General features: G+C 32.0%; 2 protein-coding genes across 7 annotated transcripts; one reads left to right on the top strand and one right to left on the bottom strand.

Moving 5' to 3' along the window:
• Window positions 1-21,955: 21,955 nt before the first annotated feature.
• On the bottom strand, window positions 21,956-106,957 carry LOC118195441 (far upstream element-binding protein 1-like). 4 transcript variants are annotated; one of them, XR_015041553.1, is made up of 20 exons: window positions 106,803-106,957; window positions 95,160-95,232; window positions 88,805-88,852; window positions 86,692-86,728; window positions 85,025-85,095; window positions 84,310-84,439; window positions 81,089-81,257; window positions 74,511-74,609; window positions 72,484-72,531; window positions 72,272-72,358; window positions 71,434-71,640; window positions 61,326-61,482; window positions 53,323-53,492; window positions 50,926-50,990; window positions 45,000-45,097; window positions 43,963-44,130; window positions 43,658-43,842; window positions 38,025-38,396; window positions 24,452-24,575; window positions 21,956-24,330 (listed from the first exon to the last, which is right to left on the bottom strand). XR_015041553.1 is itself a non-coding variant. In XM_085817997.1 (19 exons), exons 1-18 carry the CDS (start codon window positions 106,881-106,883, stop codon window positions 38,028-38,030), a joined length of 2,262 nt encoding a protein of 753 aa, XP_085674123.1. In that variant the 5' UTR covers window positions 106,884-106,957; the 3' UTR covers window positions 21,956-24,330; window positions 38,025-38,027. The 4 variants fall into 4 exon arrangements, 3 of the variants coding, with proteins under 3 accessions (XP_085674123.1, XP_085674132.1, XP_085674138.1); XM_085817997.1 differs by lacking the exon at window positions 24,452-24,575; XM_085818006.1 differs by lacking the exon at window positions 24,452-24,575 and having other exon boundaries at window positions 38,025-38,393.
• Window positions 106,958-111,159: 4,202 nt separating this feature from the next.
• LOC118186007 (uncharacterized) lies at window positions 111,160-138,927 on the top strand. 3 transcript variants are annotated; one of them, XM_085817988.1, is made up of 4 exons: window positions 111,279-111,316; window positions 114,452-114,529; window positions 127,142-127,321; window positions 138,612-138,927. In XM_085817988.1, exons 3-4 carry the CDS (start codon window positions 127,157-127,159, stop codon window positions 138,867-138,869), a joined length of 423 nt encoding a protein of 140 aa, XP_085674114.1. In that variant the 5' UTR covers window positions 111,279-111,316; window positions 114,452-114,529; window positions 127,142-127,156; the 3' UTR covers window positions 138,870-138,927. The 3 variants fall into 3 exon arrangements, with proteins under 3 accessions (XP_035211874.1, XP_085674114.1, XP_035211875.1); XM_035355983.2 differs by lacking the exon at window positions 114,452-114,529 and having other exon boundaries at window positions 111,160-111,316; XM_035355984.2 differs by lacking the exons at window positions 111,279-111,316; window positions 114,452-114,529 and adding an exon at window positions 111,323-111,475.
• The last annotated feature ends 554 nt before the right edge of the window (window positions 138,928-139,481 follow it).

Raw genomic sequence — 139,481 nt, 5'->3', positions numbered from 1 at the left:
TTTGATTCTAATTTTCAACAGACTGCGTTAAATTTCCGGAACAGAATCAATCTCCGCTTGGGTTGGGTAGGCCACAAAACTTTTAGTCCTATTTAATACAGATTGGACAGTGACAAAAAAAAAAGTCCGCTGCTTCAATACTAGAGATTTTGCGGAGAAAGGGGAGGGACTCCCAACCTCCGAACTATATAATGTATTGGAAAAAAAAAAAAATATTTTGTCTATTCGATTACTTTTCTTTCATTTAAGCCATTCCAAATTTTATTCCTTAAAAAGCTAATGTGTGTAAAAACATACCTATTTTTGGAAGTTTATCTATACTTCAGCAGTTACTGCAACTATATTATTATAAATATTCATACATATGCTCATAATATAAGCATAACGATCATAATAAACACGAATATGAACTGACCTCGCGGAACGAGAATGCAAATTATTAAAATCTTGACAGAAATTCAAATGTGTGTACCGGAATTTTCTACCGTTTTCTCTGACCAATAGAACGACGTGCACCTGCCTGTACTCTTGCGCGCACCATAGGTTACGTTAATGAAGAAGAATAGGGGGAAAGCAATTTCCGGGAGTATGATTCACCATCTGACGTTGCATTATAAGGAAGAAAAGTTGTTTATTTAGTTTTAGCTTTGGGGGAAAAATGCGCGTTCATTAAAAAAAGCACTATAAGCAAAGAATAAGTACTAAAAACAAAAAAATAAGGGCTTTAAAGAAAAAGTAAGCACCTATAAGGGCTTTTATATTTAATTTTCAAATATAAAGACTTATAAGCACTTGTAAGGACCGCTACGAACCCTGTGAAACCCCATACTAACATATTATGTAACTGACTTGTCTTTTTAAACGGAAACAAAACAATATCATACCTGCCAACCTCTAAAGATAAAAATTCAGAAGAACACGAAGAATTAATATCATGCTTTGATATTAAAAAAATAACAATTTATACAAATAGAAAAAAGAAAATTGTACTTACATTAGTAAATCTCAATTAAGTAGTAACTAAAAAATTTATTAGGAAACATAAAACAAGAACTTAATGTTACACAAAAAAAAAAAAATTTTTTGCAATGAATTTAGAGTGCATTTTTTGGCTTTAGCCAAAAATTCTTTGGAAAATTTCTTATCATAACAATTAGTTTCCTCATTACATTTAGCAATTAAAATGTTTTCTAGAGTTTTTGGTGAAATTGAAGAACGAAAGATAGTTTTGTTTTTCTTCACAACTCTCAGCATTACTGTGACTCTCTCGCACTCAGCATTACTGTGTGGAATTACGAGAATAGCACATAAAACTCTTGCCAGTCTATCATATTTTGGTTTTCCATCAGCTCTTTTTTATTCTTTTTAAGGTACTAACGAGGACATCAAGTCTATCTTCTCCAGAACTGGCAAAGTCTTCAAACTGTGTAAACAATAACTCTGCCAAAATGACATCGGCATCCGAATTCGTAGCCGAATTTGAGGAAGCACTTCCGCAGAGAACCCCGTAAATGTAAACATCGCCAACTTTGGCGATAATAGTTCAACCTGGGAACCCAGCGGATTTATCCTATTCGCTTGTTCGAAGTTTGCAACCATTCCTCTTGCGTTCACTTTGTTGAATTATCACTGTCGTTGTTCGCATTTGCAGATTTATATTATTCTTCTCTTATTTATTAGAAATATTTTCGTAGAATAGATGCCGGTTTACGGTTCCGGATGAAAGGAAGAAAATACGGCGGGATGGGTAAATGCTAATTTGTAACACGGCTGTTTACGTTGTGTTCTTAATTATTAACAGCTGTAAGCATGCAGAACTATGAGGTTTTTAACTCCTAAAATAAGTTGTTTTCGTAGGCCGCAAAAATATGCATATGCATTTTAAGTAATGCTTTTATTTTTATTATTGGTTATTGTCATCTAAAATTACGAGAATAAATCAATTTTTATGGCGTAAAATTTTAACAAGATAATATCTTGTTAATGCTTTTCTAACAATAACCTTTCAGAGGATGGCAGGTGTGACATAAATAGATGATTAAATTGAAATAAAAAAATATGATTGATTATCTAAGATGACAGAATAGTTTGATGCATCACCATGGTCATCAGAATTAGCAAACCACTGCAGGTGTAAGGAATATATTGTTTTCCGTGTTAACTGGAATTTAAGACAAATTTTTTTTCGTTTATCACGTTTAACCGGGTAATTTCAGTACATTAATACTAATTTATATTTTTTTTCCGTTATAAATGCTTATATATTGTCTTATGCTTAATATATTCTTTTTCTGTGCTAACTTGAATTTAATACAAATTTATTTCCGTATATCACGTTTAACCGGTTGTTTTACATATACATGCATATTATCTGTGAATTTTTACTACCATATGCTTAATATATTGTTTTGTCTGCTAACTTGAATTTACATGCACTAAAAATCACGTTTACAAAATAATAAATATCACGCTTACGCGGCTCATGGTCGATGAACCGCGAGCTTGGCGAGTAAAAATGCAACGGGTTCTTTCCCGAAGCGCCAACAGGTTCTCTGCGGATGAAAACCCGAATTTGAAAAAAAAATCATCCACTTTCTTTGACGTTGTCGAAGCCGAAGCATTAACTTGCTAACATTAATGCTTTTTAGACTTAACAATGCTTCACAATGTCGCTTCTTCCACCGTGACTTATTATGAAGTCACACACGCACACGTTGCAAAATGCATAGTTATTTCTTTTGAACGATTCTTTAATTGTTGAAAATTCGGCTTTGTAGGCAGGCCGAAAATATTGAGAATATGGTTTTTTTTTAACTCATTTCGCAACAACGACGTATTAAGAAAATTCGTAGCACGTGCAAACAACAACAACAACAACAAAAAAAAAAAAAAAAAAAAAAAAAAAAAAAACAACAGAATGCGACAATCTACGCTAAAAAAGTAATCTTGCGCCCACAAAGAAAAGAGTGGGAGAAACAAGTTCAGCGCATTGGATTGGCTGGTTAAGCGGCGAGTTGGGAGAAACCGCAGGTTACTGGATTCGAAGTAATCGGTAGTTGGCGGTAAAACACGATGCGATTGGCGAAAAATTCTAAAATTCCGACAAAAAATCACTAAAAACACTTGAAAAAGGAAAAAAATCGTAAAGACAAACGCATTTTCGTAAAAATTACGAAAAATACGTAAAAGTTGGCAGGTATGCAATATATAATTTTCACTAAAACAATATCAGATTAACCAATGTGAAAGAAAATAATTTGATATTTTTAAATTTTTATAGAGGTAACCTCATGCAATTATTTATTTTCTTTTTTCTAAGCACTCTACTTTTTATAAAAAAAAGATCAGTAAAATATTATTAAAAAAAAGGTTAATTTATTAATGACCTTTGTTGTAAATTTAAAATTCTATCAAGTTCTGTAAGTTGCATTAATTTTCCACTCATTTTCAATTTTGAAATGCTTATGTTTCCTCTTATTTTTTCAGAAAAAATTTATTATTTAATTCAATCACATGAAATACAGAAGTAAAAGAATCCCTCTTTCCATCTTGCACTCCCAAACTATTACAAGAACATGCATTTACAGCTTTTAAAACCTGAAAACGAAAGTGTGCGATATTATCGCCATGCTGTGATTTGTTGGTACTTTATTTTTTACCACGGTATTTTAAAATTGCACAGTTTTTTTAACCTCTTTGCTCTTTTTTCTCCCACATTTAGGCCTTGCGTTGTTTTCTCCGCGACGTTTTCGGTGGACACCATTTTATGTACACGTTCACAATCCAAAATCAACAGAAATAAGTAAATATGAAACAAAAAACATAAACAAAATACTAGTTCAAACAAAACAATTTTACAGAATTTGTATCAAGAAGAGTAGATGATGCAAGTCAGAAATGAAGAGGAAGATGTTATTGTTTGGATTAGAAATTCCCTTAAATAAAAATATTATGCAACTGTCTTTAGGAGGCATCATCTTTATGTTTTAACCGCACTGGGTATATCTTTTACTCAAAATTTGTTTTATGCAATTAGTTATTGCCTAAGTTTTAAAATGCTTTTCAAGTGAGACAAGGTATTGTCACTGAAAATACTTATGCTATTACTTAATCACAGTGATAGCAGTGCATCTTAATCCATTTTGCACAATTCTGAAGATCCAAGAACTAGGATTATTTCCTTTTTCATAGGAAAGTCATTCTTTTGAAGTCATTTCTACCACAATCACCTGTTGTAGTACTTCTTTCGTGTTGGGTTAGTTTTTATTTTCCCTTTAGTAGCTTTTCCATGTCTTTCACTCTAAATTTCAGTCCATGTTTTTGCATATAATTACCCCTCAAAGCTTATGTGTCAAAGTGTTCAAAGTTCCCTCACACAACCCAATCTCTCCATAATTTCCTCCAGGCCAAATTCTTGTAAGTCACTTGGTTCTAGGCTATGTTAATGAGAGTTAAGCAACAAAATATATTAAAATAATTTTTATGAAGTTCCTGATTACTAATTATGTGGCATAGGTTCAGAGCGCCTTTGAAAATTTAATGCTGCTGACTTGAGTGCTCGTAGCTTGAGCTACCATTTGCTATACAAGACATTTTTTATTCAGATAATTTGCTCATAATAGACGTCCCACTGTATGTGAAGTTTATTCTGGAAATATGCTACAATGTGAAAATTGCTTAGTTACTACAAATGTCAAAATATTGCTTTGATATGTGTGAAAGAAAGCATTTTATTTAAAGATTAGTTTATCACAAACTCATATTACGATACTATATTCATGCAGAATTATGATACATAACAAATATATCCATTCAGTAACTCAAAATTGAGATTACCTTCAGCACTTTATGATATAACAGTGTCAATCTATACATATCAGCAATTAAAAAAATTACATTTGGATGTAATTAATAATCCTATCCTAGTAGTAAAACAAAAAGGCTAAATTACAATGAAACAGACTTTTAGGCTTTAATGTAAAGAAATCTACTTCTAAAAGAAATTCGACCTCCTATTTGCCATGAAAGCCTTTATGGTATTTTCTTTAAATGAATCATGAATAATGTCACTGCATTAAAGGAGCTATTTGACCACTTTAAAAACAACCATATAAATATATATTATACAACTTGAAATATAGAGCACATATTTCTGTACAATTTTTAAAAATTTGAGAATAAAAATAGTACTCTATGTGTTAATACACAATTGTCTTCAATTAGACTGGTTCTGTGCAAAACATCAACAGAAATTCCTGTAAATATCAATTAAAGGAAAGGGAATTTCTAACTTTAATGACAAGAGAATCTAATCTTCTTTATGAGCTTAGTTATATATTTTTAAATATAGTCTATCAACTATTTAACAAAATAGTCTGTCAATTTAAAGTTACAAATTTTATTACTAATAATGTTTTCTAAACAAGTATATAGAAGTACATATAAAATTAGGTAACAGTATATATTAATTATGAATCACGACTAATTCATTTATGCCTTACAAATTATTCTGAGTATTAACAGTAGATACTTTTTATATATTTTAATGTAATAGGTTTTTAAAAAGTTCTGTAGTAGCTAATTGCAGTTTCTGGGCTCATGCTATTAACATTTTTGTAACATTAACTTCCTTAATTTGATTTTTCAGAGTTTATTCTTTTCTGTGTGATTAAAAATGCATACATATTTTGTAGATTAATGCCAAGTCACTTTTTATACAATCAATATACTTTTAAGAATACTAACTCACTGCTCTTTTACATTAGTGACTTTTCAGACATATCTAGTGAAAATGATGTAGAATAAAAATTAATCATAAGCTAATGGTATGTGTGAATCTAAAATTGTTGGCCCTCCATTAATATTAGAAAATCGACATATCATTTTATGACTTATCGTGCATGCTCAGGAAATACATAAATAGAAAATTCTTGAATAATAAAAAAAGTAAAAATAAAAATTTATTTATACAAAATAAGTGTATAAATTATACATATAAGTGTGTTTCTAATGCATACTTAAGCATTAGTTTTTATTCCCCCCCCCCATGCAGCCTGAGTTTTTCCGAACCTGTGCGACTTACTCGTACAAACCGCAAAATTCTCTATTCTGCACAATGCTTTATCCTGAGATTGCAGATTACCAGATTTCTATTGTATTTAATTCATAACACTTGCTCCATCACAGACTGATTTTTTTTTATTTACTTTCTAAAAAAACTTTACATGGGTTACTTTTTACCTGCTCATTTTAAAAAATATTTTATACCATGTTCAAGAATAATCTATTATTACTTATGTTCTTTGTTAATACAATTGTTTTCATATTTTCCTCCTATATTGCCTTAAATACCAACCTTTGGAATACTTTCATCAAGCTTATGTGTATGAAACAATTGAGTGGAATTTCTTGTATATTCTTAGATACAACATAATCGCAGGTTCTTCATAACTAATACAATAACTCTACCTTTTATAAAATTTAGCAATGATTTATTTATATATTCAGTTACTAAAATGAGTGACAAACAATTCTTACATAGCTGCAAAATAAAAAATGTTGTTTTAGCTTTATTTCTTTAGCTTCTACATACGTGGAAAATTACGTCAAAAACTCTTCCTACAGATTTTACTTCTTAAAACTATTAGTCAACTGCATTTCTGCTCAAAAGGCCGATTTTTAGTTTATCCAAATCACTTTTAAATGCTAATTTGAAACTTTTATAAAAATATGAGTTTTTTAAGCCTTCAACACTAAAAAGTATTCAGATTTATAACCACCAATTTTATTGAATTGATACTATTTTTCTAACTATTTTTATAAGTAAACTGCTAACTGATATTATCAAATAAATTATATTTATAGTATCATTTGGCTTGGGGTGGAGAATTAAATAGCCATGTCTAAAATTTAAAGGTTTATTTAAATGAAATAGCATTTGCAAAGATTCATTTTCAATTAAGATCTACTGGCTAGCACACAGCTATTTAAAAGAAAGAAGTGGCATATCTTCAAATCAGCAAAGCTTTCTAAAAAGTGAAAATCAAAGGAATGCAGGTTTCAGATCAAATTATGATAGTAACAGACAACTCTCACATTATATAAAAATATATTTATGATCTCTATTTGATAAAACACAAATAGAATTTAAAATGCATAAAATTAAATCTTTGCATTCATTACAAAGGAAAAGCTTAATGCATTTTGAAGGGAATCTGATATACTTCTGAAAGTAATTTTTTCTTTTAAACAAACAAAAAACTTAGTAACATGTGCATAAAAATGTAAGCTTATAAATTTCTGAAACCAACAAACCATAACTGCTGACTTCGATATACGAAAAACATGGAGTTTCCAGGACCATATGTGCCTCACAAAGATCCTACTTCAAAATAATTCCAAACTGACTTGACATTTAACGCACGATTCAGGTTACTGAAATACTAACATGATTCTGATGACAAATATTTCATTATTAACAAAACAATTTATTGTTAGATTGCTTAACAGATGGATATGGATGGTTAAATAACTCACGTCATAACCTTATTCTGGCTATAGGACAGTTGATATATACTTTTCATTGTATGGGAAAAACATCTGGCTAGTGAGTCAATCGGATTTTTTTCTGTTTTTTTAGCTGCTGTATAATATAAAAGTGGCCCTTTTTTACTGTTCATCATTTACTTGTAATATTTAAAGGGAAAAACATGTCGGTAGATAAAGTGCATTTACGACACTGCATTTTATATGAATTCCAAAAAGGAAGCAACGCATCTGTTGCATGTAAAAATTTATGTGCGGTATTTGGAAAAGATATTGTAAATGTTCGTACTTGTCAAAGATGGTTTAGCAAATTTCGTTCCGGGGACCTGAGCCTCAAAGAAAGTGTTCGATCTGGACAACCATACAAAATCGATAATGATGTTTTGCGATCCATCCATGTTGGAAAATAATCCACATTTAACAAGTCGAGAAATTGCAGAAGAGTTTGGCATTCATCATACAACTGTTGTAGATCACATTAAATCTCTTGGGTTTGTATTAAAGCAAAGTGTTTGGGTTCCACATGAATTAACGGAAAAGAATTTGTCTGATCGTGTAAGAATATGTTCATCACATCTGATTAGACACAATGTGGAGCCGTTTTTGGACAGGCTGGTTACTGGAGATGAAAAGTGGATTCTTTACGAGAATATTAAAAGAAAAAAAATCTTACTGCAAACCAGAAACATCATCAGCAGCAGTTCCAAAACCAAGTATCCATCAACGAAAAGTACTGCTTTGTTTGTGGTGGGACAGGAAAGGTCCAGTGTATTACGAGTTGCTGAAACAGGGAAAAAACATCAACGCGGATCTGTACTGCAATCAGCTGGATAAATTGAATGCAGCTATCAAAGAAAAAAGGCCAGCATTAGCGTCCAGAAAAGGAATAGTGTTCCATCACGATAATGCTCGCCCGCATACTGCAGTGGTGACACTACAAAAACTGAATGCGTTAGGATGGGAAATCCTTAGTCACCCCCCGTATTCACCTGACATTGCACCCTCTGATTATTACCTGTTCAGATCTCCGCAAAATTATCTAACGGGAAAAAAATTCAAGTCTTTTGAAAGTGTTTCTAAGGCAGTTGCTGACTATTTTAACTCCATGGATGAGAACTTCTACAAAACAGGAATTTACAGGTTACCTGGAAGATGGCAACAGGTTGTAACAAATAACGAAGCATATATAATTGATTAATATTAAACACATATTTTTATAAATGAATTCAAATATTTTCTTTAAAATACGACAGAACTTTCCCTCCAACCCAATACATGTATAAATTAGACCTCAGGAAAGCAGCATTTTTGCAGATACCTAACAACAATGGTTTTAAACTTGCCACCCTCAAAGCAATGTGGACCACAAATGTATTTCAACTGTGTATTTGTTGCAAATACAGTGCTTATAATTTCAGAGACATAAAGATATGGACTGAGCTTATGCACATGACTGCTACTGAAGGAGAAAAGAACAGAATGAATAGGTTGAAGCTTTATCTTTGTCATTCTATGCCTTCATACAAGGAAATGTGACTAGGATACAGTGGAAGAATTTCCCACATATGGCAGTCAGTAAATTTAATTTGCCACCATACAGTTGGAGGCATTTCAACATTCTGAAATTTCCAGCAAGATTATCGTTAACCTATTTAGTGTTTAATTCAAGATATTAGAATTACCTGGAATAAATGTCAGTTTAAAGTTTAAATTTAGCTGTCAATACATTATAAAATACAATAAACAGAAAATTTTTACAGGTACCAATCTCTGGATTTCAGGTCAAAAATTAATTTAATTTTTTTCCCTTTCTCATATTAATATTATTGTTAATGTACATTTTGATACATAATCAGTAACTGAAATTTATAATTTGGTTTACCTTCTTTTATACCCTGTTAAAAATATTTTTAAATTTTGTGAAAAAAGAATGATCTGGCACATCAGTTCCTTTCAGATTGTGCATTTGGCCTGCTTGCAATTTGCATATGAGACCACTGCCTAACAATAATATATATGCTTCTCAAATGTTAAAATTGTAAAATTTGTATGAAATATAGTTGCACACATATTTCTATTCTGACAGATATGCTCTTAATGCAAACTTTCACATTAAAATGCATTTAACAAACAAAAAGCAGTCATTCTAATTTTTAAACTTGTGTAAATTAACACAACCATAAGAATTTTAGTATTTTTTTTTATTTAATACGTCTAAAGTTTACAAGCATTATATACATCAGATCAGAAATAAGATTTTAAAAACTGCATTATTAAATGAATTTTCCTATCACATACACATTTGACCACTTTAAAAACAACCATATAAATATATATTATACAACTTGAAATATAGAGCACATATTTCTGTACAATTTTTAAAAATTTGAGAATAAAAATAGTACTCTATGTGTTAATACACAATTGTCTTCAATTAGACTGGTTCTGTGCAAAACATCAACAGAAATTCCTGTAAATATCAATTAAAGGAAAGGGAATTTCTAACTTTAATGACAAGAGAATCTAATCTTCTTTATGAGCTTAGTTATATATTTTTAAATATAGTCTATCAACTATTTAACAAAATAGTCTGTCAATTTAAAGTTACAAATTTTATTACTAATAATGTTTTCTAAACAAGTATATAGAAGTACATATAAAATTAGGTAACAGTATATATTAATTATGAATCACGACTAATTCATTTATGCCTTACAAATTATTCTGAGTATTAACAGTAGATACTTTTTATATATTTTAATGTAATAGGTTTTTAAAAAGTTCTGTAGTAGCTAATTGCAGTTTCTGGGCTCATGCTATTAACATTTTTGTAACATTAACTTCCTTAATTTGATTTTTCAGAGTTTATTCTTTTCTGTGTGATTAAAAATGCATACATATTTTGTAGATTAATGCCAAGTCACTTTTTATACAATCAATATACTTTTAAGAATACTAACTCACTGCTCTTTTACATTAGTGACTTTTCAGACATATCTAGTGAAAATGATGTAGAATAAAAATTAATCATAAGCTAATGGTATGTGTGAATCTAAAATTGTTGGCCCTCCATTAATATTAGAAAATCGACATATCATTTTATGACTTATCGTGCATGCTCAGGAAATACATAAATAGAAAATTCTTGAATAATAAAAAAAGTAAAAATAAAAATTTATTTATACAAAATAAGTGTATAAATTATACATATAAGTGTGTTTCTAATGCATACTTAAGCATTAGTTTTTATTCCCCCCCCCCATGCAGCCTGAGTTTTTCCGAACCTGTGCGACTTACTCGTACAAACCGCAAAATTCTCTATTCTGCACAATGCTTTATCCTGAGATTGCAGATTACCAGATTTCTATTGTATTTAATTCATAACACTTGCTCCATCACAGACTGATTTTTTTTTATTTACTTTCTAAAAAAACTTTACATGGGTTACTTTTTACCTGCTCATTTTAAAAAATATTTTATACCATGTTCAAGAATAATCTATTATTACTTATGTTCTTTGTTAATACAATTGTTTTCATATTTTCCTCCTATATTGCCTTAAATACCAACCTTTGGAATACTTTCATCAAGCTTATGTGTATGAAACAATTGAGTGGAATTTCTTGTATATTCTTAGATACAACATAATCGCAGGTTCTTCATAACTAATACAATAACTCTACCTTTTATAAAATTTAGCAATGATTTATTTATATATTCAGTTACTAAAATGAGTGACAAACAATTCTTACATAGCTGCAAAATAAAAAATGTTGTTTTAGCTTTATTTCTTTAGCTTCTACATACGTGGAAAATTACGTCAAAAACTCTTCCTACAGATTTTACTTCTTAAAACTATTAGTCAACTGCATTTCTGCTCAAAAGGCCGATTTTTAGTTTATCCAAATCACTTTTAAATGCTAATTTGAAACTTTTATAAAAATATGAGTTTTTTAAGCCTTCAACACTAAAAAGTATTCAGATTTATAACCACCAATTTTATTGAATTGATACTATTTTTCTAACTATTTTTATAAGTAAACTGCTAACTGATATTATCAAATAAATTATATTTATAGTATCATTTGGCTTGGGGTGGAGAATTAAATAGCCATGTCTAAAATTTAAAGGTTTATTTAAATGAAATAGCATTTGCAAAGATTCATTTTCAATTAAGATCTACTGGCTAGCACACAGCTATTTAAAAGAAAGAAGTGGCATATCTTCAAATCAGCAAAGCTTTCTAAAAAGTGAAAATCAAAGGAATGCAGGTTTCAGATCAAATTATGATAGTAACAGACAACTCTCACATTATATAAAAATATATTTATGATCTCTATTTGATAAAACACAAATAGAATTTAAAATGCATAAAATTAAATCTTTGCATTCATTACAAAGGAAAAGCTTAATGCATTTTGAAGGGAATCTGATATACTTCTGAAAGTAATTTTTTCTTTTAAACAAACAAAAAACTTAGTAACATGTGCATAAAAATGTAAGCTTATAAATTTCTGAAACCAACAAACCATAACTGCTGACTTCGATATACGAAAAACATGGAGTTTCCAGGACCATATGTGCCTCACAAAGATCCTACTTCAAAATAATTCCAAACTGACTTGACATTTAACGCACGATTCAGGTTACTGAAATACTAACATGATTCTGATGACAAATATTTCATTATTAACAAAACAATTTATTGTTAGATTGCTTAACAGATGGATATGGATGGTTAAATAACTCACGTCATAACCTTATTCTGGCTATAGGACAGTTGATATATACTTTTCATTGTATGGGAAAAACATCTGGCTAGTGAGTCAATCGGATTTTTTTCTGTTTTTTTAGCTGCTGTATAATATAAAAGTGGCCCTTTTTTACTGTTCATCATTTACTTGTAATATTTAAAGGGAAAAACATGTCGGTAGATAAAGTGCATTTACGACACTGCATTTTATATGAATTCCAAAAAGGAAGCAACGCATCTGTTGCATGTAAAAATTTATGTGCGGTATTTGGAAAAGATATTGTAAATGTTCGTACTTGTCAAAGATGGTTTAGCAAATTTCGTTCCGGGGACCTGAGCCTCAAAGAAAGTGTTCGATCTGGACAACCATACAAAATCGATAATGATGTTTTGCGATCCATCCATGTTGGAAAATAATCCACATTTAACAAGTCGAGAAATTGCAGAAGAGTTTGGCATTCATCATACAACTGTTGTAGATCACATTAAATCTCTTGGGTTTGTATTAAAGCAAAGTGTTTGGGTTCCACATGAATTAACGGAAAAGAATTTGTCTGATCGTGTAAGAATATGTTCATCACATCTGATTAGACACAATGTGGAGCCGTTTTTGGACAGGCTGGTTACTGGAGATGAAAAGTGGATTCTTTACGAGAATATTAAAAGAAAAAAAATCTTACTGCAAACCAGAAACATCATCAGCAGCAGTTCCAAAACCAAGTATCCATCAACGAAAAGTACTGCTTTGTTTGTGGTGGGACAGGAAAGGTCCAGTGTATTACGAGTTGCTGAAACAGGGAAAAAACATCAACGCGGATCTGTACTGCAATCAGCTGGATAAATTGAATGCAGCTATCAAAGAAAAAAGGCCAGCATTAGCGTCCAGAAAAGGAATAGTGTTCCATCACGATAATGCTCGCCCGCATACTGCAGTGGTGACACTACAAAAACTGAATGCGTTAGGATGGGAAATCCTTAGTCACCCCCCGTATTCACCTGACATTGCACCCTCTGATTATTACCTGTTCAGATCTCCGCAAAATTATCTAACGGGAAAAAAATTCAAGTCTTTTGAAAGTGTTTCTAAGGCAGTTGCTGACTATTTTAACTCCATGGATGAGAACTTCTACAAAACAGGAATTTACAGGTTACCTGGAAGATGGCAACAGGTTGTAACAAATAACGAAGCATATATAATTGATTAATATTAAACACATATTTTTATAAATGAATTCAAATATTTTCTTTAAAATACGACAGAACTTTCCCTCCAACCCAATACATGTATAAATTAGACCTCAGGAAAGCAGCATTTTTGCAGATACCTAACAACAATGGTTTTAAACTTGCCACCCTCAAAGCAATGTGGACCACAAATGTATTTCAACTGTGTATTTGTTGCAAATACAGTGCTTATAATTTCAGAGACATAAAGATATGGACTGAGCTTATGCACATGACTGCTACTGAAGGAGAAAAGAACAGAATGAATAGGTTGAAGCTTTATCTTTGTCATTCTATGCCTTCATACAAGGAAATGTGACTAGGATACAGTGGAAGAATTTCCCACATATGGCAGTCAGTAAATTTAATTTGCCACCATACAGTTGGAGGCATTTCAACATTCTGAAATTTCCAGCAAGATTATCGTTAACCTATTTAGTGTTTAATTCAAGATATTAGAATTACCTGGAATAAATGTCAGTTTAAAGTTTAAATTTAGCTGTCAATACATTATAAAATACAATAAACAGAAAATTTTTACAGGTACCAATCTCTGGATTTCAGGTCAAAAATTAATTTAATTTTTTTCCCTTTCTCATATTAATATTATTGTTAATGTACATTTTGATACATAATCAGTAACTGAAATTTATAATTTGGTTTACCTTCTTTTATACCCTGTTAAAAATATTTTTAAATTTTGTGAAAAAAGAATGATCTGGCACATCAGTTCCTTTCAGATTGTGCATTTGGCCTGCTTGCAATTTGCATATGAGACCACTGCCTAACAATAATATATATGCTTCTCAAATGTTAAAATTGTAAAATTTGTATGAAATATAGTTGCACACATATTTCTATTCTGACAGATATGCTCTTAATGCAAACTTTCACATTAAAATGCATTTAACAAACAAAAAGCAGTCATTCTAATTTTTAAACTTGTGTAAATTAACACAACCATAAGAATTTTAGTATTTTTTTTTATTTAATACGTCTAAAGTTTACAAGCATTATATACATCAGATCAGAAATAAGATTTTAAAAACTGCATTATTAAATGAATTTTCCTATCACATACACATTTGACCACTTTAAAAACAACCATATAAATATATATTATACAACTTGAAATATAGAGCACATATTTCTGTACAATTTTTAAAAATTTGAGAATAAAAATAGTACTCTATGTGTTAATACACAATTGTCTTCAATTAGACTGGTTCTGTGCAAAACATCAACAGAAATTCCTGTAAATATCAATTAAAGGAAAGGGAATTTCTAACTTTAATGACAAGAGAATCTAATCTTCTTTATGAGCTTAGTTATATATTTTTAAATATAGTCTATCAACTATTTAACAAAATAGTCTGTCAATTTAAAGTTACAAATTTTATTACTAATAATGTTTTCTAAACAAGTATATAGAAGTACATATAAAATTAGGTAACAGTATATATTAATTATGAATCACGACTAATTCATTTATGCCTTACAAATTATTCTGAGTATTAACAGTAGATACTTTTTATATATTTTAATGTAATAGGTTTTTAAAAAGTTCTGTAGTAGCTAATTGCAGTTTCTGGGCTCATGCTATTAACATTTTTGTAACATTAACTTCCTTAATTTGATTTTTCAGAGTTTATTCTTTTCTGTGTGATTAAAAATGCATACATATTTTGTAGATTAATGCCAAGTCACTTTTTATACAATCAATATACTTTTAAGAATACTAACTCACTGCTCTTTTACATTAGTGACTTTTCAGACATATCTAGTGAAAATGATGTAGAATAAAAATTAATCATAAGCTAATGGTATGTGTGAATCTAAAATTGTTGGCCCTCCATTAATATTAGAAAATCGACATATCATTTTATGACTTATCGTGCATGCTCAGGAAATACATAAATAGAAAATTCTTGAATAATAAAAAAAGTAAAAATAAAAATTTATTTATACAAAATAAGTGTATAAATTATACATATAAGTGTGTTTCTAATGCATACTTAAGCATTAGTTTTTATTCCCCCCCCCATGCAGCCTGAGTTTTTCCGAACCTGTGCGACTTACTCGTACAAACCGCAAAATTCTCTATTCTGCACAATGCTTTATCCTGAGATTGCAGATTACCAGATTTCTATTGTATTTAATTCATAACACTTGCTCCATCACAGACTGATTTTTTTTTATTTACTTTCTAAAAAAACTTTACATGGGTTACTTTTTACCTGCTCATTTTAAAAAATATTTTATACCATGTTCAAGAATAATCTATTATTACTTATGTTCTTTGTTAATACAATTGTTTTCATATTTTCCTCCTATATTGCCTTAAATACCAACATTTGAAATACTTTCATCAAGCTTATGTGTATGAAACAATTGAGTGGAATTTCTTGTATATTCTTAGATACAACATAATCGCAGGTTCTTCATAACTAATACAATAACTCTACCTTTTATAAAATTTAGCAATGATTTATTTATATATTCAGTTACTAAAATGAGTGACAAACAATTCTTACATAGCTGCAAAATAAAAAATGTTGTTTTAGCTTTATTTCTTTAGCTTCTACATACGTGGAAAATTACGTCAAAAACTCTTCCTACAGATTTTACTTCTTAAAACTATTAGTCAACTGCATTTCTGCTCAAAAGGCCGATTTTTAGTTTATCCAAATCACTTTTAAATGCTAATTTGAAACTTTTATAAAAATATGAGTTTTTTAAGCCTTCAACACTAAAAAGTATTCAGATTTATAACCACCAATTTTATTGAATTGATACTATTTTTCTAACTATTTTTATAAGTAAACTGCTAACTGATATTATCAAATAAATTATATTTATAGTATCATTTGGCTTGGGGTGGAGAATTAAATAGCCATGTCTAAAATTTAAAGGTTTATTTAAATGAAATAGCATTTGCAAAGATTCATTTTCAATTAAGATCTACTGGCTAGCACACAGCTATTTAAAAGAAAGAAGTGGCATATCTTCAAATCAGCAAAGCTTTCTAAAAAGTGAAAATCAAAGGAATGCAGGTTTCAGATCAAATTATGATAGTAACAGACAACTCTCACATTATATAAAAATATATTTATGATCTCTATTTGATAAAACACAAATAGAATTTAAAATGCATAAAATTAAATCTTTGCATTCATTACAAAGGAAAAGCTTAATGCATTTTGAAGGGAATCTGATATACTTCTGAAAGTAATTTTTTCTTTTAAACAAACAAAAAACTTAGTAACATGTGCATAAAAATGTAAGCTTATAAATTTCTGAAACCAACAAACCATAACTGCTGACTTCGATATACGAAAAACATGGAGTTTCCAGGACCATATGTGCCTCACAAAGATCCTACTTCAAAATAATTCCAAACTGACTTGACATTTAACGCACGATTCAGGTTACTGAAATACTAACATGATTCTGATGACAAATATTTCATTATTCAATGAGATATTCTAAGTTTCTGTGTTCTTTGCCTAATTTAATTCTTCCATTTCCTTACATATTCACATTGAGAAAATGCTTAGTAGGAAATAAAAGCTTATATTTATTATAGTGCTTTCAAATACAATGAAAAAAAAATAATAATTAATATACTAACTTTTATGTAAATAAAATTAGCAAAATATAATTTTTTCCCTATAAAACAAAAAAATGGTTTTTCTCAAACTACTTATTTAATTAAAATAGTTGAATTATGCAAACAATAAATAGTTCCCAATAAGTTCTACAAACATCTATAGTGGGTTCGAAGAATTTTGATTAAATAATATTTAATAAGAAAAATTATAGTATAAGTGAGGGGAAAATGGGATTTGCAGAATTATTCTAAAAAAAAAATCATCCTTGGTAATTTTTCCAGTCTAAAAATTATAAATTAGCAGTATCCTTATAAAATCAGTAGAGTTAAGAGCTTGCATATTGATCCCTGGGAAATAATCTTGCAAGTTAAGGCTACATCATAAATGTTTCACACAACAGATTTTTAAAATATAAGATATGTTCTTCTCATGTATTCATGTACTATTTAAACAACTTAATATATATATGGCTAATTTAAAAGTCTTCCTTCTTGCCCCGGTCATGCTGCCTTGTGTAAAAGTATACGCTACATATACAAGCAGTATTCTCCAAAAGGCCATTCTTAGAACAAGTATATTATTTTTCACTGCAAAACACAACAATTTCATTCTGTACCTGCAATTTTGTACTACATGGCTGGCCATCACTCAGAACATATCAACAGATATGGAACTTAATATGCATATTTTTATGAGCAATTAATATGATTGAGGACATTCAGACAAATGTGTAGACCCCTAAAACTACTGCTGGCCATGCAAAATGCAACACCATAAAGGAAGCATCCAAACAGCATTTAACTTGCATAATGAGTATACCATGATGGAATACACAAATGATCACGATTTCAATGCACTTGCACATTATGAGTATCCTTACAATCTGTATCTAAAGAGAGGAAAGACTGCCATTTTTAATAATGTGAATTGTTTTCCCATTAGATTTTTTCATGTATGCAGATTCAGTATGCTTCGTAGAAAAACATAGCATCATTCAAGGCTGCGTATAGAGATTGGGGTTATCCTTCCGAGATTTTGGTCACTGTGTCGGATAAAGCCAAGCAACAGTCATGTAAATATTAAATCTGTGGATGCAGGAGGGACCAACTGGACAGGAGCAATGGGAACAAATGGGCAATTGTGACCACTTCACAGCACACTGCCACACAATAATCAATGTCTGCATGAAAAATCTGACATTGTTTACAGTACGATGGACTGTCAGCTAGGCATTCACTGCTATGCTTATCTTTAAACCATAAGCATTTGCTTTTGCAATGATGCACTAATCGGTGAAGATGCACATCAGAAAGTCATGACATTGCTTTTCAGGATGAATCATGCTTCTTCCTACAATACCACGACGCTCAGATTATAATTTGGAGAGAAAAATGGAATGGTGCTATTTGACTATTGTGTTATGCATCTTCATACTGGTCCTACACCCAGTGTTTATGGTATGAATTCCACTCCTGCACCTACAAGTACACATTATTGGTACACTTACCAGCCAACACTATATATCTGGTTTTGCAGTCTGTCCTCTTTTCCTACTTTTAGGGTTTGCCAGCAACCACATTTCTAAAGGACAATTCACAACCACATGCTGCAAGGAATGTTCAAACTTTCTTTTTATCTCACTATACTGCAAGTACATCATATGAACTTTGGCCATGTATGAAGGCTGCTATTCCCCAACAACACATCCAAAACCTCTTTTGTTCAGTGCCGTGGCATGTAACAGTGGTTACTGACAAAAGTAGAAGCAACAATCGTTACTAATTTTCTCCTCTTCTTCACCTCAAAGAAGACTGTATTTTAAAATTAATTAACATTGATACTATGTGTAGTCTTGAAAATAAATTAGCTTTTGATATATGTTAACAGGCAAAAAGAAGAGATGACAAGATAATGGTTGAGTTAAAGAAAATGTTTGAGTTAAAGAAAACTCAAACATTATTAGATGAGGACGCTGGAAATTCTAGTTAAAAAAAAAGTAGCAAGCTAGCAGCCATTTCTTTCAATTTCTCGAAGTGCTATTCTGATGAAATCATACTTGGAATTTTTTAAGTTGCATCGAGTAAACTATGTATAGGTTCTTATTTGTGTGTGTAATTTCTATTAACAGAAATAACATTATACATAACACAGTCCACTACATTTGTTAATCTCATGAATTTTGTTTATGTGTGTGATTAGATTCGATGTTCATACAATATCTCATCTTTCTTAATGTTGCATTTTGGATGGCCAACAGTGTATATGTTACTTGTGCAAGAATATGAACTAGATGTTTACAAACACTTTTATATTTCCCACTCAGCATGCAAAACAGCATTTCTTAATACATGTGCTCTGATTTTAAAAAGGTTTGTACTTATCTCATAACTGAAATTTTTTTTGATGTTATAAATTTTGAAGTATGGTTATTATATTTATTTAATGCACAAAGATAAGTAATCAACTATTGACAGCGTAAATTAACAAGATTACTAAATATGGGCTATTGTATGGTACACACACTATAGAAACAATTCCTAAATTTTTAATCAAATTTGAATTACAACTAAATAACAAAACAATTTATTGTTAGATTGCTTAACAGATGGATATGGATGGTTAAATAACTCACGTCATAACCTTATTCTGGCTATAGGACAGTTGATATATACTTTTCATTGTATGGGAAAAACATCTGGCTAGTGAGTCAATCGGATTTTTTTCTGTTTTTTTAGCTGCTGTATAATATAAAAGTGGCCCTTTTTTACCGTTCATCATTTACTTGTAATATTTAAAGGGAAAAACATGTCGGTAGATAAAGTGCATTTACGACACTGCATTTTATATGAATTCCAAAAAGGAAGCAACGCATCTGTTGCATGTAAAAATTTATGTGCGGTATTTGGAAAAGATATTGTAAATGTTCGTACTTGTCAAAGATGGTTTAGCAAATTTCGTTCCGGGGACCTGAGCCTCAAAGAAAGTGTTCGATCTGGACGACCATACAAAATCGATAATGATGTTTTGCGATCCATCCATGTTGGAAAATAATCCACATTTAACAAGTCGAGAAATTGCAGAAGAGTTTGGCATTCATCATACAACTGTTGTAGATCACATTAAATCTCTTGGGTTTGTATTAAAGCAAAGTGTTTGGGTTCCACATGAATTAACGGAAAAGAATTTGTCTGATCGTGTAAGAATATGTTCATCACATCTGATTAGACACAATGTGGAGCCGTTTTTGGACAGGCTGGTTACTGGAGATGAAAAGTGGATTCTTTACGAGAATATTAAAAGAAAAAAAATCTTACTGCAAACCAGAAACATCATCAGCAGCAGTTCCAAAACCAAGTATCCATCAACGAAAAGTACTGCTTTGTTTGTGGTGGGACAGGAAAGGTCCAGTGTATTACGAGTTGCTGAAACAGGGAAAAAACATCAACGCAGATCTGTACTGCAATCAGCTGGATAAATTGAATGCAGCTATCAAAGAAAAAAGGCCAGCATTAGCGTCCAGAAAAGGAATAGTGTTCCATCACGATAATGCTCGCCCGCATACTGCAGTGGTGACACTACAAAAACTGAATGCGTTAGGATGGGAAATCCTTAGTCACCCCCCGTATTCACCTGACATTGCACCCTCTGATTATTACCTGTTCAGATCTCTGCAAAATTATCTAACGGGAAAAAAATTCAAGTCTTTTGAAAGTGTTTCTAAGGCAGTTGCTGACTATTTTAACTCCATGGATGAGAACTTCTACAAAACAGGAATTTACAGGTTACCTGGAAGATGGCAACAGGTTGTAACAAATAACGAAGCATATATAATTGATTAATATTAAACACATATTTTTATAAATGAATTCAAATATTTTCTTTAAAATACGACAGAACTTTCCCTCCAACCCAATACATGTATAAATTAGACCTCAGGAAAGCAGCATTTTTGCAGATACCTAACAACAATGGTTTTAAACTTGCCACCCTCAAAGCAATGTGGACCACAAATGTATTTCAACTGTGTATTTGTTGCAAATACAGTGCTTATAATTTCAGAGACAAAGATATGGACTGAGCTTATGCACATGACTGCTACTGAAGGAGAAAAGAACAGAATGAATAGGTTGAAGCTTTATCTTTGTCATTCTATGCCTTCATACAAGGAAATGTGACTAGGATACAGTGGAAGAATTTCCCACATATGGCAGTCAGTAAATTTAATTTGCCACCATACAGTTGGAGGCATTTCAACATTCTGAAATTTCCAGCAAGATTATCGTTAACCTATTTAGTGTTTAATTCAAGATATTAGAATTACCTGGAATAAATGTCAGTTTAAAGTTTAAATTTAGCTGTCAATACATTATAAAATACAATAAACAGAAAATTTTTACAGGTACCAATCTCTGGATTTCAGGTCAAAAATTAATTTAATTTTTTTCCCTTTCTCATATTAATATTATTGTTAATGTACATTTTGATACATAATCAGTAACTGAAATTTATAATTTGGTTTACCTTCTTTTATACCCTGTTAAAAATATTTTTAAATTTTGTGAAAAAAGAATGATCTGGCACATCAGTTCCTTTCAGATTGTGCATTTGGCCTGCTTGCAATTTGCATATGAGACCACTGCCTAACAATAATATATATGCTTCTCAAATGTTAAAATTGTAAAATTTGTATGAAATATAGTTGCACACATATTTCTATTCTGACAGATATGCTCTTAATGCAAACTTTCACATTAAAATGCATTTAACAAACAAAAAGCAGTCATTCTAATTTTTAAACTTGTGTAAATTAACACAACCATAAGAATTTTAGTATTTTTTTTATTTAATACGTCTAAAGTTTACAAGCATTATATACATCAGATCAGAAATAAGATTTTAAAAACTGCATTATTAAATGAATTTTCCTATCACATACACATTTGGCAATCTTAAGAAGTATAAAATTATGGTAGAATAATTATAATGAACCTGATCCGTTTTGCATTCTAAGGTTTGGACTTCAGAACTGTCACACCTGTAGCCTGTTCTACAAAAATGATTAATCCTCTGCAAACCACTCGAAGAATGCCAACTTAGTAAAAAATGCATAAAATTTAATTAATAAACCAAATAAAATTTCTCTCATTTTTACATAAGTAAAAAAAGTAAAAATTTCTATCCTTTTTATTAGCATATTTAAATTTCTTTCTACAGCATACTTAAAGTCACTAACGTGTATGTGTTTGTCTCAATACAATATTACGGAATTCAATCAAAATTATCCAATCAGTAATTGCTTAATTATTTCTCACTAATGCTTACAAAAATAACCCCCCCCCAAAAAAAATATATTTTCGGCAATTTAATTACATTAGATGACAACAAACACTCAAAATTCAAAATTGTATACTAAAATATAAAAAAAAATTATATAGCTCTCTTGTACAAATTAATAATTGTAATATGAAAGTGGGGATACTAATGTTCAAACACAAATAAATTATAGTAAATAATTTAAACAAAAGACTGGTGTCTACATATAAATATGCAACTATACTTCAGCAATTTTGTGAGCTGAATTTGAAATGAATCCTGAAAGAAATGTTAGAAGCTGAAAGAAATTCAATTACGATGTACATACACAATCTCTTAAATATCCCCCAAGATACCATTTTTCAAAAGGGAAAACTTTAACATTGGCAAATTTTAATAAAAGAGGAGGATATTGAAGGGAAAAAGTAACATCTGAAACCAATTTAAGTAAAACAAAACATTTTTCATATACTAGCTCATTAAGTATATAGAAAAGAAACATACAACTTTTAATTATTAATATAAATGCATTCACCCATCATAATTAAATACCATATGAAATACTTAAGTATTAAGTAAAACAGACAACAGAAAATAAATGCAGTTATGGAATTTTGTAAGAAATAATATAAAATGAAGGAAATATTTGAGAAGGAAGACTAAATGAATTAAAAACTTCTTGAATGCAGGGATTCTAAAACTAAGATAAAAACTTAATTATATTTTTATATCAAATAACATGCACACTTCGAAAAGCAAAAAGCAAATTCATAATATATTACAAAAATGCTATACTGATTTCCAAAACTAGATACATCACAAAACAGCATATTTTGCTAAAAAATAACCTGCACAACTAAAAAGAAGACATGTAATTGCAGATTTCATTAGTACTTGGCAAAAATGCTTACTTCTTAAAATAAAATCCCAATACTTACCTTTGTTTACAGACAGTTAAAAAATTTCAAAAAATATATTTTCAAAATTTACTTTCCAGTTTATAATAAATAATTTATGTAAAAGTGCATAAAAACATTTAAGCAAAAGGCTGAGAAGTTTATTTGTTAATTAACCTTTAAAAACTTCTATGGCTATATAAGCAAAAATATTATGAAGAACTAAAAGTTCACTTGCTTATACATCCACTGACCGAATTTAATGTTTCATTGAATGCATATAGCAAGTTTAAATTAGTATATGAACATATATAAACCACGCTTTTTTACTGTAAAACAAAACACATACTTTGTTAGTGAAATTGAGTATATTTCGCTACAAAAATTATTTTGTAAGTGCATTAAAATTATAGCTTACTGTCATGGAAAATGTCTTTTAGCGAAAGTCATGTGTTTTCACATATTTCAACTACACAGCATCAAAAAATATCACACAAATATGGAATGAATTTTATTTTACAATTATGAACTACACATCATACACTATCTTTAAAAATTATGAAGTTAAACAAAAACTGAAACTTATGTACATTATGCATTTCAAATACATAATTAAAAATTAAACTAGAATCATTTCAAATTATACCATTATTGAACCAGGGATCTGCAGAAGCCTATTTAGAGCTTGAGACTTGCAGCTAATAATCTAAAATCAAACAAAGTAAAACAAAAATGCAAAGTATTCTGGGGAATGTCTGGTTAATTACGATGTCATTTTCTTAATATCCTGGTAGATGAAAAGAACATTAAAACGAATAAAATTACAGAACATGAATTTCACACTACAGTCAGATGTCATAACTATTATAGCATCCCAGTTTACTTTCCAAAAGCATAATCACTCTGAGCACAACATGACAAATGGATAAAACTTCATATTCATAGGACAGCACCAGATGACATAATGAAACTATATCAGCAAGGTATTCTGCAAAAAAATACAACAAAAAAATTGCATATTTGATACATATTTAACTCAAGTGCCTAAAAAGGAAAAAAAAATTATTTAACACTTCAGGAATCCACTTCATAACTGCTAGCCTACTTACCACAGCTTACCTCAATGTTTACATTGGCTCCCAGAATGCTCTGGAACGCCAAGCATTAGGGGCTAGCAGAACGGAGCTTTAATTTTGAGATGCCTAATCAATGCCACCAAATGTTATAGATCATCTGTAGTATAATACAAGGCCAATAAGAAATTTATACAGCCATAAAATTATGTATTGCCATATTAAAACAAAAAATACAAAATTTAATTTGGACGCATCAGAAACCAGAGGATACAAGAAAATATCAAAACATATTGACAACGAATTATAGAAAAAATGTTTTCTGATCAATTGTGACATTTTATCATCCAAGAAAATGACCAATTTCATACATTTGAAAGAAATATAAACAAGCAAGATATAACAAATTACTACTTAAAACAAACCCCAAAAAAAAAAAAAAAACACCCAATTTTGAAAATACAGAATAAAATAGCAGTAAAGACTGCAAAAACATAACCTTGAATCCTTCATTACCACATTAAATAAAACATTAGCTAATGGAAATTTCAAAATAATTAACAGTCAATAAATCCAACTACAAACAAAAAGAATGAGCAAAATGGAAGAAATATGCTTAAATTAAATTACATAAAACAACCAGGTATTACACTACAGCATCTACATTAAAACTATCATATGTACTTCAAAACAATAAAAAATCATATTATATGAAAACTTTTTTTTAAATATTTCTACCCTCTTTTGTAATCAAATTTATCAAGAGTAGGGTTTTTTTTTATTGCAACACTTTTTAGTAGCCCATGCAAACCAATTATATTATAAAACCAATTTCGAAGAAATAGCACACAAATTTTCACATATTTATGAAAAGTTGTGTCTATATTTCATATAATTAATTTTACATGAAAAAAAACCATAAAAAAATTCAATTCCCTAGTAATTAAAGAATACACAAAAACGGTTAACAAAAACCAAATGAATTAAATCTTAGATACATAATACATGAAAGTTAGGAACTTTTTTTTTTAATATTGCAATGTTACAACATAAAACTGAATGAATTATTTATTAAAAGATTTAAACTATTATGAAGTACATTGATTGAGTTTTAATCATTCAATAATGCAACAGAAGATTAATTAAATTTAAAAGACACATTAAAGATCTGATGTTCTATTTTTATGGTTTCTAATTTTTGTTCTGTCAAATGCAACACTTAAAATTGTATACCTATGACATTGCATGGAAGTTAAAAGATTTAATGTTTTGCTCAATTACAGCAACTGCCAAGTCACATGGAAGAAAAATATATGGTAGTTAACAGTTCAAAAATTAGGAAGACTTCGCTAATTAATTAATTAGGAAGACTAATGTCAGTATTACAAAATAACTTAAAATTATGAATCTATTTTATTTTTGTAATTGCAGACTACAGCCCTCAGCTTAACCCCTTAAAGCACACATTAATTTCTAATTTTCGGTCAAAAAATCACCTATTTTTTTTCTTGCATAAATCTGATAAATTGGCATATTCAAAATTGTCATCGTCAGAGTCGCTCATTATCAGATAACTTTTTTTAAATTACAAAAACACTTAGTAATATAATTTGCAGTTAACTGATTACTTTTATTATATTTACGTAATAAAAATGGATATATTACCTTTTCCACACCAAACGACTACTTTATAGCAAAGAATTCCTAGCAAACTTATAGCTAATCATCAAAATGCGCCACGTGGTTTACACAAGAAAAATGCTTAATAGTGGTGTCATCTATGTCAAATAAGTTTAATTATAATCTAGCCTATTTATTTTTACTGGAACGGATCTCAGACAAGCATTAGAAATAAAATAACGCGAGATACAAGGGCGCCCGTGTGAAACACGGGCATGTACAAATTTGCCGGAAACTTTCGCCCGTGTGAGACACGGGAAAATGCATTAAGGGGTTAAAAAATAATTCATCTTTATACCTAGTTGCCATTAAATAGATAGCAAAATGTAGAACATGTTATACAGCTAAAAAAGCCAGCCAGATCTAAAAAAGTAAACCTAATAAAATTGGATTACCAAAAAAAAAAAAATTCAGTGTTCCAATTCTTTATAAAGAGCAAAGACTTTGCATTAAGTCTACTTCAACATTACTGAAATAAAAATTCTTTAAACAACAAACTGACAGGTCAAAATGTTTCCCTAATGAGATATATCACACAGAATTCCAAATTAAAATATTATTTTAATAAAACAGAATGTACTCGAACATAAATTTCTGACTTATTTGCATCACTAAAGCTTACATAGAAAAAAAACTAAAACATACTTTCTGCACAAGCCACCCTCTTATTTGTTTTAAAATGGCAATCTTAAGTCTCTGGCTTCATTTTCCTTAAATGTTCGAAATTCAGATTTATTAACATTAATACATATGCCAAATGAATTAAATATACTTAATAAACACTGCTTTTACTCTCAAAATAAAAGCAGAAATTTCTAATTTCTGTTTAAAATGATATATACATTTGTTTTTTTTTTTTGGTAGTTATTCCACTTTTTACTAAAGCAATCAAGACAACAAAGGTCAAGGATTATTAAAGCCAAAGGGATTACTCTCTACACCACATAGTACTAGTACAACTAACTGGTACAATAAAATCTATTCTGTATTCCACCTCTCAAAATGACAGTTTTATCACACCACAACATTCTCCCCAATTGATCCATTGATTCCAACCTCCATTGATCCATACATACCTATATGCTTATTGATTCAGCTTGCAAACAGACTGAACAATATTTGGTTCAGAAATTTGCCATTCAGTAGAATGAAATCTACACCATAGATATAACTTCTAATTCTGAGCTACTTAGTGGAAGGTTACAAAGGGTTTTGCTCCCAGAAGAGATATACTCAGACCTGGATATAATTTTGGTCCAGTCTTTAAGACAGAACTGAATTACAGCAAAACAATAAAAATAAAGAAAGACTATCAGACTGAGAAAAATGATGCATTACGTAAGGAATTTTTAAGGGAAATTAGCCCACATCCACATTGAACATGGAAAAACCATGAAAACTGCAATGCAGTTCTACTGTCATCGAGGTTTGAACCTGGGTCGAACTACCAGTGTTCAGCGATCTTACCACTAAGCTACTGGTAAACGCAAGTCATTATGATACACACCCAAAAGTCAAAAGATTTGTGGTTCAGTACTGGAAGGACTGCTTTTACCCCTCTGCTAATTCTGCAATTTCCACGTGCAACACAAATGTAGCAAAATTTGCTCAGCTAGCGATATCTGTTTGCTATCTCTATTAAGAGGATGTCCTGCTATTTCAAACTTTAAATTGGGTTTTGGTGAGCAGACTGACAGACTGAGAGTTGGTCTGTCCCCATATCTCATATATTTACTTAAAGTTCGCGAGTCAGTTTACTTACTGTTAATTCTTTGTGTATCTTGATGTGGCAACCCTAAAGAATTTGTCTGTCACGAGGATCACGTGCGCAGATGCGTATTCTGTTTGATAAATAGTTGCATTTTTTAAGATTTTGTAGAATAAGAAATGGCATGAAAAATAAATGTTGGTTTTTTAAAAAGTGCCGGCTCAGATTTTCGAACCTATAAATTACTTATTAAACAACACTTGAGTTGTCAGAGGGTTAACTAACATCAACAGATAGTGCTATCACCACAATCAACATTAACTGCATAATTATATACCACTTTAAATGAAATTCATGGAGATTACATGCATTTAAAAAACTAGACACATGACTAGAGGGAAAACAAGTATTCCTTATTTAACTATCATACAGAAGTTAAATATCACGACAACCTATTGATGAGAATTTAAGATGCTTCTATTTCTATTGGCATCCAAAATACAGCACTATAAAACAAGAGAGAAGAACAAAATAAGCCTTTAATTTTTCTAGCCATATATTAATTTAAATAGTAAGAAAATGTTAACACAAAGAGTTCTCAATCAGGGGGAAATTCATAGTTTTAAAGAAGGAAAATGTGATCAGCCTTTTATTTAGAATTTAAATATTCAGTTTCAATTTATGAATATTAAAAGCTCTTTTATTCAAGTTTTGGTATTTACCAACATTCACTATACTTTTTGTTGCTTAAAAATACATATTAAAAAATCATCTAAATTTAGAAACATATATATTTACTTTTCTAATTTGCGAAAGGAGTGGGAGAAATGATCCTCTAGTAATGGTAAGAGAAGTGCATGGGGATCATCCCTCCCAAAAAAAGTTGAGAACCCCTGGTCAAGACCTATGCATAATGCTAATACTTGTATATTTAAGCTTCTATATAATCTTTTTAACCAAACAAGAAACTATTATTATTATGCATAGAAATAAATGCAAATCTTTAATGCGACACTAGCTTTCATTCCTAAAATCCCTGAAAATATTCAATCTTGTCATCTTGTTATTTGAATGTTACACTATGTATAAATTAATTTCTATCCTGTTAACACTGTTCAAAACTCACTGTATAAATTTCAAGTTACATTCAACATATTAAAATCTATAGAAAAATGTATACACTTGCTGCTAATACAGTCTAGCTGGAAAAAAGAGTTAGAGGTGAAAGAGAAACACTGTACACAGACTTAACATTAATACACATAAAATGAAATTTAAATATTACCAACCAGAACTATGACAATAAAAATGAATTATTAAAGAAATAAAATTTCATTACATAACTAGTTGACGAATATGTATATACATATAATAAAATTAATCTTTTGATTTCTCTAATTTTTCTAACTCAGGATTTTCATTTAATATGAATAAATAATTTTTACCTCCCTGATAACGTATTATCAACATGCATATAAATTAAGAATCTGCCCCCAAAAAAAAGCTGAATTATCAAAACAAAAAGAAAAAATACTGTTAACCAATACAGAATTTTGCACAGAGAAAAAAAAAAAAAAAAACCATCATCAAACTAGAAAGTACAACCTATTGAGCTCAAGAATTACCTACAAGCCTGAAATTAAAAATTTACTTCACCTTCCAGCACGCACGTATGCGCAAAATTTACGACACATTGTTTTTAATAAACATTTTTTGCATATCAAAGCTGAGACGTCCGAATGTCATTTCTATTCCTCCTTTCTACCCTTCCCCACAACATGGAATGTGCCAACAGGAAGTCATTTGACTTTTTTTTTAACTGGGCATTTGTGGTTGCAACTTTTCCGTAAAAGTTATGACACGCACATGTTCATGGGGTAAAATTCGAAAGATATTTTTCGCTCAATTATTTTGTGTTATTAATTGCAGTGTATTATTTTAATTTGAATACATTTGGCTCTGTAAATTTTACATCAGTTTTCATGGCAAAAAAATATGGGCAACCAGTTGAATTTGCTCGCATTCTTTAAGAATTATCTGATGAAGAAAAGGCAGACAAGGAAACCTTTGGATGGGAGAACAATAGTGATTTCCATTCCTTATTTTCGTTTATTTTTTTTTATAAATAAATAAAAATATTAGTTAGTTTAAAGTGCGTTTTTGTAACCAGTAAGAAGTAAATTTCCTTGCATAAGTAAGTAATGCTAAACTTACTTTTTTCCCTACCAAGGTGTTTTTTTTATTTGTCTATACTTGCCTTTGATGAATATTAAAATTAGCTTCGATTTTAAAATATAATTATTAAATTATAAATTTAAAATGTTCTATAATAAAATATATCATTGCATTTCCATCTCCCTAACATAATAACTTACAAATAATTTACTTATATTTGAATGTGATATCATTTGAAATAAGATTAATATTTTATTTCTTAACAAATTTATTATCAATATTCACTCATTTCTGTCGTTTTTCATGCCAAAAACAGTAAAATAACGGACGTCATAAAAATACGACTCGTGTAAAATTGCATAGCGTGCGTGCTGGAAGGTTAACATAATCACAATACAAGATACACAAAACTTAAGTTGAAATCAGAATTTGAAAAGAAGAACTCATAAGCTTCAAATCACTCCTTATGCATACTTGCCAACCTATGACGCTCAAACATCAGGAGATTTTTTCACAAAGTTAAGAAGACTTTTTAAATGATGAAAATATAGTTTTTAATAATGAATTAACTTTAAATAGTAACTATTTCTTAAATGCAAGCAACACAAAAATACTTTACACATAAAAAACATTTTTATTACTTGCATTGTTTAAGAAAACAACAACAACAAAAAAAAAAAAAAAAAAAAAAGACACTTTAATCAGTTTTCGTACAAATGTTATAAACAGTGGCAGATTTTGCTTTCTTTAAGAAAGAAACTTCATAATTTTGTTCATAGCAATTGCCACATAGGCCTGCTTTCTCTAATAAAAGTTTTTCTAATGTGTCATCACTAATTTTAGATCTAAATTTAGTCCTCAGTTTCGCAACAACACTGAAAATCCTCTCACACTCTGCATTACTATGGTGAACTGTCAAGATGACCAACATAATTCTATACAGTTCACTATATTTTAAAATTCCATCAGCATCTTTCAGTTTTCCAATTAAACTCCACAGGGTGTCAATCCCAGCTGATTTTATAACTTCATCCAAGTTTTCTAATTGTAAACTGCTGTTATGCAGCTGTTGGAAATGTTTCAATTTTTCCTTCCTTTTAGAACTCCTTTCAAGATAATGGTAAATATCAACACTGTGTTCATCCACATTTATTGGTAAAAAACCTGCCCCCTTTTCAGCTGTTAAATTTAACAGGTGCACTTCATAATCTGCAAATCTGAATTTTCCTTTCTCCAGATGCCTGCAACACCAGTCTTAATACTGGTGCATTATCAGCACCAAGTGCTAAGCAATTATCCAGAGGGACTGCATTTTCTTTTAAAGTTTTAATAATTAGCTGTGCTATAGTAAAGCCTGTCAAATGTCCTTCTAAAGTGGGAACAGAAAGTAAACTGCACTCATTTTCTGAAGACTCTGGATTAAAAAAGAAACAACAATTGGATACAGTTTTGAATCAGTACAGTCAAAAGTCGTTAATTCGGACACCCATAATCCAGAATGATCTATAATCCGGACCTCAAAAGCTACAAACTTCTTATGGCTGCAAATATGCCTGTGCGCGTGCGCAAAATATTCGCTTCCGATAGCGAAGAAAGTGACAGAGGTTATTGAAAATGAAAACATTTTGATTGACAAATTAGTCGGTATTCTCGACACAGCAATTATAGGACTTGAACAGCGGAACAAAAAATTATGTCTGTTTATAGAATTAAAGAGAATGTATTATCACATAAAAAACGAAGCAACTTAAACAACTTACATTGAAAGAAATGTTTAATAAAGTAAACAAATAAATATTAAGCTTTTCTTTTATAAATTTTGATACCCTTTAGATCATAATTGTTCTTTACTTCATAAATTTTGATACCCTTTAGATCATAATTGTTCTTTATTTCATAAATTACGGTTTCATATTTTTAATTTTATAATTTCTGAATGCCATCTTACCAGATTTAAACTGATGATCTATAATCCGGAAAAACCGATAATCCGGAACCGCCGAAGAATGGATTAACGACTTTTGACTGTATTATTGCTTCCATCCCTGGAGAAGCAGAACGGAGCTGTTTTAACGCAATCAATAACTGAAGATTTATTTTTCAAATCCATTTCTTGAACAATTGCACCTGTTTTGGTTCTTGCACTTGAGTATTTCTTAGCGATTTCACTATCGGGAAACATTTTTCTAAATAACGCTGTAACGTGATCCAATGCATTCAGTGGCAGGTTGTGCTCCAGTAAAAAGGAAGAGAACAGACATTCTGCGTTAATAACTTTTTGGTCCTTTGTTTCCGAAGAAAAATTTAATTTTTCGTTTTTTTCAAACCAACTCATGTTGTCCTTGTGTTTTTGTGTACACACATGTTTGAGAACATCTGCCCTTCCACCATGCGAAATCGAAAAATCGCAATGACAGGCGGTACACATTGCAAATTCATTACATTTCCTTGAGGAAATAATGGAAGGAAAGTCAACTGTGTATGATTTTTGAAACGTACACGAGTATTTCACCTTTCTCGCAGACATAACAAAAGATGATAATTTCTAAAATTATTTTTGGAAGACACATGTACTCACACAACTCAGAACAAAATGACTGAAATAACTAAAGAACATCCAAACAACAGCTTGCTTTGTCCTCATTGGTTAATATATGCCAGGTGACACGCAGTGGAGCACGATGCCCATTGGAGAATGACGTTTCTGGAGATGTATATGCTCTCACTCACAAAGCAGAATTTATCTAATTCGCAAGGTTTTGTTTTAGATATAATCCAGAGAAAATTCAATTGCTTTCAGTTTAGTTTGTTAGAAAATTCAATTGCTTTGTTTAAGTTGCTTCATTTTATGTGATAATACTTTCTCTTTATTTCTATAAACACATAATTTCTTGTTCGGTTACAAAGTTCCGCTGTTCAAGTCACGTAATTGCTGTTCAAGTCACGAGAATACCGACTAACTTGTCAATCGAAATTTTTTCGTTTTCACTAACCTCTCTGTCACCTTCTTCATGTCTTTATCCATTTTTTGCAGCAATTCCACTTTTTGTTTGATGGACATCGAAACATACTTTCGTTTTGAAGATCCTTTGGGAGCTCCAGCATCGGAAATTCTATTTGACATAATCGAAAGTTCAAGTTTACTTTTATAAAATTGCTCTTACAGTCTGCAAAAAATAAGCCGGATCCAATTCAAAGATTAAGGAACAACGCAATCATCAACATTAACTGAAATAGATAATTAGATAATTTTAGCTTATACCGTCCGTTATACATTAAACATGCACGCGAAAACGCAATCTGTGCTTGCACACACACACATGCGCAGTCGTAAAGGTCTTACGCCCACGTGTAAACGCCTATGCGCATGTGTCAACGCGGCGCATGCGCAGAAAGTTTTTAGCTTTGAGGTCCGGATTATAGATCATTTCGGATTATGGGTGTCCGAATTAACGACTTTTGACTGTATTCAGTTATGGCAGTGCACATGAGGGCTATCTGCCTAAAGAAAGGGATGCCTTCGTGGAGGACTTTCCAAGGAAAACTGGCTCGCATACATGTTAAACATGCAGAAAACCAACCTCGGACCTACCAGTGTTCCGCGTCTTTACCGCTTGGCCGCTGGTGGGCCCCCATGTTGCCCACAACACAGCCATCCTCATGTTAATAAATAAATACAAAATAAAGATACCCATCTATAAATTCGACAAATAACATGAAGATGTATGTGTATCATATATATATATATGACTGGCATGTATCTTAAGAACCTAATAAAACAATGAAAAAAAATGAGCCAAGGGAAAGGGTCACAGACTATACTGTATATAAGAAAACTATAACAATTCGAATAAACAGTTTAAAAGGTTTTTAAAAATTAAATCAAAATATTTCTTGAATATCTTCACAAAGTTTAGATTCATAAAAATAATCAGCAGTTATGTTATGCCTTCAAACATTCAGACAAAAAAGGGGTTACCGATCAGTGTTAGAGCTAGTAATGAATAATAGTATCAAAACAGGCCACTTCTTGAAAGTTTTGCTTTGGTTTTATGCAAGCCTGATTAAATCTCAATAAGCCAGCACTGAAGTAGTTCATGAGCTCTGTTTTTAACACGTTGAGCTCGGCGCCGGTCTCTGGGGAATGGCAGTGAACTTTCCGTGTGGCCAGCGTCGGTCCCTAGGTACCGGCACTGGAGTATTCATATAGCTGGCTTTGGTCCGCAGGCCTGACAGTATTAAAGTTAAAAAATAAATATAGTCTCAATGAAATGTGATCAAATTTAGTTTTAATGAAATGTATTGAAACATTCTAAACAAAAATACGGCTTAGCTCGCTGCCAGCTGAAGGGAAAGGACAGCAAATTCGGCGCCGCGCTCAACGTGTTAACTTACATGTGTTTTGGATTCTTAGAAGATCCAAACAACTATTAACTATGTTCTGCAAAATGATGCTATAAAAACAGAGTGGAACAAATCAATACTTCTTAAATTTGTATTTAGATGAATTTATGGAGTTCACAAACAAGCTTTATTTTGTTGCTATTTTAAATGACTTGACAATTTTTGATTCTCAGAACATATGGCACAAGTTTTAATGCTTGAGCTCACATTTACTATTTTTTCTTTCTTATATGCTGTATCCTTAATTTGCAACTGTTGATTATGTAAATAAAGATATTCTGTGGTTTAATATTTAAATAAAGAACATGTTACTTCAAAATACTGCCCGAATAACTGCTGCATGTGTGATGGAATACATGCCTGCTTTTAGCTTTTATATTTAATGAGAACTATGTTCAGTCAATAGGAAAATATGTAAATTATAACAAATCTATCACTATAACTTGCTGGCACATAATCAAAAGACTGTGAAGTGAATTTAGATAATCTTTCATGCCACCGTGGTTTCTTTTATTTTAATGAATTTTGAACGTAGCAAGAAACTGATATTACAATTGAATTACCACGTAGCTACTATGCCGTTTGGTTATTTGATTAAGGCAGAGCACATGAGGGATGGGGTGCCTCTGTGGAGGTCTTTCTAACTCCCTCCCCCACACAAAAACGGGGATAAAACCTAGGTTGATCTAATTAAGACACAGTAACACGCCGAATAAATACTAATTCAGAAGTCAAACAACAAAAATCAGCATTATATTTACAAAATTTTCACAGTACACATTTTTCTGTGAAAATTTTGTAAATATAACATTGGATTTTTGTTGTTTGACTTCTGAATTAGGTTGATCTACCAGTCTTCAATGACTTTTACCACTTCGTCAATTTGCAAACTGTCTAATGTACTTTAATTTGTTCAAAAGTATTTACTTTTCATACATAACTATGCTTCTAGTAAGTTAACACTAAATTTTTAATTAAAAGGCTTTTGTACTAGTGTTAAAAAGTGGACTTTTAACAAATTTCTTGCACATTCATGACACTCCCAAAATACTTCATAGTAGCCGATTAATCAGGCACTTTCTCAAGTATATAAATGATATGATTTAAAAGTGAATTAAAAGAAAAAACTTTGAAAAGCAAAAAGAATGTATCAAATAATTTCTGGAATGGATTAAGCATACAAATGAGAAGAATGGGCATTCATAAAAGGAAAAGTATTACCCAAAAGAATTAACTTTTATTGTATTAATAAGTTTATATGTGTGGATTAAAGTTAAGATAAAAGTAAAAAAAAAACTTACTTTTACCTTAACTTTAAATCCACTCATAAAAACAAAATTTAGTTAAAAAATCAAATAATTTCATAATCACATTAATATGTAGTATAAAATTATAATTTTAAGTATTATTAAATACTTAAAATTATCAAAATAAATATATGTATTTACAATTTAATTGTTTTAATGCTTCATCACTTAGGTTCACACATATAAATAAAAATTGAACTTCATCATACTTGTCAGTTTATTTATTTAAATGTGTGGATTAAAGTTAAGATAAAAATAAGAAACACTTGACTTTTTATCTTAACTGTAAACACACATATAAAAATAAAACTTGGTAATATAATTATACAATTTCATTAATATCTTTGGGCCATTAATTTACAAAACTACTTTTATTTGTACGTCAGGAATCATCATAGCCTTCCCACTATGCAACAAATTTCGGTACTTTTCCGTTTCGCCGGCACAATCTCGCCAAGCAGACTTTACTGGCGACAACAGACAGTATACACATAATAAATTTTAACAAATGTTAGTTTTAAGAATTTTTTATTTTGAAGGCATAAACATTTTAATATCGTTTAAAATTTTGTAAAAAGCCAATAAATTTGTATAAAGGCATTCATTTAAGAATTTACTATGCTTTCATGTTTCAGTATCCTGATTCGCTGGTTCATATCACATGACCCCATCACGTAAACTACGCTACAAAAATCTAATTCTCTCCATAATTATCTACATTAATTTCAAGTTAAATCTTAATTTGGAATACAAGTTTAAATGCAAGAATTATTTCAATTCGTACGAATAGCTTACTCAGAAATTATGTAAAACCTCAATGCTTTACTTCGCTAGTGCATTCTTATTAGAATTGATGAATTTAACCCTTGACTTTGCCTTTTCTATCCTTTCACCTTCGGGTGAGCGGTGTAATTGCATCCTAATTGACTTAATTACCATGAATGCCCTTAGGACATAAAAGTGAAATCTGGTAAAAATTCTATGTAATTGTAGGCTCGTATTGAAAGAATCAATTTGAGAAGAAATGGCTGTGACTTGTTTTGAAAATGAGGCATTAAAGTCTACCAGCGAGGATATTCAGTTTGGCATCAGTTGTACCATTATTTGTGACTTAATTGATTATTGCCTGCGCTAGTAAAACGGAAAAGCACCCAAATTTCTAAGCAACATCATTCCCTTTATTTAACTTATACCTGCAATCAACACATGAAAACTTTTCTTGGGTGTGGAGACAACAAATTTTCCATAGAATTCTAATTCAAAATGTAATCAATTCACAAAATAACAAGAACAAATGCACACATATATTGCTGTAACTCATAAACTGAAAAATAAATCAATATTGTGTGGAAGAAGTAAATGGAAAAGGATAACAGCCTACATATCCCCAGCTTTACGAAAGTTAATGCGAGATCTACATCAGCAATTTTTTAGTTTAAGAAAACATAGAGCGGTGTCGCTGAAAAGACCGTAAAAAGCATAAATGTCATCAAACATTTGTTTCAAAAGAATTAAGATTTTATGATTAAAATCAAAATGCTATTTAGGACAGTTCTGCAGGACTTATGACATCGTATGAAGAACAACACAACAGAAAAAAGTATCAATCTATACAGGAGTTTGGCAAATTCTTAGCAGGCACGCAGCAAATCACTTTGGACATTAGGGCAGACATTAGACATACAGACATGGTGATTTGACAGACTGAAATAAAAATTCTTTTAATCAGTTACCTTAGTCTCTTAATACCTTCCATTTAAAAATATTTCAATACTCAGTTTAATGTACTGTCACTCCCCGTAACCCTTGGGAAACCTGCATCTAAGAAAGCTCACTACTGTAAACTGTTTGCCAGTGCAGACTGAGGTACCAACAAAAAAAAAAAAAAAAAAGTATGATATTACATACAAGAAATTTAAACCCCAATTTGACCAGCAAGATTAATTTAACATGGAATTAGACCAATCAGAAGACAATTACTTCTGCAAAAATTCAAAACAATTAGACAGTAAATTAAGAAAAACCCACTTGAATATTTTGTAAAAATATCTCTGCAGTTTATATAATTTTCTGACTAAGTGCTGTAAAAGCACAACACACAGTTAAAGAATATGATACTCAAGTTTATAATCTTAATGCTAAAAAAATATATAAAATGCAAATTATATAAGCATAACACAAAAATTATTTAAAAAAATTATTTTAAAAAGTATTCAGGGGAAAACATTAATAAATTATAATTTTCCTTATTGTAATGAACATTAAAAACAATTATGAAAACTTTTAAAAATAAGAAGCTAGTATATAGCTCAGTAATGTAAAAATAATAACTCACTTATTATTGAGGCGCAGCAGCTGTGAAAGGTTGTTGTCCATAGCTTGGGTAATTGTAACCAACAAATGCGTTTGGTTGTTGTTGGCCAAAAGGTTGACCAAATGGTCCAGGTGCAGGCCACTGGCCTTGAGGTGCACCTGGAGGGAAAGGTTGAGGATGACCAGGAGCAGGCACACCAGTTGGTGCAGGAGGTGCCTGGGCACCAGCAGGAGCCTGTTGGACAGGTGGTACTGCTGGAGGTACAGATGCTGGTGGTGGTTGAGTAGGTGGAGCAGCTGGCTGAGGGGTAGGCTGAGGTGCAGCAGCTGGAGCTCCAGCTTGGACTGGAGCAGTTGTAGTTGGTTGGGCTTGAGGAAATGTCTGTCCTGGCTGCTATGACCCAAAAAGAAATATATATATAAAACCAGCAATAACAAAAATTTTAAGTTATACAGTAAACTGATACAGAGGAATTTGGGTTAATATTTGTTCCTCCCAACTATAAACAACCCATGCTCAAACTTATTTTAAAAAATAAAACAGAAGTGAATCATTCTTGCAATATTACTTTCGACGATAATACCTGAATTCATTTACATGCTTGCCAACCTACGACACTTAAAAATCAGAAGATTTTTCTCAAGGACGAAAATATTTTTTAAATAACAAAAACATGTAGAAAGAAAATACACTTTCTAATAATGAATTACCTTTAAATAGTTACTAATTAATATTGAAAGTTCAGTTATTATTTCTTAAATGCAAATAATGTAAAAATACACTAAAAAAAGTTTTATTACTTTTACCTTCTAATAATAGAAAAATACCTTAATCAGTTCATTAAATAGTACTTTAACCAGATCACTTATCATTAATTTCAAAACATGAATTAATGTAATTCTGTATTGTGTTAAGAATATCAAATGATGCCAAAACGGAGCGTACAAAAAGCAAAAAGCTTTGTTAAGGTCAAAAGACAAAGATAAATATTCGTTCTTCACAAGATAAACTTACTCTAATCAGATAATTAGTCGCTTGTCAAGTGATATTTTTATTTTGGGAGAGCTTTATACTTATATTTTGTGAATTGCTCACGGGTGCAGAAATTAATTTTTCTCACACGTTTTTAACAATGGAAGTAATAACTGCATCTCCATTTATCTAAGGTATTTTATAACTTTCAACAGAGCCTTTTATCTTAACTCTAGAAGCATTTACTTCATCCTTAAAAAATGTAAGAAGTGGGTTCCACTGGTCGAAGATTCTAGCTAAACATTTCTCTAAAGATAGATAACTAATGAGTAGATACATATTTCAGATTTTTCTTATTTCACTATTATGCAGATGCAGGAATTATTTCAATTTTCCCTTCCTTTTAGTAATCCTTCCAAGATAATAAATATTAACAATGTGTTCAACCACACGTATTGTGGCAAGCAAGCTGGCCCCTTTTTCACTGCTAAATTTAAGAGATGACAGGTGCATTTCATTATTAGTAAATATGAATTTCTTTTTTTAAGATCCTGCAACAAAAAGCCTTCAATTCCTGGTGCATTCTTGGTGTGGCACTAAGTGCCAAGCAATTATCTTGAAGAACTGCACTTTCTTTTAAAGTTTTAATAATTAGCCGTGCTATATATTAAAGCCTGTGAAATCTCTTCTAAAGTGGGGGCAAAGTAAACCACACTCAGTTTCCAAAGACTCTGGATTTAAAAAAAAAAAAAAAAGAGAGAAAGAGAGAAAGAAAAGAAACAACATTTAGATACAGTTTTGCATCCATATTATTGCTTCCATCCATAAATGGAACTGTTTTAATGCAATCAATAACTGAAGATTTATTTTTCATACTAATTTCTTGAGCCCATTTCTTCTACAACTAGAGCTGATTTTGTCCTTGCACTTGAATTTTTCTTAGAAATTTTACAGCCGGGAAACATATTTCTAAAAAAGTTGCAGCATGATTTGATGCATTTAGAGGCAAAGAACAAGCATTATTCTTAAGGCAGAGAACAGGCATTCTACATTAATTACTTTTTAGTTCTTTCCTTCCCTTAAGTACAACTCACACTGTCCTTGTATGTGCACATACTTAAGAACATTGGCCCTTCCACTGCGTGAAACTGAAAAGACAAATGATACTCATTGCAATATTACGTTTTCGTGCTGAAATAATAGAAGGAAAGTCATCTGTACACAATTTTTTAAAAGTACATGAATATTTTACATTTTTGGCAGACGTAACTAAGGCAAAAGATACCAGCTTCTTAACCTGTTTCTGGGAAGCATGTGAAACTTAAGCAGCTATATGGTGAGACGAACTAAATAAACAACCTCTATTTTGCTTTGGGCTCACTGGCTAATATATGCCCCACAGCAGTGCTAGATTCTCCTTGGACAACTACAATATGTAGGACACGTGTTTCAGACTCTCATAAACAAAGCAGAAAGAAATGCACCATACCTCAGATGAAACGATTTCGTTTTTTATTTATATGCATCTAGAAAAAACAAGCGCTTTCAGACTTCGAAAACCACATTTTGGAGGGCAAATAATGAAGTATTCAGCCAAGTTTAATAAAAATTGTGAGAAATGATACGAATAAGAGAAACTTTGAAGAAATACGTTAAAAATAAGGTTCGTGGGAGTATGGTCAGAAATCAGAAGATGCAACTCTGTATTTAGAATAACATCAAAATATCCATTTAAACTTTAATCATATAAAAGAAATGAAAAGCATCTGTAATAGTATAAATAATTTTTGGAAGGTTTCCATATATATAAAGACTTACAGTTTAAAAGCATTAAAGATAGCTTGCTTTTCTATCATTCAATACAGCAGTCACTTTTGAGTGTGCCTTTCTTTCCTCCCATCTCATACAAAAGAAAAGTGGTATTCCTTAAAAATTCGCTTGATTGATATAATTGATGATATATCACTTAAGATATAATTTATTGCTCTTATATGCTTCTATTTCTGGTGTACTGATTTTCAGAAAAGTGCTTCAGTATAGTAGAAATGTTAAATGACAATCCAAAGGCCATGTCTAAAACAAATATTTTATGCCCACTATTTTTGTAAGAAAGTAAAATGTACTGCAATCACTAATTTTATAGCACAAAATATGTACACTTTTGAATAAAGAAAACATGAAATACTTAAAAAAAGTAGACATTACTGATTACTTCACTCTTTGTCACTTCAGAATTTATAGCACTTAAAATGAAAAATTTTGTACCACTAATCTAAAAAACTTAAAATTTTAATCACAATATCACTTGAAAGCAAAGTTAAAGCAAAATACTTAAGAGCAAAATAAAAAACTTAAAAGCAAAAGTTTTTAAGTGTAATATTCTTGCTAAACATAGAGAGGGGTAAGATGCCATTAAAAGGTTTGTTTTTCTAAGATGAAAATTGTAAAATCTGACACTTGTCATATTTTCTTACAGTGCTAGTGATGAAAGGGGAAAGGAGAAATCAAATGAAAGGAGCAAGCATATTTATATATGATTATTCTACATATTACATTTGTTTCCCTCTTCTGCTTTCACATCCCACAAAAGCTAATCTTCCAGACATTTAAGCTCCATCTATACACAGGCTGTTCAAAGTGCAGGCCACAGCTTAATGTATTATTTGATAACAATAAGGACTGCCCTCTTAGACAATGCATCTAATCTGCCCAGGGGAAGAGATGCTTTCATCAACAACTGTATAAGTAAAATTGGCTAGTAATCATATCATGCATGAGGACCACAAACATGCCCATAGAATTAATTCAAACAACTGAATCCAAATAGAAATACGTTCAACCTACTTAGCTGCAGTTTAAATGAGTACAGATGTATACTGCAGGGGGAAAAGAAAAACATGTTTATATCTTATGTTCTATTTGGCTGATTGACGAAATTCAAATTGTGATTTTCATGTCTCAAAAGCACGACCTAGGATATATATTAGATTTATATACAGCATTGTTCTAAGATAAGTATTTTTACACAAAATCGGACTTTTGACTCAAATTATGTCTAAATATTAAATTTTGTAAACTTTGGTGTGAAATTTATGGAGAAATTCAAAAATTTATTTTGGCATATTTTTTTCAGTTTTCACAAAGAATAATTTACTTGGTGAACTTCTTAATTTATAGCAACATCTTTTCCTTTTCTTTTTTTCATTGCAGATGAGTGGGGGAAAATGTCATTATTCACACTTTCAAATAATTTTAATAATAAAGTGGTTTGGCTTTATTATCATTCAAAACAAACAAACAAAAAAAAAAAGATGTCAAATTTCAAAACACACCAATATGTATATATACATATATATCTTAAAAAATTTTGAATAAACTATTTTTTTTTTCAAGGTTTGCCTAGAAATACATATACTTTAAGATGATGTGACAAATTTTATAGCTTATAATACATTTTTTCCCACAAATTTATAAAAAATATTTAAAAATACAAATTTAAAAAAGGGGGGGCAAATTATATTTGGATTAAGACTAAAATTTGAATTCTGGAAGAAGGAATCAAGTAAGTTTAATAAAAAAAGAGATATTAATAAATACATGTCAAATTCAAAACACTGAGGAGCTAAAATTTTTAGAGCAATTTTTTTAAAACCTACTCATGCAACTTCTACAAAACTTGGCAGTTTGGCATAATTTGATTCGTGGAATTGAAACATGGAAGAAAATGGCATGTCATTTCAGATAAAATCCGGTTTTGTGTCAAAATACCTATATTAGAACAATTCTAAATATAAATTAATATGTATCCTATGTTACGCTTTCGAGACATGAAAAACGCAATTTGAGTTTCGCCAATTTGCCCAGAACAGGAGATATAGAACTGCCCCCATTTTTTTTTCACAGTGTACATGTCTATGCTACAATTTACTGACATATAAATAGGAATATAATTATGCTATATGAATAAACATGTCATCTACAACACATTCAAAACATCTGCACTTTTGTTTGATGTAATCCAGACTTTGTGACCAAGGACATAAATTAACAGTATTGCAGCTTCCCCCCTTGCATTAAAAAAACTGAATTTGAGGACTGTGGAAATTTAGTAGTAGACAAACTCCAGTTATTTTATACCTGTAGAGAAGAATTAACATCTGTTGAAAGGGGAGGAAATGCAGACTGGAATAATCACATCCAGGAAATCTGTACTAATAGCATTCTACTGTACTGATCTATACTAATGGCAACTTGGTAAAACTGAAGGGTTTAAAATAATAAAAACTGATGAAAGCCTTTTTATGAAGTGCAAAAACAAAGTAGGTTTAATAATTTTGCAGCGGTGGCTATTTGGTGGATTACGCGGAGACTGATAAAGTTTTATTGTAAGAGATGAAGGTAAAAGTGCAGTTCAGAATTCTGCATGAACTGGTGTAACTCTGGCAGGTTCTCCTCCAACTTTTATGCTTGACACAGTAATGTATAAGCACCTTGATTTTATTTGTACGTCACTTTTTTTCCTAGTTATTTACCATTTGATTGAAATATTTCATCTTTGAAGGAAATAAAATTTTTGTAAGCTCTTAAATTAAATTATTTCTTTACGCTTCTTAATTTCACAAAAATATGCAGACTTGGTACAAAGGAATTAAGATTTTCAAACCTATAAATTTAAGACATACCTGAGGTGCCATGACAGTGGCAGCCAGCTGTGCTGTCGTCCTTGCTTGATTCTCTATCATTTCTGCTTCTCGAAACATACCTAAAGACCTATAATATTCAGCCCAGGCAGCACTGTAATCTGGCTGAGGTGCTACAGCTGAACCTACAGGAGCTGCTGCAGCAGGAATAGCAGCAGCAGGTGTAGCTACAAAATTTAAATAGATCAGCAAATAACGATTGAGTAATAATTTATTAGACACAATCATGTAAGTTCTATAAAACACCAATGCTATAATTTAAAAATGCCATTAATAAAGACTCTCACCTGCAGGAGGCTGCTGAGAAGCCGCTTGATTCTGATCAGGCTGGGAGGGCATACCAGGTTGTGGGGCAACACCAGGCTGCATTGTAGGCTGAGCAGCAGAAGGTTGCATTTGGTGAGCTTGCTGTTGACCATAATATTGACTGTAATAAGCAGCCCAAGCAGCAGCATCTGTTTTTTTTTTTTTTTTTTTTTTTCCAGAAATGAAGTTGGGAATTAACAGACAAAATAAAAACTGCTCTGATTAGCAATAAAATTTCGTTTTACAAACCACATTAACAAATTGCTACTGCTAAAATCAAATTAAGAATTCCTTATTTCTATTAGCAGGTAAAATCTACCTCAACAAGAATTCCAACTACAAAGTTTCCTCTATGGATTGTAAAATACCTCTTAATAAATTGTAAAAATAAGTATTTTTTAATGCTTCCTAACCGAACATTTCAATATTTTTTATCTCCCCATAAAATTTATCACAGAACTGGATGATCTGCTTTTTAGGACTTTTTATTCAAGTTATTAGTATATGGAACACCATTTTATACTAAATTAGATACACTCTACATATTCACAAATAACTCTATTTCACTCTCTCTTTTCAGTTTTCATAACACAACAAAAATTTCAATGATTTGTTTCTTGAGATTCAGCAACTGGTCTCATATGACAAAATACAGAAACTGTACCATAGGTAGACACAACTTCAACAAGTTTTATTTTCTCCAATTAAAAGATATTTTGGTGTTTCAAGACTTTATTACACATCCTGTGCACATGTAAATACATATGTATACATGCACACACACATTTATGTATATGGGTGTTTTAAAGGATTTTTTTTATATTATTCAAACTGTCAAATGCAAATTTTAACATGAACACATATTCAAATGCATACACATATTATATATTACACACAGCATATATAACATTTAAAAAGAAACATTTTCAGATTATGAAATCGCATGCATATTGCACTTAATAGGAAAATAAGAGGGGCACGAAAAACATTACATTTTTAATAATGGAGTCACACTTACTTGGATCTGCTGCAGGAGCGGTTTGACCTTGCCATGGTTGATATGCATTTGCCCATCCTTGTGGTGCATATGGTTGAGCTTGTGATGGTGCTTGCTGACTGTAAATATTTTTAAACACATTTAATTTCAGAAAAAAAAAGAAAAAAAAAAAAAAAAAAAAGCAAATAACAAAAACTAAATGACACGTGTTTTTATCCTAGCAGTATGATCAAATTATTTATTCTTCACAAGGAACTTGAAAATACTTTCATAGCAAAATTTAAAACAAATAACCTACCTTATCAACTGGAAATTTTTGCTGAATTTATAAAAACACTTTTTTTATTAATTCATACTTCCATTGAAGATTTCATGCTTATTTTCCAACTTAATATCTGCCTATACATTTCAATGCCTGATATTCGCATGTTTAACCTGAAGATAACTTTAGATACGATTAACCTAGTCTGTCCCATATTTAAATAAAGGGGCACATGTTTTCATTTCAAATTCAATACCCTGAAGCTAATAAAGGATATTGTTTATAAAATATAATAAAATTAATTAAAATAGCTTCAAAATTTTTTAATTAGATAAAAGCAAGCTATTTTGTATGGGAGATATGTAATTATCAATTACAATATTTGTGCAAATAATTTATAATGGTTATTAGTCAGGCATATTATTAATCCTCTGAACAGCAATGCCATATATGTGTATGTGTGTATATACATATATATAAAGAGAGAGCCTAGAATATATTTTGTGACCTCTTTAAGAAAGTATATACATGCACCTTGAAATATGATGAGAAATTAAGGCAATACATTATGAGTTCACAAAACCAGGAGCATTTTTTTCATTAAAATTAAGAAAATATGAAAGGTATTCAAATGATAAGGTACAGAATTACACTGTGGGTATAACTGAAGTCTCTATTCACAAGCAATCACATGCCTCAACACAACTATCCTACTGCTTCATGAGCTAAAAGTTTCCCTGTTCCCAGAATTCCTGTGGCTATGATAGGAGACAGTCCTGCATTTCATCATCCAAGTTGAAGCACTTCTCTCTGAGATTTTCTTAGCTGGCCAAACACATGGAAGTCGCAGAGTGACATGTCCGGGCTGTAGAGCAGACGCTCAAGCTACTCTCACTTGAACTTGGCTGTTACACTTGTGTGATCTTGAGAGCAGTGTGGACGTGAATTATGGTGGAGCAGAATAACTCCCGTGAGCAGCTCAAGCTGTTTGCTTTTGAAGGACTTGCATAGGCTATGGAATGTCTCGCAGCAAACGTCACTGTTAATGGTTTTTCAGCGCTCGAAGAACTTGATGAGTATTGGACCTCAGAAAAGATAGTGAGCATAGCCTCGCATGCTGAGGGCACAGTTTTGAATTTTATAGAAAGAAAATGCATGCTGTACCAATTTATCTCTGGCTCGAAATGATAACACCAGCACTCACAACTGGCGACAATCCACTTCAGCAAAGCAGGATCTTCATGATACCGAAACACATGTTGCAGTCCCAGATTCAGAACTCCATGCGTAGTTTCTCCTTCAGAACCCACTGCATGCATACAGTAACCCAACCTGTCAATCACAACTGTCTACACTGTTCCAACGCTGGCCCCCAACATTTGCTTGTGACATGCCGATCACTTTATTGACGAGTTCGGCCGTCATTACCGTGCTTGCCTGCCCTCGTCTCAGGTTACCACTCTCTCCCCAGACCTTACGAAAATGGGCTCTATACTTTCTCACTGACTTGTCGGATATAGTATCCCCTGTATAGGGCCACCATCTCATAATGAACACCTGCTGGTTAAACCACTTCCACAGTCAGAAATCTGATAATATCTTGGTGCTCCTCAACCGTGTCACTTGGATGTAACACACAACTGCCTACTTCTTTCCTATGTCACATGCAGGTGCCCATGCATGCACACAACCATGCCGGACACTACATTCGCATTCCCAGATATACTACCACATCATCCCAAAGCAACATATTCAAATCTCAGCTGGTTTGGTTGTTACAACATTTTGTACCTTCATTTGAACACTCCTCATACCTCTTTCTCATGGCAGTATTGGGAAATATGAGCTTTCTTTGTGAAACATGTTGCCAATAAGAGCATTAATTAAATATATTACTAAAAAAAGATAGTCAAAAGTGGTTAATTCGGACACCCATAATCCTGACCTCACAGCTACACACTTTCAGCGCATGCGTCGCGTTCACGCATGTGCACAGGCGTTTAAGAGTGCGCGTAAGACCTTTACGGCTGCGAATATGTTTGTGCGCATGCGCGTTTAATGTGCAACGGAGGTATAAGCTAAGCTAAAATTATCTAATTCAGTTAATGTTGCAGATTATGTTGTTCCTTAATCTTTGAATTGGATCCAGGTCATTATTTTTTTGCAGATTATTAGAGGAATTTCATAAAAGTAAGCTTGAACTTTCGATTATGTCAAATAGAATTTCTGATATATCTTTACTAATATGTAATTTGCATCTACAAAGCGAAAGTATGTTTTGAAATCCGAAATCTGTTTATCAATTTCATGCGGATTGGAAGTTGATCTGTCAGCACTATCCTTATCTTCAGAGCAGATGTTTTTATTTTATTTGGCTTATAATTCCTTACTAAGTGTAGTATTTCATCTCGATGTACTCAGTCTTTGATATGATTTAAATCAAGTTCCTGGTCATTATAATTCGCTTCCGATAGTTGAAGAAAGTGACCCAGAGGTTACTGAAAACGAAAACATTTCGATTGACAAATTAGTCGGTATTCTCAACACAGCAATTATAGGACTTAAACAGCGGAAATTCGTAACTAAACAAGAAATTATGTCTCTTTAATAGAATTAAAGAGAAAGTATTATCACATGAAACGAAGCAACTTACATTGAAAGAAATGTTTAATAAAGTAAACAAATAAATATTAAGCTTTTTCTTTTTGTAAATTTTGATACCCTTTAGATCATAATTGTTCTTTATTTCATAAATTACGGTTTCATATTTTTAATTTTGTACTTTCTGCATGCCATCTTACCAGATTTAAACTGATGATCTATAATCCGGAATCGCCGAAGTCCCGACGAGTCCGGATTAACGACTTTTGACTGTATAAATTATTCAAAAAGTATCATGCTTATTCAATAAAGCAAACAACAACAAAAGAGACACACAGAAGAAAATAGTAAGGGATATATGTAATACACTGACTACCAATAAGTATTTAGACACCTGTGATAGAAAAGAAAAACTAACTTTATTCAAAATCAATAGTTGGTAGAGCCTCCACGAGAGAGGTAATTACAAGAAGGACCCTCCGGGGCATACTTTCCACAAGTCTTTGTATGACAGCTAGTGGTATTTTCTTCCACTCGGCTTGGAGAAGACAGAAGTTCCTTCACCAATTTTGCATGGGTAGTGCACCCCTGAATTCGGTGATGCAACTCGTCCCAGAGGTTCTCGATAGGGTTCAGGTCTGGACTCTGGGCAGGCCAGTCCATTCGATGAACTCCACTGGCACCATACCAAGCCTTGGTTAACGTCAAAACATGACAATTGTCATCCAAAACAGTGCAGAAGGCATCGGAGTTGAGCTTACCATGAATGGTTAACGTCGAAACATGACAACTGGCATTGTCGTCCTGAAAGTATCAGGGGTCCAACCCGTAAAACTGCCACAACGTAGGAAGCACATTGTCATCCAAAATAGTGCAGTAGGCATCGGAGTTGAGCTTACCATGAATGGGGACCAAGGGTCCCAGCCCATACCAGGAGAAACACCCCCAGACCATAATTCCATCTCTGCCGAACTTGACTGTTGGCACAATGCATTCTTGCAGAAGACGTTCTCCAGGTACACGCCAGACCCAGACCCTGCCATGCGAATGGTAAAGGGTGAACCTTGATTCCTCACTCCAAAGAACCCGTTTCCACTGATCTACAGTCCAATTTCGATGTGTTTTGCACCACATTTTGGTCCAATTTCGATGTGCTTTGCGATGTTCTTTGCACCACCACAGCACGGTTGGACTTTGTGATCAAAGGCTTATGGACAGCAGCACAACCATGAAAACCAAGCAGATGTGCTTCCTTACGGATTGTATTCATTGAAACAATACTCCCGAATGCCTGTTGAAACTTCTCGCGGATGAGGGCCATCGGTTGAGTGCGGTTCTTCCGAATTTCTCTCGACAGCACTCATCAGTCCCTATCTCTCAGTTTCGTTGGTCTGCCGACTCGGGGCACATTCCGACAATCACCGATCACCTTCCACTTCTTAACCACATAGGCCACTGTCGATTTTGGGTACTTCAGATCGCTAGATATGTCCCTTAAAGATCGGCCACATTTGTGATACCCGATAATTATACCTTCCTCGAAATCAGAGAGCTCCGAACTGCGAGGCATCTTGCATGCGACTAAAGACGATGCTGTTTCCTACACGATATATATACTGGCGGAGTCCGTGATGTACCTTAGGACCGCAGATATCGTCACTTGCATTAGGTGTCCAAATACTTATTGGTAGTCAGTATAGCTTCTTTATTTATGACATAAATATTTTTTTAAATGTTACAATCTAGAATTAAACACATCTATGAAACAATGGTTAGACTTGCTTAAGACACAAAAACCAACCACAAGCAGAATTTTTTGACAGCATACAATATGCCTATTTAGTGCTACTTTTTTCAAATGTAGCATTTTTGTTACAGATAAAAATCCGAGTATGAACTTGTAGCACAGGCTTGATACAGGCAGTCTCGGATTTTTATTACAGCTAGAGCTAAAATGAAGAGCTAAGGGTGAATGAAAAATGTGTCACTTTTAAATAAGTAGTTATTTTAAGTCAAAGGATGAAAAATATTAAAAAAGTTTTTATTGAAATGTAAGTATTTTGAAATAAATCAGGCAATTTTTTACATTTTAGAGGGTAATTTGATTAACACATCACTGTACCACCTACATTCTCACAACAAACCAACTGGAGTATATATTTGTCCTTTTTTAATACTTATTTCATTGATTTGTTCCTTGCTTTACAATTTCCTTTCATTTCTTCAAACTATTTTCCTGCATACCAATCATATAGGATTCATATAAATCACATTCTTAATGCAGAGCAACTTCAGAACTGTGGTTCCCAGAAAGACCATCAAAAATTAATTTTCCCGTATGTTTATATGTCATTTTCAAATAAATTGCTAAAAAAATTGCATTAAATAAAATAATCAATAGGAATATCCAACATATGTGTATTTATTGTTATTTTAAATAATACATATGTTGTTATTTTAAATAAATTGCTGATTTATTGTTTACCACAATCAATTCTGTTTTTGTGGATGCATATAAAATTGGCAACAAATTGCACTTCCTTAACTTCGAACTGTGCCAATGCTATTTTTTCTCACCAAGGCCATTACAGAAGACAAGTACTGAAATTAATACGCTGTTATAGATTATAAACAAGTTCCTAATGTAATTCATGCTATGTTGGTAGCAGCAAAATAGAAGGCTAAAAATTAAAATCCTAGAGATTCAGAGATTTGCTGCGCTGGCGGCGATGAAATTAAGAGGCTAAAATTTTTTTTAAAAAAGGAAAGATGGAAAAACGGGAGGGTTGGCGGCTGTAGTGCCTTATCTGTGCACATTAGATTTATCCAGTGTACAACACATAACAAAGCCACAGATAATGAAATCAATGGATTCGATGCATAATGTTAATAAAACCAATAATTGACAAACAATGGATAAGAAAATAATGGACAATGAAAACAATTTGATGAACAGTGGTTTTCCAGTCTCATGCACATCATTTGCTTAAATTGGAAAATAAGAGAAGGAACAATAATAATTTTACATGCATACAAAATCAATATTTTTTTATTATTTATAGGAAATATTAATGAGAAACTTACTACTGTTGCTGTTGTGGAAACTGAGGAGGAAAATTTTGCTGATTCTGAGGATTTTGAGATTGAATCTAAAAGAAATAAAATTCAAAAGTAAACTTGAAATGTAAAACTCTTACTGTTATAGCTCTTACTTATCTTCTTGATCTGAATATAATTTAAATGAGGTTTATAAATTCATTATGACAAAAAGAAAGAAAGCATGGCTGCATACATTGCAAGGCATTGGGTTACAGATTTGTCTAGTTCCATCCCAATTTTGAAGAAAACATTCTAAAGAATAGATTGAAGTATCTTTATCTCTTTTTCCCTTACCAACAACCATTAGATAAAGCTTTTGAGGTTGTTGGTACAGTCAAAAGTCGTTAATCCGGACTCGTTGGGACTTCAGCGATCCCGGATTATCGATTTTTCCGGATTATAGATCATCAGTTTAAATCTGGTAAGATGCCATGCAGAAATTATAAAATTAAAAATATGAAATTGTAATTTATGAAATAAAGAACAATTATGATCTAAAGGGTATCAAATTTATTTGTTTACTTTATTAAACATTTCTTTCAATGCAAATTGTTTAAATTGCTTCGTTTTATGTGATAATACTTTCTCTTTAATTCTATAAACAGACATAATTTCCTGTTTAGTTACAAAGTTGCGCTGTTCAAGTCCTATAATTGCTGTGTCGAGAATACCGACTAATTTGTCAATCGAAATTTTTTCGTTTTCAATAACCTCTGTGTCACTTTCTTCACTATCGGAAGCGAATTATAATGACGAGGAATTTGATTTAAATCATATCAAAGACGGAGTACATCGTGATAAAATACTACATTTAGTAAGGAATTATAAGCCAAATAAAATAAAAACATTTGCTCTGAAGATAAGGATAGTGCTGACAGATCAACTTCCAATTCATTGCGCACCGCGGCGTCCCCCCCCATAGAGCAGCATAAAAAAAATAAACAGATTTCGGAATGGTTAGAGAAACAAAGGATATGCCTTTATCCATTTACAGCAATTTCACTTTTTGTTTAATGGACTTCGAAACATACTTTCGCTTTGTAGATCCTTTACATATTAGTAAATATATATCGAAAATTCTATTTGACATAATCGAAAGTTCAAGCCTACTTTTATAAAATTGCTCTAACAGTCTGCAAAAAATAATAAGCCGGATCCAATTCAAAGATTAAGGAACAACGCAATCTGCAACATTAACTGAATTAGATAATTTTAGCTTAGCTTATACCGTCTCTTATACATTAAACGCGCATGCCTAAACGTATTATGTGAATAACCACAGCCGTAAAGGTCTTACGTGCATGCATCAACGAGGCGCATGCGCAGAAAGTTTGTAGCTTTGGGGTCCGGATTACGGGTGTCCGAATTAAAGGCTTTTGACTGTATTTTAAGTGTGCTGCAAAAACATTACAGCTATAATATAAACCTACACCCAAATGACATGGCAACTGGCACTACTTACAATCATACCAAGCAAAAATCTCTTAAAACATATTAAATATCATTTGATATAACAATCCCATTTCCTTTTATAATAATCATTACATATATATGCATGTGTATTCATTTTTTCATTATTTTATGCTTATAAGCATGGACAGTCTAATTTAAGTAATTCGAGTAACAACCTGGAGAGAGAATACATAAATCGTTTCAGAAATCATTCTCAAAATTTTTCAGCAGATAGAAATTTTTCAAAACTACCAGATCTGATTTAAAAAAAAAATATTATTATATAACTAGAATTAATTTTTGTTTAGTGATTTAATGAAGAAAAATCTATATTAAAATCCATATCTATATTACATGCATAGAGGGGAGGAGGAATTAGTTCCCTTTAATACAAATCTTGATTTTTATTATTTATATCTTACGTAAAATGTACACTGGTATCTAAACAACATAATCATGGAAACTGAAAAGTAGTCTAGATTTACCTTAGATTGATGTTGCTTTTATGGGAGGAAATAAGACTATAAGGACCACAAAGAACACTGACTAAAAAAATTTCTTTAAATAAAATTCAGTATCAACTTATGCCAAATTCTGTTTTTGAAATCTACATGCTTCTTCTTGCGATATAATAATTTCGGAAATGCTTTCCCTTGTATTTGTTACAAATCTTCAGTTAGGAATATTTCCTTCATTGAGACATTTTAAAACATTGAAATACACCCAACATATATTTTAGGACAATCTGAATTCAAATAAAATCTGCACACATCTAAACTGGGGGGGGGAATAGATAAAATAGACTATGGGAGGTAAGGATTGGAAGGTAATCATTTATAAAACCTTCAACTTAAAGTAACTTGTTTGCCTTCATTAAACATATTTATGTTTTTATTAATCAGACATAGTTGGAAGTAATTTAATACTTACTACTGTTCCAACTCCTCCAATTCTTTCATTAATGAGTTCTTTTGCATGTTCAATCTGAGGAGGTTGTCCCCGAATAACAAATACTTTTTCTTGTGCATTGGGAGGAGGTAAGGCAGAAAGTGTAACATATGCTCCTGATACCTGATTAATATTTTTTACTGTTTCTCCACCTATTTTTTTTAAAGAAAAGTCATTAGTGATTATATATGACAGGCAAAATTTCTGCAGATAAATTCTACACAAAATTTTAATGAAAAAAAAGTTTCAAATTTATTGCAGACCAAATTAATCTTCCATTAATATTATTATTTATTGCTGAATTTCACAAATGAATTTTCCAAAATGAAAGCAACCAATCATTTCTCTTTTTTAAAAATCACAAAGTAGACCTTACCCGTTCATTTTGAAATTTAAGGTTTGCTATGGAGATTCTGAACATATCTACATGATTTGTAACCATTACTCTCCAAGCATTGAATGTTACTGTAGAAGGCAAATCTACTACCAACAAATGACATCAAAATACTTTTGTTTACATAGCACAGTGCTCCGCAACCTTTTCTCACCTGCGACCCACAAAAAATCTTTCTGGAATTTCGTGGCACACCAAAAGCTAATGCATACTTGCCTACCTATGACACTCAAAATCAGGAGACTTTTTTAAGAAATCGGGAGATTTTTCACAATGTTAAAAAGACTTTTTAAATGATGAAAATATAGTTTTTGATAATGAATTAACTTTAAATAGTAACTAATTCTTAAATGCAAGCAACATATACACATAAAAAAACATTTTTATTACTTGCATCGTTAAAAAAAAAAAAAAAAAGTTTAATCAGTTTTTGTACAAATGTTATAAACAGTGGCAGATTTTGCTTTCTTTAAGGAAGAAATTTCATACTTTTGTTCCTAGCAATTGCCATGTAGGCCTGCTTTTGCTAATAAAAGTTTTTCTGATTTGTCATCACTAATATTAGATCTAAATTTAATCCTCGTTTTCCAACAACACTGAAAATCCTCTCACACTTTGCATTACTATGGGAAACTGTCAAGATGGCCAACATAATTCTAGACAGTTCACTACATTTTAAAATTCCATCAGCATCTTTCAGTTTTCCAATTAAACTCCACTGGGTGTCAGTCCTAGCTGATTTTATAACTTCATCCAAGTTTTCTAATTGTAAACTGCTGTTATGCAGCTGTTGGAAATGTTTCAATTTTTCCTTCCTTTTAGAACTCCTTTCAAGATAATGGTAAATATCAACACTGTGTTCATCCACATTTATTGGTAAAAAACCTGCCCCCTTTTCAGCTGTTAAATTTAACAGGTGCACTTCATAATCTGCAAATCTGAATTTTCCTTTCTCCAGATGCCTGCAACACCAGTCTTAATACTGGTGCATTATCAGCACCAAGTGCTAAGCAATTATCCAGAGGGACTGCATTTTCTTTTAAAGTTTTAATAATTAGCTGTGCTATAGTAAAGCCTGTCAAATGTCCTTCTAAAGTGGGAACAGAAAGTAAACTGCACTCATTTTCTGAAGACTCTGGATTAAAAAAGAAACAACAATTGGATACAGTTTTGAATCAGTACAGTCAAAAGTCGTTAATTCGGACACCCATAATCCAGAATGATCTATAATCCGGACCTCAAAAGCTACAAACTTCTTACGGCTGCAAATATGCCTGTGCGCGTGCGCAAAATATTCGCTTCCGATAGCGAAGAAAGTGACAGAGGTTATTGAAAATGAAAACATTTTGATTGACAAATTAGTCGGTATTCTCGACACAGCAATTATAGGACTTGAACAGCGGAACAAAAAATTATGTCTGTTTATAGAATTAAAGAGAATGTATTATCACATAAAAAACGAAGCAACTTAAACAACTTACATTGAAAGAAATGTTTAATAAAGTAAACAAATAAATATTAAGCTTTTCTTTTATAAATTTTGATACCCTTTAGATCATAATTGTTCTTTATTTCATAAATTACGGTTTCATATTTTTAATTTTATAATTTCTGAATGCCATCTTACCAGATTTAAACTGATGATCTATAATCCGGAAAAACCGATAATCCGGAACCGCCGAAGAATGGATTAACGACTTTTGACTGTATTATTGCTTCCATCCCTGGAGAAGCAGAACGGAGCTGTTTTAACGCAATCAATAACTGAAGATTTATTTTTCAAATCCATTTCTTGAACAATTGCACCTGTTTTGGTTCTTGCACTTGAGTATTTCTTAGCGATTTCACTATCGGGAAACATTTTTCTAAATAACGCTGTAACGTGATCCAATGCATTCAGTGGCAGGTTGTGCTCCAGTAAAAAGGAAGAGAACAGACATTCTGCGTTAATAACTTTTTGGTCCTTTGTTTCCGAAGAAAAATTTAATTTTTCGTTTTTTTCAAACCAACTCATGTTGTCCTTGTGTTTTTGTGTACACACATGTTTGAGAACATCTGCCCTTCCACCATGCGAAATCGAAAAATCGCAATGACAGGCGGTACACATTGCAAATTCATTACATTTCCTTGAGGAAATAATGGAAGGAAAGTCAACTGTGTATGATTTTTGAAACGTACACGAGTATTTCACCTTTCTCGCAGACATAACAAAAGATGATAATTTCTAAAATTATTTTTGGAAGACACATGTACTCACACAACTCAGAACAAAATGACTGAAATAACTAAAGAACATCCAAACAACAGCTTGCTTTGTCCTCATTGGTTAATATATGCCAGGTGACACGCAGTGGAGCACGATGCCCATTGGAGAATGACGTTTCTGGAGATGTATATGCTCTCACTCACAAAGCAGAATTTATCTAATTCGCAAGGTTTTGTTTTAGATATAATCCAGAGAAAATTCAATTGCTTTCAGTTTAGTTTGTTAGAAAATTCAATTGCTTTGTTTAAGTTGCTTCATTTTATGTGATAATACTTTCTCTTTATTTCTATAAACACATAATTTCTTGTTCGGTTACAAAGTTCCGCTGTTCAAGTCACGTAATTGCTGTTCAAGTCACGAGAATACCGACTAACTTGTCAATCGAAATTTTTTCGTTTTCACTAACCTCTCTGTCACCTTCTTCATGTCTTTATCCATTTTTTGCAGCAATTCCACTTTTTGTTTGATGGACATCGAAACATACTTTCGTTTTGAAGATCCTTTGGGAGCTCCAGCATCGGAAATTCTATTTGACATAATCGAAAGTTCAAGTTTACTTTTATAAAATTGCTCTTACAGTCTGCAAAAAATAAGCCGGATCCAATTCAAAGATTAAGGAACAACGCAATCATCAACATTAACTGAAATAGATAATTAGATAATTTTAGCTTATACCGTCCGTTATACATTAAACATGCACGCGAAAACGCAATCTGCGCTTGCACACACACACATGCGCAGTCGTAAAGGTCTTACGCCCACGTGTAAACGCCTATGCGCATGTGTCAACGCGGCGCATGCGCAGAAAGTTTTTAGCTTTGAGGTCCGGATTATAGATCATTTCGGATTATGGGTGTCCGAATTAACGACTTTTGACTGTATTCAGTTATGGCAGTGCACATGAGGGCTATCTGCCTAAAGAAAGGGATGCCTTCGTGGAGGACTTTCCAAGGAAAACTGGCTCGCATACATGTTAAACATGCAGAAAACCAACCTCGGACCTACCAGTGTTCCGCGTCTTTACCGCTTGGCCGCTGGTGGGCCCCCATGTTGCCCACAACACAGCCATCCTCATGTTAATAAATAAATACAAAATAAAGATACCCATCTATAAATTCGACAAATAACATGAAGATGTATGTGTATCATATATATATATATGACTGGCATGTATCTTAAGAACCTAATAAAACAATGAAAAAAAATGAGCCAAGGGAAAGGGTCACAGACTATACTGTATATAAGAAAACTATAACAATTCGAATAAACAGTTTAAAAGGTTTTTAAAAATTAAATCAAAATATTTCTTGAATATCTTCACAAAGTTTAGATTCATAAAAATAATCAGCAGTTATGTTATGCCTTCAAACATTCAGACAAAAAAGGGGTTACCGATTAGTGTTAGAGCTAGTAATGAATAATAGTATCAAAACAGGCCACTTCTTGAAAGTTTTGCTTTGGTTTTATGCAAGCCTGATTAAATCTCAATAAGCCAGCACTGAAGTAGTTCATGAGCTCTTTTTAACACGTTGAGCTCGGCGCCGGTCTCTGGGGAATGGCAGTGAACTTTCCGTGTGGATATAACAAAATATACAATTATAAAACCATAACATATTTATTTATATGCAATCATAATAATTATCAATGTGATACCAGCGCTTGCTTCAATGAACACAAAAGTTTTATATTCGGCTCAATACCTGACAACGCAACACGAAGTTCTTGGTCAAGATCTTTTAAGCATGACCGCTTATCATTTTTAATTAATAATAGAGTTGAAAAACTTTGCTCACATAAATATGTCGTAGAAAATGGAAGTAATGTTAAAATTGCCTTTTCGGAAATATTAGGATATTCTATTTTAACGTAAATCCAGAAAACATCTAATGGAACTTCGGAGAAGTATAATTTTAAAGTCGTGTCACTTTTCAAATTTGTAAATTCCTCTCGAATTTTTAGAGGCAGCGCTTCCGTAGAATTTATTACACTGTTTGCAAAAGGATTTCGAATCTAATCGTATTGTTTCGTATTAATGGAAGAAAAATATTGATCAAATTTCAGCTGAAGCATAATTAAATGTTGTTGGGCCAGATCCAGAATTGATTGGTTGTTTTCGGTTGTACTATAATTAGTCCTTCTGTACATTTCTAAACATCCTTTTTGCAACTCTTTCTCCCAAAGTTCGAGTTTTTTAATAAATCCTTGTAATTTATCGGAGCACGTTAAAATATTCTCATTTCGACCTTGCATTTTTTAATTAAGTTCATTCAAATGCTCGAATATATCAGCCATGTATGCAAGCTTGGCTATCCAGTAATCATCATCGAGGTGCTGGCATATTTTGAGCATATTATGTGTTAAAAGAAATTCACGCACCTCGTGACGAAGCTCAAATAATCTAGCCAAAACTTTGCCTCGGGATAGCCAGCAAATTTCTGTATAAAATAATAATGATTCATATTCGGCTCCCATTTCTGCGCAAAGTAATCCAAAAATTCGTGAATTTGTGGCTCTTGATTTAATTAAGTTTATGATTTTGACGCATTCATTCATCGTGTTCAAAAGTTCTGGTAAATTCTTGGCCATCAATGCTTCTCGATGTATGCAGCAGTGTGTAAAATGTACCGTCGGATTTTTTTGTTTCACACAAGAGACAAACCCTTTTTTACTACCTGTCATTGCCACAGCGAGATCCGTGCAAACAGCAATGCAGTTGCTCCATTAAATATTACAAATTTTGAAGAAATCATCAGTTACTCGAAAAATTTCTTCGCCGGTTGTTCGCTCTGGAACCTCCTTACAAAATAAATAATGTTCTTTAATAAAGCCCTCATCAACGAAACGTACAATAGCTATCAGCTGTGCTTTATTTCAGTTAATAATCAGTTGTTTCATTGATCTGAAGCGCAAATTTTTCAGCCGATAACAGTTTTTTAATCAATGTTTCTAAAATATCGCTTGACATATCACAAATACATCTTTTAACTGTATCAGCAGACAATGGAATTTTATTCACTTCCTCAGCTTCATTGGGCCCAAGCATAAGTCGGACAATTTCCATGCATGCTGGTTTAATAAGCGATTCGCCGAGAGTATGTGGCTTCTTCTGGAGTGCAATTAATTTAGAAACATGATAGCTAGCCTCTAGTGCCTTTTCAGAAACTGTTACGGCCGACTTCATAAATTTCTTCTGTTTTTTATTTTGTTCTAAACACCTCTTAAAATATTGTTTGTCTTTGTTGGCACAGCTGGGGTGGCTTGAATATAGATGCCGCTTTAATTTACTGGGTACCATTGACTCGTTTGATAGCTGATCGCCACAAATGATGCACCGTGGTCTTGGTGATGTTTTATTGCCACACCACGAGAATCCATATTTAATGTAATCCTCGTCGTACTTTCTTTTCACTACTTTCTTCAGGTTTTTTGTAACGCTTGTAGGTGGATCTTCATCATCTGTACGTGAAGAAGAATCTTTCTGGCGTAAAAATTTATCCATATTTAAAGGGGTAAAAACTAAAAAAAATTTATACGAAGAACATTAACAAAACATTATTCAGTAAGATAATATGTCGTGCGACGACAAGAATGTGGTCTTATGGCCGCCACATTCTTCGTTACGCATGACCTGGTGATCAGAATGATGACGTATTAAAGAGGAGTTTTAAAGTAACAACAAACTGACCCAACATTGAATCAACAGCATTTGCTATTAATTTCATATTCCTCCTTTTATTTGTTTTATGACAGACCCAACCATCATTTATAAATAATTGCAAAACTTATTATTTTTACTATAAAAGGAAAAACAACCCGGAAGGGAATTGAAGATTATGATTTCAATGACAGAAAATAAACTAAATAAAAATATTAAATCCAAAACAAACCATTTTTACGAAGCCGAGGCTATGAATAATGTCTCCGCTTACATAATAAAATATCTTTAATGGTAAAAACGTGTTTATTTAACTTTGTGTTGTGAAATATTGACAACAGTAGCGTATGGTTGCACGTGGTGTACCGGATGGCAGTGTAAATAACACATGCACATAATGGGTATTCTGCTTTATCTGTGATCAATTAGGTGAATCTTGGTTGTACACGTACACACTATGCAGTTTTTAACCATCTCACGATGCACCGTTGAATAATTATTTACTTATAATAATAATTCTATAGTATATCTAAAAATAATTGTTGATAAAAACTTGTTTTTATATAAATTTATTAGAATTCAAGTAATTTTTGTATACCATTTTTTGTTATTACTGACAGCAAAATTTTTTTTAAAAAATTAAAAAACAAAAATTCTTCAATTTGATTGGTTTATTTCAAATTTAAAAAAAAAAAAAAAAAAACAGTTTTAGAGCTATTATTTTTAATTAAAATGGTCTAAAACCAATATATTTCGTTTAAATTTATGTTTAAAAAAAGTTCTATATTTTTGAGCAAATGCTGAGACACACAATCACACACACAACCACACAACAGTGAAATATATAAAAACATTTAAAATAGACATTATTAAGGAAAAAAAATTGTCATTGTGTATTAAATACACGATAAAAAATTGCAAAATGTCAAATACACGTATTTGATTGCAGCACACCTATATCCTACTCATGGCACACCGGTGTGCCGGACATAGCACACGCATGCAACATGGAAAGGTACACATACATATGTACATTCTTCCGTGACTATATTTAAATGATTTAACAATTCTGGTAAAAAAAAAAAAAAAAAAAAAAAAAAAAACTGTTTTCTACATATATAATATTTATGCACACTATATGTAAAATCAAACTTAAATAAATTGAAAAATAAAAGGTTCTGCTGCTTTTGATGTTTTTAAAGGCTGACAAAACTAAATTATAACATGTTCTTAAATCTGTGATGAAACTAAATAGTATTTCAAAATTGGGGGGAGAGAGGAGGCGGAGATCCTAAAAATGAATATATCTTTAAAATTTTTAATGTCCGTAAGAGGAATCCTTCCAAGAAATCTTCGAATTAAAAAAATATCATGCTCTCACACAACTTATAACACTTATTTAATAACATACTTTAATTTAAAATCTGAGACAAAACTATGCATCTCTAACAAATTTTTATCAATGCAATCATAAATGAAAGTCATTAGGAAGGGGGGTTATACATATATGTAAGCACTTAATTTTTTATATTACTTACATTTTTTGCTTGCCGTAATTCATCAAGAATAATGACAATAATTTTGAATATCTAATTTGTTCTAACTACAGAATGTATACTGGTACCATATGGAAAGATAAAGCAAAAAAAAAAAAAAAAAGACAAGTTTACCTTTCCCAATAACAAGACCACATTTATTAGCAGGAACCGCATAATGAATTTCTGGAACATCAGGCCTTGATCTTGGATTATTACCAAAGTTTGGGCCACTACCATCAGCTGGTCTGCCTCTCGCACGACCTCGCCCAACATTCTGTTGATCACGCACCTAAAAAAAGATAATAAAAATATCTTAAACTGTCATAATAATACTTTTTTAAAATAGTTTTCTTTTTACAACATTAATGACATCTTATCATGTACAAAGAATGGATTTATCTGCTATTTGAAGCATATATGGTATTTATTATAAATATAGCTAGGTACTTAAAATTTTATTGCAACCACCTGGTAGCAGTCATCAAATTTTTAGATTGTGTAAAACTCTTGCAACCATGCACATAACCATCCTTCAGGCAACGATGCTGATAATAATTCTTCACACATGCAACGTTGACATTTCTGTATGTGTTCTTTTTGTTATATATTGTAAGTTTTAATGGCTTTTATAAACAAATTGTGATATTTTTTTGCCTTAAACTTAGTTTCAAAATATACACTTGTGGAATTTGCCAGCAATAGAAGAAACTGCAGTAAAACTTTTGCATGAATACGAATTTTCATCCAAAATCTCCAACAGAAACAACAAGGTGATGAGTTTGGCAGACGGCCAGTGTTGCCAGGATTTGTACAATGACAGGTCTTTGACACTCTTATGTTCTTTTGTGCAAAGACAGATTGCTGTGCAAAAACAGCACAGGGGGAAAAAAAAAAAAAAAAAAAATTGCAGAAATGTTCGAAAAAGAAAGTGCTTCATTTTTTTAAATATGGACCATAATTCTTTTTTAATAATTAAATACCTAAAGTATGTTTTCTTTTTATATGTTGATAATGTTTGCAGACTTACATAATTACAGATAGCATCAGAATCTTTTTTTTACAAAAAAAGTCATGTAAACCACCAACTTGCACCCAATAAGTAACTTTGACCTTTTCATCTGTAAAAAATACCAAACTCTGCCAAGTGGTTGTATGAATATCTAAGTACCTATCTATACCTTAACAATTAAAATATATTAAAAATGATAAATAAGATATGCAATTAAATATTTTTAATGAATATTATTTTCTCAGAAATTCCACATTATCTGAGAAACAAGTCAAATATTTTTTTCTTTGTGCATTTGGCATAAGTTGTTACCAGAAAGTCTACCTTCTGGAAATTTTTTTGAAAACCTGAAACAGTCAAACAGCAATTTTAATCTTTATAAATTATTTTATCTGATGCAGTCATTCAATTCTTCTAGAGGCTATATGGCTCAGATTCTTTCTATTGTATATCTTTAGGTAAATTTATCTATTTGATTACTGTAAGCATGTAAATTTGTTACTGTAATACTATATAAAGGAGTTAAATACCACAGTTCAAAAAAATCTTACATTATGAACTAACACAAACTACAAATCTTATACTCCTTTTGAGATGATATTTCATAAAAGGGGTAACTGGCTAGTAAAGCAGACTATTGAAAATATCACGTACATATACAAATTTTGCAAATGGCTGCTACGTCAGTTTGCCTTTCAAGTAATTTCAGCATAGTAATCAATGTTAGTTGGTTAATTGATCAATACAAGGAATGCAAGAGGTGTCTCATTTGGGAATATCTTTTTTTGTGAAACTTTCACAGAAAAATGGCTCGTTATTATCAGTTCTCATTGCTGAAAGAGGATGGAGGGAGAAGGGCCTCTGTGAAAGCAATGATTGTTCAATTCATGTTATAGATGGGGTTAAAGCATGATGCATTTGGTGACATAACATAGCTTGGGTTAGCAAGTCATGTAATACAAGTACCAAAACAAAATAGGCCAATCCTTTCAGTAGCTAATGGCCAAGTGGTTAAGATGACAGAATACTGGTAGTTCGACCTAGGTTCATACCCAAGTGAATGGGCTGGCTGCATTGACGGTTTTCAGTTTTGTCTAAGCGTAACATTAATATGAGCCTTATACAAGACCAGCGCCAGAGCCACTGTGGCAGAATTTTTAGAATTTAGTTATCACCGAGCAACAAAATGTAGTGCAGGCACTCAGGTATGACACAGTCTACTGAGACATGCATCATGAATCGTAATTCACAGTTGGCTTTCAATCTCTTTGTTTTCTTTGATGCTTGCGTCTAGTGGGAAAATAAGAAAATAAAGGTAAGAAACATTTCTGGAATCAAAGGAAATAATTCAAATAATTTCCTTTCTTCTGTTCTTCAAAAAATTCTTCACAAGATAAGTAATTCATCACAAATTTCCTACAAAACACATTTGTCATGTGTTAATAACCATAAGGACACTTTTCATATGGCCACATTTTTCTGGAATTTGTAGGTTTTTCAAAATAATAATCAATAAATCCTACCTTTACACTTTCTGAGAAGCAAGATCTAAAATCGAAAAGAAAAACTATCCCTACCAATTCTGCAAGAGCAAAAAGCCAAAAGATTTTGGGGGGAGAGGGGGGATAAAGAAAAGAGAAGGGCAAAGTGAATCTTCAAGAGAAAACTGATACACATTTTAAATATTCTGAATTCTTATGCTCTTTTTGATATAATATTTCATAAAAGGGGTAACTGGCTAGTAAAGCAGACTATTGAAAATATCAAGTACATATACAAATTTTGCAGTATGCCTTTCAAGTAATTCCAGCATAGTAATCAAGGTTAGTTGGTTAATTGATCAATACAAGGAATGCAAGAGGTGTCTGTCTCATTTGGGAAAATCTTTTTTTGTGAAACACGGGGGAAAAATCTCATCACATGAAAAATTATTTTTAAAAAAAAGACAAAAGAAATTCATTTTTGATTATTTACAGTACTTTTGTCTTTTCTAGGAAGTGCTTTGGAAACTGTGCTTAGTAGCATTTTTATTATCTTACTTCTTTTTTCCCCCAAAAAAATCAAAATAGTTCAGTCACCAAATGGAAAGTAATGTCACTTTAAAATATGGCAAGAGACAATAAAATTGCTTTATTTTCATGTTATTTCTTAAATATAATTTAAGATATTAAACAATGTTGTTATACGTGTGAAAAAAACATCACCATGTAAAAAATTTTGTACACAAACCGGTTTTGAAATCACCAAAATGTTGATAAAGTCAGCAAATTTAGCACCGCTTAATAAGACCTCGTATCTAAAAACGGAACAATTTGTTTTTGATGTAATGTTTTATGAATTCTTTATTCGCAAAAAAACAATTACTTTCAAAATGTTTATGTTTCAATCGAAGCAGGGCTGTGTATCTAGGACTAGAGTATCCACAGTTTGTATTAAGAAGTAGGACAGAATTTAAATATTAAGCCATAAAACACATATTTTTCAATGCATTGTCAGAAATATTCCTCCAAAATGTTAATTCACACTCAAAACAGCTGTCATAAAAAACAGACAGAAATGTCATATCAGTAAAATTAAGGACCTTTCGCAGGTTTTTTTAAGGACTTTTAAGAACCAAAAATTGCTTACAAAATAAATAAGGACTTTTAAGAGGACTCTACAAGCCTTGTATTACATCTTCTTCTTCAATGCCCTAACAACGCCCTTGCCTTCCTCAGATTCAAATTCCAAGACATCCAATTGGTTATTTTTAAAATTCTTAAGTCTATTTCCAAACAGTCGAGCCACCTAAGTTTAGGTCTCCCTCTTTTTCGGGTGCCAAATGGTTTGGCTGAAGTTTTTTTAGTTACTCGATTTTCATCCATTCTGCACAGGTGTCTTGCCCATTTAATTCCCTGAATCCTTATATATTTTATTATATCTATTTCTTTAAGCGATTTATAGAGTTCAGAGTTAGTTCTTCTCCGGATACTGTTACATTTTATGCCACCAAAAAACCTCTCAAAATTTTTCTTTCAAAGACAGAAAAGATACTTTTAGCATTTTCTGTCATTGCCCAGATCTCAGCAGAGTATGTAAGAATGGGTCTGATTAAGCTTTTGTAAATTAAAATTTTCATTTTTCTGGTAATGAAGTTAGACTTCAAGCATTTTTTGAGACCAAAAAAGCATCAGTTAGCATCTGTAACTCTACTACGGATCTCGGGCATTAAATCATTGAGAGTATTAACTTCTGGTACTAAATATTTAAATTCTGTATTACATACAATTAACTAAATTTCTTTTTTGTTGTTTTCAGTTTCGTCACATGTTGATAATTTTACACAAAAAATTAGTTAGCAAAAGGTCATGGCTTAAATCCATCCCCTCAGCCACATGTTTCCACCTAAAATACATGCTAACAACTATTAATAAACAATTGAATGAATTCAAATGAAACCAAAGAACCGTCTCAATGAATCGGTGGACCTAGGAGGATCTCCTAAGACATTTTCTTATTCATTGTGGTTTTCAAGGAATGAGTGTTACAACTGCCTTGCTCAGCCTTTTGTTCAGAACACAAAGAGGGTGGGTGAAGACAAGAACAGTAACCTGAAGATGTTTTTTAATTATACCAATACCCTAAACAGGATGAATTTAATGGTTTTACCAGTAATTTTTCAGCTGACAGCTGCAGAAATTACGGGAAAAAATTTCAATCCCGTAATAATTGCAGAGATTTTGATTTTTATACACTTTGAAATTAACTATACTCATATACGTAGGTAAGTTGAAAAAAAAGTTTCCCCTGTCGACTGTGGTCAGAGTTGTGTATGAAAGTCAAGAAAATAGAATGAAACATTAAAGATATGACATACCTTTATTTTATTATTCTCGTACGAGTACGTTATCGCTTGATAAGCTTCAAAAAGTTCTTTCACGCTTTGCATATGGAAGAAGCGTTGAACGGCTATGGGCGAAAGGCGACACAGCAGGAAAACGCGCAAGTCACCGATACACCATTGGGTAAAGGTTGCTGCAAATCAAGCAGATGGCGCTGTTGCAGTGCCTGCGCAAAGCGGAGACCAGCCTCTCATTTGAGCCCCGGTAGGTATGGAGAGAAGGTGCATTTTGAATTCGTGGTCAAAGGAGGAAGTGAGAGCAGTTATCCGCTATGAATGGGCACGTGGAGTATCAGGAACAGAAATTCATAACCGCCTCGTGGAAGTCTATGGGCCAGGTGTGATGTCGAAGCAAATGGTGCGGAGATGGTGTCGCACATTCAGTGATGGATGTCAGCAAGTGGAGGACATACCGAGAGCTGGACAGACGCGCACGGCCACTACAGATGCAAATCTCAGGAAGGTGGATCACATGATTAGAGCGAACCGGCGTATCACCATCGATGAGGTAGCGGAAGAACTTGGAATCTCACATGAGCGAGCTCTAAACATCATCCACGACATTCTTCGATACAGAAAAGTGTCAGCACAATGGGTGCCCCGACAATTGACCTTGACACACAAGGAACAACGCATGGGGGTCAGCCTGGAACATCTCGTGCGTTACCATGAAGATGGCAATGACTTTCTGTTTCGGATTGTGACGGGGGATGAAACGTGGGTCCACCATTTCACGCCAGAATCGAAGGCCGCATCTATGGAGTGGAAACATCCGTCATCACCTGTCCGAAAGAAGTTCAAGACAACTCCCTCTGCAGGTAAAGTGCTCCTCACAGTTTTCTGGGATGCCAAAGGAGTTTTGTTGCTTGACTTTTTGGAGGTTGGAACCATCAATGCTATGCGCTACTGTGACACCCTGTCGAAATTGAAAGAGGCGATTCGGAAAAAGCGGCCTGGCCTTCTCCCATCTGGCGTTCTGCTGTTGCATGACAATGTCAGACCACATTCGGCGACGGCAATGCAAAACCATATTGCAATTCTTGGTTGGGAGCGCCTACACCATCCGCCATACAGTCCTGATCTCGCACCAAGCGACTTCCATCTGTTTCCGGCTTTGAAGAAAAATCTTGGGGGAAGGCGCTTTGGAAGCAATACTGAAGTGAAACAAGCCGTTCAACGCTTCTTCCATATGCAAAGCCCTGATTTTTTCCTGGAGGGCTTTTTGAAGCTTATCAAGCGATATGACAAATGTCTCAATGTACTTGGTACCTATGTGGAAAAATAAAGGTATGTCATATCTTTAATGTCTCATTCTAAATTTTTACTTTCATACACAACTCTGACCACAGTCGACAGGGGAAACTTATTTTTCAACTTACCCTCGTAAGATAATATCAAAGGAAATTAGGCAGAACCCAAAAATTAGTTTCTTATAAGCTTGGTTCGACTGCATCCAGAATTAAAAAGCCGACAAAAAATATATTAAATGAACTTAACAGTTAAGATTCCTGTAAAAAACTTTCAGTTATTCAATAACAATTCTTGATTAAAAGCTGCACATATATTCATATGCAAATATTATTCAAACAAAAAAAAATACATAATACAAATAGTAGTCCAAAATACATAATACTGTACATAATACAAATATAAAATAAGAAATACTTAATTTATGTAAAAATATTATATTTATAAACAATTTTAATAAATAAAGGAAATGTAAATTGTAAAGTTTTTTCTTGTCTACTGCAAAAGACAGAATTTTAACGGCTAGATATATAAGTTATTTATATTATTAAAAAAATATTTGTATTAAAGTATATTAGTATTTTTCAATGTCATTTTGTACTGGAACTCTTAATATGTTAATGTTTATACTGAACTTCTAGAAACTTTAAAAAACTGCTACCTTATTTATTTAATCCCAGTTCAAAATCAGAAAGGATATTTTCCCTTATTTTGAAATTTTATTGGGCTGCCTTATACCTTTATCTCTCAAAATATGTACATCCCAATGGCAGCATTCTAGATCAGTGGTGTTCAACCATTGGCTCATGGGTGCTTGGCAGGCTGCAAGCCTATCTTTATGTGCCCGCGAGCAACTCACAATATTGACATAAGAAGAAAACTAATCTTAATGTTAAGAAAAAAATTTACACATCATAAACAAAGACTCTGCATTTGTATTCTACTGAAGTATTATCACATTCACTCTGTTCTGTTTCTTCAGTTCCATCTCCACAGAAGATTAGCATTAGAGTGTCTGCATTAACATAAGCCTGCTTGTGCCACTGCACGTTTGCACATACGATGCATCCTCCAATACAGCTGATAAAATTTTTCAGTAGCAGATACCAAACTGCACTGTTTCTGATGAGCTTTAAAACAACATTTTTAATGATTTCGTAGAATCTGAGGTGTGCTTCTTGACATAAGTGACGAGCCAAGGCTAGCAAAAAGAAAACTTACCACTTCAACCACAAACAGGAAGAAAAGTTACTTACAAATGCAAGCGAAAAAAAAAAAGCATTCATTTTGCACTGCTTTAGTAACAGTATCAATGCACTCAAATGTTGAATGTCATCACAAAACCAGATGTCATACATTTGAATGTCACACAGATTTCAATTATAAATATCCACCCAAATTCAATCATTGAAATCATTTCTAAAAGCTCAATAAAGCAATCTTTCTGCCTTGAAAAATGATGTAAAGAATCACGCAAAAGCCTCCTTCAAAGCTACATTCTTGCATCACATAAGAAGGCATATTAAAATGAGGTTATTGTGGAGAAAGCTATGCTGGCAATGCCAAAGTCTTCATTTCACAAATTTAAAAACAAAAATGAGATAATCACAGCTATAAAAGATTTGCCTCTCTCGTGAAATGAGATAACATAACATGTGGATGATATGGCAAACAGTATCTACACAAAAATGAGATCTGATTAGGAAAAAATGTGCATATTTTCCTAAGCAGTTTGTTGAATTGACTGATGTGATTAACTTGCTGCAACTTCTGATGTTCATGAGAATGATGCTTCCTGACTTTCTGTTAAAAGAAGCATTGTTGACCATGTTAACTCTGACAAAACAACAGTCAAGAGCAAAACATACAGAACAAAAGAATGTACCAATAAAAATTCTCTTCACAATCATAACTAATAATGCACTAGCTATGATCAGGAATACTGGGCTTATTGGGCTCTGTAAGCGGGATATATTTTCCAAATTTTATTCATACCATTGTGTTATTCATCATGAAAATCTGGATGATAAAAGCTCAAGCTCGATCAGGTAACGAATATTATTGTATGCACTATACATGTTATCTGAAGACAAAGGTCTTTGAATCATGAACTTTTTAAAGCTTTGCTTAAAGAGACAGAAATGTAGCAATATATAAGTATGGTGATATAAACTACTATGCAGACATAAGGTGGCTGAGTTGACGTAAAGTTTTAACAAGATTTGTTGGAATGCTGGAGATAAAAACTTTTCTCATATCTCAAGATAACTGACCAAAAATTGGATGACATGGAGTGACTTGTTGACTTAGTATTTTTAACCAATATGGTAAAACTCAACAACCTAAGTACCACATTACAAGGAAAAGGAAAACTGGTACCAGAAATGATGAGTTCAATATCTGTTTTTCTAGCGGAGAAAGACTATCAACATATTTCTCCATTTACCCTCATTCCGGAGTACGAGTCATCTAAGTACGTTCAAAACCTTCCGTTACTCAAAATTTAAAAGAAGATTCTAGCACAAACTTTTTATGCAGCACATTTTATTGTTCACAAAAAATACTTTCTTGGAATTGGACATAACAGAAGTGACTTCAAAAAAAATGTTTTTAAGAATCGAATTAGATTATTACTCTTTTACTGATCTAACACTCAAAAGCACAGAAAATTAAATACACCCTATTTTTATGGGGCACCTTACCACTGCGAGCAGGTTTCGTCACAACTTACAATAATAAAAAGTCCAAAACTCTATTCCCTTCAGAGCATGTGTTTCAATAAATTGTTAGAGAACATTAATAACTGAATATCTTATAAATAGCAATTTAATGGTTTATGCGATTATGGCAAAGCCTTGAGGGCTACCTGCCTAAAGGGAGGGATGCCTTCGTGAAGGACTTTCGAAGGGACACTCGCTCGTATACACATTACACATAGGGAAAACAAGAAAGCACCCATGCAGCCAACCTGTTTGAAGGATTCGAACCTCTGATCGAACAATTAGTGTTAAGCAACACGGTGGTTTCAGCCACTGGTGGGACTAGCAAGTTAATGACTTAATGCAGTACTGACTTTATAAAATATTTAACAATTTAATAATTACATTTTCTTGTGTTAGTAATTAATTTATTTATATGCACTTCCTTTTATTATCTAATTTGAAATAAAATTAAGTTTGAACCTACACTAGATTTACGTTTTATTAGAAATTTTCATCATTTTTTGTAGGTTCGTATGAATTTTCTTAATTATTTGGAAACACAAAATATTATATTTTTGTGATACTGTTATTGTCCAAACATAACACAGTAGGTGCCTGCAAAGCACATAGAAATTTAAAAGTACTCCTTAAGGCAAAACTGGTTGGACACTGCTTATATTCCATTACAAAATGATAAGCAAGCAGTTACACAAAAATTATAAAACAGATTATCAACTTTATTTATTCAGGCAGTTGCATGAATTCAATGTAAGATACTATTATTGTTCATTAAATTTTAATGTATATATGAAAATGTGTTCTGTAGGTTTAAAAGACTCGTATTAAAAAGTAGGTATTTAAAAACTTCTATACTACATAATTTATTCACAAAACATTATTGCTCTAATAAGCAAACAGACTGAATGAGATATATTCAATTTTAATGGTGAAAATGAATTTCCTCCCAACACAAAATCTGTATATTAGAAATATTATGCCAATTTTACACTTACTTTTTATTAAATAATATTTATAAAAACCCATTCACAATTAAAAAGTTTAAAAAATGCTAGCCCACTACAAAGTTGCATACCTTAATTTTATGATTTTATTATTATGTTTTAAATTATTCAATCTACTTGAAATTTCTGAAGCAAATTTGATACTATTATTTCCTAACATTTATCTTGAATTGGGTTACATTTTATGCAAATAAATTAAAAATTTTTTTAATACATTTTGCTTTGTTTCATTTTAAAGAAAAATATTTGAAAAGTGTCGATGTCTGCTATCGTATTATTATGATAAAAATATTAGACTTTTATACCGGTTAACTTATTTTGGGGAAAGTCATTGACATGCGAAAGAAAACCAAACAATTCAAAAAATATACATATTCACCAGTACACTTTGGATGAGATCATTTATGAAAGTGCTGGCCGCTTGTATTTGCTCCGGAGTTCCGGTGACAACACACACTTTATCATCTGGACCTTCGTCTTTCACATTTAAAAACTGAACTCTAGCTCCAGAATCTTGCTGTATTTTCTTTATCATATCACCACCTTTACCAATTACTACACCAACTGCTTGCTTAGGAACCATTATCTGTTAAAAGGGAAAAATAATAATAATAATGAGCACAGATATTGCTACACAAAATATTTAAATCTAGAATATCAATTTGAATCACAAAATCTTTTGAAACAATCAGAAATTTTTAAATGAAAAATTTTCAGTCATGCATCATAAGAAACTGCAAAAATATCTAAATTAGAACCATTTTATGAATTTTATTAACAAAAACATCTGAACATTTTTCTAAAAGTTTACCTCTTTTTTTATTATTATAATTTACATTTTTAAATAAAACTTCTATTAAAAACTCTGTTTTTGCACATTTTAAACAATAATCATTATTCTCAGCTAAGGGGGAAATTGTTTCCCCTAATAAGTGAAACATTCTAAAAAAGTTTCAGGAAGTCTGTATATTTAGGAATCCAATTTCATATTTTAGTATCCACATCAATACACTTCATGCCATATATCCGATATTTGTAAAACAGTTTTATAAATTAGATTTTATATATTTTTCAATGCCACAATAAAAAATAGCCCATGTTTAAAAATTTAACACAATGGCATTACTATGCAAAACAAAAAATATAAAGGAATGCATATATTACCCATCAGCAGAATGTTTTAATGCAATAATAAAAATTCACACAACAAATTTTACCTCATGTGTTGAGCCAGATCCACCTCTCTGACCACCTGCAGCACTTCCGTATTCATTAGTTCCATCAAATCCCCCTCTTTGTATACTCTAAAAATTAATATTATTCAATTTTTTCAATACATTCATAATTTTGTACAGTCAGATCGTTCTTCTTTTTGTGAATAGACATTTTAATAATAATAATAATAAATCACTATGCATAATGAACTTACTTCAAGTTCCTTTTCTGTGATCAGATCCATGACCAACTGTTTTGCATACTTAAAAAAAAAAAGAGAAAAAAAAAAAAGAAATCAATAACATTTTTGACACATTATTTTGATAAATTAATTTTTAGTTATAAAATTTTTTACTCAACTTATCATAACACTAGATCTCACAAAATAATAATTATCTAATCAATCTCTAATATTATCATAATTGTTAAAACAGATTTAATTTAAAAACCACAAATCCAGGAAGTTTCTATAATTATCGGTCAAATTTTCAGGTGAATTCAGCAAAACATAATCAATACTGGAGCAAGGAGATGCAGAAGATGAAAAATTTTATTTGACTCAATTAACAATAAAAACTTCATAGTATCAACACATTTGTTATACCCAGCATTTCCTATGCAGTAGTATCAGAAAATATAATGTTACAATGAGTTACTCAGGACAGCCACTGAGAAATTCATGTATTCTGCTATATAGATATCTCCACAAAAAGAAATCTAGACATGACAAATCTTGCAGCTGTGGTGTCTAAGCAATAAATCCACCTCATCCAAACTAGAGGCTCTCCAAAGTAACATTCAAGTAACTGCACGCCTCATGCAAAAAAATCCACTAGCAAATTTTAATCATAGATTGATTTAATCAATTGTGCCAAAGGGCCATTTGCCCAACAAGAGGAAAATACCTGTGGGTTCAGGAGTTCCAAAAAGAAACTGACTCATTTGTGCAACAAGAGGAAGTGTTTTTTTAGAAACTCCTTCATTTCCTTTTTCACATTGCACAAAAGAACACCCAAAATTGCCATTGCAGTTAACAGGTATGTACTAATCCTATATAATAATAATAATAATAATAATGGTATGTAATAATTAATGATACTGGTATATACCACTCCCTGCCTTTCTCAATATAAATGCACTGAAAGCTTTGATCATACACTAAACAGTGTACCAAAAGTAACACGAATAATAACAAATGCTAAAGAAAGAGAAGTACAAAAGTATTTCAGACTAGCAAAAAAATTTGTTATCCAATGATTATTTATATAGATCTTCAATATGTTCAATAAAATGAATCAGAGGCATCTTTAATTTAATCAATAAAAAATTAAGTTTCCCTAACTATTGGTACTTTACAAATGTTTTCTGATCTCTCTTGTAATTCTTTAATAGTATTACATAGTCCTCAAATGCACTTAAATGCATTGAAATCCTACCAATAAGCTGAAATATTATTCCTTCTTGGATTACCTGAATTATTTTCATTTTATGTCTTAATTGGATTTATAATGTGAGCATAAGTTTTCCTTTATTCAATATTTCATTTACAATTTTTAACCTGGGATCTTTTGGACACCTCACAGAACTTAACAGTTAGGGTCCCGAACAGAAACAAAAGTATTTCCATAATTTCCTGGCATTTACATTCAGTATGATGATGTTGCATGCACTTTACATAATGCAAAATGGTACAAATTAACAATTTTACTTTGAGATGAAGGCAATAATAACACTAAATAGTACATTCTCCTCATCCAATGATCAAAACATAAACAATAAAATTTAAATATTATTAATTCTCAATGGCATAAATTCTAATTCAAATATATTTTAATGTCAAGTTGCAATAAACATTTAATAGTTGCTTTTAACTATGAAATTCAAATGAAGACAAAAATATTTTTATAATGTTTTATATCTAAATAAACAAAAGAAAACAAATCGCTTGTGAACAGCAAACTGGTTTCTCCCCCCTATTGTTAGCAAGTTCATTATTTAATTATTTTTTAAAAAACAGAACACAGGCATAAGCTTTCCTCAAGATATACCCGCTCTTATGCAATAAAAATTAAAACCCTCCAGGGAAAAAAAGAAAAAGGAGGGGGGATCTGAAATTTTGGCTAAAATATTCTGCCCCAATTTCTCAAATATTTAAATTTTATTTTAAAAAAATATAGTCAAAACAGAATGAATGTAAATGGAGAATTCTAAATACTGAATTTTTAAGAACATATATCTTACTTCACATTTATCAGGTTCTCCAGTTATCCTCAGTGGTTTTTCTTGTGATGTTTGCTGAGGACCATCTTGTATAAGAACCATTTTTACAGCAGCTCTTTCCTAATAACCATGCAAATAACTTTTATATTAACACATTACACAAATATATCACAAATTATAATCACAAATATATCTACTATTGAGGGATAAATCATTCACATATCTAATTCAAAATGCATATAAAAATACAATATACATAATTAATGAAAAATGTAAGATAATTTGATTTTCAAATGTTCAACCTATTTGAATAGTGCAAATGTATTTTATCAAAATTTCACAGAACCTACAGTTAAAATAATGAAAAAAATTCTTGCTCTAACTTGATTATAATTTATATATATGTATGAGGATAGGATGGCCTTGTATCCATCAATAATACATTCCATGAGATACAGAAGTATATATATATAAATGAATGTTATTAGGCTGGTTATTGCATTATTAATTGATAATTATGCATAGCAAGGTATTATAAATGCTACCAATTTTGTACATGACATTACACACCATAAATTAATGTAAAGTATAAGAACTGTTCTATACATTTCTCTCATAAAAAATGCGATATTAAAAAAAAAAAAAAAAAAAAGAGGAGACTAAGTTGAAAATAATGTAAGGGAATTTTAAACTTTACCCAATGTTGAAAATGCAAAACTTAAATTTACACTGTGCAAAAAAAAGGGGGGTGTTCTATATCATCATTCTACTGGGCATTGACGAAATTCAAATTGCATTTTTCATGTCTCGAAAGCGATAGGATATATATTAGATTTATATATAGCATTGTTCTAATATAGGTATGCTGACATAAAATCAAACTTTTTCTGAATTGACATGCCAATTTTTTTCCATATTTTGATTCTATGACTCAAATTAAATTTTATTTTCATGCATTTTTTCAGTTTGTGCCGAATAATTCATTGGCAAACTTCTTAGCTTATAGCAACCTATTTTTCATTGTAAATGAGCAAAAAAAGGTCATTGTTCATTATTTTAAAACAATTTTAACAAAGTGTGTAAAGCCCGTTTGCTGTTATTATTGCTCATAATAAATATGCCAAATTTTCAAAAGGCGCCATTATGTAAATTCATGTACATCCTAGGAAATTTTGAATACAAAACTCTAATTTTTTGCAGGTATGCTTAAAAATGCATCTACTTTGAAATGGAGGCAAAACTGTTATAGGATATAATTTAAAACGTTTTTCGAAAAATTTATAAAAATTACTTAAAAATACAAAGTTTAAAAATAGATAATTACAAATTGGTGAATTTTATTTGGAATGAACCTAAATTTCAAATTCTGGAAGAAGGAATGGAACTATTCTGATATGCACCTTCAAGTTGCCAGATTTCTCGCCAAACATTTTTGGCGAGAAACTCCACGTTTTCATATTACTATCTAAATTTTTTGTCTACATTTTGAACTTTAAGCCTGAAATGTCTCCAAAAACGCGGATTTCGCACAAGCAAAAACCACGTTTTGAACACACAATAAGCTAAAAATCCAAAAAAAAAAAAAAAAAAATTTAGATAGCAAAAACGTAAAGTTTCTAACCAAAAATATTTGACAAGAATCTAAGTACACAGAGATATGTTTTAACTTAAAAACACATTTACGAATGGCACAATCTAGGCAACGAACGGATCTACGAACTACGCACACCTCGCTTTAATAAAATTAACATAATGAATTTCAAAGAATACCATGCACACAGCATCTTGTTTAAACTTTAAAAAAAAAAAAAAATCAACGAATCGCACAATTTAGGCAACGAAAGAATCTACGAACCACTCACACCTCGCTTTAATAAATTAACATAACAATAAATTTCAAAGAATACCATGTACACAGCTTTCTGTTTAAACTTTAAAAAACATCTACGAATTGCAGAATCTAGACACTACGCACTAATCAACAAAATAAACTAGAATAAATTTCAAACAATTAAAAAAAAAACAATAACGACAGAAATTCTTACTAAAAAAGCAATGAACATAACATTCTACAAAATTAGAACAAGAATAAAATAAAATGCAGTTAGCATGAATTAATGCTTTTTCGAGCAGCAGAAATACCAATTTTATACCGCCTTTAACATGCCGCCACGTAATCACTATCGTATTTATATGACAGCCAGACACGCTATCCAAAAAATTCATACTATGGTTCACAAATAAATAAAATCACAGATAATCACAAATCCCTACTTCTATCATGCACAGCCACTAAAAATAATCTTCCAGATCCTCTTTCCACTCCTCCAAACACCTACTGCGCCTCACAGGACGGTTATTCTACGCTACGAGAGTCGACAGCAAGTTGTGGGCCACCAGATGTCGCTGCTAGTAAAAAACAGGTCTGCCCGACATCCTATATTCTCTGAGTACGGAAGTTCTCGAAAGCGCGTGAAAAAGTGTTGATGCGTCGTCAATCAGGATTGTGCAGTTGACGTACTAAGTAGACAATGGCTTTGTATGTGTTTTCGCCGCTGATTTTTTCATATTTAAACGAAGAATATGGTCGTAGATCTCTGAATCGGTGGCGAATTTATAGAAATATGTTGATGCTTTTGCTATGCCAAAAGATGTTTTCATTGCGTATTCAGGTCAAAATTTATAGTTATTTTAATTTGCGATGAACTGAGAAAGTATTTGCAGCCACATTCAGAAAACAAGAACGCAATTTCTACTGAAAGAAAGGTGAATTCCTGAAATTCTATTCCTTAAATTACAGATATAAATTGTAATTGTATGCTTTAAAAATGTAGAAGATAATAAGTTTATCAAGCACATAAACCTACTTCATTTAATACAAATATAGACATCCGATAAGCTTCTACTCGATTTATGTACAGCAAGAATTACGTTTACTTTAAAATCTAACAGTTGAATACCTTACGAATAATACTGTGAACACAAAAAGGAATGTCGTTCATTATTATGCGAAATTCACACTACTGTAAAATAAAAATAAATTTATAAAACTATGAAATAGATTTACAATATTTTTTCCAGTAGCTGTACTACTACTAGTGTGATACTTTTAATAATACGTTTTAGCCCAGAGGGCCTATTAATTTCGTTTTGCCATTTTGTGGCATTTCACTTTTCAAATCGTTGCCACCAAGTATTATCGCACTCTATTATATTTAAAGAAATTAAATAATGAGGAATCTGCAGAATGTATGAATGTTTCTCGCATTGTGATAAAGTAACGGTACCTAGAGCCATGAAATTCTGAATAACATAATCCTCCATCCTAATATAGGCATCTGGAGGCCCAAATTTGGAGCTGCGAATTTGTTTTATTATCTATTTCATATTTTGTAAAGCATTTATGAGTTTTTGATTAAGAAACCCAACAATTTCAAAGCGAGCGAAGCCAACATTGTACGGGGGGGGATGCATTTTCATCTCTAGCGCGCGAAACTATGTATCGGAAATTCTAAAGATATGCTTTTTCTAAATTTTATGACATTGCTGTTGAACTGAATTTTATGGTTTAAGTGCGAAAAACATGATATTTAATAAAGGTAACACGCAAAAAGTTAAAAAACGGCCCTTTGGGAGTAATATAAAATCTGAAGTTTTTTTTTTTTTTTTTTTTTTGTGTGTGTGTGTGTGTGTAATTTTATTATGTTTTAAAACTGGTTACTAAGTGAGGACTTTCTAAGGGAAACTGGCTCGTATACATGTTACACATGGGGAAAGCCACGAAAACGCCGGCCAGCTCGTTCGCAGGATTCGAACTTCGGACCAAACTACCTGCGTTCTGCGACTCTACCGCTCGGCGGCTGGTGGGCTTGTTAGCAGAATTATACTGCATTATTATTGTATTATGCTATAAAGTAATAATGCTATAAGAGTGAGGGGTTTTGTTCATGGAATAGTACTTTTGTAACCTATTATAGTATTCAAAAATAATTGTTTCTTTGAAAACTTAAAAAAAAAAAAAAAAAAAAAAAAAAAAAAAATTACTGTTCATAGCATTCTCATTTTTATATTGTAAAAGAGATATTGATTATTATTAGTTTTCTATTTAAAATGCATCGATACGCTGGTTTGACAAGGACTTCAACTGCAGGAGACCTACACTGATTATTTTTACTTTAGTACTTGCATTGTGAAAATATTACTATCTTTTAATTATTTTCACAGAATAAAATCTTTTGAGAAGGAAGAATATTGAAACTGAGCAAGCAGTTCTTATATATGTAAAAAATTAAAATTTAAAATAACAGCAATTTAATATTAAAAAAAGGTATTTTTAATTGTGTGACAAAAATTGCAAAACGAATTAATCACACATACAGGATAGATTAGTTTAATTTTGGTTATATATTTTATATTGAAAAAATATTTTCTTTCATGTTAATTATAGAATAAATTATTAAAAATAAAGCATTTTGATGCGTGTGTGACAGTTGAATGCAGCAGCAATCGGCCATAGTGAATGAATTTTATTTCTTTTCCTGAAAAAAATAATTCTCATAGAAAAAGAAAATAAAAAATTTCTTTCTAATTTCTTATTTAAAGAAATATTTTTCCAATAGTAACTGTAAAATAAATTGCGGGAAACAGTTTTAATGTAAGCATAGAAAAAAAAAAACTTTGTTTGCTATTAGATTGTAATGCAAATTGATCATATTATAAATTTAAATGATTAAAATTGTTTATTTCTAAGAGGATTTGAAGTAAGCTTAATTCATCTACTCTTATCTATTTACCATTGCTTTCGTGGTATCCCATATCACTCTTTATTTCTTAGCTCTAAATTCCTGCGTTAACTTTCCCCTTAAAAAACGGGATTTTCCTTTACATAACACAGCAGCAGAATATGCTGTTGTTAGAATATGCTACGTGTTGGTCATAATACTGTTTTGAGCAATTTTTTTCGAATTACAAATACAGCGCGAGAGTTAGTGAAATAATGGGAGAATATTCCTAGAACTTCAGCTAGCGCGCGCTATAAATTTCGTCACTCCTCTGTACTGCGATTGGTCTAAAGCTCCTTGAAGCCTTGTCCCCTTTCAGTAAAGTCAAATGGACCCACCCGCCCACCAACTGAGGACCACAGAATGGCTTTCTCCGATAAGTTGTGATGGGTTGTCCATACCGTTTTTTTTTTTTTGAGTCAATATTGTTCGCTTAAGTTGTAGACAGATCCAGTAACATACAATAGGCGTCCAGGATGGCCAAAATAATATTTCCTTTTGCCGAACTTCAATTCAACAACATCCACCATTTTTTCTTTCCCCCTATCTTCTCAGACACAGACGCGAACCAACGAGCTCCGGGGAAAGACTTTTCAACGTCAACAGGGTTGCCATACAACACGCAGTCACACCAAAAACCATCGCAGAACACATATCGCCACATTTGGGAAATTAGGGCGTATATCAGAGTTGTATCGAAGGAATCAAGTAAGTTTAATAAAAAAGATATTAATAAATATATATCAAATTCAATTAACAAAGAGGTTAATTTGGAGAGCTAATTTTTTAAAAACTACCGGTGCGATTTATTCCACCATATGATATAACAGACTTAAATCCATAATTAGAATCCTAATTTTTTTGTTTTGTTAGTAAAAACTGTTTCTTTCAGATTTAAAATGAAGGCAATTTTCAATTTATCATCAAATGACAACAAAGCTATTGCATTCTGCCTAAAAAAGGAGTATTTTACGACTTTTCTGTAATGTCGCCTTCATAATGGTTAGATTCCGATGAAAACACATTCTCAATTATGAGAGGATCAATATACTTATTTACAATTTAATTTTATTATTACTATACTGACATTTACTTTTATTTCAACAGCATGCTTAATATTATATGACGGTGTTTAAATATTTTTAAAACCATCGATAATCTTAATTCAAACTATAATAAGTGCAGATAATGGAAATCCGTCCAGTTTAATTTAAAACAAATATAGCAAATTTTAACAAACCACTGAAAGTTTGTATTATGACAGATCTAAATACTAATTAAAGTAGAACATCAAGAACATCAAAATATGAAGATCTTCTTATCACAAATAAAATATTTTAGAAAGAAATTTCCAATTTTGTAGGAGATAAAAATTCTAACAGGAAAATTCCTTAGGAATGAATGTGAAAACAGTATCTGTCAAATTTTAAAAATGTTCTTCTTTAGAATATTTACACAGACTGCAATTTGTTAGATTTTTACTTAGCACTTTTAGCATTTACAATTTACACTAAATTTTAGGATTAACAAAGTATCGTAGAATTAATTTTTATCTCAGCATGTAATAAAAATTACAACACTACATGCAAATTATGTTATAAAAAGAGTAAACCATATAGTTAAACAGAAAACCGTATAGTTAAAATGATTACTTTGGAATAATACTGGCATAGCGTTCATCAATATACAGAAAGCTTGAAATCGCTGCAGGGCTCAAGAAGTAATGTATTGATTTTTATACCTATATGCACACATGCATTCATTTCATAGTACTAAATTCTCAAACATGTATATGATTAATCATAACACAAATCATACCTGAAGATTACGAATAGTTTCTCCACCCTTTCCAATGACAAGACCAACTTTAGGACCAGGGATCATCATTTCAACTATCGTATGGCCATCTGGTACATGATTAGTGTCTAAAACAGGTAAAGGAGGACCTCCACGATTTATTATTGCTGTTATAAGTTCTTTAGCTTTTCTGAAATAATATATTTTTAAAATCTAAACATCAAATTAAATATTTCATTTTAAAACATTAATTTATAGTTAAAATAAAATGTTATGTTTAAAGAAAAGTAACATAAAAATTAATTACTGAAAGTACAGAAGAATATTAATCATTACAAGCAACCCTCATATAATGCACATTCATTTAGTGTGACTTATAAATCAATTCTAGGTCTGGCAGCAATGCAAAGTCACAAAAAGGGATTTGAAATTTTTGGTGCTACACAGTGAAATGGGACATCATGTGCATGCTGTAATACAGGGGTGTCAAACTGGCAGTCCATGAAGCAAAGCAATTTTATGCAGCCAACCAAGATATTTCAATTACATAGTTGTTGCAAATATGGTGTTACAAAGATTTTTAAGATTTTAGTTGTTTGAAGATCAAGTTTATATTATTTTCAGTTTCATTAACCCTTTGGCGGTTGTGAGATTAAGCAATTTTTCCCAAATATGTGTGATATACGTTAATCATAAATTTGTAATGACAGAAACTTCATTTGTGCCCATTGCGGTGCATAACTGTGTGAACCGAGACCATTTGTTACCATCAAAAAACTAACGTGAACAGCTTGCCAGAAAATCTATAAATATAGTTAATTAATTTATAATGTACTATAAATCTTATTCAAAGATTTCAAGATACATATTTCATCAACTTTTATTTGCACTTGTCAAAAAATAAACTCAGTTACGAACTTTTAAACTACGAATAATAATTTTGTTTAGGAATACATTTATATGCAAACAGCTTTTTTTCATAGTTGAAAATTGACAAGAAAAGGAAGATATTGATGAGTGGCTCTACAGTCCATAATGAACATAATTTCTCTCTAAGGCTAAAAATTTTATTAGAATCTATTACCATTAAGTATTGAGCTTGCATACAAACATATGTAATTTTACTTATATGCTGAAGAAAAATAAGAGAAAGAGATTAAGTTGTCATTCTTGTTTATTCTACGTTTTGTTTACCAGTTTTCTTGAAAAAAAATAGAAAATTTTCATAATTTGTTTATTTTTAGTTTAAATTTATGTAAATTATTTAATGATTAATTAAACATGCTATAATTATTTGAAAAAAATGTTAAAGAATTTAATCTTTACCTTTCAGTTTGTTTGAATTACGAAGTGTAACCAATAAATATCTCTTGCAGATTTCAGATAGAAAATAAATAGATATTTGAGTTTTTTATCATTATGATATTAATCTTTATGTCACATTTTCAAAAATATTAAGTAAAATTTATAATGCATTTTGTTAACATAATTTTTAATTTTCGGAAAAAAAAAATTCTGGTCCCTCAGTGGTTTCCAGATTGTGCATTTAATTCGCATTCAATTTGAGTTTGACACTACTGCTGCAGCAGCATGAAAAATATTCTTAAGTAGTGAAAAATACGAGGGCTATCCAGAAAGTAGATTATGTTTTGGAATAAAAAAATAAACAAAGTATAGGAAACAAATTTTATTATATACAGATGAAAGCCACACTCAAATACTACTTTTCTACATAGTCACCATACAAATTAAGGCATTTATCGTAGCGATGTACGAGCTTGGAAATTCCTTCGTCGAAAAATTCGGCCGCCTGCGCCTTCAACCACTTCGTTACCTCTTCTTGCCTTCCATCTTGCACAAAACTTGTGGTAACCAAGCTTTTCGCTGATGATTTCGTGCAACAAACTTCACGAAATTTGTGGAAAACTCAAAGAAAGTTCCGTTATTGTGAAATTTCGATTTTCACGGACTTTAGCATCGACTTTTTCGAGAAGTTTGGCGGTCACTATGCTGGGTCTCCCACTTCGATCTTCGTCGTGAACATTGGTTCGGCCATTTTGAAATCTTATGACCCACTGATGCACTCCACCTTCAGTGATAATGTTGTCCCCATACACTTCACGAAGCTGCCGATAGATTTCTATCGGTTTACAGTTTTTTGCAGTCAGAAACCTTATTACTGAGCGCACCTCGCAGGATTTTCAATTAACGCAGACATTTCAAACCGTCACAGTATCTGAACAGAGCACAGCACGAACCTCTCACTAGCATGGCTAGATGCAGACTGAGCTGCGCAACGCTCTGACCCCAAGATGGCCGCGCTAGCCCCGCCCCTAGCGGACACAGACGGAAACGTAATCTACTTCCTGGATGGCCCTCGTACTATTTGCCTTATAAATGCAACAGCTACACTACACTACAGGTACTAATACTATTTGCCTTATAAATGCAACAGCTAAAACATATTATTTTAGCAGTCCTGCTGAGGGGAAAAAATGTCTACCTTTTGCATTATGTTATTTGACTTTACTTAGTTGCTGGAACTTCATTTGATAAAGTAAGTGGTCAGAAATTGTCTATCAATACCCAATCCACATTAGTAATCTGATTTAACATGGTCTAGATGAAGGAAATTTTGCAAAGGGGCATTCTGTTTCCTAGAGGTCTTTAAATGCTTTAAAAATAAATACAGGGACAAGCTGGATGATAAAACTATTTTAGAAAGAATGAATGGTATTTCAAACAATCTTAACAGAAATCTCTGATTTAAAATAAACTTCTGAGATTTAATTAGTCTTGCATAATGCCTCCTCCTTTTTTCCCCTTTACCCTGAATTTTATCTTCTTATTAGGGTTGCTTGTTTTCTAAAACCAGGTTATGTGTTTAAACAAAAAATGCATTTCTTGTACATTAGTTTCTTCATTAGAAAATAGCATCAAATTATCAATGCAAAATGTACAAATGATACATTATTAAGCAAAAACTGTATTAATTTAACTACTCCAGTTTTTAGATTTGTGCGCACAAAATAAAAATTTATAATTGTTTTAACATTCATTACAAAATTTACTCCTTTTTTTATATGAACTTTATATTGAAATTGACTGAAGAGAGAGTTATTAGAATTAGCAACATTTTACTGTAGCAGTTACAGCAGCTGACTGACTAACTGTAAAAGTCCACCATTAAAATTATGCTGAACTTCATCTTAAGGAAATATTAGCATGTTTAATGTATTTACTCTATAGATTGTCTGGAACCTGTAAGAGTGCAAATTCTTTCAGGTAAACCACCACTATCTGCAGCCATCTGTACTTTACAACCTGATTCTGCCTGTAATCTTGTTATCTGTTCACCCCCTCGACCAATAACTAGATGGAGGAAAAAATAAAAAAATTCTTATGTATTCATTAAATTTCAGGTACATTGCTTTGATTAAAAAAATTCAAAACACTAATAAGAAGCACAGAATACAATTTAAATAACTAAAACATTTCACATTTTAAGATTAATGAATATAATATTTACAAATAATTTTAATTTTCTTTTTTCAAAATGCAAGTTCCTTTTTTGGGGAAAGAGGAGAATAAAACCCAGCTAAAAATTAATTTAGCATATGAAAAATCAGAAAACAGTACTGAAATAAATCGATTTAAAAAGCTTATTTAACATAATTATTAAGCTTAATAATATTAATGATACTATTAGATATTAAGAATTTTATATTTATGACGGTATAAATAAGTAATCTCAATTTCCCACACTTTGATATGAAAAGTACAATGTACATGTCATAACTGTTCTAATGAGCTTCAAATTTCAGCTGAAATTTTTATTTTGTGCATCTTTAATGCACAAAATAAAAATTTTCCATTTCCAAGCATTTTATTATTTCAACTTAGCTATACTACAGACACTGAGCATGAATGTACAAGAGAGAAGATAAGTATACTTACTTAACCCCACCATTTTATCTGGAACTTTCCATTCTTCAACAGTAATTGCATTTGCAATTCCACTTACAGCCCTAAAAGTAAATGAAATAGATAATTAATATCTGCATTACATACATTATTTGCTTTAACAGCATTCTAAAAATGTTTAAAAAAACTGCCCGAAATATACAAAATGCCAAAGAATTTAGGAAACAACCTAAAAAAGTATTCATAAATTTATACAATTTCTTGCTGAAAATACAAAGCTGTGACTATTATGAAAAATCACTTCAAATTACATTCTTGTTTAGTTAACACTTCTGATTTAAAGAAATAATTTTAATATGTATCAATCCTGTGATATTTATAGTGCTAATCTTGATACATATAAAACCAGAAAGTTTTCATGCTCTACAGCAATTCTATTTCAAACAAAAACCACGTTAACAATGTATGATTTAGGTTAGTGACCAGTTTATAATACTATTCTGATGTAAAATACATTATTAATTTATTAGATTTTATATTCTTTGGCTAATTTCATTTTGTAATTTTCTTAGACTTTTATGCTGAGAAAATTCTGACCCAGGAAGGAATGCCTTTATTCACCAAAGTATTTTTTTAAATATGATGGAAGTAAAACTAATAATTAATGTACATTTTGTGTGGATTGATGTAAAACAAAATTATATACAAATATTAAATTATTAAAAGACTAATTCAATCTTCATAAGAAGCTCTACAAATGTTTTAGCAGATTAAGACAATTCAGATGAAATAAAATTTAATAAAAATTACGCTGAAAATTAACAGGGGTGTATAATTTCAAAATTTAAACTTTATTTAATAAAATTTCATTTATTGCTGGGAAACATTTTTTCTGTAAATGCTAAAAATTAAAAATCTGATGATTCAGTGATCTACCAAGAGACAAAAAAACGGACAGTTAGCAGTTAGGCACCATGCATGTTATCCAGCCATTCTATTAGCAAATCAAAATGTATTTTGCTGAAATTGCATGTGCATATTTTAAAAGATATGGGAAATTTTGGTAAGTGCAACAAATTTGTGCAAAATAAATTAATAAGATAATTAAAACAAGAAGTATTTTCAGTTTAAAAAGGGTTAATTAAACACACTTGAAAAAATATGCCCCCTAAAACAAAAAATATGAACTGTAAAAGGGCATCAAAATAATTTCGTAACATACACTTACATCTTATTTACAGATATGGGTATTAAATATTATAGCGCTAAGCACGAAAGTGAACTGTGTACGAAAAAACTTTGAAAACAACAAAATCATTACTTAAAGAAGTAAAATATAACAAACTGGCATTTATTTGTTGCATACCTATTCTCTTACCTAGATGCATTTCATAATTTTACACATTTCTTACATGGTAAAATGTCTTTTTCTTGAAAAACTATAAATTTATTCACTCCTCATTAAATAGAAAACTGATAATAATTCCCAACAGCAAAAAGTACATTCAGTTTGCCTAAGGTATTTAAAACGTAAAAGTAAAAAAGGGATAAGAATAGACTGTGTGAAGTGTTAAATAAAACTAATCACCAGCTGGCTATCAACTTTGGTCATAAATCATAGAGGTGGCAATTCTTTTTCACAGTGATAACGTTAATTACCCAGATCTGCATAGTATTAAAGAAAAAATGTGAAGATTTACCTCTGGGTCTGCATGGTTGATAACTGCTGAACAATACCTAAAATAAATCATAAAAGTTATATATTCAATATACATATAATATGAATCTATTACTTATCATATTCATACAATTTAGATGTTCACACAATTTAGAATAAACTGCAAACTGAATAATTATTAATCAGATAGCAGCAAAAAATATGCTTATGTTATTATAAAATACAAAAGTACTTACTAAATTTCAGTTTTTGCACAGGAAAAAAATCAATCCACCTCATTTATCAGAAAATAAACGGAAAATCTGAGAATTTTGCCTCAGAATACTTTAACTGAACACTAATGTATTTAATTTTTTGCTCTAAGAATTTTGCTGCATATTACTACAGAAGAAAGTGGCTATTTTACAACACTCCTTAATATACAAACTAAACCTGGGCTTGAGCAGCTACCAGACATGTCGGCAGGTGGTGGATAACCGGGATGTCGAGGATTATCTGACAGAATAGCTTTAAACAATAAGAAGCCGCGAACCCCCTCCCGTAACTTGAGTTGAAAAACCCAAGGGGAAAGGTGAAAAAAGGCAATCAATCTCAATGGCAATACAGCAGTGACGACTGCCAAAAGAGACAGACCTGAAGGCTATACCTTAAGGTAGTGTTTCTCAACCTTTTGACTAATATGTACCATCTAAACAAAAATTGAAAACATTTAGTACCACCACTACAAAGTACTACTACTACTACCACCACTCTTGAACAAAGCTCAGATAGCTTAAATTTACGAGTGTTAGAGAAAAAACTCAATCAAGATATTGAGGTTTTAAATTTTTAATTTAATAGTTGAAAATACTTTGCTCCTTTGCATTTCTCTCTTGCGTACCACTAGTTGAGAACCACTGCCTTAAGGGATGCTCTTACGGTGATCCAGATGGCTGAACTGAAGGACATCCTGAAAAACGTTTTATCGGAGGAACAGGTTACTGACCTCGAACTTCTGATACTTTCACTAATTTAGGTATTCCCAATACTAAAGAGTTACACCTGAGCTCTATTAAGGAGCTGTTAAACTTTATAAACAAAGTTGGCGACCAAACAAATGGTGTGGGGAAGCATTGGGTTGGTTGTGCTTGGCACAAAATACTATTTAGCAGAAGTGCCCGATACCTGACAAACTCAGTCTAAAGAAGAAAAAGAATCTACAAACTAAATCAAGATTTATCAAGAAGATAAAAACAAATCAAGATTTATCAAGAAGATAAAAACTTAAGATTTCTACCTTACCAGAAAATCATTTTATACTCATTACTTCCTAGACCCAAACGGTCCAATGTTTTTCATATAAAAAGCAAACATAATTAATCCTGATCCCAAAATTCCCTGAAAAGATGTGTCTAAAGCCTTACACCATCTTAATCTAGCCCTGTTTATGAAATGTATAATGGCAGCATTAAGAATTACGTAAAAGTTTACAATTGGGTGCCCTTTGTTGTTTTTGCGATCCTTTTTTGACACACAGATCGGCAGGAAGAAGGCACAATGTCAAGATGGCCGCTACATAAAACCAAAATAAGAAGTCGAACAATTGCACATTCTGTCCATGTACACATCGATCTATTTTCACTTAAAAACAATCACATACACAAACTAGGCATTGCGCATTGTCTTAACTTTGTCCATATACACATCGACCTATTTTTACTTTAAAAAATGAGAAAGCTAAAACCAAGTTAAAACTATCATAGTAACCAGAATTTGGGTTTCATCGCCAAAACTGAACAAAATGTGTAGCCAATTGAAGGGGCACCCAATTCTACACTAGAGCCAAGAATTAAATCCTGAACTATTAATTAGCAAAATATGAACATATAAATTCTTATATTAAAATGTATTTAACCAATATCTTTTTTTTTTTTTACAAAACTTTCAAAATTTCTGAAAAACAACATTTTTATTATATAATATACTAACAAATTAATTAACTGTACAGTTTAGGATAAATATTTAGACTGCATTAATTAACAGGAAATGTATAAAAAATGTATTAATTATTTTGCAAGTTGATCTATACTTCCGTCGTGCAAAATTTATGTGAAAAACATAACAGTAATACACATTTATTATGCAAGAAGACCTACCTTTACTCTCCTCAGACACAGCCAGCTTTTTTGCTTCAGGTATTCCAACTAATTGAATATAAAACAAAAATTCAGATCATGTCAGAAAAAATAAACTTACATCCAAGCATATAAAAAGGGCTACTATTTACAAAGGTAGCTTACCAAGCTACTTAACAATAAACTGAACAATGGTTAAAAAACAAAACATCAGGCAAAAGCCTGAGAATTATAAATATTTCAATATATTAGACAGAGTTAAGTTTTGCCATTTGAGAGTCTGCTTTAGTTAAGTACATTTAAATGGAATTTGCATATGCTATCTTTTATGAATTTTAGCATTTTGCTAAAAATTTTACTTCCTGACTTTAAAATTTAGCAACTAATATTTATACAGCGTAACTAAAAACAAGCTGAGGATTTTAACCAGTGCATGGATATATTTCTACAAATCCATCTTCAGAATAAGCTTCATGACTTCCATCAGTACAAGTTTATAAGTTCAATATCATCATACCAGGATCTGTTTGTTCACTGCCACCGTAGTATCCAATACCTGTATAACATGTTTAAAGGAAAACAGCTTCCTAAGGCAGCTTTATGGCCTTACAGAAGAAATTCACTATGAATCAAGATAACAACAGAATAAATGCATGCTTGCTCTTAATCAGTTACAAATATATACTGCTTGTCCAACTATGAAAAAATAGTATCTGAGTGGTGTACTTACGAGAATAAATCAAGGATTGACTTTATTTATCTATTTTTTGCACGCGTGCAACTATTACTTTAAATACAGTCAAAAGTCGTTAATCCGGACTCCCGGATTATCGATTTTTCCGAATTATAGATCATCAGTTTAAATCTGGTAAGATGGCATGCAGAAATTACTAAATTAAAAATATGAAACCGTAATTTATGAAATAAAGAACAATTATGATCTAAAGAGCATCAAAATTTACAAAAAAAAAAAGCTTAATATTTATTTGTTTACTTTATTAAACATTTCTTTCAATGTAAGTTGTTTAAGTTACTTCGTTTCATGTGATAATACTTTCTCTTTCTATTAAACAGACATAATTTCTTGTTTAGTTACAAAGTTCCGCTGTTCAAGTCCTATAATTGCTGTTGTCGAGAATACCGACTAATTTGTCAATCGAAATTGTTTCGTTTTCAATAACCTCTGTCACTTTCTTCACTATCGGAAACGAATTATAATGACGAGGAACTTGTTTTAAATCATATCAAAGACAGAGTACATTGAGATGAAATACTACATTTGGTAAGGAATTATAAGCCAAAAAAAATAAAAACATCTGCCCTGAAGATAAGGATAGTGCTGACAGATCAACTTCCAATTCATTGCACTCAGCGGGGTGAAATTGATAAACAGATTTCGGATTTCGAAACATACTTTCGCTTTAGATCCTTTACATATTAACAAATATATATCGGAAATTCTATTTGATATAATCGAAAGTTTAAGCTTACTTTTATAAAATTGCTCTAACAGTCTGCAAAAAATATTTGAAGATTAAGGAACAACGCAATCTGCAACATTAACTGAATTAGATAATTTTAGCTTAGCTTACACCGTTCGTTATACATTAAACGCGCATGCGTAAATGTTTTATGAGCATGCGCACAAGCATATTCACAGCCGTAAAGGTCTTACGCGCGCGCACGTAAACGCCTATGCACATGCGTCAACGCCACGCATGCGTAGAAAGTTTGTAGCTTTGAGGTCCGGATTATGGGTGTCCGAATTAACGACTTTTGACTGTATTAATTTTAAGGTCATATTTTTATAGAAATATTGACCTAATTGAATAAATTTATTCCCCCCTCCCATTATTAGAGTTTGCAATTATATATATATATATGTAAATTCTTGGCTGATCTTTGGAATATAATAACAGGTAGTTTGTCGACATTTTGGAGGCAATAAAGGTTACTACCTAGGACTTTGGGAATAATGTGAGAAGTTTTCAGTTCCGATTACGCATTATTTTGTGTGAGGGAAATGAGAGATCATGAGATATGTCATGTGACATCAATGGACGAATCACTGTTCTTTAATCGGAAATGGGGGTATATTTGTAAAAATATCTGCTGTACTTTATAGGAGTAGTTTCATTCTATGTTCTGTGAAACAGTGTTGTTTAATATTTGGATCCCATGGCCATATATAAAGAAAATCCGAAATTTTTATTACGTTTATGTGTAATTGAAAAGAATTGCTTAATTGCTTGTTTGTAATTAATAGTTTGAATGGCGGTGCAAGAAACCTGGTGAAAATGGACATTTTGTGATCCGCCATGCACTCAAGATTCTGTAGAAGATTAGGTAAGTTAGTATTTTTAATTATTTGAGGATATTATTTTTATGCATTGTTCTAAATGTAAGGAGTAAATAAATTAATATGGTATTATTGGAAAATTGTTATTAGCAATGATTTAGTTTAAAGTAATTAGGATTGTAAGCTAATATTAATTAATGAATGTATGTGCTTATTTATATTTTAAATAGTGTTTTTTAATTTAATTATATTTTAATTTAATGATCGTGATTTTGAGTTATATGTTTGTAGTGTTTTGGAATACGTTTGAGTAGAAGTAAATGTGCATGGAAAGAATTTAAGTATTTGACACTAAATATCTGTAATCATTTTTAATGTTTTGTTATGAATTTGTTGGTGACATTTATAATAGATAATTTAGAGGTAAAAGTTTTTGGATATTTTATTTATTTTATATGTGCAAATGTCCATCCTTGGAAAGGGTATATACTTTTTCGCGATCAGGTAATTTCATATATGTCCTTTTTACCAAATTTAAAGATTCACAAAATTTTCATGCATTCTCGTGAAATTTTTCTAATATATGAGAAAAAAGCAGTGTACATGGATATAGTGAAGAGTGTGCGCAATGCCAATTTTGTGCAATTCTGGCATTTTTTTTAAGTAAAAATAAGTCGACGTGTACATGGTTTTGTTATATTTTAATTAAATGATAGTTATTTTGTGAATTTTATGTTTGTAGGAATTTGGTATACGTTTCAGTTGAAGTAAACGTGTATGGAAATAATTTAATGTTTGACACTAAGTATTTGAAACTATTTTTAATGTTTGCGCATAAATTCGTTGGTGATGTTTATAATACAATAGATGATTTAGAGGTAAAAGTTTTTGGATATTTTACTTATTTTATATGTGGAAATGTTCATTCTTGGAAAGGGTATATACATTTTCGTGATCAGGTAATTTCATATATGTGCTTTTTACCTGATTTAAAGATTCACAAAATTTTCATGCATTTTCGTGAAATTTCTCTAATCTATGAGAAAAAAGCAGTGTACATGGATATAGTGAAGAGTGTGCGTAAAGCCATTTTTGTGCAATTCTGGGATTTTTTTTAAGAAAAAATAAGTCAACGTGTACATGGTTTAGTGATATTTTAATTAAATGATAGTTATTTTGTGAATTTTATGTTTGTAGGAATTTGGTATACGTTTCAGTTGAAGTAAACGTGTATGGAAATAATTTAAATATTTGACACTAAGTATTTGTAACTATTTTTAACGTTTGCATATAAATTCGTTGGTGACATTTATAATATAATAGATAATTTAGAAGTAAAAGCTTTTGGATATTTTATTTATTTTATACGTGGAAATGTTCATTCTTGGAAAGGGTATATACTTTTTCGCGATCAGGTAATTTCACATATGTGCTTTTTACCGAGTTTAAAGATTAAGAAAAATTTCCTGCATTTTCGTGTAAATTTTCTTAATTTATGAGAAAATAGCAGTGTAGATGGATAAAGTTAAGAGTGTGTGCAATGCCATTTTTGTGCAATTCTGGGATTTTTTTTAAGTAAAAATAAGTCGACGTGTAAATGGTTTATGTGTATGTGCTATTCTGAAAAACACGCAAGGAGTTTGCGATTGTGCACTTTTTCCCAATTTTGCAGTTAAAATTTGTCATGATTAAGCAGTTTTGTTACATAAAATTTTTAGCATAAGTGTAATTCGGCTAGTAGATTGTTGGAAAAAGTGTTGAGTAAAAAAAAAAAGAAACATGTTTTTACTTCGTGAAGACAAAATGACTTCAGCGATCCCGGATTATAGATCATCAGTTTAAATCTGGTAAGATGGCATGCAGAAATTACAAAATTAAAAATATGAAACCGTAATTAATGAAATAAAGAGCAATTATGACCTAAAGGGTATCAAAATTTACAAAAAAAAAAAAAAAAAAAAAAAAAAAACTTTCTATTTTTTGTTTACTTTATTAAACATTTCTTTCAACGCATGCATGTGCATACATTACGCATAGTCGAAATTAGAAAATTGCAACCAGAAAACTATTCGATGTATATTCGTAATATTTATAATGACGAGGAATTTGATTTAAATCATAACAAAGATGGGTACATCGAGATGAAATACTACATTTAGTAAGGAATTATAAGCTGAATAAAATAAAAACATCTGCCCTGAAGATAAGGATAGTGCTGACAGATCAACTTCCAAATCATTGCATGCCGCGACATTCCCCCCCCCACACACACACGCAGAGCAGCGTGAAAAATATAAACAGATTTCGGAATGGTTAGAGAAACAAAGGATATGGCCTTTATCCATTTTTGCAGCAATTCTACATTTTGTTTGATGGACATCGAAACATGCTTTCGCTTTGCAGATCCTTTGGCAGCTCCAGAATCAGAAATTCTTTTTGACATCATCGAAAGTTCAAGCTCACTTTTATAAAATTGCTCTAACAGTCTGCCAAAAATAATAAGCCGGATCCAATTTGAAGATTATAGAACAACGCAATCTGCAACATTAGCTGAAATAGATAATTAGATAATTTTAGCTTAGCTTATACCGTCCGTTATACATTAAAACGCACATGCGTAAATGTATTATGTGCATACATAAACGCATACGTAAAGGTATTATGCGCATGCGTAAATGCATTATGCATGCGCAGAAAGTTTGTAGCTTTGAGGTCCGGATTATAGATCATTCCAGATTAAAGACTTTGTACTGTATTATTCAAAAGAAAGATATAAAACACTTGCGCACACACATATGCACATGCATAAAGGTATTACGCGCATGCATCAATGCATAATGAGTTGACGCATGCGCAGAAAGTTTGTAGCTTTGAGGTCCAGATTATAGATCATTCTGGATTATGGACGTCCGGATTAAAGACTTTTGACTGTATATTAATAAATACAGTAAGACCCTGCTTAACGCTGTTTCGGTTTAGCGCTCTTTTATTTCAACCCGGGGATTCTACGAAATCGCTCGCAGCATACGGGGATTCCACAAAATATTATGCAGCGATAGGTTTCAAATACATATCCGAAAGAGTGTACTTATATTTCTTGTTTGGTGCGGTATTGTACAGACATATTTTGAAGGGGTAAATGTGGAAGATGTCGAAGAAATAATTCAAGAAGCAGCGGCTAGTCTTTCTAATGATGAGCTCAAGGAATTAACTGAACAAGAAGAAAACAAAAATGTTGACAGCAGTGATTCAGAAGAAGAGTAAAAAGAACTTTCGATGGCGTTTGTAAAAAGGAGTTTGTCTACCATAACTGAAATAATGGATCAATTCATTGAAAATGATCCGAATTTTGACAGGAGCTCAAAAGTAAGGCGTGGTGTTAGAGATGCTCTATCCGTTTATGAAGAACTTTTAAGAGAACAACGCAAAAGAAAAAGGCAAACAACATTAGATGCTTTTGTCACAAAAAGGGAGAACACTGAAAACGCGGAAGGCTAACTAAATATGACTGACTTAGAATTTTATTTGTTTTTTTTTTTTTAAGAATATTCGTTTTGTTATTTATATTTTGTTTTTATTTTTACAAGAAATAATAATGTGGTATTAATTTGGGCTTTAAGAAATAAATGTTTGGTTTTATTTTTATTAAAAAAAATAAAACCAAATATTTATTCATTTTAGTCACTTAGTGGTCACACATTATTATTTTAGTCACACAGTGACTAAATTACTTCGTTATTAAAAAAACATACTTTTTAAATTTAATACCTAACCAATTTCCTAGCCATCTTCCCCTAACCCCAATATTTACATGTAAAGATAGCCTCGTTTAGCGCTGTTTCGCATTACGCTCTACTTTGATGGAACGTATCCCCCGCGTTAAGCGGGGTCTTACTATATATAGTTCATCTCCATATGTAAACAACAGCGCACATTAAAAAAACATGCAAAACTCTTTTTTAATTTTTTGATGATTATCTTTACAACAGTGTTTTATGTAACATACAAAAACAAATAATCAAAAGCTCATAAAATTTCACAGTTGTTTCAACACAGAAATACAAAAGTAACACTTACTTGTTGCCTGAACATCTTCAAGAGGACGTTTCGTACCAGTTGTTTCAACTCCAGAGTGAATTTTTGCAGCAATCTAAACCAGAAAGCAAATGTCACTTTACGCATCCATAATTTGTGACAGTACACACAACAATAAAGAATATTTTAGCTTATGACATGACTACTTATTCACATTATAAATGAGATGCACTAATGTAATGTTAACAAAATGAATATAACTAAATTTATTTTGAAGATTAAAACGAAAATGAATTCATGAAATCTTCATTTTGACATATCTCACATTCAAAGTATAATTGCTTACTCTTAAAGTAAATTATTTTTGATTGTAATTTCAATTACAAATAAAGAAACATTCTTTTGATATTTAATTTTTTCTTTAGATGTGTGGGTAGTTTAGTAAAACATAAATGTATTCTTGATAGAAATGCTAGTTTCACACTTGCTTTTTACGCATCTGATCAGACTGTGTAGGAATCACATTCAGAAGAATTAGTTAAGCTGAAATAATGCAAAGCATCTTCCTAATGAATTCACTAACAACAATCATATCAATCAGCTTTACCTCTAAATAATTATTAAAAACCCTGCAATCAAGTTGATGTTCCAGCTTTCAAGATAATCCACAGTCTTACATTTCACTTTCAAAGTAACAGAATGAAAAAAAAAAAATTAAGGACTTTTCGTCAAAGAGAACTGCACACATAAAAACAATTACTAAGCAAATAGTGAAGTCACTTGCTTACTAACCTAATATTAAAACAAAAGTATGAAAGATTAATTTGTTATTAAATATGATTAAATATTTAATGCAACTGTAAAACAATACAAGCCAGGAAATATACTCATAACTCGGAAATTTTTTAGATATGTGCGGACGATATGTGGCAGAAAAATGGTTAGATTTGAAAATAAGAACTATTTTAGCCTAGCAGATGACAGGAGAACATTATCGCACTATGATTTTAAAGTGGGACCAAATCAAGAATGCATTCAATGTCTACAGTTAGCATTTGGAAATGAAGGTCCATCTCGTACTATTACATTTAGACGGTTTATTGAATTTCACAGATGTTGCAACTATCCTCAAGATGATTAACAAAGAACAAGGCCGGCGTTAACAGTGATCGTGGATAATGTGTCTACCATACAGAAAATGTTAATAGATGAAAAATCGCTGCACCTACCAAATGATATATAAACTTAACATTGGATCTGCCATCATACATAAAATTATTCAGGAAGAACTACATTTAAAAAAACTAGTTTGCCTTTGGATTTCCTATAATTATTATTGGCACACTGCCACACAAAGCCAAATTAACAAGTCAAAGAATTGCACAAACTCGGTGTCCATATACTGTCAAAAATCACCAAGGGGCACCTGTAAATATATTATTACCAAACACTTTTAAATATGTCTATAGCCCAGTGACAGTGAATTCTGCACTACAATCAAGGCTTTGCATTCTGTGGAGTGATATTTGGCTTGTGAACAGCTGCACAACCACGAAATCCTAGGTTTTTTTAACTCTCGACGAACAGTCCTGGTGCTGGTTACTAACATCTGATGAACTTTGAAACTGAATGATTTCAACAAATGAGGACTTTCAATTTTATTTTACTACTCTTTCCAGTTTTCTGCAGTTTTAGGGCTACATTAAAATTTTTTAGCCTGCCACTTTGTTTTTCTGCAGTTTCAATGCCTTGATGATGCCACAATCAGTCACTAAGCTTCTTCGACTTACTCACAATCTCATATATACATAACTACAAACTGAAAAACCACAATCAACACTATAGCTTTCGGTTATGCATCAAATTACATCACCTGACAGATCCACTTTTTTAGGGGTGGTTTTCGGATGCTTTTGGCCAGATAATATGACTGAAGTTCAGACAAACAATATATCACATACATTACAAACATTGCTACAAGATAAAAGAACATTAAAATATAATTCTTCCTATTCAAAAGCAGCCAAAAAATCAACAAAACCAGCATTACTTAGATATCCCCGAAGCGAACAAAGCAGCAACAAATTAAAAGAAAAATTACCAGATGATACTAATACATACACTAAAGTACAGAGTGTCTCCAAAGCACAATTGTTGCCTAGAGAGCAACACGAAAGAAGTCATGGAAATTGTCAATCCAAAACTAAACACGAAAAGAGTAGCAGAAATAATGTACACAAAATGTCCAAAGCAACGTCTTCCAGGATGTAGAATTACTGAAGTTTCATTAACAACCATGCAGTCTGACACAGAAAATATATGAAAAGCAGAAGCTAAAGTTTTGAAAAGTAAAGAAAAAACAAACAACAGTAGAACAACACTGAATGCCATCCAAAAGTACTCCAAACTCTCATACAGTCTTTATTGGATGACAATCACATAAAATTACAGAGTACTAAGGTATCAAATGTTGTTATTATCACCAAGAATCTAGATGCATATAAGCAAAGTGCAAGAAAAACAATATTCCTCACTATGTGTCAGACCCTACAGTGTTAAATAATGAAAATTTTACAGTGTTTTAATACTTTTTTAAAACTCTGAACTTTGATTCATGGTGCTGGACACACTAACTCAAAAATATCATATAATTCAAAACATTCATCCTTCATATCATTCATATATCATATCGACATTCTTATAAACATTCGTATAGTGGTAGTACAATTTAACTTTTAGGTTCGTGTTGTGAGTAACCTATGCAAAGGAAAAATCAATAACCTAAATTTAATAAAACTCCATGTTTCTTAAAAGCCTCCCGGCTCAAACAAATGGAGGGACATGACAGACCACAGTAACTTATACACTAAATTAAACAAATGAAACATAGAATATATAACAAACACATTTATTAATTACTTGAATATATTATATTACTAAATAATGGATAACTGATCAGTAATCCAACCACATATTTTTCTAAGCAAAATAACACATAATACCACACCAAATTACAGCTTACATTAAGATTAACATTATCAAATCCTACTGTATCATAAGTGTAACACTAGTATTTCTCCCATTTCATCTTCTAACTTTAAGTATTTATGATGGTAATTCCCTTTAAGAACACTGATAATTTTCACATTGATTAATTAATTTACGTAATTACTCAGATTTCAACAACATTAACATGACGACTCTTGCTTAAGATAATTATTAAAGTAAAACAAATAATAATCACGGGGTGAAGTCCATACCGCACACTCCCTTTACTCGGGAATACCTTTGTAAACTGATTAATAAGGCGATCTGACTGCTCTACAGATCGTTCAGAGTCCAAAGTTTACTTGAGTGCCACATTATTTCTGCTGTCCTTTATTCACAAAATCCTCGTTAATGGAGATAAGACATTTCTTGTGAATTTTAAATATGACTTGGTTGAAACACCACTGAAGCTGTCCTTACAATAAATAAATTCCAGAGCACAGAAGGATGGAAGGGTTTTCATCCGCAGAGAACCCGTTGGCGCTTCGGGAAAGAACCCGTTGGCGCCGTTGCATTTTTACTCGCCAAACTCGCGGTTCATCGGCGATGAGCCGAGCCGTAAACGTGATTTTTAGTGCATGTAAATTCAAGTTAGCGGACAAAACAATATATTAAGCATATGGTAGTAAAAATTCACAGATAATAAGCATGTAGATGTAAAACTAACTTGTTAAACGTGATATACGAAAATTGTATTAAATTCAAGTTAGCACAGAAAAGAATATATTAAGTATAAGACAATATATATGCATTTATAACGGAAATAATAATTCATTTGAAAAATATAAATTAGTATTAATGTACTGAAATTAACCTGTTAAACGTGATAAACGAAAAAAAAATTGTCTTAAATTCCAGTTAACACAGAAAACAATATATTCCTTACACCAGCAGTGGTTTGCTAATTTTGATGACCATGGTGATGCATTAAACTATTCTGTCATCTTAGATAATCAATAATCTTTTTTGGAACAGCTTTAGTATTGGTCCTTTTGGCGATTTTTTTATTTGGCGACAAACTTCGGTAGCCAAGGAGGACCCGGCTTTGAAAATCGGAAAAAAAATGGCGGATTGTCAACAAAAACGGATCTAGACTAAATAACAATCTTAAAAAATACGCTCTTGATTAGAATAAACAGTCTTTCTCTAATTTTCAACATTTCTAGTACTGCTATGATAAATTCTTAAAACACTACCGTAAATGAATTTATGGCAGTGATTATGTTATGAGTAATGAAATTTACAAAAGGTTAATATTTTAAATTTCAAAATATAATATTAATATATTAAATATTAATTTTTAAGTAATTAGTTAATATTTATATTATATTAGTATTTAGCTAATATTTTAAATTTACAAAAGGTTAATTTTTATGTTTCGAATAATGAAGTTTACAAAAGCTTAATAAATGCATTTCAAACTAGTAGTATATGTTACTTTAGTTTCTTAGATTCTATTAGTAAAAGAAAATTTTAAAAAATATTTCAAAGTGAAGGAAATCAAATTATAACGAGTAAATGTTTTACCAGTGTTAGAAATACTTTTTGATTAAATTTTGTAAATGGTAAAAATATTAAGTGTGTATTTTTTAATCACTCAATTTATTACAAGTAATTTATCATTATAATTTAAAAGCTAAAATTAAATTATCACGAGTAAATTTTGTACCAATGGTAATCATACACAACAACAATCATCATAACTGATGATTTCTGTGAAAGATTCGAACAGTCACTGGAATCCACTAGTGGTGGAGTGATAAGCCGCTGAACAGTGGTAGTTCAGGCTGGCTATATGGGAGTTTTTGTTGTTTTCCTTACATGCAATGTGAATCTGAGACAGTTTCTCTCAAAATGTCCTTTATGAAGGCATCCTTCTGCTAGCCAGCATATATATTTATTTTCTATACATAAATATTGTTCTCGCTTCTTATTTCTTAATTCTAAATCTTACTTCTGAAGTGAAGAATTGTTGCATCTATAGGTCGAAAAATATGGTCAATATGCTTGCAAAATCCTGTTCAGTTTTGGACAGCATTTAAATAAAATAAATAATTTGTATATGATGCAAACAAAAATGCATTACACTATTTCATGTAGTAAATAATTAATCAGGGAACAAAGTATAATGTAACGTTCTTTTATTTTGTAGCCAGTTTTTTTATGTTTGGGATCTTTACTGTCAATTTCCCCATCCGTTTTCCCACCAAAATCCAAATGAAATTTTTAGTTTGTAAAACAAACCGTGATTTGCCTTTAGAGGTCATGTTACTAGGTTGCTAGATAAGATAAGATTTGTAGTCTTTAGTCCTGCATTATAATTGCTGATAGCTGAATTCCATGTCGGTTAAGTTTTTAACTAGCTTTGCATTAAATTGATTTGTGTAGCCCTTTGCTACAAATTTATTTGAATTTAAATTTTACATTTGAACTTAATTGTTATCATAAGTTATCTTGCCACAAGTGGTTGAGAGTCGTAAGCACAAGTGCCTTCTGTTCAGTACATTTAAATTTTTTAATAGAATAAAAGTATATCTTAATAAAAATATATCTAAACTTTATAATAATTACATTTAAAGACATTGAAATCAGTATCTGAGTGCTTGCCATGTAGTCAAATTATTATATATAAATTGTACTCTTACTTTTAAAATAGAATTTTTATTACAAAAAATTCAGATCTCTGTCAGATTAAATGTTTAAGTAATTTAGAAAATTTGCATAAAATTTAAAATAAAAAGTCGACTGTTATGTCAGCATACTATTAATAAAATTAATAATACTCAGTGAAGGTTATTTATATACAGTGGGAGATTTATAAAATTTGAGAACTGTAAATTATAAGCAATATATTCCATAATCTAAGCAACATTATATTTTTTATAGTCAGACAAATTATAAAAATATTATTTTTAGACCATGGTAATTTTGATCATTGCCCATTTTAAGTCTAAATTTGCATGTTGTTCCTTAGCAAAGGAAACACCAAGAGTTTACCTCATGCTACTAAATATGTGTTTTTTTTTTTTTTTTCTTTGGGGGGGGGATGGAGTTTATAATATGCAGTGTTAACATATGAAAAAAATGTCAAGACTCGTGATGTAATATTAAAAGCAGTTTTAACTATCAAATTTTTGCCTTTTCTAAAAATATTTTAAATGTCTGATATGAAAGTAACTTTAAGAAAAACATGCAATTTATCCTTCCTGCCATCAAAGCTCTGATACCTACCAAATTCGTTAAAGTTTCGTGGACAGAAATGGCGGCATGTTTTACAGTTCAGCATTTGGGGTTACCATAAATAACAAGGTTATCATAAACTTTCATTATGCGCCAAAAACATTTCTCGCCAAAAAGGACTAATACTAAAGCTGTGCCTCTTTTTTATTTCAATTTAATCATCTATTTATGTCACACCTGCCATCCTCTGAAAGGTTATTGTTAGAAAAGCATTAACAATTATCTTGTTAAAATTTTACGCCAGAAAATTGATTTATTCTCATAATTTTAGATGACAATAACCAATAATAAAAATAAAAGCATTACTTAGTTATTTAAATTGCTGGTTCTTAGAGCTGTTAATAACAATGCGAACAGCCGTGTTACAAATTAGCATTCACCCCTCCCGCCATCTTCCTTTCATCCCGAACCGAGAACCGGCATCTATCTATGAAAATATTTCTATCTATTCATTGTTAAAAAATAATAATAAATAAGAGTAGAATAATATAAATCTGGAAATGCGAACAACAACAGTGATAATTCAACAAAATGAACGCAAGAGGAATGGTTGCAAACTTCAAACAAACGAATAGGATAAATCCGCTGGGTTACCAGGTTTGAACTATTATCGCCAAAGTTGGCAATGTTTACATTTACCGGGTTCTCTGCGGAAGTGCTTCCGGATGGAAAATCGACGCAGCTGACACAAGCAGAATAAACAGCATCGCACACATTAGATGGATCCTACACGAGTCTCTTTCATTCTGAAACCCACCAAAAACGTAGAGCACAGAATCTAATTAGGAAGTCAAAGTCGGGAAAAAACAGGAACACCGCATCAGGATCACAACGAGAATCTGCATTTCAATTCTTGGAACAAGAGAATCGGAATTCTATGCTGAGCTCTACGCCTTATGCCAAAGCAAATTCTCGCCAGCTAAAAGCCGAGAGAAAATCATATCCGCTGCTCACTGGTATACGCCACTCGCGAGAGCAAAACCCGGAGGGTCAAGCCCCCACGGTTGATCTTTACAATATGGTAACTGGTAGTTTGGCGACATTTTGGAGGCGATAAAGGTTACTACCTGGGACTTTGGTAATAATGTGAGCAGTACTCAGTTCCGATTACACATTATTTTGTGTGAGGGAAATGAGAGATCATGGGATATGTCATGTGATATTAATGGACGAATTACGGTTCTTGAATCGGAAAGGGGGGGAAATCGGGAAAAAATCTGGAAATTTTGTATTTGGTTTATTCTGTGTTGTGTGAACGGGTGTTCGTGAATTTTTGGATCCCATGGCCGTAACTAAAGAAAAGTTTATTGGACACGTACTCAAGATTCTGAAGAAGATTAGGTAAGTTAGTATTTTTAATTATTTGAGGATATTATTTTTATGCATTGTTCTAAATGTAAGGTGGAAGTAAAGGAATTTGGTATTATTTGGAAAATTGTTATTAGCAATGATTTAGTTTAAAATAATTAGGATTGTAAGGTAATTTTTATTAATTTAATGTATGTGCTAATTTATATTTTAAGTAGTGTTTTGGAATTTAATTATATTTTAATTAAATGATAGTTATTTTGTGAATTTTATGTTTGTAGGAATTTGGTATACGTTTCAGTTGAAGTAAACGTGCATGGAAATAATTTAAATATCTGACACTTAGTATTTGTAATGGTTGCGGTATGAATTCATTGGTGACGTTTATAATATAATAGATGATTTAGAGGTAAAAGTTTTTGGATATTTTACTTATTTTATATGTGGAAATGTTCATATTTGGAAAGGGTAAATACTTTTTCGCGATCAGGTAATTTCATATATGTTCTTTTTACCGGGTTTAAAGATTGAGAAAATTGTCATGTATTTTCGTGAAATTTTTCTAATTTATGAGAAAAAAGCAGTGTACGTGGATATAGTGAAGAGTGTGCGCAATGCCATTTTTGTGCAATTCTGGGATTTTTTTTTAAGTAAAAATAAGTCGACGTGTACATGGTTTAGTGATATTTTAATTAAATGATAGTTATTTTGTGAATTTTATGTTTGTAGGAATTTGGTATACGTTTAAGTTGAAGTAAACGTGCATGGAAATAATTTAAATATTTGACACTAAGTATTTGTAATGCTTGCGGTATGAATTCGTTGGTGACGTGTATAATGTAATAGATGATTTAGAGGTAAAAGTTTTTGGATATTTTATTTATTTTGTATGTGCAAATGTCCATCCTTGGAAAGGGTATATACTTTTTCGCGATCAGGTAATTTCATATATGTTCTTTTTACCGGGTTTAAAGATTGAGAAAATTGTTATGTATTTTCGTGAAATTTTTCTAATTTATGAGAAAAAAGCAGTGTACATGGATATAGTGAAGAGTGTGCGCAATGCCATTTTGTGCAATTCTGGGATGTTAAGTAAAAATAAGTCGGCGTGTACATGGTTTATGTGTATGTGTTATTTTGAAAAACGCGTAAGGAGTATGGTATTGTGCACTTTTTCCCAATTTTGCAGTGAATATTTGTCATGATTAAGCAGTTTTGTTAGATAAAATTTCTAGCATAAGTGTAATTCGGCTAGTAGATTGTTGGAAGAAGTGTTCAGTAGATAAAAAGAAAAGAAACATGTCTTTAATTCGTGAAGACAAAATGGCGGCGGGGAAAAAGAAATGGAGGGTTGCTGTAGGAGAGTTGGTCGCCAAATTTTCGCCAAAAAAACGCCAAGTTACCATAATGTAAAGATCAGCCACCTCCACTTTTTTTTTTCTTTTTCCTTCTTCAAAAATCAGAATCCGAATAATTTCTAGCCTGGTGCAAGCACCTAGGAAATCTCGGATTCTCTGCCCCCGTGAGTTCATAGGCTTTCAAAAATCATAAAATTAAAATCACACCAATGCCAGAATTTTACGCTTTCTAAACTGAGAAAATTACACACCCATGACGAATCAAATACCAGAAAATTTGACAATGCAGTCCGAAAAACATCTGTACACACAACGTGAGAAAAAAAAATGGACCTCCCCCAACTAACAAGCGAAACTGAGCTTTACGAGAATCCAATTACCTAAACTTAGTACATCCCCCACTGTCTTGAAGTAAGCAAAACTGCAACTTTAACAAAGCGAAAGGAAAACGATTTTCTTTTCAAATACCATTAGTAAAAGGCGCCAACACAATCCCCTACTGCCTCCATTGTTAGTAAAAAGGCCATAAACCAGATGGCTATTGCAACCGTTTCCTGTCGTTGTTACACTATGCTTTCAAGAACTACCAGTTAAATAAGGCTTTAACAATTTAAGAATACTTTTTTTCCAGATTAAAATACACATGAATACAAATAAAAATATAATAATAATAACTTAAAACACATATTAATAATTAAAATTCGCGACATAACAACAGCATACATAAACGCTATGTGCAAATTACCATTCTAAACTCCAACTTCCCTCAATACATCTAGCCTACTGCAACATACAGAAGATAGGCTGAACAGATACAAAGGATCAAAAGATACTCTCAGTAACACTACAATCCTCATTCACAAAAGCACTAGTACTGAATCCATAAAATTTCTGCGGATTAACCTTAAACATGCATCTAAGTACAAATTTGATTTCATTCTAATATAAGAACCGTATTAAAGAAATACCACCAAAAAATCCTAGAATTAATGCACAAGTTGGAATAATAAATTTTACACAGAGATTTTGTTGCAACAGATGTGATGATCAACAAAGATATACAAGTTATGATATTAGCATATACATCCCCAAATGAAGAAATAGAAGAAACAATACAACAAAAAAGATGCTATTTTCATTCCCTACTGCCCATCATATTACTGCTGGAAATTTTAACTCTTACAATGCTATCTCAGGACAATTCGACACTAATGAAAGAGGAAACAGGTGTGGAAGACTCTACTGTAAATAAAAATCTCGCTACTCACTATAATTCCGATTATATTGTTCATTGCTATGCTGTTTTCTTTCAATTTTCCGATTTGGTCAGATTTCTTTTGTTCCAAATACCATATGCATTTCAAAAATGCAACAGAAAGAGTTAATTTCTTTTAGCAATCTTAATATAATTTCGGAAGCAATGAAATCATACATTGGACAATGAGAAATATAAGATGAATTTCTTAAATTTCAATTTCTTTAATATCACAGGAACCCTATTCCACAAAGAGGTTTGTCCATGCCATAAGATTATTTTTTATTGCAATTATTTTTGATATTTTCCATTCTAGTAAATAAAAAAAAATCATGAAAACAGAAAATACATATATAAAAGGAGTGGGAAAAATTTATAAACCTTTATATTCACTGCTATCATAATATCACCAAATCCCATGTGTATCATATACTAGGTTTAAAAGAGAATTTCATCACAATCTTTCAATAAAAAATGTTTTATTTTGTGCTAATACCATTTAATACATTTTAAATTTCGTCGAAAGTGTTTTCTAAGTTTTCAGCTATTATCTATAAATCTAAGTAAGATTTTTCTTTTGTACAATTTGGGATGTAGCCCCAAGAAAAAAAATTACCTGAGAAACTAAACACATGGCTCTTCTTACGTAACTTAGGTTTTATACCTTTGAAAGAAAAATAGGTACTTACGTATAACTCCGCGACGGTTGGCGGAAATTTTAGCAAGGGTCGGTAATCGTTACAGCGGAATTCTAAAAGAAATAGAAATCCATACTTGCGCTAAACTGCGCTATTTGGCTGGCCAGCGGGATAATATGCAAGTACCGAAAAATGTTTATATATAAATTTACCTTTAACAAATTTATGAGAAACGCTATCAAAATGTCTGAGAAATAACTTACAGAAGGGATTTTAATGATTTCTCTTAACTTCGGTTTTACATAAATACTTAGTAGGGTATGATTACTTTATTTTTAGATATGGTCCAGCCTTATTTATTTTTCCCATAGTTACAAGTTTCTTCGTTTTCCATATTCAATTAATATACATAAATTAACGTCCACATGCTATAATGACATGATTTTGGGAAAAATACAAAACCATTATTTCAACTGAACAATATAACACCGAAAACAAAATGTTTTACAGCATTATATTATGCTATGGAACATTTTTTTTTTACCGTTTCAATTCAGCGAAATAATATATCAGGATCACAACCCACGCAAATAGTATGATTTTAAGCTAAGCCCTCTCATAACCAAAATTTATATACCAATATATTTCAAAAAGCAGAAAGTGCCCTAAACATGAATAGCATAAGATTTAACAACATTTAAGAGACGAAATACTTCTCACATGACATTATACACACAAGTATATAGTTAACACTATTCCGATCGATCATACTTCATATACATTACAATATTACATGTAATTTTAATTCAAAAAGATACAAAAAAAATTCCAATCAAACCTGTCGAGCTCTTTGCACAGCATCCGCGAAAGCAGAACTGGTATCATAATTTTGAGAGGGTACTGAATTAAACTCACTCATATTGCAAATAAACACGCAAATGGCGTCTCACACACAAAAAAATTATTTCACCGCATGTACCTACACCCAGAGAAGCGGCAAAATTTGTAGGTTACAATCACAGTTACATTCATGAGAAAAAACTGCAAAAGTAATTTTAAGAAATAAATTTAGGAGACGTTTTTTATTTAATGAAAGAACTGATTACATAATTGGATATAATACTATATTAATAATTCTGCATAATAAATACATTTTATGTATAAATTTAAATCATAAATAAATAGTTTAATTCCATTTTCGGAAGACAAATTTTGACGTATGAATTTATTTCAATAAATATTACCTATTAAAATTGATAAATTAAACTACCTTACCTAAAATTTTGCAATTTTCATTTTATTAGTTAATTTTAGTTAAAGATTTTGATATTGTGCGGAGAACACCCTTGGTTGCGCGACATTTCATTATGGCAAGGCATAATGACATACCATAATAACATACCATAATAAGCTGTGTCTTCCCTTTTTGGCGTTAAGGCTGTTTTCCGAATAATAAATTGATGACAGTAATATGTGTATAAAATAATTATACTTTTTTCTATTAACTTCAAAATTTAATTAGTCATGTGTACATTCCTTCTGAATTTATAAAAAAATCACAATATATTTTAAATTTTTTACCCTGTTTAAAAACTCTTCAAAATTTAGTGTTTCTTCTCATCTTTATTCATAAAGATACAAAAATCAGTATAAACATTTTGAAATAAAAATTTTCTGCCCCAAATTATAGCTGTAAATGTTTATGTATTAAATATAAAAATAATTTTAAATAAATAATGGAAGCATACATTTTATTCTATTTTTATGCCTGGAAGCATAACATATTGAGTAATTCCTACGAATCAAGGTCCGTAGAAAGAACAGGTTAGCTCACTTGGAGTAAACAAACGAAAAGCCAGCGACTCGTTCGGCTGTGACGTCACTGAAGTTCGCTGTAGCATCTCCTAATAGTAGTTTCGTATTTGCTTTTGAAATATTTTCTGTTTTTCATCGAGAAAGTAAAAATTCTAATATTTGGAGTTGAAACTTAACTACCTAAAATATTCTTTACTGTATAGAATAAGTTTTAATTACGAAAAGTTCCCTCAGTAATTTATTGTTTCACCAAAAATCTTCCAAACTTCCTTACAGAATTTGCTATTCAAGATTCAGCTGTTTATAACGTTACTCATTTTAGCTTCAACAGACTGAAAACCCACATTTCACAAGAACTGGAAAATATGTAGTGTAGTCAGAGCTTAAATTGTGCCGGCTCCGGTACCTTTCATTTCATGGGACAAATGATAATTCTAGCCGAAGCGCATCGGAGCCCTACATAAGAAGGCTCCGGCACTTCTTTTATGTAATTAGCGGAACTACAATTTCAGTAGAAATTTAATCTAAAAAATTTTATTTTTAGCAGCAATAAAATTATATTAAAAATCGCTTATTAAATGATAATTTACCTCTTTACATTTTATTGAATTATTTTAATAAATAATAATAAATTATTAATTAATGGTTAGATAATAATTAATAAATATTAATTAAATAATTTTTTATTAATTGATAATAATTAACTATTTAATTTTTAAATGATAAATGATTTTAATAGTCATTTTATTTATTTATTTACTCTTGTTCCTCTTTACTAACGGTCTTCCATAGGTTTCCTGCACTTCTAATTTTAGAAATTAAGCCCTGAGTGTAGCGATATAGAAGAAATTCAAATTAAGAATATTTATTCTATAAAGCTGCACAAACTTGTCCCTAATGTTTGGAATCTAATTTGGCTGAAATTTAAATTAATTTTATTTTGCTAAAGCCTACTTTCGGTCCAATTGTTTCCGCAGTACTTGTTTCATTTAGAAATCTTAGTTTACTTGTGGGTTTTCTTTCTTTTTTTTTTTTTTTTTTTTCTTCTAGATGAACTCGCATGAGCTTTTCCTGTAATATATGATTAATTTTAATAGATTAAAAAAAAAAAGAAATTGCATAAAATTATAAGTCGCTAGATTCTAAAACTTGTTTGTAATTTCTTGATGTAAAGCAGCAACAAGAAACATAAACAAATGAACTATTCAAGCTATAACTGAAAGGAATCAGCAGCTGCATTATGTAATTCTATATAAAAATTGAGACTTAATATTAATTTAAATCTTAATTCTTTGAATTTTACTTTTTAGCAAAAATAAAAAATAAAAATGTTCAAAAGTATTCAGATAGAAGATGTTAAATTTTTATATACAAAATGAGTAAAAGATATTAAAAGAATAGTTGCATATCCTCTATTATGTTTTGTTATTAATATTGTATATTTATAATTTTATCTTTTAGGTTTCTATATTTATTTCACTTATGTATTGTTTAATTTATAAATATAAGAACGAAATGAAACATGTAGTCATTTTCTGGATTGTCATCCTCATTTTTTATTTCAGAGAAGTAAGTCCTAGATATTAATAGGTGGTGTGGTGTGTGTGATTATGGCAAAGCCTCGAGGGCTATGCGCCTGAAGGGAGGGATGCCTTCGTGCAAGACTTTCTAAAGGAAACTGGCTCGTATACACGTTAGACATGGGAAAAACCACGAAAACGCCCATGCAGCCAGCCCGTCCACGGGATTCGAACCTCGGACCGAACTACCAGTGTTCAGCGACTTTACTGCTCGGCCGCTGGTGGGCAGATATTAATAGGTCTAAATGCTGTATGTGTTTGTTTTGGTATCAAAAAAGAAATATGTTTATATAATAACTTAAATATTACATTTCATTTAGCATATACAGTTTAACCATTCTATGAATAAAAAAAATTAGAGTTATCAGTTTAGCTGTGGGAAAATATTATTCATACACAGATAAATGCACTCATAAAAATATTATGCAGTTTATCTTAACGTCATTTGACTGTCATCGTACTTTCTGTGAACACATGAAAAAAGGGTGGATGTTTATTTAATATGATGACCTGAGTACAATATCCCCACAGACATAATGATCACATTCGTAGATACTAGCAAAATATAATTCTGCAGGTAAATTTATATAATTAAATGCAAAAGTCAAAATTGGTACTAAATTTTAAACACTACATTCAACAAAATCTTAGTAAATATGGATATTAATTTTATAAATGAAATTTTGTATGGCATATATCATGGTGCACTACATAGTAATGGAATGCAAAATTTAAAACAATAATAAATAAAATATTTGCTTACGTTATTTTATTCATTCATAATACAAATCATAACAAATTATAAGTACAGATAGAAAATGAAATTTTATATTTTACAAGAATTTTAGCATATTTGTTTGTTAAACGTTTCTATATTCTTAAATCATACATTTCCTAAATTTTGATTGCATTTAAATGCATGCTGTGTATTACTCCGTTTTCAAATAATATGAAAGAAAAAAAGCCTTAATAATTAGAAAATTAATATTGCTGAAGGAACTGCTTTACTATCTTTGCAAAATTACTGTAACTAAATTATCCAGAACTGATAGCCTTATGTATAATAATACAACTTAATTTGCTCGCCAAATGAATTGTTGACTTCTAATATGTTGCTTTCTGTACTCTGCGGTGTTGTTAGTCCTTCTTATTGCTTACATGTACCCCGTGTATTAATGATATTGTACTTCTGGCATGTACCATATTAACAGTACAATAGGCTTAAATTCTAAGTAATTGACAAGGCCCATCAGCTGAACACTGGTGGTTTGACTTCAATTCCTGGAGAAAAGGCTGGTTGCATTGCCATTTTTCCATGTGTAACACGAGTTAGTTAATGCAGTGAGCTACGTACACATAATTTAAAACTATTTAAGCATTTTTATATGCATCTGTCACAATTCACAAGAATATTCAAAACCGTTGGCATTTAAATACACCTAAAAAATGCATAGAAGTTTCTATATATATTAATGAATAAATTAATTTAAGTAACCCGAAAATTCAAAATAACTTGCATCAAATCAAAAAACATTATAAGTTTCTATACCTATGAAATAATACATTTTGCTGATTATTTTTTATTTTGCCTGCATTATTGGAGCATAATGCAATCGCGCAGTGCGTACCAACCATTATAATACATAAATTTAATTATATTTGAGAGGATAAAAAGAAAAAAAAAAAAAAAAAAAACAAATGAGTTTCCACAGTCGCGCACAAGCTTACATTCAGCTTAAATCAATGCAAAAATCTATGCTGATCTGAGGAGAGAAAACTTCAGTGACGTCACAGCCAATAGACAGCGAGAACGCATTTCGTTTGTTTACCCCAAGTGAGCTAACCTGTTCTTTCTACGGACCTTGCCTACGAATAGCGTCATCTAACAAGTGATACTGATAGGAGTTGTACTATTACGCTGTGTTTTGTGCAGTGAATTTGTGAACACGTTATCTAGGTAATTTAATTTATTTGCATGTAATAAGAAATACGGTAGTTAACTAAAAAGATGTATAGATTTATTTCAATTTCCCATCCGTGTATGTGCAAAAAATTTTGATTAAAATTCATTTACTTGATTACCGTAAAGTAGCAAAATACGAACTTTTCAGTTTCAGTAGGTATACTTGTAAATTTTGTTTGTAATATTTGATGTAGAATTTTTATTGCAATTGATTATTTAAGTTTTTGTGTCTCATGGAAAACGTTGGCTCTAGTGTAGAATTGGGTGCCCCTTCGATTAGCGGCAATTTTTTTATTTTGGCGATGAAACCTCACTTCTGGTTACCTTGATAGTTTTAACTTTGTTTTAGCTTCCTGATTTTGTCTAAATGAAAATAGATTGATGTGTACATGGACAAATTTAAGGCAATGCACAATGCCTAGTTTGTGCAATTCTAGGATGTTTTTTTAAGTGAAAACAGATCGATGTGTACATGGACACAGAGTTTGTGCAATTCTTTGACTTCTTATTTTGGTTTTGTGTAGCAGCCATCTTGAAATTGTGCATTCCTGGCATCAAAAAAGAATCGCCAAAAAATAAGGGTCACCGGACTGTAAGCTTTTACCGAAAAGTTTAATAGGACTAAAGAAATATATATACACTGCCCTTTAAAACTCAAGGAACAGCTTGTTTTTTGTATATTATTTGAGAATAAAGCAACATAGAAACAAGAAATTTAGACGACATTTTCACTAAACATGAATCGGACATAGAATAGTTCTTTAATGAATCCGACATAGAATGTATCTAAAGTTCAACACAAACAGGAATTACAACAAAAAATTGCATTCTTGGTTGAGAAATCCAGCCTTTGAGGATCAGTGCATCACCAAATATAGGTTCTAATGAGGAGTGTGGCCACAGCTAGCTGCAATGTATTGTTGGCTAAACCGTTCAATGTTGTCAGTCAGTGAAATGGGTAGCAATGACCAGACAATGGAGTAATCCTTGTTCGAACTCATCTAACCACCTTGGAGGAGGACTTAAAAAGCAATTTGTCTCCCAAGGTAGTCCCAAAGCTGCTCTATTGGATTCAGATCTGGGGATTAAGCTGGCTATTCCATCTGCTCCATACTGTGACCCTCAAGATATTCGGCTAATCTTTGGAATGTGGTAACAGGTAGTTTGGCGACATTTTGGTAAGGCGATAAAGGTTACTAGCTAGGACTTTAGCAGTGTACATAGATAAAGTCAAGAGTGTGCGTAATGCTATTTTTGTGCAATTCTGGGATGTTTTTTTAAGTGAAAAATAGGTTGACGTGTACATGGATGATACCGTGTATGTGCAATTCTTAAAAACGCGGCAAGCAGTGGGCGATTCTGCACTTTCTCCCAATTTCGCACCTAATCTTCATCATGATTAAGCACTTTTGTTCCATAAAAGTTCTAGCATAAGCGTAATTCGGCTAGCAGATTGTTGGAAAAAAATGTTGAGGGGGAAAAAAATGCCTTTACTTCGTAAAAAAAAAATGGCATCAAAAAAAAAAAAAAAACTAGCAGGTTGCTGCTGTAGCAGGGTTGGTCGCCAAAAAATCGCCAAGTTACCATAATCCGAAGATTAACCGGATATTCTTCAACAACCCGAGTTCGATGGAGTCGCACATTGTGATTCATCAGAAGAAATCCAAGACCAAGAGCAGTGGCATATTGGTGAATGGTAAAAATATATTTCAGGGTACCCTTGGCGAATTTTTAGCGACATTCCTGTTTACATCCGATGCCCTCCCCAGTAAAATAGCATCCAAAACATAATTAAAACAAAATATTTAATCTTGATAAATTGTATTTAAATCAAACAAAGAAATACATGTTATCTAATCTACGCAGTACAAAAAGGAAATATTGACCTTATTTAGAAATTGCTGTCTTCCGTGTATGGCAAACAGAATTCCTTAATGCATCCGAAAACTCTCTAAAATTATCTGACCTAGAATCTGTATACTGTCATCACCACATAAGTTCACAAAAATAAAAATCAGATTTAATTCAGTTTAATCATTTTAGTATTAGCTTCGTACAACCACATCCATGTAAAAATCAAAATCTCAATGTATTACTTTTACATGGATGTGGGATACTTAAATGACTTTCCTCAAACCATAATCCCTTTCTAATGGAATGCTTTATGTAGTGAGCATTTGAACCTTTCTTGTGACAAACTCACTCAAAGCCATCTGAATGATCTTTACATTTGACCATTTACATTTCCTTAGTACAAGCAGGATACTTATAATGATTACTGAGTAAACCTTCATTTACACACAAGTCAATGTTTTTTTTTTTTCACATTCATTACAGCTAAAGCTAATCGTAGAATCGGAAAGTGAATATGTGTATCCAGTAATTTGTGTGTCGACAAAATGGAACGGTAACGTGTGTACACTATGCTAGGTACGTGTAGACTATTAAAAGACTATGCTGAGTTTATTGATGACGTGACTTAATTGACTGATTATATTTTCCATTGAGTGAAGGTTGACTGAAAGTCGATAACTTTTGTAACTAAGAGACATTTTGACTATTTAGTTTGATTTTTTTTAAAAAAAAAGATCTAAAATGCTAAACTTTCGTATTTTTTCCAAACGTTATATAATATGTTTAATTATTTAGCCAGGTTTTCCTGAAGTATTATGTTTAATTTTAGTGATTGATTTGTATTGTCTTGTTTATGTGACAATTGCGGTTAGAGTTGACTTTAGGGTACCGCTCATATTATTGCGAAGTTATTGTTTCATTTATAGTAACCTGAGTAGTTTAATGTTATGGAAACCCTATTATGACGTAATCATTTGCATTTTTCCGGGAAATTTTGAATCATGGGATGTTTTGTATGGGCTTTTGTGGTGTGTGTGGTTAAGAAGTACATTGCTTATTTCATTGTTTAGACTGTAGAATGGCTAAATGTAGTAAAATTAATTTGAAGTTTCAGTACGATTTGGAACGAAAGGGGAAAAGTTCATTAATTCACTGGTGTGTAAATGAAGATTTACTTAGTAGGCAGTTTCCAGATAGTCCGGAATACGTAGGATATTTTTTACTCTTATTTTTGTGAATTTATGTGGCAACGCTGATATACGGATTCTATTTCAGATAATTTTAGGAAGTTTTTAGATACTGTTAAGGAATTTTGTGTGCCACAGACTGAAGACAGAAGCATTTCTAAATAAGGTAAGTGGGTATTTGCTTTGTGAAGTGCTTAAATGCAGAACAAGTTTTTCCTTTTTTATGTTATTTTATTGTTTGGTTTAAAATGTAGTTTATTGAGATTATGTATTTTTTGTTTGCCTCTCCTGTAGAAATGGGTGCTCCTTTGACTTTTTAAGTGAAAATATATCAATGTGTACATGGACAAACTCGAAGGGAGTGCGCAAAGCTTAGTTTGTGCAATTCTCTGTTTTTTTTTTTTTTTTTTTTTTTTGTAGGTTGATGTGTGCATGGATAAAGGGAGTGCACAATGGCATTTTTGTGCAATTCTGAGCTTTTAAATGATTAAGATTACTGAATATATGTTAAAGTAACTTTAATTTAAAATGGTAAGAATTGGTAAATTAAGCTCGAAAATTTCATGAATGTTAGTTTTTTTGTTTTAAGAAATGTTTGTGTGGATTTGACAGGTCATTAAAAGACGCAATGAAATCTTTTAGTGGGAAGACCTGATGGTCACGCATGTGCAGTTTAACTGTACGGCATGCAATGCCTCTCTCTCACGTGACTTACATTAGAAGAGAAGAGACTAATAGTAACGAAAGCAACTCGCTGTATACCAGTGTAATGACAAACATGGTTCTCTTTTTGTGTTAACTATTTGTTTTATAAAATGTCTGCTACATGAAATGCCCACATTACGTTCACGTCTACATTAAGAAGTAAATATGTATCCAGAACCCACGCAGAAGTAATGCATGACAATAACAGTCTCCCGAAAATGTTGTAACTTTTAGTCTGCTTGGATCATGTCTTCTAGACACAGCATCCTCGGATTCAAACTGATTCCATAGTTGTGGACCACACTCCAAGAAACATTTGTATGTCTAGCAGCATGCGCTTGTGACATCCCCATTTCCATCCATCGTATTACCTGCCACTTCAACAAATTGGCAAACGGCTTCTCCTGGATATTGTAAATGAAGTCGGTAATAACAATTGAAGATAAACACTCATGATCAAAACTTACAATTTTTGTTCCAACTCCTTTATAACTATTCATTTCTGTAAAATAAAGGTGGTTGCTATTGTTTTTGCTTATATTTCTTAAACTTCATTACTATCATGTATAAAAACGGAAAATTTAAAATTTAAATCTTACAGGCGATTCAGTTGAATGCATTTTGCAAAACGGGTTTCCACACTGATGTGCTATCCCAGACTAATGGCATGTATGAGATTTTCGAGCAAGAAATATGTATAGCATCAAAAATAGATCCGAAAATCAGTTACACAGGTCCTAGGTGTAGAGGTGTTTCCTAAAATGGAGAAATATGTAATCTATGAATGAGCCAACCAGTTAAAATCTCCACAGGCCGGGCATGCATACCACTGGACAAGAGATAAGTGAGCAGGCGGAGCAAAGAAGATCCCAAGTGGTCACCGACCTGAGTCCTGACCACACACCATTACTAACATTTTTGTAATGGTGAGCTTGATAAAACATGCTGTTCCAAACTTTTAGAGGGCAGTTTGAGTATCTGTATATAATGTAGTATATGGTTTGAGTAGACTGAAGGTATCCCTTATATTATCGCAAAGCTGGTTCATTTATCGCCAAGTTGTTGTTTCATTTATGGTAACCTGAGTGGTTGAATGTTCCGTAAATATACTTTTACCTAGAATTGGGTTCTCCTTTGACTTTTTAAATGAAAATATATCGATGTGTACGTGGACAAAGTCAAGGGAGTGCGCAGTGCCAAGTTTGTGCAATTCTGTGATGTTTTCTTCAGTGAAAATAGGTCAACATTTGCATGGATAAAGTCAAGTGACTGCACAATGTCTAATTTGTGCAATTCTGTGATTTTTTTTAAAGTGAAAGTAGGTCAGTGTGCACATGGATACCGAGTTTGTGCAATTCTTTGACTTGTTATTTTGCCTTTGTGTAGCAGCAATTTTTGACGCTAAAATTGCCGCTACACAAAGCCCAAAATAACAAGTCAAAGAATTGCACAAACTTGGTATCTGTGTACCACCAAAATCACCAATTTTCACAAAGGGGTACCCATAAATATACTTTTACCGATATATGTATATACAGTCAAAAGTCGTTAATTCGGACACCCATATTCCGGAATGATCTATAATCCGGACCTCAAAGCTACAAACTTTCTGCGCATGTGTCGCGTTTACGCATGCGCACAGGCGTTTACGAGAGCGATTAAGACTCTTACGGCTGCAAATATGTTTCTGCGCATGCGCGTTTAATGTGTAACGAAGTAATACGCTAAGCTAAAGTTATCTAATTCAGTTAGTGTTGCAGATTGCGTTGTTCCTTAATCTTCGAATTGGATCCGGCTTATTATTTTTTGCAGACTGTTAGAGCAATTTTATAAAAGTAAGCTTGAACTTTCGATTATGTCAAATTGAATTTCCGATATATATTTACTACAAAGCGAAAGTATGTTTTGAAATCCGAAATCTGTTTATCGATTTCATGCTCTGCGGCAGAGGGGGGGGGGGCAGAAACGTCATTATTAAATTATGATAGATTAGAAAGATTATGTCAAATAGAATTTCCGATATATATTTACTAATATGTAATTTGTATCTACAAAGCGAAAGTATGTTTTGAAATCCGAAATCTGTTTATCAATTTCACACACGGATTGGAAGTTGATCTGTCAGCACTATCCTTATCTTCAGGGCAGATGTTTTTATTTTATTTGGTTTATAATGCCGTACTAAGTGTAGTATTTCATCTCAGTCTTTGATATGATTTAAATCAAGTTCCTCCTCATTATAATTCGTCATTATAATTCGCTTCCGATAGTGAAGGAAGTGACCCAGAGGTTATTGAAAACGAAAACATTTCGATTGACAAATTAGTCGGTATTCTCAACACAGCAATTATAGGACTTGGACAGCGAAACTTTGTAACTAAACAAGAAATTATGTCTGTTTAATAGAATTAAAGAGAAAGTATTATCACATGAAACGAAGCAACTTACATTGAAGGAAATGTTTAATAAAGTAAACAAATAAATATTAAGCTTTTTCTTTTTGTAAATTTTGATACCCTTTAGTTCATAATTGTTCTTTATTTCATAAATTACGGTTTCATATTTTTAATTTTGTAATTTCTGCATGCCATCTTACCAGATTTAAACTGATGATCTATAATCCGGAAAAATCGATAATCCGGAATCGCCGAAGTCCCGACGAGTCCGGATTAACGACTTTTGACTGTACATGTGCCCCTTGACAAGTCAGTTAATCTATGGCCAATAACAATGGCTATCATTTTATTACTTTAAATTTTACATTTCAAAATTTTTTTGGTTTAAAATAATTTATGTATACAGCTTATTAAAATATTTTTACTATAATAGAAATATAAATTACTTATACTTAAAATGACTAAAATTTATTCTTATAATATATATGTGTGTGTATATATACATACAGGGCGTCTGTAATTAAAGAACCCTATTTCAAAGCCGCATATAAGTGAAACCACTAATCAGAAAATAATGAAATTTTGTGGCAGACTTAATAAAGAAATGGGAATGTCTTTCAGAAAAAAAAAAAAATATTATGGAGCATAGCATCACCAGAGGGCATTATATTAATAAATTATACATTTAGCCGCCACAGCAATTTCACAGGTTTTTGTCACAAAAAATCATGCTTCACATGATGGCAATCATTTTCATCTACCATCTAAAATTACAAAATGACATGTTCCACAGTTAATTGAAATTTGTGCTGGGAAATGTTCAGCACGTGGTGTGAAATGCTGGCTTTAAGATCAGGTAAAGTTCTTAAATTGTAACGATTTACCAGATGTTTCAAAAGTCCCCAAAGCCAAAAACTGCACAGTTTGAGATCTGGGGATCGAGGAGGTCGCACGTTATGAAAGTGCCAGCTGTTTTGGTAAGACAGTTTTGCTAACAAAGTGCGATCTCATAAACCGATCATCATTGTGAGCAACAAATACATTGAAAACTGTCTCCATGAATGATTATAGATTTTATAACAACTGCTGCATGACATCGCCAAAGATTGACATTTTTACTACAGGTTTTTGAAGTAAAATGCCATCTGGTGACACTATTTCTTACTAATTTTTTTCTCTGAAAGATATTCTTATCCCTTTATTAAGTCCGCTACAAAATTTCACAATTTTCTTATCACTAGTTTTGCTTGTAGGCAGCTTTGAAATAGGGTTCTTTAATTATAGGAACCCTTTATCATCATCTCCTTCATAGGAGGCAAAGGTGGCTCACCTATTAAGTGCTCCATAATATAGTGACCACCATGCCTTAATAGTGGCGATACAATTAATTATACATTTAGCCGCCACAGCAATTTCACAGGTTTTTGTCACAAAAAATCATGCTTCACATGATGGCAATCATTTTCATCTACCATCTAAAATTACAAAATGACATGTTCCACAGTTAATTGAAATTTGTGCTGGGAAATGTTCAGCACGTGGTGTGAAATGCTGGCTTTAAGATCAGGTAAAGTTCTTAAATTGTAACGATTTACCAGATGTTTCAAAAGTCCCCAAAGCCAAAAACTGCACAGTTTGAGATCTGGGGATCGAGGAGGTCGCACGTTATGAAAGTGCCAGCTGTTTTGGTAAGACAGTTTTGCTAACAAAGTGCGATCTCATAAACCGATCATCATTGTGAGCAACAAATACATTGAAAACTGTCTCCATGAATGATTATAGATTTTATAACAACTGCTGCATGACATTGCCAAAGATTGACATTTTTACTACAGGTTTTTGAAGTAAAATGCCATCTGGTGACACTATTTCTTACTAATTTTTTTCTCTGAAAGATATTCTTATCCCTTTATTAAGTCCGCTACAAAATTTCACAATTTTCTTATCACTAGTTTTGCTTGTAGGCAGCTTTGAAATAGGGTTCTTTAATTATAGGAACCCTTTATCATCATCTCCTTCATAGGAGGCAAAGGTGGCTCACCTATTAAGTGCTCCATAATAGTGACCACCATGCCTTAATAGTGGCGAAACCAAAGTCAACTGAGGGCCCACCATTATGAGGGGAAAATATGTATATACACCGAAAAGCCATTACATTATGACCACCATGTTAATAACATCAGCACTTGGTGTGGCATTGACAAGGTGCTGATAAGTAGTCTGAGGTATGTGGTACCAACTGGTCCTGCAAGTCCCGCACGTATGAATTTGGTTTTCCAGGTGGTAAAAATGCTGTATTGGATTAACACGCGAGCATGCTCGCCAAAATTACGAACACATGAAGGCGCACTGGGTATGTCATACCTGAAAGCAATTAACACCACATTTTAAATTCACATTATATCATTAATGCAATTTAAAATTAACGTTTTAAATTGCATTAATGATATAAATATGATTACAAATGTGGATTAACGTAAAAACAATGAACTTTAGAATATTTTAAATAATATAATAAACGAAGTACTTAGCTTACAATTATTTTGCACATCTCTGGCAGATTGAACACATATGCTCAATACAAATACTGATATTACATTTCTCGCACAGAAACCATGTCTTTCTGTCCTTGTTTTTAGGGCACTCATCGCATCTTCCATAAATGTTTTTCATCTTTTTAGATGGTGGTTCCATATTGCAATCTCCTAAAATTATTTTTTCTTTTAGTTTCATAGGGAGCATGATTTGCTGCCGCTGCTGATTTGAGTAATCTTACACAACTTCAGTCCAAATGATTTCACTGACTGACTGATAACTTATAGCCAGAATACCACTGAGATCAGTAGTTTATCTGGCTCAATCAAATTTATGCCAGATGGGCACAATAACATAGAACTATCTTCACATAATGTCCGCCGTAAGGAGGAGCAAAGACGGATAAAGAATAGGAAAACCAGCAACGCAAGAGCTCACTAGCAAGTAACCGGCCCGGTAAAGGCGTGACTAATTGGGAGTCATAAAATGAGTGTAGAATTGGAATAAAACTAGTGAATTTAAGAAATACACAGTATAATAAATGAGTAAGATACAAAATTAAGAATGCTAATAAACACATTAGGTACATTATTTACTGGTGGGCACTAGGTGGGAAAGTTTGGGTCCCTGATAAGGTGGGTGCAATTTGGCGTCCTCATTCAATATTTCATAGGTAAAGAGATCAAAATTTCTCATATGGTCACGGTTCAGAGCTTTCGTGAAGAATTTCCTGTTGATCTTGTTCACGTGCTCTTCTAGAGTGTCCAGTTTTAAGTCACGGTGCAGTGTAGCATTGCTCACAAAAAAGTGAGCATGGATGATAAGCCTGAAGACTTTGTTTTGCATGATTTGAAGTCTTTTTATATCTTCCTTGGTAGCCGTGCACCAGGCCGGCGACGCATAAGTCATCAATGGCCTAATTGCTCTGATATAAACTAGCCTCTTTTTCCTGAGGTCTAAGCTAGAATAATTACCCAATATAGGGATGAGACTATTTACAACAGTGAAAATTTTTCTTCTGACCTCTGTTCTCCCCATTTTAATCTTTCATTTAGCATTACTCCTAAATATTTCGCCTTACTAACTCTAGGAATCTCTTCAGAGAATAAGAAGAACTTGCTATTAATAGTCAACTGTGCATTTTTTCTCCTTATCATTAATAATTACGAATTGCTGGCATTAATAGCAATCCTCCAAGTCGTACACCACTTTCCTACCACTGATAGAAGCTCCTGTAACTTCTTGATTGCATGGTGTGCGTTTGCGGACTTTACGGCTAATGCCGTATCATCTGCATAGGACCCAAGAAAGTGATTTCTACCAATGTGAGCCCTAGGGAAGTCATGAACATAAAATAAATACAGGACGGGCTCTAAAATGGACCCCTGTGGGAAGCCTGCATTCATGGTGCGTAAACTGGAGATGTCCTTTCCAATAGCCACAGTGAATTTCCTATTAGTGATGAAAGACATTATTAGCTGAATCAGCTCTCTATCCATAGGGAGATTTATAAGTTTATAAATAAGCCCCTCATGCCAGATGCGGTCGAATGCCTTCGCCACGTCTAGCATGAGTAAGGCGACATTTTATTTCTTGTGGAGCGCATCCCCACAAAACTCGACAAGCCGAACCAGCTGCTTCGTTGTTGAAAGCTTTCTCCAGAAACCATATTGTTCTGGAGGCAGTCGGCAAGGAAGATGATGGCGACTGTTTTTTGGGACAGAAAAGGTGTAATTTTGGTGGACTTCCTGGAAAGAGGCACTACAATAAACTCTCAAAGGTATTGCCAAACTCTCCAAAAACTCAGAAGAGCAATTCAAAACAAGCGCAGAGGAATGTTGAGCTCTAAGATCTTGTTGATTCAGGACAACGCCCGGCCCCACACGGCAAATGTCACTCGTAAAGTTCTTGAATCTTTTAAGTGGGAGTTGTTTCCTCATCCGCCGTACAGTCCCGACCTGGCACCGAGCGACTTCCACCTATTCCCAGCAATGAAGAAGTGGCTGGCTATGCAGCGTTTTGATGACGACGCACAGCTGCAAGAAGAGGTAACGAAGTGGTTGAAGGCGCAGGCGGCCGAATTTTTCGACAAAGGAATTTCCAAGCTCGTACATCGCTACGATAAATGCCTTAATTTGTATGGTGACTATGTAGAAAAGTAGTATTTGAGTGTGGCTTTCATCTGTATATAATAAAATTTGTTTCCTATACTTTGTTTATTTTTTTATTCCAAAACGTAATCTACTTTCTGGATAGCCCTCGTATAATATGCTTACGTTTCTTCTTTAGAAAATCCGGTGGAATTTCTCTTATGTTCTTTCTCACAGTTCCTACTATAGTTATTTTCTTCCTTAGTAAATCCTGAGATAGCTGGTATCCCATATGCCAATTGTGTACGGTCAAATTCTGTCCAGAATTGTACAATGGTTCCATCAAATGCTTTACAATAGCACTTGCATTATTATCAAACTGAAACGGCCCCTTTGGCTGCTGGCCGGCATATATTTTCCATGTACAAAACACTCTGGAATCAACCAGTGCAAATATTTTTATGCCATATTTGGCAGGTTTTTTTGGCATATATTGCCTAAATGAACATATGAACATCGTCCCCCTAAATGGTTCTAATTTTTCATCAATTGTTACATATTCACCTACAGTGTAGGCTTTCTGACAGTTTTCAATGAATTTTTCAAAAAACTGTCTTATGGGAGCGAGTTTATCCTTATCTCTTCTAATCGGATATTGTCAAACCGAAGCTGTCTTAGTAGGAAAAGGACTCACTTGCAGGACGTTGTTTTGTGGAAAATATCCTTTCCAGTTCCATCTGTTGCCCACAGATCTTTTACATTGACATGTAAGGATTTGTGAACAACACATGTATACAAAGTCCCAAAAGTGCTTTGATTTCACATTCATCCATTTTCTTTGCATCGCGCTCACATACAAAATGCTCCTGAATGGAATCAATGTAAATATTTGTACATTGAACTAATATTTCTCTCATATCTTTGTCAATGAGCAGAGACCAGGAATCCAATGGTGTGGATGCATCTTTCGAATAACCAGTATTTCCTGGAATTTTGAAGATAATGTTTTTAGAACTAGTCCTAACATTCGTTCGGAATTTGTTTTTCTTCCATATCAGGCCATTTTTACCAACATAATTTTCATCATTTGATTGATTTTTTGATTCACTCTCTAATTCAGTGTCTGTATCACTGTCTGTTGATGAATTATGATTGCTGTTGTGTTCTTCATCTATTAATTCTTCCTCCTCTTTGCTAAACAATTCATCATCTGTTGAAATGGTTTCTAACATATTTCTCAACCTTTCCATTTCTTTATCGTAGCTTAGATGCCTCGCCATGCTGACTACCTAAGGAAGTGAGGGTGAAAATCTGAGAGACGCGAGAAGGCGTGCGGATGTCACATACCCAAACGGTACAATTCTTAGAAAAGTATTCAAAGAATCACTCCACGGACATCCCAGCTTGAAGAATGTGACCTTGAGTTCAGCTACAAAAGGTTTTGCCCATTTCCAGGAAAAAGGTTTGGAGATAAGTGACAAAGAATATACCCGGCGCACATGCTTGCAGTTTAATAGCAGGTGAATTTGGAGGCCAAGACATGACTTGAAAGTCACTGGAATGTTCCTCGAACCACTCCCTGATTATTCAACCCTTGTGACATGGTGCATTATCCTGTTAGTAAAAGCCACTCCCCACCGGAAATATTGTTGTTATGAATGGGCGAACCTGGTCTGCAACGATTTTCACGTAGTACACAGACATCAGGGATTGTTATATCGTGATTATGGGTCTTAATGTGCTCCATGAAAACTTTGCCTGCATCTTAATACTCCAGTCACTGGCTTATCACTGTCCAACTGTGCATCCAGGAGTCAGGGTTTTGTTTAGAAATCAGCGTATTAGCACATACCTGTCAATGTGATGGACCTGAGAATGTGATTTGTCAAACCATGCAACTTTCTTCCAATGTTTCTTTTCCCATTGCAGATGCAGCTGGCGAAGATGTGTCGTCAGTGCAGGGACGTGCTTCGGCCTGCAGCTGTGTAGGCCTATACACAGCAATGTATGCTGCAGTGTGTTGAGAAACATTGTTTGGGTAGTTCTGAAACGTAGCTGTAGCTCGGGGTGATTTTGGCTGTTGTAATTTTTTTTAGTCACAGCAAAAAATGATTATCAATGTCCGTTCTCTGGATTCAATGCGCCGTCGACAATACGATGATGGTTGCCGACTTGTCGTTTCTCCATCCACCACTTTTGATAATTGCTCACAACAATTGCACTTGAACAGCCCACTAAATCCACTGTTTCTAATATTGATGTTCCCATTCGCCAAGCCATAATGATTTGACCTTTATTGAAGCCTCATAAATCAGCTGCTTTTACCATTATGTTGCTAATCGTGCTATGTTTGGAAAGACAATACATACGCTTTTCACATACTCCAACATCAGCCATGCACACACAGTGATTTTGTCCCTGGACAAACCCATTGTTTCTACATAGAAACATCATTGATTTTACACTACTAATATTTTATATCTCTGATGCCAACCTGGCAAATCATTATTATATTTTGCTTTCATCATCATATGCTTATCAATACATGACAACTTGAGTAATGACACATGCAGCGATGCCTAAATATTTATATATATATATATATATATATATATATTAGTAACTGAATAGTAAAACGTATGGTAACCTTTTTTGTTGACATTATACTTGGCGATGATTACAGATTTAAGTTAAATGTGCTAAAGAAAGTTGACGAGAGAAAATTCAACAAAAATTTCTTTCAATCTGCTAAAAACAGATTTTTTTAATGATACTCATAGACCAAAAGATTACATTTAGTGCTATTTAAATTAAGAATAACTGATTTGTAGTTCACATTAACCCAAAATGCCGCCAGAGCTCGTGTGGTTGCACCGGGTGGCAGAATTTGGAAAGGACAGAATTTCTGGAATTTAGAGAAGCATGGAGCAGCAAAATTAAGGAATGACAAAATTTTTAAATTTCGGGAAAGCACAGAGACCCAAAATTTAGGGGCGGCAAAAACTCAGAACTTAGTTAGGCACTTGGTAGCAGAATTTAGGACTTCCAGAGTCTCCTTCATGTGGGAAGATATCGAGTCTCTTCCCTCTATAAGTCCTAAGTATATGTGTGAATTTATTTATTGATGTTTTGGATAAGCCTTAAGCATGTGCAAAAAAAGATGCAAGTATAATAACTAACTAAATACAATTTGGGCTTCAGTGCGCAATAGATGCAAGACACACTTTAGCAAAACAACTTGTCTTTTGTCGCCAATCTCATGATACATAGCCAATAATGTATAGTAGACGTTATTAAGCTAGGCTAAAATTATATTTTACCGATTCCATGGAATTAATATAACAGATTGCCCTGTTCCTTAATTTTCTGATCTAATCCAGCTTATTATTTTTTGCAGGCTATTATGATTATGGCAATTTGATGAAAATTAAAAGTTTTAACTTTCTGATTTTGTCTAAAAGAGTTTCTGATTCTGGACCTGCAAAAGGATTTACAAAGCGAAAGCATGTCTTGATGTCCGTTAAACAAAAAGTGGAATGTGGAATTGCTACAAAAAATAGATAAAGTATATTTGTCTCAAAATTCTGCGAGGAGTATGGCATTGTAAAGTCAACTGTATATGACACAAGGAAGCAGAAAAAGGGTAGTGCATGCTCCGAAATGCAAATATAAAATAGCATTTTTAACACTTTACCGACCGATCGGCTTTTTATCGCTAACGCCTACTGACCAATAGTCTATTGATTGGTTTTTTTTTCATCAATGCCTATGGACCGATTGCCTATTAATCGGCCTTCTTTTTTTTGCCAATGCCTACCGACCGACCAATAGCCTATTAATCGACTTTTTTCGTGAACGCCTACCGACCGATTGTCTATTAATTGCTTTTTCCTCGGGGCTACCTAAAAAAAGCCTTATCAATCGGTAGTCATCACGATAAACAATTGCCATTTGCTATATCATCTGCATTTTATTATTAGTATTGAGGTACATTGCTCACTTGCGTTAAGTGCATTGATTCGTAAACTCCCTCATCTTCAAACCGTTAAAAAAAAAAAAAAAAAAAAAACCTTTCACAATGAGCGAAAAAATGGTACTGGAGAGTTCCATTTAGACAATTTATCAGATTGTCCTGACAGTTATTCAGAACAGGGTGAATCTGCAGCTGAGTTGCCAGTTGGACATGCGTATGCTGTTGAACCGTTAGTGGTCAGTAAAGTGTTAAAATTCACATTATATTTCTTGAATAAGGAAGATTGTTCAAGAATTTTGAAATATTTTAGCACAAAAGCAGGATGGTGGGAGGATGTGTCTCCAGATAATTTAAGAAATGGTTAGCAAAATTTATGGTTGGCTACCATACTTTATGATGAAGATGATAGCCCTATATTTGAAGGTTTTCCGATATCGCAAACCAAAGGTGAGGTTATTGAAAACGAAAAATTTTCGTTTGACAAGTTAGTTGTAAGTCTCGACACAGCAAATTATAGGACTTGAACAAAATGGAACTTTGTAACTGAACAAGAAATTATTTCTGTATATAGAATTAAAGAGAAAGTATTAGCACAAATTCAAAGCAACCTAAACAGCTTACATTGAAAGAAATGTTTAGTTAAGTAAACAACTGTTACAGATTACTAATTTTGTATTTTGGAGTTTTGTATAAATAAACATTTTGTAATACTTGTGTCTACCACAATTATTGCATCAGACTGTAATTGCGTATCAAATATTCCATGTAATATTCACTTCTGGCCCGATCACCGTACGCGGGCTATGCCCGTGAAAGTTAGGTTTGGCCCGACCATCGTACGCACGCTATGCCCACCATTGTAGATTAAGGGGTTAAGTAGCCAAGCAACCATTTTTGGCCAGTGAGTTGATGACTTTTCTTGAAGGTGCAGATAATCAGAAAGTGCCAATAAATTTTCAATTAAAAAGATTTTCATTTTTTTGAAAAAAATATCTTGCTTAAATGTTTATAGTGTATTTTTACTGTGCACATGAAAGTTTGTTTCTTCTTCTTCTTTTTTTTTTTTTTTTTTCTTCTAGTGGTAAACATATAAAATGTTTGATGTATTCCAAAATGTTTTGTTTGGTAAGAAGAAATCCAATGCAGAATCTGAAAAGGAAAGATCAGATACAGATGATTTTGTACTGATAAGTCAATCATCTAATGAGCAAGTTTCAGTGAAAGAATCCGAGTCTACTCTTCATGAGCCACAGTTTCCTGTAAGTATTGAACAGTTAATAAGTTCTTCTAATTAAGATTAAATAGCTTTCCACCCGTTGTTCCTGTATATAGAAGGGTAGGGCCAGCGCTAGCCATTTTGCCACCTGGTACAATTTCTGCTACCCAGTGTTGCATTAAATTTTAAAAAAATTTGCAACCCTAAATCATGCTGCTCAGTGCTTCTTTGAATTCAAAAAACGTGCACCATCTAAAATCTGCTGCCTGGTGTGGCCGCACTGGCTGCACCTTTTCTGGCTCTGTGTAAAGACAGTACTGTAAAAAGTACTGCGTAAAGGCTCTGTGTACTTTCTACTCTTCAATTTTCCACCCAGCCCTCCCACAAAGTTGCCAGTAATTGGTGATTAATTTTTTGCCAACCTCAAATGTGAAAAACAGTAGCCACATTAAAAAATGTCAGCACACTGAAAATTATATAAAACAGCAACAAAGTAACAAACTTAAAAACAGAAAAAACATCCATAATGAAACACCTTCCCTACCCCCCCCCCCACTCTTCCCCCATGTACACAATGGCTTCTTTTAATTTAAAAAAAAAAAATCAGAGAATTCCACAAATTCAAAAAAAGCTGTTTGTTCGAGATTTGCAAGAACTACCCGTTCTCCTTTCTCCTAATAAACTTAAAATAAAATAACTTTAAATCTAATATTCTAAAGCATAATATTTATTTCCAAATCCATAGATCTACAAAAAACTACAACAAAGCCACTCTTATAGTGATAAACTATGTAAAGAAAAATAACAACTGAGGCTGGGTTCTAACAATATTCCCACCTTTTGATTGATGACATATACTTAATCAATCAAAACAAAATATAATAAAAACTACTGCCCACACAAATATTAAGGCTAAATAATAAACAAAAGAAAAAATTAAGTTCTTAAATTTCTACTCTAAAATAACTCAAGTAGTGTTCAGGTTAGAAATCTAGATGGAATTTTGATTTGTCGTCCACTTCTAGTCACGACAGTCTTAATGTCCTTTGATAAATCTACAGCTAAATTATTCTTTGGTAATTTTGAGACTAAACTGTCTTCACCCTGCGTCTCAGTTTCATTTGCCTCATCTGACTCCAAAGATGAAGGTATTTCGAGAGGGAATATTCTCTGGATTGGTCGAACTAATTCTCCAGACATGGTTTTGACACGAACTACTCGAATGTTGCCGTCTTTTCCGGGATATAGTTCAATTACTTTTGCTAGAGGCCACAACATCTTGCGTTTGTCTTCACGTTCGATAAGAACTATATCCCCGATTTTTATCTGTTGAGAAATCCGCACTGTAGGTGGACGTTGCACTAGCAGGTCAAGATATTCATTTCTAAATCTCTTTCTCAAGAGCTCTCGTAAATTTTGTAAATGTCTCAGTCTGTTGTTGAAATCAACTTTATCAAGATGATAGGAACTCCAAAAGCTGGAATTTCACCTAAAAACAAGGATGGTGTCAAAGGGATGAGATCATCTGAGTCCTCTGATACATAAGTGAGTGGTCTGGTATTCACAGTTGCTTCGCAGTCGCACAGCACACTCATCAATTCTTCATAATTCAGACATGACTGGCCTAGGACTCGACGCAAAAGCTTCTTAATCATTTGAACAAGTCGTTCCCAAAAGCCACCCCACCATGGTGCTGCGGGTGGACTGAACTTCCAATCGATCTTGTTTGTGGCGGCTTCTATCTCAATGGTATTCCAATTAATCGATCTCAAGAGATTATTGGATCCAACAAAATTGCTTCCCTTATCGCTATAAATTATCGATGGCCTCCCTCTATGGGCAATAAATCTTCTAAGACCAAGTAAAAATCCTTGAGTTGAAAGGGACAAAATCAGTTCCAAATTTACCGTCCTGAAAACAGCACATGTGAAAAGTAAAATCCAAGCTTTTCTTTTATCCTTCAAAATTAATGGGCCTGCTAAATCAACGCCGACAATGTAAAGTTAAGTGGAATGTCTTTTCTAAAAATTTCAAGCAAAAATGTGTTTAAAGGATCTATTCAACAGTTATCTATCGGTAAAAAAGAAACTTATCTTAAAGTGATGAATTTTAAAAAGCATGTGCAGTAATTATTAAGATAAAAACAGGATGAATTATCAAACTACATAATACAAGAAAATCACCTGGTTAATAAATAGCTTTTGATGTTGAAGGGGGGATTTTTTTTTCCCCTGGTGTTCTGTGATGTTACAAGAATAAATGCTTTGATTAAGGATGGATTCAGCAATTTCACTGCTTTATTAGTATCTATTTTAGGACATCAAAATCAAAGCATGTTATAATCAAGGTTTTAATTCAGCTGGAGCCCATTTCTGGTACATCTCAACTTTTAAATAATATTGTAATCCCAGCCAGAGCACACCAAAGCTCCAAATAAAACAAGCTCTACTTTATTGTTCAGTTAAATAGCAATACTAACAGGAAATTCTGTTATTAATACCACATTTCATTTAGCATTTAGTGAAACTAATATTCTTATTAGATACTAAATGAATGTCTCAGTTTTCCTGAGAAGAGCAAAATGTGAAAACTTGAATTACTGTGAAAATAATCCTCCATGCAAAAATGTGATACTCTCAAAAAGAAATCCCCCCCCTGTCTGATTATCTACCTCTCACCAAAAAGTCAAGAAAAAGTATTGTATATGCTTGTTTAATGTCCACACCCCAACTGTACAGATAAAATTTATGTAACAAAAAGTGACCCGCACAATGTAAACTAAAGAATTTCTAAAACCAAAGAATTTTCTAACTAAAGAACCCTATCCCCTTAGTTCTAATTTAACTAAGAACTAAAGAAAACTAAAGAACCCCAAAACTAAAGAATTTCTTACTTTAAAATATATATTTTTTAACATTGCCTTTTTCCCTTCAGTCAATAAACGTATTTAAAGAAAGAATATGCATTTGTTTTATCTTTGGTTGGTGCCAAGATGGAAAGCAGAAGCTTTCCTTGCATTCGGGTGCAGCTGTTATTCAGACATAACATCGGCGCAAGCAATCAATCCACTCAGCAGACGTGATAATAAATGAAGGCAGTCCAAACATGTTTTCACCAGACTGGCTTTCAGGAAAAACTGTTTTGTAATGAAATTACATTCCCCGCCTTCCTCCTTGGAGCATTCGCATATTTCAAGCTCTCTCTTTTCATTCATAGGTTCGGGTAGTCAGCAAGTAGCGTACTTGAAATAGGAAAATACAGCGGCTTTTAAACGGAAAGTTGTAGAATTTGTGCAAGAAAATGGAAAAAGAGCAGCAACAAGAGTATATAAGGTGGACAAAAACTGTGTGCGCAATTGGAGCAAACAGCGTGGTCAGCTGGTGGCAATGAACAAAACAAGATATGTGTTTCGTGGCTCAAAATATAAGTTTCCGAACTTACAAAAAGAAGTACAGTACAAAGTCCGTAATCCAAACTCTTCGGGACTTCGACGATTCCGGATTATAGATCATCAATTTAAATCTGGTAAAATGGCATGCAGAAATTATACTATTAAAAATATGAAACCATAATTTATGAAATAAAAAGCAATTATGATCTAAAGGGTATCAAATTTTCCCCAAAAAATGTTTAATATTTATTTGTTTACTTCATTAAACATTTCTTTCAGTGCGCGCATGTGTAAAGCATAAGCGCGTAATGTATGTGCATTCTTTGTGCACATGCGTAAAGCATAAGCGCGTAATGTATGTGCATTCTTTGTGCACATGTGTAAAGTTTGTGGCTTTGAGGTCTGGATTATAGATCACTCCGGATAATGGATGTCCAGATTATGGACTTTATACTGTAGTTACATATGTTCATGATATGCGTGCTCAAGGGTACGCAGTAACACGGAAAATATGCCAAATAAGAGCACTTGCTGCGGCATTCTGACATCACAATTCAAGGCGAGTGAAGGCTGGTTGTGGCGAATCATGAAACGAAATGGATTTTCGTTTCACCGGCATACGGCAATATGTCAGGAAAATGTCTGGTCACTATGAAGATAAGTTGATGTCCTGATATGGAAAAAGGAACAAAAGTACTGATGTTATGTGTGTGTTGAAAATTGTTCGTGGTAAGTTTTTAAAAACTGCTTAGAATATGAATTGTAATATTTAATATGTACATCTTGTGTTTGTTAAGAATTAGTGTGTGCTGATGCAAATGGAAATGACTTGCAAGGTCGAAATAAAGGTGATATAAAAAAATGTTTACTGATTAATCTATTTGCACTCATATACTGAGTATTGTTCACAATGCTTTTTTTTTTTTCCCTTGTGGTAGCTTGAAATTAGAAATAATACCTTCTCTACTGTGTGGCTGCCACTCCAGTGCCTGCACTGTCATCTTGTGTATTTTTATGCTACTGTTTGCAGCAGAAAGATTTTACATTCGCACATGCAACCATAACAATCAAAATTTTTGTATAGTGTATCAGAACAAATTTTTCTTAAAAATAATGTGTGCAAGATATTAAAAGAACCAACGTTTATTTAATTTGTGTAAATGTAAATACTAAAATTGCAAGTGTTGGTTAATTTGTGCCTTTATATTGTGCTCCTGTGTAAACTAATACATGCTGAGGGTTGATAACGTAAACAGGGTAATTTATATTGGTACTTTTACGTTTTGCCGACTCGGGCAATAAAGTTGTCAATAATGGTATAACTGATGCCAAACAGAATATTTTCACTGGTAACCTTTTACACCTCATCTTCAAAACAAGTCGCAACCATTTCATATCAGATTGATTGTTTCTTTCAATGCTGGCATACAAATACATAGAATTTTTACTCAGATAGTTCATTTTTATGCCCTAAGGCCATTCACAGTAATTAAGTTCAATTGGGATGCAATCACACCGCTCACCCAAAGGCGAAAATATAGAAAAGGGAAAGTCAAGGGTTAAATTCATCGAATGCATTAGCGAAGTACAGCACTGCTGTTTTACATAATTTCTGAGTAAGCTATTCGTACGAATTGAAATAATTCCTGCATTTAAACTTGTATTCAAAATTAAGATTTAACTTGAAATTAATGTAGATAATTACTAAGAGAATGAGATTTTTATAGTGTAGTTTACGCGAGATGAGATCACTTGGGGTCACGTGATATGTATCGGCAAATCAGGGTGCTGAACCATGAAAGCATAGTAAATTCTTGAATTAAAATCTTTTTACAAAGTTATTGTTTTTATTTATTGGCATTTTACAAAATTTTAAAGGATATTAAAATGTTTGTCTTCAAAATAAAAAATTCTTAGAACTAACATTTGTTAACATTTTTTATGTGTATACTTGTATACGGTATGTTGTCGTCAATAAAATCTGCTTGCTGAGATTTGCGTGGCAAAATGGAAAAGTACCTTTATAGTATATATGTAAATGGGAGAAAGTTAGTTTGTAAATTTTAGGTATTTATTAGAGAACTTTAAATTTGATACTTTTATTACTTATGCCAGTTTCTTCCACTTCAAATTTAATTGTGGCTGTTTGAAATGAAATTTACACCTAAAATTACTCACAGGAAAAAGTGTGACATTTGAATGACCCATGTAATGTCCACACCTGCATTTTAGTGATGCAGTTTTAGTAAAAAAAGTGTGGACATTACGTGAGCATATACGGTGTCAATGAGGCAAAGTGGTATGTTCCCGAAATAGCTGTGCACATAGGACATGTCTGTTTTGACTGGTATGCAATGCAGATGTAGGGAGCTGAATTTTTGCAATTCTCTGACATTTGTTTTTAATGAATCGCTGTATACATGAGAACAACAGTGCCAAAAAGAAAAATTTCTTGAAAAAGGTAAATGTAAAGGTAAGATACATACTGATGTTTCATGCATTTTTAATGTTATTGATTGATTACTGTTGTACAGTCAAAAGTCGTTAATTCGGACACCCATAATCCGGAATGATCTATAATCCGGACCTCAAACCTAAAAACTTTCTGCGCATGCGCCGCGTTGGGACATGCGCACAAGCGTTTTACGCGTGCGCGTAAGATCTTCACTACTGCGCATATGCGTGTGCGCAAGTGCAGAATACGTTTTCGCCTGTGCGTTTAATGTATAACGGACGGTGTAAGCTAAAATTATCTAATTATCTATTTCAGTTAATGTTCATGATTGCGTTATTCCTTAATCTTCGAATTGGATCCCGCTTATTATTTTTTGCAGACTGTAAGAGCAATTTTATAAAAGTAAACTTGAACTTTCCATTATGTCAAATAGAATTTCCGATGCTGGAACTTCCAAAGGATCTACAAAACGAAAGTATGTTTCGATGTTCAACAAACAAAAAGTGGAATTGCTGCAAAAAATGGATAAAGGCATGAAGAATGTGACAGAGAGGTTAGTGAAAACGAAAAAATTTCGATTGACAAGTTAGTCGGTATTCTCGGCACAGCAATTAACGGGACTTGAACAGCGGAACTTTGTAATCGAACAAGAAATTATGTCTGTTTATAGAATTAAAGAGAAAGTATTATCACATAAAACGAAGCAACTTAAACAACTTGCATTGAAAGAAATGTTTAATAAAGTAAATAAATAAATATTAAGCTTTTTTTTGTAAATTTTGATACCCTTTAGATCATAATTGTTCTTTATTTCATAAATTACGGTTTCATATTTTTAATTTTAGAATTTCTGCATGCCATCTTACGAGATTTAAACTGATGATCTATAATCCGGAATCGCCGAAGTCCCGACGAGTCCGGATTAACGACTTTTGACTGTATAGAATTCTTAAGGCATTGCCATTTTAAAAATGACTTTTCCCATATGCGAATTAGCTTTGCAAAAAAAAAAAATTAGTCACTAACAATTTCACAACTTTTCAATTATGTTGTGGATAATCAGAAAGTACTGGAATTTTTATGGCCTGTATCCATGTGGTCAAAATGGTTTTCAGTGGATTAAAATCCAAAATGTTGATGTAATTTCATCTCAGTGTTAAGAATATTAATCATTTTTCATCTTCCTTTTAACCTCAATATCATGATTTTTATGACTTATTAATTTCTATCATTCTATTTTGACTATTATTAATTTTTGACTTTTTAAAATTTATTATTGTTTCTCATTTTTATAAACTATTTATTTATTTATCATTAATATAACGCATCATTAACACTTCTAGCCTTTTTTTTTTTTAATTATTTGTGTATCCATTATTTTATTCATTTTTTTTTTTTTTTTTAACCATTCCTGATTTCTTTCCGAAAAGCTTCAACATTTCTTATTTTAGAAATTAACTTCTGGCTGTAATTTTAAAACAGGTTTTGGTGCTTTTCATATACAAGTGATCAAGAAAAAACATTCACTTAATACAAAATTCTGTGAAACTTTATTAAAATGCTGTGAGAAGCAATAAAATTTTAACGATTGATAAATAATGTGCATTTTGCTCTCAAAACAAGAGCAGCCATTTAGCCATGATCAGTCTGCCGGTCCACAAATTATATACAACTGATATAAATTTGAATAAGAGGGGAAAAAGTGTGAATATTTCTTATTGTTCAGAGTTTAGCATTAATATTTTTTTTATATTCAGGGGGGATTTTATAAATTGCAGTTTAAAATTTCATATGAACACCCTAAAAAGGAAATAGTAATTTCTCAGCTTTTTTCAAAAGCCAGTCAGATGTTACATATACATACAAAATAAATAAATAAATAGGATTTTTTCCAAAATAAAATGTGCATTGAAGTGCTATTTTATCATTGTATTTGAATCCCTTTTGATCGATTGGAGTAGAGTTTTAACAGAAATTATTGCTGGACTGGAATAGAGTTATAATTGAAATCATTTTCGTAATAGAGATTTAACAGAAGTCATTTTGGAATAGAGTTTTAACAGAAGTCATTGTTGTCTCGGGATTAATGTATTTGTCAGTATCTTCTTCTCTTGTACTTTCAGTATACTCTCTGCCTCTTGAACATACATGAAATGATATTCGCATCACTCAACGTTGAAAGTCCATCTTGATTGATTTACCATCAAACCATTTCTCAATGAATTCCTGATCTTCCTAAACTTGAGTTATTACTTCAACTTCTTCGCAATTAGGCAAATATCTGATTTTTATATTAAGCAGAATCTTTCTGTATGCTCAGACTTGTGTTTATTTTTTTTATACACTCTTGCACGCAGCATTGAGTGTACATGTGTAGGCATTGCCGTGCAAGGATAACCTGCACACAGACAATCGAGAGTATACTATGTAACCCAAGCAAATATCCAAATAGCCGGATTCTTATAATAATGAGTTTGAATTTAGAGAAATCTTCTTGCTTTAATTTTCTCAAAATTTTGTTAAACGTAAAACTAATCCAGAGAATTATTTGAGTTGAAGGCTCTGTATTTTCTCCTTGAGATAAAAAATAAACTTGTATGTGAATTTATACATTATATAAATATTCAGAGTTAAATTTGCTTTACTAATTTTGCCAATATCAGCATCAACTATACTAGAGTCAATTTTTATTAGCATTAAAATGAATGAATGGTGATTAGTTGATTACAGTATAACACTATAAACATAAACTAAGCTAACTCTAATTATGGCTTTTCAGTGTAAATTATTTGTGTAATCAAACTTAAAAAATTTTTAATCTAGTGAATTTCAATTTGTACTTAAATTTCATTCATCTATATCTGATGTAGTATATAATACTGATATGCAAGTACCCTTGACAACTTTCTAGTAAGTTTAAAGGAAAAAAATTATGTAAAGCAGCATGCTCTTAATGAAAATTCAAGATATGCCCAAGTATATCCCTTTTGTCAAGTAAATACAAGTCAGCTTGTGGATTTGATGAATAAGTGAAATCGAAACTGATAAGCCAGAGCATTTCATAAGTGAAATAAATGCTTATTTTGCTCTTAAAAGAAACAGCATATTTATTTTTACAGTTTTCATTCTTTTTGCAACATGTTACTTATTTTACATAAAAATATAACAAACTTTTAAGAAATAAAGCTTACGCAACGCTTATCAAGGAACGCTCGAAGTAATGACGTTTTTAGCTCGACTCATTGTTGCCACACGGCGAATCTTAATAACTATTCAAAACATTACATCATGTTGCCACTTAGGAAATCTTAATAATTATATGGAAACATTAAATTATGCTCCACTACAAGCTGACCGTAGAAATTATAGGCTGATTTTATTTATAAGCAGATAAAAATAATGCTATATGAAATAATTTAGAGAAAAAGATCTAAAAATATGGTATACGCCATCTGAAATTTCTACTGTTAAAGGCGACCAGTGGCCAAGTAGTAAAATCACTGAACATTAGTAGTTTGGTCTATGGTTTGAATCCTGGCGAATGGGCTGACTGCATTGGTATTTTCGTGGTTTTTCCCATCTGTAACCATTTTTCCTTAGAAAGTCCTCCATGAAGGCATCCCTTCCCTTAGGCAGATAGCCCTCTAGTGCTTTGCCATAATTAAATAAACCAAAAATCATTCTTCTGTAAAAGTTTTAGTACCTTCTCATTTTCTCGATTCATTAGCAACTTTCCAGAAAACAGGATTCTTTCTACCATAGGGTACTCCTAAGAGAGATTCAGAATTTTTCACCAAACTTATATGCCAAAAGCAAGAATCATTTTCCAAAATAGCAGCACACTAAGAATTTCATAAAAGAGCAAACGGTCAATAAAATTTAAAAATCCAGGAACATCAGTAAAGAAATGCTTACCTTTTTTTGAGAAATCCATCTGTAATTTTTTGCAGTGGCATTCTTCCCATATACACAGCAGTCTGTTTTTACTTGGGGGGGGGGGGGAATGAGTATCACACAAACTTGGCATTGTGCAGTGGCCAAAACAGATATTATGCTATGTGCAACAGGTTGCCAGATAAATACTTTTTGCCATCATACTACATTGATTCATGGATACTTTTCCACATGTTTTCGATATGAGTGCAGACAATCAAAAAGCACCTAAGTTTCTTGCTAATGGTGATATGCTTATAATTCAAAACAAATATAGTTTGCAGTTTTGCACCTGCAAAAAGGGAAGGTGACATACAGATGAGATGTATACAGAAGTTGAACTCCTACCCTAAAGTCACTAACCAAGCTGGCAGGACAGTTACTCTGCACCATACACAGTAGCCCACTTCATCAGGTTTTGAACTGAAGAATTGTTTGATTTAGTCTATAACAGATAATTTTGTTTGGATATTTTAGTAATTTATGTAAGTAGTGCATAAAACCTAATGTGGGAATTGAAATTTGTAAGAAATGCATCTAAAATCTTAGGTCTTATTTTGAATGATCATATTACAATGATGCAAAGATATAAAATTCATAATGTAGAAGATTTGTGTAGTTGTTAACTACACTCTTAGACAAAAAAACAACACACCATGATGCACCGAGAAGATATAAAGCAAATTGGACACAAATTGATATGCATACAGGTTTCGACGAAAAATGCAAAATTTGACATTTTGGCTGCCAATGAATGAACGGTTGTCGCTACAGCGCATCTGATCTGTGTGTGCAATTGGCAGAATATTTAGGAGGAGAAATTACAATTCCAGGTCATAAATTCTTCACAAATTTCATTCTGTGTACTCTGGTAGACAGTAATTATGCCTCGCATATAGGTGCGTGAACAATATGCGCAGATGTCAGAATTTAAGGTCGTGTAGTTGGGCTCAAAGAAGCCAGTTGGTCTTATCGGCGAATAGCTGGACATTTGAGCAGGAGCGATGCCACTATTAGACAGTGTTGGCAGGAATGGGTGAACTATGGCTGCACACAGCGTCAAGAAGGAAGCGGTAGGCTAGAGAAATGATAGAATGTGAAGACCGAGCAATCGTCAGAGCAGCACTCATAGCTCCAGATGCATCATTATCATCGATTGTACGTGGAACTAGTGCGATGTTGACGATCTAACGCGCCAGTTGGACAGAATTTGATACGATATCCCTCAGGAGGAGGTCCGCAACCTCTATCAATCGATGCCAAGCCGAATAACTGCTTGCATAAGGGTCAGATGTAAACAAACGCGTTACTGACTTTTTCACTTTGTGAAGCTCTATCACTTCAAAAAATTATCCAATTTTTCTCAAACTGTAATCATTTGTTTTTCTGTACATGTACATCACTTCTACCGATTTTCGTCCCATTCGGATAACTCCTTCTTGGTGCATCTCTCTTTTTTTTTTTTTTTTCTAAGAGTGTATATATATATATATATATATATATTACTTTTGTATTTTTATGTTTTGAATCTGATAATTTTTATATGTATTTTAGAAAAATCCATATCAAGGAATTTCTCTTGGTGAAGATGCCCTAAGTTTAACACAACGTGCAGAGACAAATATTCAGATCATGCCTCTTCAAGGTGTTCCATTTGTAATTAATGCCAATTTATATGCTTCTGCAAAATTAGATCAAATATGGCAGAGTATTGCTCCAAGTATAGCTAATATTGGACATTCAAGTCCCTATAAGGAAGATTATGATTTCTCGTTAGAAAAGTCTGTTATTTCTGAAACAGCCCATAAGTAATATACTACTAAACAGCTAAAAAACACAAGCTGCAATAAAATATAAATTCTATCTCTCATTTGGTTTTGTTTTCTTGTTTTTATTATCAAAAGAAGTAAAACTAAATGAACGAATTGACGAATAACTAATGAAGTCGTTAGATTGTTTGTTATATGCATCTCCCTAAGCAGTCTGAATTAGCTACTGATAGATAATTTTTCTGAGTTCTTGGTGCAATTTGAAATAATCACATTTTAGCAGTTAGATCAGTTGAGGATTGATTTTTTTAAAATTATTGATTAGTTATTTTATTATCGGATATATTTTTATAGGTTCTGCTTATAGTAATTTGCTTTTGCTTTCAAATATAAAAATGTATGAAACAAGCTTTTAAGGCGAATTTTCATAAATTTTATTATATTATACAGCAATTAAGGAATTGAACTCTTTAGTGATTCTGACTTACTCATTTTTTTTTTTTTTTTTTTAGTATTCTAGTTTTAAAGATTATTATTACAAAAATGAGCAACATTTCCTCCCTCATGTGTGAAATTTTTTTAATAATTTTTATCATGTATTAATATTTCTCTTATGTAAATTTCAGAATGAACACAAACAAGTTTTTAAGGTACT

Source organism: Stegodyphus dumicola, chromosome 1, assembly GCF_044657685.1.
Source record: "Stegodyphus dumicola isolate Sdum_Otavi_A_Nest chromosome 1, ASM4465768v1".
Lineage (NCBI taxonomy): Eukaryota > Metazoa > Arthropoda > Arachnida > Araneae > Eresidae > Stegodyphus > Stegodyphus dumicola.
Note: the sequence above shows the minus strand (reverse complement) of the source record. Positions and strands in the feature narration are given on the sequence as shown.

Excerpts from the sequence above, each read along its gene's own strand:
- LOC118186007 (XM_035355983.2), top strand. The coding sequence starts at position 127,157 with ATGTTTGATGTATTCCAAAATGTTTTGTTTGGTAAGAAGAAATCCAAT. Across the intron at positions 127,322-138,611 it reads TTCATGAGCCACAGTTTCCT|AAAAATCCATATCAAGGAAT; the intron begins GTAAGTATTGAA and ends TATGTATTTTAG.
- LOC118195441 (XM_085817997.1), bottom strand. The coding sequence starts at position 106,883 with ATGAGTGAGTTTAATTCAGTACCCTCTCAAAATTATGATACCAGTTCT. Across the intron at positions 86,729-88,804 it reads TGTGTCTGAGGAGAGTAAAG|GTATTGTTCAGCAGTTATCA; the intron begins GTAGGTCTTCTT and ends GATTTATTTTAG. Across the intron at positions 72,359-72,483 it reads TCACAGAAAAGGAACTTGAA|AGTATACAAAGAGGGGGATT; the intron begins GTAAGTTCATTA and ends ATTAATTTTTAG.